We start from the raw sequence: 144,179 nt of genomic DNA on the forward strand, positions 1-144,179 counted from the left end.
GCTCTGTTGTGTTACTTCTTGATTTCAACAAAGAGGGGTGGCACAGAATCCAACATTCCACAGACTCAACCCTGTCGTGAGTATGTTCTATAGCAGTTTTCTTACGACATAAGAAGTCCTTTGAGCTGAGGGAGACGCTGTGAGACTCACAGGGGCTGTACTTGCATTATGTGTCTTAGAGTCCTAAGTGCCTCACCCTGCCCCTCACTCACAGTATGCATAATGCCCTATGTCCGTCCCTGTTCTATCTTCTTTCCTCCACTGGACACACACTGTCAGAATTGAGAAGACGCCGGAATGAGTTTCCCTGAATCAGAACTTCCTCTGTATAAGTTGATGGACGTCTGAGACTAGACCTCTATATGCGGCTATTGCAGTTTACCACACAGTGCGTCCAAACAGCCTCCTTCTTTGACATACTCAATACTGCCACGAATCCCTCCTAACTCACACTGTCAGAAATGAGAATACGCCGGAATGAGTTTCCCTGACACAGAACTTCCTCTGTTCAAGGGCATCGACGAATGAGATTAGACTCCTATACGCGCCCATTCTAGTTTATCACATAGTGAGCCCCAAGAGCTTCCTTCCTTGACAGACTCAACACTGCCACGAATCCCTCCAAACGCACACTTCCCTCACAATGTTTGTAGCGTTTTCGACTTAGAAAGACAGTGTGGATGAACATAGGTCCTGATCTTTCAATATGTGTGTTGGAAGCCTAAGCTCCATAAGCTGCACTTACCTCACAGGAACTAAAGTGCCCATAGTCGTTCCTTGTTCTATCTTCATTTCTGAAGTAGGAAGACACTGTTATGGATGAGTATCCAACGGAAGTAGTGTCCCTGAACAGATCCCCTTGTAGGAATCACCTGTTAGGGGCCAGGGGCGTCCCTTCTGGATTACAAGAAAGACAGGTGGCACAGAATCCAACATTCCACAGACTCAACCCTGTCGTGAGTATGTTCTATAGCACAGTTTCCTCGTGACATATGAAGTGTATTGAGCAGACGTAGACACTGAGGAACGTCACAGGGCTATCCATGCTGTATGTTCCTTAGAGGCCAGAGGGCCTCACCGTGCACAAAACTCACAGTATGCATCCTGCCCTATGTCCGTCCTTCTTCTATCTTCTTTCCACCACTGGACTGACAGTGTCAGAATTGAGAATCCGCCTGAAGGAGTTTCCCTAAACCGAACTTGCTCTGGTCAAGGGGATGGACGTCTAAGACTAGACTCCTATACGTCCCTTTGCAGTTCACCACACAGTGCGTCTCAAGAGCCTCCTTCTTTGACAGACTCAATACTGCCACGAATCCCTCCTAACACACACTTCCATCACAATGTTTGAAGCTTTTTGGACACAGAAAGACAGTGTGGATGAGCACAGGAAGGGATCTTCAATACGTGTTATGGAAGCCTACACGCCATAAGCTGCACTTCACTCACAGGAACGTCCATAGTCGGTCCTTCTTCTAGCTTCATTTCTCAAATAGGAAGACACTGTTATGAATGAGTATCCACCTGAAGTAGTTTCCCTGAACAGATCCCTTTGTATGAATCTCCTGTTAGTGCTCTGTTGTGTTACTTCTTGATTTCAACAAAGACAGGTGGCACAGAATCCAACATTCCACAGACTCAACCCTGTCGTGAGTATGTTCTATAGCACAGTTTCCTCACGACATAAGAAGTCTTTTGAGCTGAGGGAGACGCTGTGAGACTCACAGGGGCTGTACTTGCATTATGTGTCTTAGAGGCCTCAGTGCCTCACCCTGCCCTTCACTCACAGTATGCAACCTGCCCTATGTCCTTCCCAGGTCTATCTTCTTTCCTCCACTGGACACACATTGTCAGAATTGAGAATACAACGGAATGAGTTTCCCTGAAACAGAACTTCCTCTGTACAAAGGCATGGACGTATGAGACTAGACTCCTATAGGTTCCTATTGAAATTTACCACACAGTGCGTCCCAACAGCCTCCTTCTTTGCCAGACTCAATACTGCCACGAATCCCTCCTAACTCACACTTCCCTCACAACGTTGGAAGCATTCTCAACACAGAAAGACAGTGGATGACCACAGGACGTGCTCATCCAATATGTGTTTTGGATGCCTTAGCGCCATATCCTGCACTTCACTTACAGTACCAAAAGAACCCATAGTCCGTCCTTCTTGTATCTTCATTCCTCAATGGAGAAGGCACTGTTATGAATGGATTTCCACCTGAAGTAGTTTCCCTGAACAGAACCCCTTGTAGGAATCTCCTGTTACTTCTCTGTTGTGTTACTTCTTGATTTCAACAAAGACAGGTGGCACAGAATCCAACATTCCACAGACTCAACCCTGTCGTGAGTATGTTCTATAGCAGTTTTCTTACGACATAAGAAGTCCTTTGAGCTGAGGGAGACGCTGTGAGACTCACAGGGGCTGTACTTGCATTATGTGTCTTAGAGTCCTAAGTGCCTCACCCTGCCCCTCACTCACAGTATGCATAATGCCCTATGTCCGTCCCTGTTCTATCTTCTTTCCTCCACTGGACACACACTGTCAGAATTGAGAAGACGCCGGAATGAGTTTCCCTGAATCAGAACTTCCTCTGTATAAGTTGATGGACGTCTGAGACTAGACCTCTATATGCGGCTATTGCAGTTTACCACACAGTGCGTCCAAACAGCCTCCTTCTTTGACATACTCAATACTGCCACGAATCCCTCCTAACTCACACTGTCAGAAATGAGAATACGCCGGAATGAGTTTCCCTGACACAGAACTTCCTCTGTTCAAGGGCATCGACGAATGAGATTAGACTCCTATACGCGCCCATTCTAGTTTATCACATAGTGAGCCCCAAGAGCTTCCTTCCTTGACAGACTCAACACTGCCACGAATCCCTCCAAACGCACACTTCCCTCACAATGTTTGTAGCGTTTTCGACTTAGAAAGACAGTGTGGATGAGCATAGGTCCTGATCTTTCAATATGTGTGTTGGAAGCCTAAGCTCCATAAGCTGCACTTACCTCACAGGAACTAAAGTGCCCATAGTCGGTCCTTGTTCTATCTTCATTTCTGAAGTAGGAAGACACTGTTATGGATGAGTATCCAACGGAAGTAGTGTCCCTGAACAGATCCCCTTGTAGGAATCACCTGTTAGGGGCCAGGGGCGTCCCTTCTGGATTACAAGAAAGACAGGTGGCACAGAATCCAACATTCCACAGACTCAACCCTGTCGTGAGTATGTTCTATAGCACAGTTTCCTCGTGACATATGAAGTGTATTGAGCAGACGTAGACACTGAGGAACGTCACAGGGCTATCCATGCTGTATGTTCCTTAGAGGCCAGAGGGCCTCACCGTGCACAAAACTCACAGTATGCATCCTGCCCTATGTCCGTCCTTCTTCTATCTTCTTTCCACCACTGGACTGACAGTGTCAGAATTGAGAATCCGCCTGAAGGAGTTTCCCTAAACCGAACTTGCTCTGGTCAAGGGGATGGACGTCTAAGACTAGACTCCTATACGTCCCTTTGCAGTTCACCACACAGTGCGTCTCAAGAGCCTCCTTCTTTGACAGACTCAATACTGCCACGAATCCCTCCTAACACACACTTCCATCACAATGTTTGAAGCTTTTTGGACACAGAAAGACAGTGTGGATGAGCACAGGAAGGGATCTTCAATACGTGTTATGGAAGCCTACACGCCATAAGCTGCACTTCACTCACAGGAACGTCCATAGTCGGTCCTTCTTCTAGCTTCATTTCTCAAATAGGAAGACACTGTTATGAATGAGTATCCACCTGAAGTAGTTTCCCTGAACAGATCCCTTTGTATGAATCTCCTGTTAGTGCTCTGTTGTGTTACTTCTTGATTTCAACAAAGACAGGTGGCACAGAATCCAACATTCCACAGACTCAACCCTGTCGTGAGTATGTTCTATAGCACAGTTTCCTCACGACATAAGAAGTCTTTTGAGCTGAGGGAGACGCTGTGAGACTCACAGGGGCTGTACTTGCATTATGTGTCTTAGAGGCCTCAGTGCCTCACCCTGCCCTTCACTCACAGTATGCAACCTGCCCTATGTCCTTCCCAGGTCTATCTTCTTTCCTCCACTGGACACACATTGTCAGAATTGAGAATACAACGGAATGAGTTTCCCTGAAACAGAACTTCCTCTGTACAAAGGCATGGACGTATGAGACTAGACTCCTATAGGTTCCTATTGAAATTTACCACACAGTGCGTCCCAACAGCCTCCTTCTTTGCCAGACTCAATACTGCCACGAATCCCTCCTAACTCACACTTCCCTCACAACGTTGGAAGCATTCTCAACACAGAAAGACAGTGGATGACCACAGGACGTGCTCATCCAATATGTGTTTTGGATGCCTTAGCGCCATATCCTGCACTTCACTTACAGTACCAAAAGAACCCATAGTCCGTCCTTCTTCTATCTTCATTCCTCAATGGAGAAGGCACTGTTATGAATGGGTTTCCACCTGAAGTAGTTTCCCTGAACAGAACCCCTTGTAGGATTCTCCTGTTAGTGCTCTGTTGTGTTACTTCTTGATTTCAACAAAGACGGGTGGCACAGAATCCAACATTCCACAGACTCAACCCTGTCGTGAGTATGTTCTATAGCAGTTTTCTTACGACATAAGAAGTCCTTTGAGCTGAGGGAGACGCTGTGAGACTCACAGGGGCTGTACTTGCATTATGTGTCTTAGAGTCCTAAGTGCCTCACCCTGCCCCTCACTCACAGTATGCATAATGCCCTATGTCCGTCCCTGTTCTATCTTCTTTCCTCCACTGGACACACACTGTCAGAATTGAGAAGACGCCGGAATGAGTTTCCCTGAATCAGAACTTCCTCTGTATAAGTTGATGGACGTCTGAGACTAGACCTCTATATGCGGCTATTGCAGTTTACCACACAGTGCGTCCAAACAGCCTCCTTCTTTGACATACTCAATACTGCCACGAATCCCTCCTAACTCACACTGTCAGAAATGAGAATACGCCGGAATGAGTTTCCCTGACACAGAACTTCCTCTGTTCAAGGGCATCGACGAATGAGATTAGACTCCTATACGCGCCCATTCTAGTTTATCACATAGTGAGCCCCAAGAGCTTCCTTCCTTGACAGACTCAACACTGCCACGAATCCCTCCAAACGCACACTTCCCTCACAATGTTTGTAGCGTTTTCGACTTAGAAAGACAGTGTGGATGAACATAGGTCCTGATCTTTCAATATGTGTGTTGGAAGCCTAAGCTCCATAAGCTGCACTTACCTCACAGGAACTAAAGTGCCCATAGTCGTTCCTTGTTCTATTTTCATTTCTGAAGTAGGAAGACACTGTTATGGATGAGTATCCAACGGAAGTAGTGTCCCTGAACAGATCCCCTTGTAGGAATCACCTGTTAGGGGCCAGGGGCGTCCCTTCTGGATTACAAGAAAGACAGGTGGCACAGAATCCAACATTCCACAGACTCAACCCTGTCGTGAGTATGTTCTATAGCACAGTTTCCTCGTGACATATGAAGTGTATTGAGCAGACGTAGACACTGAGGAACGTCACAGGGCTATCCATGCTGTATGTTCCTTAGAGGCCAGAGGGCCTCACCGTGCACAAAACTCACAGTATGCATCCTGCCCTATGTCCGTCCTTCTTCTATCTTCTTTCCACCACTGGACTGACAGTGTCAGAATTGAGAATCCGCCTGAAGGAGTTTCCCTAAACCGAACTTGCTCTGGTCAAGGGGATGGACGTCTAAGACTAGACTCCTATACGTCCCTTTGCAGTTCACCACACAGTGCGTCTCAAGAGCCTCCTTCTTTGACAGACTCAATACTGCCACGAATCCCTCCTAACACACACTTCCATCACAATGTTTGAAGCTTTTTGGACACAGAAAGACAGTGTGGATGAGCACAGGAAGGGATCTTCAATACGTGTTATGGAAGCCTACACGCCATAAGCTGCACTTCACTCACAGGAACGTCCATAGTCGGTCCTTCTTCTAGCTTCATTTCTCAAATAGGAAGACACTGTTATGAATGAGTATCCACCTGAAGTAGTTTCCCTGAACAGATCCCTTTGTATGAATCTCCTGTTAGTGCTCTGTTGTGTTACTTCTTGATTTCAACAAAGACAGGTGGCACAGAATCCAACATTCCACAGACTCAACCCTGTCGTGAGTATGTTCTATAGCACAGTTTCCTCACGACATAAGAAGTCTTTTGAGCTGAGGGAGACGCTGTGAGACTCACAGGGGCTGTACTTGCATTATGTGTCTTAGAGGCCTCAGTGCCTCACCCTGCCCTTCACTCACAGTATGCAACCTGCCCTATGTCCTTCCCAGGTCTATCTTCTTTCCTCCACTGGACACACATTGTCAGAATTGAGAATACAACGGAATGAGTTTCCCTGAAACAGAACTTCCTCTGTACAAAGGCATGGACGTATGAGACTAGACTCCTATAGGTTCCTATTGAAATTTACCACACAGTGCGTCCCAACAGCCTCCTTCTTTGCCAGACTCAATACTGCCACGAATCCCTCCTAACTCACACTTCCCTCACAACGTTGGAAGCATTCTCAACACAGAAAGACAGTGGATGACCACAGGACGTGCTCATCCAATATGTGTTTTGGATGCCTTAGCGCCATATCCTGCACTTCACTTACAGTACCAAAAGAACCCATAGTCCGTCCTTCTTGTATCTTCATTCCTCAATGGAGAAGGCACTGTTATGAATGGATTTCCACCTGAAGTAGTTTCCCTGAACAGAACCCCTTGTAGGAATCTCCTGTTAGTGCTCTGTTGTGTTACTTCTTGATTTCAACAAAGACAGGTGGCACAGAATCCAACATTCCACAGACTCAACCCTGTCGTGAGTATGTTCTATAGCAGTTTTCTTACGACATAAGAAGTCCTTTGAGCTGAGGGAGACGCTGTGAGACTCACAGGGGCTGTACTTGCATTATGTGTCTTAGAGTCCTAAGTGCCTCACCCTGCCCCTCACTCACAGTATGCATAATGCCCTATGTCCTTCCCAGGTCTATCTTCTTTCCTCCACTGGACACACACTGTCAGAATTGAGAAGACGCCGGAATGAGTTTCCCTGAATCAGAACTTCCTCTGTATAAGTTGATGGACGTCTGAGACTAGACCTCTATATGCGGCTATTGCAGTTTACCACACAGTGCGTCCAAACAGCCTCCTTCTTTGACATACTCAATACTGCCACGAATCCCTCCTAACTCACACTGTCAGAAATGAGAATACGCCGGAATGAGTTTCCCTGACACAGAACTTCCTCTGTTCAAGGGCATCGACGAATGAGATTAGACTCCTATACGCGCCCATTCTAGTTTATCACATAGTGAGCCCCAAGAGCTTCCTTCCTTGACAGACTCAACACTGCCACGAATCCCTCCAAACGCACACTTCCCTCACAATGTTTGTAGCGTTTTCGACTTAGAAAGACAGTGTGGATGAACATAGGTCCTGATCTTTCAATATGTGTGTTGGAAGCCTAAGCTCCATAAGCTGCACTTACCTCACAGGAACTAAAGTGCCCATAGTCGTTCCTTGTTCTATTTTCATTTCTGAAGTAGGAAGACACTGTTATGGATGAGTATCCAACGGAAGTAGTGTCCCTGAACAGATCCCCTTGTAGGAATCACCTGTTAGGGGCCAGGGGCGTCCCTTCTGGATTACAAGAAAGACAGGTGGCACAGAATCCAACATTCCACAGACTCAACCCTGTCGTGAGTATGTTCTATAGCACAGTTTCCTCGTGACATATGAAGTGTATTGAGCAGACGTAGACACTGAGGAACGTCACAGGGCTATCCATGCTGTATGTTCCTTAGAGGCCAGAGGGCCTCACCGTGCACAAAACTCACAGTATGCATCCTGCCCTATGTCCGTCCTTCTTCTATCTTCTTTCCACCACTGGACTGACAGTGTCAGAATTGAGAATCCGCCTGAAGGAGTTTCCCTAAACCGAACTTGCTCTGGTCAAGGGGATGGACGTCTAAGACTAGACTCCTATACGTCCCTTTGCAGTTCACCACACAGTGCGTCTCAAGAGCCTCCTTCTTTGACAGACTCAATACTGCCACGAATCCCTCCTAACACACACTTCCATCACAATGTTTGAAGCTTTTTGGACACAGAAAGACAGTGTGGATGAGCACAGGAAGGGATCTTCAATACGTGTTATGGAAGCCTACACGCCATAAGCTGCACTTCACTCACAGGAACGTCCATAGTCGGTCCTTCTTCTAGCTTCATTTCTCAAATAGGAAGACACTGTTATGAATGAGTATCCACCTGAAGTAGTTTCCCTGAACAGATCCCTTTGTATGAATCTCCTGTTAGTGCTCTGTTGTGTTACTTCTTGATTTCAACAAAGACAGGTGGCACAGAATCCAACATTCCACAGACTCAACCCTGTCGTGAGTATGTTCTATAGCACAGTTTCCTCACGACATAAGAAGTCTTTTGAGCTGAGGGAGACGCTGTGAGACTCACAGGGGCTGTACTTGCATTATGTGTCTTAGAGGCCTCAGTGCCTCACCCTGCCCTTCACTCACAGTATGCAACCTGCCCTATGTCCTTCCCAGGTCTATCTTCTTTCCTCCACTGGACACACATTGTCAGAATTGAGAATACAACGGAATGAGTTTCCCTGAAACAGAACTTCCTCTGTACAAAGGCATGGACGTATGAGACTAGACTCCTATAGGTTCCTATTGAAATTTACCACACAGTGCGTCCCAACAGCCTCCTTCTTTGCCTGACTCAATACTGCCACGAATCCCTCCTAACTCACACTTCCCTCACAACGTTGGAAGCATTCTCAACACAGAAAGACAGTGGATGACCACAGGACGTGCTCATCCAATATGTGTTTTGGATGCCTTAGCGCCATATCCTGCACTTCACTTACAGTACCAAAAGAACCCATAGTCCGTCCTTCTTCTATCTTCATTCCTCAATGGAGAAGGCACTGTTATGAATGGGTTTCCACCTGAAGTAGTTTCCCTGAACAGAACCCCTTGTAGGATTCTCCTGTTAGTGCTCTGTTGTGTTACTTCTTGATTTCAACAAAGACGGGTGGCACAGAATCCAACATTCCACAGACTCAACCCTGTCGTGAGTATGTTCTATAGCAGTTTTCTTACGACATAAGAAGTCCTTTGAGCTGAGGGAGACGCTGTGAGACTCACAGGGGCTGTACTTGCATTATGTGTCTTAGAGTCCTAAGTGCCTCACCCTGCCCCTCACTCACAGTATGCATAATGCCCTATGTCCGTCCCTGTTCTATCTTCTTTCCTCCACTGGACACACACTGTCAGAATTGAGAAGACGCCGGAATGAGTTTCCCTGAATCAGAACTTCCTCTGTATAAGTTGATGGACGTCTGAGACTAGACCTCTATATGCGGCTATTGCAGTTTACCACACAGTGCGTCCAAACAGCCTCCTTCTTTGACATACTCAATACTGCCACGAATCCCTCCTAACTCACACTGTCAGAAATGAGAATACGCCGGAATGAGTTTCCCTGACACAGAACTTCCTCTGTTCAAGGGCATCGACGAATGAGATTAGACTCCTATACGCGCCCATTCTAGTTTATCACATAGTGAGCCCCAAGAGCTTCCTTCCTTGACAGACTCAACACTGCCACGAATCCCTCCAAACGCACACTTCCCTCACAATGTTTGTAGCGTTTTCGACTTAGAAAGACAGTGTGGATGAACATAGGTCCTGATCTTTCAATATGTGTGTTGGAAGCCTAAGCTCCATAAGCTGCACTTACCTCACAGGAACTAAAGTGCCCATAGTCGTTCCTTGTTCTATTTTCATTTCTGAAGTAGGAAGACACTGTTATGGATGAGTATCCAACGGAAGTAGTGTCCCTGAACAGATCCCCTTGTAGGAATCACCTGTTAGGGGCCAGGGGCGTCCCTTCTGGATTACAAGAAAGACAGGTGGCACAGAATCCAACATTCCACAGACTCAACCCTGTCGTGAGTATGTTCTATAGCACAGTTTCCTCACGACATAAGAAGTCTTTTGAGCTGAGGGAGACGCTGTTAGACTCACAGGGGCTGTACTTGCATTATGTGTCTTAGAGGCCTCAGTGCCTCACCCTGCCCTTCACTCACAGTATGCAACCTGCCCTATGTCCTTCCCAGGTCTATCTTCTTTCCTCCACTGGACACACATTGTCAGAATTGAGAATACAACGGAATGAGTTTCCCTGAAACAGAACTTCCTCTGTACAAAGGCATGGACGTATGAGACTAGACTCCTATAGGTTCCTATTGAAATTTACCACACAGTGCGTCCCAACAGCCTCCTTCTTTGCCAGACTCAATACTGCCACGAATCCCTCCTAACTCACACTTCCCTCACAACGTTGGAAGCATTCTCAAAACAGAAAGACAGTGGATGACCACAGGACGTGCTCATCCAATATGTGTTTTGGATGCCTTAGCGCCATATCCTGCACTTCACTTACAGTACCAAAAGAACCCATAGTCCGTCCTTCTTGTATCTTCATTCCTCAATGGAGAAGGCACTGTTATGAATGGATTTCCACCTGAAGTAGTTTCCCTGAACAGAACCCCTTGTAGGAATCTCCTGTTACTTCTCTGTTGTGTTACTTCTTGATTTCAACAAAGACAGGTGGCACAGAATCCAACATTCCACAGACTCAACCCTGTCGTGAGTATGTTCTATAGCAGTTTTCTTACGACATAAGAAGTCCTTTGAGCTGAGGGAGACGCTGTGAGACTCACAGGGGCTGTACTTGCATTATGTGTCTTAGAGTCCTAAGTGCCTCACCCTGCCCCTCACTCACAGTATGCATAATGCCCTATGTCCGTCCCTGTTCTATCTTCTTTCCTCCACTGGACACACACTGTCAGAATTGAGAAGACGCCGGAATGAGTTTCCCTGAATCAGAACTTCCTCTGTATAAGTTGATGGACGTCTGAGACTAGACCTCTATATGCGGCTATTGCAGTTTACCACACAGTGCGTCCAAACAGCCTCCTTCTTTGACATACTCAATACTGCCACGAATCCCTCCTAACTCACACTGTCAGAAATGAGAATACGCCGGAATGAGTTTCCCTGACACAGAACTTCCTCTGTTCAAGGGCATCGACGAATGAGATTAGACTCCTATACGCGCCCATTCTAGTTTATCACATAGTGAGCCCCAAGAGCTTCCTTCCTTGACAGACTCAACACTGCCACGAATCCCTCCAAACGCACACTTCCCTCACAATGTTTGTAGCGTTTTCGACTTAGAAAGACAGTGTGGATGAACATAGGTCCTGATCTTTCAATATGTGTGTTGGAAGCCTAAGCTCCATAAGCTGCACTTACCTCACAGGAACTAAAGTGCCCATAGTCGTTCCTTGTTCTATCTTCATTTCTGAAGTAGGAAGACACTGTTATGGATGAGTATCCAACGGAAGTAGTGTCCCTGAACAGATCCCCTTGTAGGAATCACCTGTTAGGGGCCAGGGGCGTCCCTTCTGGATTACAAGAAAGACAGGTGGCACAGAATCCAACATTCCACAGACTCAACCCTGTCGTGAGTATGTTCTATAGCACAGTTTCCTCGTGACATATGAAGTGTATTGAGCAGACGTAGACACTGAGGAACGTCACAGGGCTATCCATGCTGTATGTTCCTTAGAGGCCAGAGGGCCTCACCGTGCACAAAACTCACAGTATGCATCCTGCCCTATGTCCGTCCTTCTTCTATCTTCTTTCCACCACTGGACTGACAGTGTCAGAATTGAGAATCCGCCTGAAGGAGTTTCCCTAAACCGAACTTGCTCTGGTCAAGGGGATGGACGTCTAAGACTAGACTCCTATACGTCCCTTTGCAGTTCACCACACAGTGCGTCTCAAGAGCCTCCTTCTTTGACAGACTCAATACTGCCACGAATCCCTCCTAACACACACTTCCATCACAATGTTTGAAGCTTTTTGGACACAGAAAGGCAGTGTGGATGAGCACAGGAAGGGATCTTCAATACGTGTTATGGAAGCCTACACGCCATAAGCTGCACTTCACTCACAGGAACGTCCATAGTCGGTCCTTCTTCTAGCTTCATTTCTCAAATAGGAAGACACTGTTATGAATGAGTATCCACCTGAAGTAGTTTCCCTGAACAGATCCCTTTGTATGAATCTCCTGTTAGTGCTCTGTTGTGTTACTTCTTGATTTCAACAAAGACAGGTGGCACAGAATCCAACATTCCACAGACTCAACCCTGTCGTGAGTATGTTCTATAGCACAGTTTCCTCACGACATAAGAAGTCTTTTGAGCTGAGGGAGACGCTGTGAGACTCACAGGGGCTGTACTTGCATTATGTGTCTTAGAGGCCTCAGTGCCTCACCCTGCCCTTCACTCACAGTATGCAACCTGCCCTATGTCCTTCCCAGGTCTATCTTCTTTCCTCCACTGGACACACATTGTCAGAATTGAGAATACAACGGAATGAGTTTCCCTGAAACAGAACTTCCTCTGTACAAAGGCATGGACGTATGAGACTAGACTCCTATAGGTTCCTATTGAAATTTACCACACAGTGCGTCCCAACAGCCTCCTTCTTTGCCAGACTCAATACTGCCACGAATCCCTCCTAACTCACACTTCCCTCACAACGTTGGAAGCATTCTCAACACAGAAAGACAGTGGATGACCACAGGACGTGCTCATCCAATATGTGTTTTGGATGCCTTAGCGCCATATCCTGCACTTCACTTACAGTACCAAAAGAACCCATAGTCCGTCCTTCTTCTATCTTCATTCCTCAATGGAGAAGGCACTGTTATGAATGGGTTTCCACCTGAAGTAGTTTCCCTGAACAGAACCCCTTGTAGGATTCTCCTGTTAGTGCTCTGTTGTGTTACTTCTTGATTTCAACAAAGAGGGGTGGCACAGAATCCAACATTCCACAGACTCAACCCTGTCGTGAGTATGTTCTATAGCAGTTTTCTTACGACATAAGAAGTCCTTTGAGCTGAGGGAGACGCTGTGAGACTCACAGGGGCTGTACTTGCATTATGTGTCTTAGAGTCCTAAGTGCCTCACCCTGCCCCTCACTCACAGTATGCATAATGCCCTATGTCCGTCCCTGTTCTATCTTCTTTCCTCCACTGGACACACACTGTCAGAATTGAGAAGACGCCGGAATGAGTTTCCCTGAATCAGAACTTCCTCTGTATAAGTTGATGGACGTCTGAGACTAGACCTCTATATGCGGCTATTGCAGTTTACCACACAGTGCGTCCAAACAGCCTCCTTCTTTGACATACTCAATACTGCCACGAATCCCTCCTAACTCACACTGTCAGAAATGAGAATACGCCGGAATGAGTTTCCCTGACACAGAACTTCCTCTGTTCAAGGGCATCGACGAATGAGATTAGACTCCTATACGCGCCCATTCTAGTTTATCACATAGTGAGCCCCAAGAGCTTCCTTCCTTGACAGACTCAACACTGCCACGAATCCCTCCAAACGCACACTTCCCTCACAATGTTTGTAGCGTTTTCGACTTAGAAAGACAGTGTGGATGAACATAGGTCCTGATCTTTCAATATGTGTGTTGGAAGCCTAAGCTCCATAAGCTGCACTTACCTCACAGGAACTAAAGTGCCCATAGTCGTTCCTTGTTCTATTTTCATTTCTGAAGTAGGAAGACACTGTTATGGATGAGTATCCAACGGAAGTAGTGTCCCTGAACAGATCCCCTTGTAGGAATCACCTGTTAGGGGCCAGGGGCGTCCCTTCTGGATTACAAGAAAGACAGGTGGCACAGAATCCAACATTCCACAGACTCAACCCTGTCGTGAGTATGTTCTATAGCACAGTTTCCTCGTGACATATGAAGTGTATTGAGCAGACGTAGACACTGAGGAACGTCACAGGGCTATCCATGCTGTATGTTCCTTAGAGGCCAGAGGGCCTCACCGTGCACAAAACTCACAGTATGCATCCTGCCCTATGTCCGTCCTTCTTCTATCTTCTTTCCACCACTGGACTGACAGTGTCAGAATTGAGAATCCGCCTGAAGGAGTTTCCCTAAACCGAACTTGCTCTGGTCAAGGGGATGGACGTCTAAGACTAGACTCCTATACGTCCCTTTGCAGTTCACCACACAGTGCGTCTCAAGAGCCTCCTTCTTTGACAGACTCAATACTGCCACGAATCCCTCCTAACACACACTTCCATCACAATGTTTGAAGCTTTTTGGACACAGAAAGACAGTGTGGATGAGCACAGGAAGGGATCTTCAATACGTGTTATGGAAGCCTACACGCCATAAGCTGCACTTCACTCACAGGAACGTCCATAGTCGGTCCTTCTTCTAGCTTCATTTCTCAAATAGGAAGACACTGTTATGAATGAGTATCCACCTGAAGTAGTTTCCCTGAACAGATCCCTTTGTATGAATCTCCTGTTAGTGCTCTGTTGTGTTACTTCTTGATTTCAACAAAGACAGGTGGCACAGAATCCAACATTCCACAGACTCAACCCTGTCGTGAGTATGTTCTATAGCACAGTTTCCTCACGACATAAGAAGTCTTTTGAGCTGAGGGAGACGCTGTGAGACTCACAGGGGCTGTACTTGCATTATGTGTCTTAGAGGCCTCAGTGCCTCACCCTGCCCTTCACTCACAGTATGCAACCTGCCCTATGTCCTTCCCAGGTCTATCTTCTTTCCTCCACTGGACACACATTGTCAGAATTGAGAATACAACGGAATGAGTTTCCCTGAAACAGAACTTCCTCTGTACAAAGGCATGGACGTATGAGACTAGACTCCTATAGGTTCCTATTGAAATTTACCACACAGTGCGTCCCAACAGCCTCCTTCTTTGCCAGACTCAATACTGCCACGAATCCCTCCTAACTCACACTTCCCTCACAACGTTGGAAGCATTCTCAACACAGAAAGACAGTGGATGACCACAGGACGTGCTCATCCAATATGTGTTTTGGATGCCTTAGCGCCATATCCTGCACTTCACTTACAGTACCAAAAGAACCCATAGTCCGTCCTTCTTGTATCTTCATTCCTCAATGGAGAAGGCACTGTTATGAATGGATTTCCACCTGAAGTAGTTTCCCTGAACAGAACCCCTTGTAGGAATCTCCTGTTAGTGCTCTGTTGTGTTACTTCTTGATTTCAACAAAGACAGGTGGCACAGAATCCAACATTCCACAGACTCAACCCTGTCGTGAGTATGTTCTATAGCAGTTTTCTTACGACATAAGAAGTCCTTTGAGCTGAGGGAGACGCTGTGAGACTCACAGGGGCTGTACTTGCATTATGTGTCTTAGAGTCCTAAGTGCCTCACCCTGCCCCTCACTCACAGTATGCATAATGCCCTATGTCCTTCCCAGGTCTATCTTCTTTCCTCCACTGGACACACACTGTCAGAATTGAGAAGACGCCGGAATGAGTTTCCCTGAATCAGAACTTCCTCTGTATAAGTTGATGGACGTCTGAGACTAGACCTCTATATGCGGCTATTGCAGTTTACCACACAGTGCGTCCAAACAGCCTCCTTCTTTGACATACTCAATACTGCCACGAATCCCTCCTAACTCACACTGTCAGAAATGAGAATACGCCGGAATGAGTTTCCCTGACACAGAACTTCCTCTGTTCAAGGGCATCGACGAATGAGATTAGACTCCTATACGCGCCCATTCTAGTTTATCACATAGTGAGCCCCAAGAGCTTCCTTCCTTGACAGACTCAACACTGCCACGAATCCCTCCAAACGCACACTTCCCTCACAATGTTTGTAGCGTTTTCGACTTAGAAAGACAGTGTGGATGAACATAGGTCCTGATCTTTCAATATGTGTGTTGGAAGCCTAAGCTCCATAAGCTGCACTTACCTCACAGGAACTAAAGTGCCCATAGTCGTTCCTTGTTCTATTTTCATTTCTGAAGTAGGAAGACACTGTTATGGATGAGTATCCAACGGAAGTAGTGTCCCTGAACAGATCCCCTTGTAGGAATCACCTGTTAGGGGCCAGGGGCGTCCCTTCTGGATTACAAGAAAGACAGGTGGCACAGAATCCAACATTCCACAGACTCAACCCTGTCGTGAGTATGTTCTATAGCACAGTTTCCTCGTGACATATGAAGTGTATTGAGCAGACGTAGACACTGAGGAACGTCACAGGGCTATCCATGCTGTATGTTCCTTAGAGGCCAGAGGGCCTCACCGTGCACAAAACTCACAGTATGCATCCTGCCCTATGTCCGTCCTTCTTCTATCTTCTTTCCACCACTGGACTGACAGTGTCAGAATTGAGAATCCGCCTGAAGGAGTTTCCCTAAACCGAACTTGCTCTGGTCAAGGGGATGGACGTCTAAGACTAGACTCCTATACGTCCCTTTGCAGTTCACCACACAGTGCGTCTCAAGAGCCTCCTTCTTTGACAGACTCAATACTGCCACGAATCCCTCCTAACACACACTTCCATCACAATGTTTGAAGCTTTTTGGACACAGAAAGACAGTGTGGATGAGCACAGGAAGGGATCTTCAATACGTGTTATGGAAGCCTACACGCCATAAGCTGCACTTCACTCACAGGAACGTCCATAGTCGGTCCTTCTTCTAGCTTCATTTCTCAAATAGGAAGACACTGTTATGAATGAGTATCCACCTGAAGTAGTTTCCCTGAACAGATCCCTTTGTATGAATCTCCTGTTAGTGCTCTGTTGTGTTACTTCTTGATTTCAACAAAGACAGGTGGCACAGAATCCAACATTCCACAGACTCAACCCTGTCGTGAGTATGTTCTATAGCACAGTTTCCTCACGACATAAGAAGTCTTTTGAGCTGAGGGAGACGCTGTGAGACTCACAGGGGCTGTACTTGCATTATGTGTCTTAGAGGCCTCAGTGCCTCACCCTGCCCTTCACTCACAGTATGCAACCTGCCCTATGTCCTTCCCAGGTCTATCTTCTTTCCTCCACTGGACACACATTGTCAGAATTGAGAATACAACGGAATGAGTTTCCCTGAAACAGAACTTCCTCTGTACAAAGGCATGGACGTATGAGACTAGACTCCTATAGGTTCCTATTGAAATTTACCACACAGTGCGTCCCAACAGCCTCCTTCTTTGCCAGACTCAATACTGCCACGAATCCCTCCTAACTCACACTTCCCTCACAACGTTGGAAGCATTCTCAACACAGAAAGACAGTGGATGACCACAGGACGTGCTCATCCAATATGTGTTTTGGATGCCTTAGCGCCATATCCTGCACTTCACTTACAGTACCAAAAGAACCCATAGTCCGTCCTTCTTCTATCTTCATTCCTCAATGGAGAAGGCACTGTTATGAATGGATTTCCACCTGAAGTAGTTTCCCTGAACAGAACCCCTTGTAGGAATCTCCTGTTAGTGCTCTGTTGTGTTACTTCTTGATTTCAACAAAGACAGGTGGCACAGAATCCAACATTCCACAGACTCAACCCTGTCGTGAGTATGTTCTATAGCAGTTTTCTTACGACATAAGAAGTCCTTTGAGCTGAGGGAGACGCTGTGAGACTCACAGGGGCTGTACTTGCATTATGTGTCTTAGAGTCCTAAGTGCCTCACCCTGCCCCTCACTCACAGTATGCATAATGCCCTATGTCCGTCCCTGTTCTATCTTCTTTCCTCCACTGGACACACACTGTCAGAATTGAGAAGATGCCGGAATGAGTTTCCCTGAATCAGAACTTCCTCTGTATAAGTTGATGGACGTCTGAGACTAGACCTCTATATGCGGCTATTGCAGTTTACCACACAGTGCGTCCAAACAGCCTCCTTCTTTGACATACTCAATACTGCCACGAATCCCTCCTAACTCACACTGTCAGAAATGAGAATACGCCGGAATGAGTTTCCCTGACACAGAACTTCCTCTGTTCAAGGGCATCGACGAATGAGATTAGACTCCTATACGCGCCCATTCTAGTTTATCACATAGTGAGCCCCAAGAGCTTCCTTCCTTGACAGACTCAACACTGCCACGAATCCCTCCAAACGCACACTTCCCTCACAATGTTTGTAGCGTTTTCGACTTAGAAAGACAGTGTGGATGAGCATAGGTCCTGATCTTTCAATATGTGTGTTGGAAGCCTAAGCTCCATAAGCTGCACTTACCTCACAGGAACTAACGTGCCCATAGTCGGTCCTTGTTCTATTTTCATTTCTGAAGTAGGAAGACACTGTTATGGATGAGTATCCAACGGAAGTAGTGTCCCTGAACAGATCCCCTTGTAGGAATCACCTGTTAGGGGCCAGGGGCGTCCCTTCTGGATTACAAGAAAGACAGGTGGCACAGAATCCAACATTCCACAGACTCAACCCTGTCGTGAGTATGTTCTATAGCACAGTTTCCTCGTGACATATGAAGTGTATTGAGCAGACGTAGACACTGAGGAACGTCACAGGGCTATCCATGCTGTATGTTCCTTAGAGGCCAGAGGGCCTCACCGTGCACAAAACTCACAGTATGCATCCTGCCCTATGTCCGTCCTTCTTCTATCTTCTTTCCACCACTGGACTGACAGTGTCAGAATTGAGAATCCGCCTGAAGGAGTTTCCCTAAACCGAACTTGCTCTGGTCAAGGGGATGGACGTCTAAGACTAGACTCCTATACGTCCCTTTGCAGTTCACCACACAGTGCGTCTCAAGAGCCTCCTTCTTTGACAGACTCAATACTGCCACGAATCCCTCCTAACACACACTTCCATCACAATGTTTGAAGCTTTTTGGACACAGAAAGACAGTGTGGATGAGCACAGGAAGGGATCTTCAATACGTGTTATGGAAGCCTACACGCCATAAGCTGCACTTCACTCACAGGAACGTCCATAGTCGGTCCTTCTTCTAGCTTCATTTCTCAAATAGGAAGACACTGTTATGAATGAGTATCCACCTGAAGTAGTTTCCCTGAACAGATCCCTTTGTATGAATCTCCTGTTAGTGCTCTGTTGTGTTACTTCTTGATTTCAACAAAGACAGGTGGCACAGAATCCAACATTCCACAGACTCAACCCTGTCGTGAGTATGTTCTATAGCACAGTTTCCTCACGACATAAGAAGTCTTTTGAGCTGAGGGAGACGCTGTGAGACTCACAGGGGCTGTACTTGCATTATGTGTCTTAGAGGCCTCAGTGCCTCACCCTGCCCTTCACTCACAGTATGCAACCTGCCCTATGTCCTTCCCAGGTCTATCTTCTTTCCTCCACTGGACACACATTGTCAGAATTGAGAATACAACGGAATGAGTTTCCCTGAAACAGAACTTCCTCTGTACAAAGGCATGGACGTATGAGACTAGACTCCTATAGGTTCCTATTGAAATTTACCACACAGTGCGTCCCAACAGCCTCCTTCTTTGCCAGACTCAATACTGCCACGAATCCCTCCTAACTCACACTTCCCTCACAACGTTGGAAGCATTCTCAACACAGAAAGACAGTGGATGACCACAGGACGTGCTCATCCAATATGTGTTTTGGATGCCTTAGCGCCATATCCTGCACTTCACTTACAGTACCAAAAGAACCCATAGTCCGTCCTTCTTCTATCTTCATTCCTCAATGGAGAAGGCACTGTTATGAATGGATTTCCACCTGAAGTAGTTTCCCTGAACAGAACCCCTTGTAGGAATCTCCTGTTAGTGCTCTGTTGTGTTACTTCTTGATTTCAACAAAGACAGGTGGCACAGAATCCAACATTCCACAGACTCAACCCTGTCGTGAGTATGTTCTATAGCAGTTTTCTTACGACATAAGAAGTCCTTTGAGCTGAGGGAGACGCTGTGAGACTCACAGGGGCTGTACTTGCATTATGTGTCTTAGAGCCCTAAGTGCCTCACCCTGCCCCTCACTCACAGTATGCAACCTGCCCTATGTCCTTCCCAGGTCTATCTTCTTTCCTCCACTGGACACACACTGTCAGAATTGAGAAGACGCCGGAATGAGTTTCCCTGAATCAGAACTTCCTCTGTATAAGTTGATGGACGTCTGAGACTAGACCTCTATATGCGGCTATTGCAGTTTACCACACAGTGCGTCCAAACAGCCTCCTTCTTTGACATACTCAATACTGCCACGAATCCCTCCTAACTCACACTGTCAGAAATGAGAATACGCCGGAATGAGTTTCCCTGACACAGAACTTCCTCTGTTCAAGGGCATCGACGAATGAGATTAGACTCCTATACGCGCCCATTCTAGTTTATCACATAGTGAGCCCCAAGAGCTTCCTTCCTTGACAGACTCAACACTGCCACGAATCCCTCCAAACGCACACTTCCCTCACAATGTTTGTAGCGTTTTCGACTTAGAAAGACAGTGTGGATGAACATAGGTCCTGATCTTTCAATATGTGTGTTGGAAGCCTAAGCTCCATAAGCTGCACTTACCTCACAGGAACTAAAGTGCCCATAGTCGTTCCTTGTTCTATCTTCATTTCTGAAGTAGGAAGACACTGTTATGGATGAGTATCCAACGGAAGTAGTGTCCCTGAACAGATCCCCTTGTAGGAATCACCTGTTAGGGGCCAGGGGCGTCCCTTCTGGATTACAAGAAAGACAGGTGGCACAGAATCCAACATTCCACAGACTCAACCCTGTCGTGAGTATGTTCTATAGCACAGTTTCCTCGTGACATATGAAGTGTATTGAGCAGACGTAGACACTGAGGAACGTCACAGGGCTATCCATGCTGTATGTTCCTTAGAGGCCAGAGGGCCTCACCGTGCACAAAACTCACAGTATGCATCCTGCCCTATGTCCGTCCTTCTTCTATCTTCTTTCCACCACTGGACTGACAGTGTCAGAATTGAGAATCCGCCTGAAGGAGTTTCCCTAAACCGAACTTGCTCTGGTCAAGGGGATGGACGTCTAAGACTAGACTCCTATACGTCCCTTTGCAGTTCACCACACAGTGCGTCTCAAGAGCCTCCTTCTTTGACAGACTCAATACTGCCACGAATCCCTCCTAACACACACTTCCATCACAATGTTTGAAGCTTTTTGGACACAGAAAGACAGTGTGGATGAGCACAGGAAGGGATCTTCAATACGTGTTATGGAAGCCTACACGCCATAAGCTGCACTTCACTCACAGGAACGTCCATAGTCGGTCCTTCTTCTAGCTTCATTTCTCAAATAGGAAGACACTGTTATGAATGAGTATCCACCTGAAGTAGTTTCCCTGAACAGATCCCTTTGTATGAATCTCCTGTTAGTGCTCTGTTGTGTTACTTCTTGATTTCAACAAAGACAGGTGGCACAGAATCCAACATTCCACAGACTCAACCCTGTCGTGAGTATGTTCTATAGCACAGTTTCCTCACGACATAAGAAGTCTTTTGAGCTGAGGGAGACGCTGTGAGACTCACAGGGGCTGTACTTGCATTATGTGTCTTAGAGGCCTCAGTGCCTCACCCTGCCCTTCACTCACAGTATGCAACCTGCCCTATGTCCTTCCCAGGTCTATCTTCTTTCCTCCACTGGACACACATTGTCAGAATTGAGAATACAACGGAATGAGTTTCCCTGAAACAGAACTTCCTCTGTACAAAGGCATGGACGTATGAGACTAGACTCCTATAGGTTCCTATTGAAATTTACCACACAGTGCGTCCCAACAGCCTCCTTCTTTGCCAGACTCAATACTGCCACGAATCCCTCCTAACTCACACTTCCCTCACAACGTTGGAAGCATTCTCAACACAGAAAGACAGTGGATGACCACAGGACGTGCTCATCCAATATGTGTTTTGGATGCCTTAGCGCCATATCCTGCACTTCACTTACAGTACCAAAAGAACCCATAGTCCGTCCTTCTTCTATCTTCATTCCTCAATGGAGAAGGCACTGTTATGAATGGATTTCCACCTGAAGTAGTTTCCCTGAACAGAACCCCTTGTAGGAATCTCCGGTTAGTGCTCTGTTGTGTTACTTCTTGATTTCAACAAAGACAGGTGGCACAGAATCCAACATTCCACAGACTCAACCCTGTCGTGAGTATGTTCTATAGCAGTTTTCTTACGACATAAGAAGTCCTTTGAGCTGAGGGAGACGCTGTGAGACTCACAGGGGCTGTACTTGCATTATGTGTCTTAGAGTCCTAAGTGCCTCACCCTGCCCCTCACTCACAGTATGCATAATGCCCTATGTCCGTCCCTGTTCTATCTTCTTTCCTCCACTGGACACACACTGTCAGAATTGAGAAGACGCCGGAATGAGTTTCCCTGAATCAGAACTTCCTCTGTATAAGTTGATGGACGTCTGAGACTAGACCTCTATATGCGGCTATTGCAGTTTACCACACAGTGCGTCCAAACAGCCTCCTTCTTTGACATACTCAATACTGCCACGAATCCCTCCTAACTCACACTGTCAGAAATGAGAATACGCCGGAATGAGTTTCCCTGACACAGAACTTCCTCTGTTCAAGGGCATCGACGAATGAGATTAGACTCCTATACGCGCCCATTCTAGTTTATCACATAGTGAGCCCCAAGAGCTTCCTTCCTTGACAGACTCAACACTGCCACGAATCCCTCCAAACGCACACTTCCCTCACAATGTTTGTAGCGTTTTCGACTTAGAAAGACAGTGTGGATGAGCATAGGTCCTGATCTTTCAATATGTGTGTTGGAAGCCTAAGCTCCATAAGCTGCACTTACCTCACAGGAACTAACGTGCCCATAGTCGGTCCTTGTTCTATCTTCATTTCTGAAGTAGGAAGACACTGTTATGGATGAGTATCCAACGGAAGTAGTGTCCCTGAACAGATCCCCTTGTAGGAATCACCTGTTAGGGGCCAGGGGCGTCCCTTCTGGATTACAAGAAAGACAGGTGGCACAGAATCCAACATTCCACAGACTCAACCCTGTCGTGAGTATGTTCTATAGCACAGTTTCCTCGTGACATATGAAGTGTATTGAGCAGACGTAGACACTGAGGAACGTCACAGGGCTATCCATGCTGTATGTTCCTTAGAGGCCAGAGGGCCTCACCGTGCACAAAACTCACAGTATGCATCCTGCCCTATGTCCGTCCTTCTTCTATCTTCTTTCCACCACTGGACTGACAGTGTCAGAATTGAGAATCCGCCTGAAGGAGTTTCCCTAAACCGAACTTGCTCTGGTCAAGGGGATGGACGTCTAAGACTAGACTCCTATACGTCCCTTTGCAGTTCACCACACAGTGCGTCTCAAGAGCCTCCTTCTTTGACAGACTCAATACTGCCACGAATCCCTCCTAACACACACTTCCATCACAATGTTTGAAGCTTTTTGGACACAGAAAGACAGTGTGGATGAGCACAGGAAGGGATCTTCAATACGTGTTATGGAAGCCTACACGCCATAAGCTGCACTTCACTCACAGGAACGTCCATAGTCGGTCCTTCTTCTAGCTTCATTTCTCAAATAGGAAGACACTGTTATGAATGAGTATCCACCTGAAGTAGTTTCCCTGAACAGATCCCTTTGTATGAATCTCCTGTTAGTGCTCTGTTGTGTTACTTCTTGATTTCAACAAAGACAGGTGGCACAGAATCCAACATTCCACAGACTCAACCCTGTCGTGAGTATGTTCTATAGCACAGTTTCCTCACGACATAAGAAGTCTTTTGAGCTGAGGGAGACGCTGTGAGACTCACAGGGGCTGTACTTGCATTATGTGTCTTAGAGGCCTCAGTGCCTCACCCTGCCCTTCACTCACAGTATGCAACCTGCCCTATGTCCTTCCCAGGTCTATCTTCTTTCCTCCACTGGACACACATTGTCAGAATTGAGAATACAACGGAATGAGTTTCCCTGAAACAGAACTTCCTCTGTACAAAGGCATGGACGTATGAGACTAGACTCCTATAGGTTCCTATTGAAATTTACCACACAGTGCGTCCCAACAGCCTCCTTCTTTGCCAGACTCAATACTGCCACGAATCCCTCCTAACTCACACTTCCCTCACAACGTTGGAAGCATTCTCAACACAGAAAGACAGTGGATGACCACAGGACGTGCTCATCCAATATGTGTTTTGGATGCCTTAGCGCCATATCCTGCACTTCACTTACAGTACCAAAAGAACCCATAGTCCGTCCTTCTTCTATCTTCATTCCTCAATGGAGAAGGCACTGTTATGAATGGATTTCCACCTGAAGTAGTTTCCCTGAACAGAACCCCTTGTAGGAATCTCCGGTTAGTGCTCTGTTGTGTTACTTCTTGATTTCAACAAAGACAGGTGGCACAGAATCCAACATTCCACAGACTCAACCCTGTCGTGAGTATGTTCTATAGCAGTTTTCTTACGACATAAGAAGTCCTTTGAGCTGAGGGAGACGCTGTGAGACTCACAGGGGCTGTACTTGCATTATGTGTCTTAGAGTCCTAAGTGCCTCACCCTGCCCCTCACTCACAGTATGCATAATGCCCTATGTCCGTCCCTGTTCTATCTTCTTTCCTCCACTGGACACACACTGTCAGAATTGAGAAGACGCCGGAATGAGTTTCCCTGAATCAGAACTTCCTCTGTATAAGTTGATGGACGTCTGAGACTAGACCTCTATATGCGGCTATTGCAGTTTACCACACAGTGCGTCCAAACAGCCTCCTTCTTTGACATACTCAATACTGCCACGAATCCCTCCTAACTCACACTGTCAGAAATGAGAATACGCCGGAATGAGTTTCCCTGACACAGAACTTCCTCTGTTCAAGGGCATCGACGAATGAGATTAGACTCCTATACGCGCCCATTCTAGTTTATCACATAGTGAGCCCCAAGAGCTTCCTTCCTTGACAGACTCAACACTGCCACGAATCCCTCCAAACGCACACTTCCCTCACAATGTTTGTAGCGTTTTCGACTTAGAAAGACAGTGTGGATGAGCATAGGTCCTGATCTTTCAATATGTGTGTTGGAAGCCTAAGCTCCATAAGCTGCACTTACCTCACAGGAACTAACGTGCCCATAGTCGGTCCTTGTTCTATCTTCATTTCTGAAGTAGGAAGACACTGTTATGGATGAGTATCCAACGGAAGTAGTGTCCCTGAACAGATCCCCTTGTAGGAATCACCTGTTAGGGGCCAGGGGCGTCCCTTCTGGATTACAAGAAAGACAGGTGGCACAGAATCCAACATTCCACAGACTCAACCCTGTCGTGAGTATGTTCTATAGCACAGTTTCCTCGTGACATATGAAGTGTATTGAGCAGACGTAGACACTGAGGAACGTCACAGGGCTATCCATGCTGTATGTTCCTTAGAGGCCAGAGGGCCTCACCGTGCACAAAACTCACAGTATGCATCCTGCCCTATGTCCGTCCTTCTTCTATCTTCTTTCCACCACTGGACTGACAGTGTCAGAATTGAGAATCCGCCTGAAGGAGTTTCCCTAAACCGAACTTGCTCTGGTCAAGGGGATGGACGTCTAAGACTAGACTCCTATACGTCCCTTTGCAGTTCACCACACAGTGCGTCTCAAGAGCCTCCTTCTTTGACAGACTCAATACTGCCACGAATCCCTCCTAACACACACTTCCATCACAATGTTTGAAGCTTTTTGGACACAGAAAGACAGTGTGGATGAGCACAGGAAGGGATCTTCAATACGTGTTATGGAAGCCTACACGCCATAAGCTGCACTTCACTCACAGGAACGTCCATAGTCGGTCCTTCTTCTAGCTTCATTTCTCAAATAGGAAGACACTGTTATGAATGAGTATCCACCTGAAGTAGTTTCCCTGAACAGATCCCTTTGTATGAATCTCCTGTTAGTGCTCTGTTGTGTTACTTCTTGATTTCAACAAAGACAGGTGGCACAGAATCCAACATTCCACAGACTCAACCCTGTCGTGAGTATGTTCTATAGCACAGTTTCCTCACGACATAAGAAGTCTTTTGAGCTGAGGGAGACGCTGTGAGACTCACAGGGGCTGTACTTGCATTATGTGTCTTAGAGGCCTCAGTGCCTCACCCTGCCCTTCACTCACAGTATGCAACCTGCCCTATGTCCTTCCCAGGTCTATCTTCTTTCCTCCACTGGACACACATTGTCAGAATTGAGAATACAACGGAATGAGTTTCCCTGAAACAGAACTTCCTCTGTACAAAGGCATGGACGTATGAGACTAGACTCCTATAGGTTCCTATTGAAATTTACCACACAGTGCGTCCCAACAGCCTCCTTCTTTGCCAGACTCAATACTGCCACGAATCCCTCCTAACTCACACTTCCCTCACAACGTTGGAAGCATTCTCAACACAGAAAGACAGTGGATGACCACAGGACGTGCTCATCCAATATGTGTTTTGGATGCCTTAGCGCCATATCCTGCACTTCACTTACAGTACCAAAAGAACCCATAGTCCGTCCTTCTTCTATCTTCATTCCTCAATGGAGAAGGCACTGTTATGAATGGATTTCCACCTGAAGTAGTTTCCCTGAACAGAACCCCTTGTAGGAATCTCCGGTTAGTGCTCTGTTGTGTTACTTCTTGATTTCAACAAAGACAGGTGGCACAGAATCCAACATTCCACAGACTCAACCCTGTCGTGAGTATGTTCTATAGCAGTTTTCTTACGACATAAGAAGTCCTTTGAGCTGAGGGAGACGCTGTGAGACTCACAGGGGCTGTACTTGCATTATGTGTCTTAGAGTCCTAAGTGCCTCACCCTGCCCCTCACTCACAGTATGCATAATGCCCTATGTCCGTCCCTGTTCTATCTTCTTTCCTCCACTGGACACACACTGTCAGAATTGAGAAGACGCCGGAATGAGTTTCCCTGAATCAGAACTTCCTCTGTATAAGTTGATGGACGTCTGAGACTAGACCTCTATATGCGGCTATTGCAGTTTACCACACAGTGCGTCCAAACAGCCTCCTTCTTTGACATACTCAATACTGCCACGAATCCCTCCTAACTCACACTGTCAGAAATGAGAATACGCCGGAATGAGTTTCCCTGACACAGAACTTCCTCTGTTCAAGGGCATCGACGAATGAGATTAGACTCCTATACGCGCCCATTCTAGTTTATCACATAGTGAGCCCCAAGAGCTTCCTTCCTTGACAGACTCAACACTGCCACGAATCCCTCCAAACGCACACTTCCCTCACAATGTTTGTAGCGTTTTCGACTTAGAAAGACAGTGTGGATGAGCATAGGTCCTGATCTTTCAATATGTGTGTTGGAAGCCTAAGCTCCATAAGCTGCACTTACCTCACAGGAACTAACGTGCCCATAGTCGGTCCTTGTTCTATCTTCATTTCTGAAGTAGGAAGACACTGTTATGGATGAGTATCCAACGGAAGTAGTGTCCCTGAACAGATCCCCTTGTAGGAATCACCTGTTAGGGGCCAGGGGCGTCCCTTCTGGATTACAAGAAAGACAGGTGGCACAGAATCCAACATTCCACAGACTCAACCCTGTCGTGAGTATGTTCTATAGCACAGTTTCCTCGTGACATATGAAGTGTATTGAGCAGACGTAGACACTGAGGAACGTCACAGGGCTATCCATGCTGTATGTTCCTTAGAGGCCAGAGGGCCTCACCGTGCACAAAACTCACAGTATGCATCCTGCCCTATGTCCGTCCTTCTTCTATCTTCTTTCCACCACTGGACTGACAGTGTCAGAATTGAGAATCCGCCTGAAGGAGTTTCCCTAAACCGAACTTGCTCTGGTCAAGGGGATGGACGTCTAAGACTAGACTCCTATACGTCCCTTTGCAGTTCACCACACAGTGCGTCTCAAGAGCCTCCTTCTTTGACAGACTCAATACTGCCACGAATCCCTCCTAACACACACTTCCATCACAATGTTTGAAGCTTTTTGGACACAGAAAGACAGTGTGGATGAGCACAGGAAGGGATCTTCAATACGTGTTATGGAAGCCTACACGCCATAAGCTGCACTTCACTCACAGGAACGTCCATAGTCGGTCCTTCTTCTAGCTTCATTTCTCAAATAGGAAGACACTGTTATGAATGAGTATCCACCTGAAGTAGTTTCCCTGAACAGATCCCTTTGTATGAATCTCCTGTTAGTGCTCTGTTGTGTTACTTCTTGATTTCAACAAAGACAGGTGGCACAGAATCCAACATTCCACAGACTCAACCCTGTCGTGAGTATGTTCTATAGCACAGTTTCCTCACGACATAAGAAGTCTTTTGAGCTGAGGGAGACGCTGTGAGACTCACAGGGGCTGTACTTGCATTATGTGTCTTAGAGGCCTCAGTGCCTCACCCTGCCCTTCACTCACAGTATGCAACCTGCCCTATGTCCTTCCCAGGTCTATCTTCTTTCCTCCACTGGACACACATTGTCAGAATTGAGAATACAACGGAATGAGTTTCCCTGAAACAGAACTTCCTCTGTACAAAGGCATGGACGTATGAGACTAGACTCCTATAGGTTCCTATTGAAATTTACCACACAGTGCGTCCCAACAGCCTCCTTCTTTGCCAGACTCAATACTGCCACGAATCCCTCCTAACTCACACTTCCCTCACAACGTTGGAAGCATTCTCAACACAGAAAGACAGTGGATGAACACAGGACGTGCTCATCCAATATGTGTTTTGGATGCCTTAGCGCCATATCCTGCACTTCACTTACAGTACCAAAAGAACCCATAGTCCGTCCTTCTTCTATCTTCATTCCTCAATGGAGAAGGCACTGTTATGAATGGGTTTCCACCTGAAGTAGTTTCCCTGAACAGAACCCCTTGTAGGAATCTCCTGTTAGTGCTCTGTTGTGTTACTTCTTGATTTCAACAAAGACGGGTGGCACAGAATCCAACATTCCACAGACTCAACCCTGTCGTGAATATGTTCTATAGCAGTTTTCTTACGACATAAGAAGTCCTTTGAGCTGAGGGAGACGCTGTGAGACTCACAGGGGCTGTACTTGCATTATGTGTCTTAGAGTCCTAAGTGCCTCACCCTGCCCCTCACTGACAGTATGCAAAATGCCCTATGTCCGTCCCTGTTCTATCTTCTTTCCTCCACTGGACACACACTGTCAGAATTGAGAAGACTCCGGAATGAGTTTCCCTGAATCAGAACTTCCTCTGTATAAGTTGATGGACGTCTGAGACTAGACCCTTTATGCGGCTATTGCAGTTTACCACACAGTGCGTCCAAACAGCCTCCTTCTTTGACATACTCAATACTGCCACGAATCCCTCCTAACTCACACTGTCAGAAATGAGAATACGCCGGAATGAGTTTCCCTGACACAGAACTTCCTCTGTTCAAGGGCATCGACGAATGAGATTAGACTCCTATACGCGCCCATTCTAGTTTATCACATAGTGAGCCCCAAGAGCTTCCTTCCTTGACAGACTCAACACTGCCACGAATCCCTCCAAACGCACACTTCCCTCACAATGTTTGTAGCGTTTTCGACTTAGAAAGACAGTGTGGATGAGCATAGGTCCTGATCTTTCAATATGTGTGTTGGAAGCCTAAGCTCCATAAGCTGCACTTACCTCACAGGAACTAAAGTGCCCATAGTCGTTCCTTGTTCTATTTTCATTTCTGAAGTAGGAAGACACTGTTATGGATGAGTATCCAACGGAAGTAGTGTCCCTGAACAGATCCCCTTGTAGGAATCACCTGTTAGGGGCCAGGGGCGTCCCTTCTGGATTACAAGAAGGACAGGTGGCACAGAATCCAACATTCCACAGACTCAACCCTGTCGTGAGTATGTTCTATAGCACAGTTTCCTCGTGACATATGAAGTGTATTGAGCAGACGTAGACACTGAGGAACGTCACAGGGCTATCCATGCTGTATGTTCCTTAGAGGCCAGAGGGCCTCACCGTGCACAAAACTCACAGTATGCATCCTGCCCTATGTCCGTCCTTCTTCTATCTTCTTTCCACCACTGGACTGACAGTGTCAGAATTGAGAATCCGCCTGAAGGAGTTTCCCTAAACCGAACTTGCTCTGGTCAAGGGGATGGACGTCTAAGACTAGACTCCTATACGTCCCTTTGCAGTTCACCACACAGTGCGTCTCAAGAGCCTCCTTCTTTGACAGACTCAATACTGCCACGAATCCCTCCTAACACACACTTCCATCACAATGTTTGAAGCTTTTTGGACACAGAAAGACAGTGTGGATGAGCACAGGAAGGGATCTTCAATACGTGTTATGGAAGCCTACACGCCATAAGCTGCACTTCACTCACAGGAACGTCCATAGTCGGTCCTTCTTCTAGCTTCATTTCTCAAATAGGAAGACACTGTTATGAATGAGTATCCACCTGAAGTAGTTTCCCTGAACAGATCCCTTTGTATGAATCTCCTGTTAGTGCTCTGTTGTGTTACTTCTTGATTTCAACAAAGACAGGTGGCACAGAATCCAACATTCCACAGACTCAACCCTGTCGTGAGTATGTTCTATAGCACAGTTTCCTCACGACATAAGAAGTCTTTTGAGCTGAGGGAGACGCTGTGAGACTCACAGGGGCTGTACTTGCATTATGTGTCTTAGAGGCCTCAGTGCCTCACCCTGCCCTTCACTCACAGTATGCAACCTGCCCTATGTCCTTCCCAGGTCTATCTTCTTTCCTCCACTGGACACACATTGTCAGAATTGAGAATACAACGGAATGAGTTTCCCTGAAACAGAACTTCCTCTGTACAAAGGCATGGACGTATGAGACTAGACTCCTATAGGTTCCTATTGAAATTTACCACACAGTGCGTCCCAACAGCCTCCTTCTTTGCCAGACTCAATACTGCCACGAATCCCTCCTAACTCACACTTCCCTCACAACGTTGGAAGCATTCTCAACACAGAAAGACAGTGGATGACCACAGGACGTGCTCATCCAATATGTGTTTTGGATGCCTTAGCGCCATATCCTGCACTTCACTTACAGTACCAAAAGAACCCATAGTCCGTCCTTCTTCTATCTTCATTCCTCAATGGAGAAGGCACTGTTATGAATGGATTTCCACCTGAAGTAGTTTCCCTGAACAGAACCCCTTGTAGGAATCTCCTGTTAGTGCTCTGTTGTGTTACTTCTTGATTTCAACAAAGACAGGTGGCACAGAATCCAACATTCCACAGACTCAACCCTGTCGTGAGTATGTTCTATAGCAGTTTTCTTACGACATAAGAAGTCCTTTGAGCTGAGGGAGACGCTGTGAGACTCACAGGGGCTGTACTTGCATTATGTGTCTTAGAGTCCTAAGTGCCTCACCCTCCCCCTCACTCACAGTATGCATAATGCCCTATGTCCGTCCCTGTTCTATCTTCTTTCCTCCACTGGACACACACTGTCAGAATTGAGAAGACGCCGGAATGAGTTTCCCTGAATCAGAACTTCCTCTGTATAAGTTGATGGACGTCTGAGACTAGACCTCTATATGCGGCTATTGCAGTTTACCACACAGTGCGTCCAAACAGCCTCCTTCTTTGACATACTCAATACTGCCACGAATCCCTCCTAACTCACACTGTCAGAAATGAGAATACGCCGGAATGAGTTTCCCTGACACAGAACTTCCTCTGTTCAAGGGCATCGACGAATGAGATTAGACTCCTATACGCGCCCATTCTAGTTTATCACATAGTGAGCCCCAAGAGCTTCCTTCCTTGACAGACTCAACACTGCCACGAATCCCTCCAAACGCACACTTCCCTCACAATGTTTGTAGCGTTTTCGACTTAGAAAGACAGTGTGGATGAGCATAGGTCCTGATCTTTCAATATGTGTGTTGGAAGCCTAAGCTCCATAAGCTGCACTTACCTCACAGGAACTAACGTGCCCATAGTCGGTCCTTGTTCTATCTTCATTTCTGAAGTAGGAAGACACTGTTATGGATGAGTATCCAACGGAAGTAGTGTCCCTGAACAGATCCCCTTGTAGGAATCACCTGTTAGGGGCCAGGGGCGTCCCTTCTGGATTACAAGAAAGACAGGTGGCACAGAATCCAACATTCCACAGACTCAACCCTGTCGTGAGTATGTTCTATAGCACAGTTTCCTCGTGACATATGAAGTGTATTGAGCAGACGTAGACACTGAGGAACGTCACAGGGCTATCCATGCTGTATGTTCCTTAGAGGCCAGAGGGCCTCACCGTGCACAAAACTCACAGTATGCATCCTGCCCTATGTCCGTCCTTCTTCTATCTTCTTTCCACCACTGGACTGACAGTGTCAGAATTGAGAATCCGCCTGAAGGAGTTTCCCTAAACCGAACTTGCTCTGGTCAAGGGGATGGACGTCTAAGACTAGACTCCTATACGTCCCTTTGCAGTTCACCACACAGTGCGTCTCAAGAGCCTCCTTCTTTGACAGACTCAATACTGCCACGAATCCCTCCTAACACACACTTCCATCACAATGTTTGAAGCTTTTTGGACACAGAAAGACAGTGTGGATGAGCACAGGAAGGGATCTTCAATACGTGTTATGGAAGCCTACACGCCATAAGCTGCACTTCACTCACAGGAACGTCCATAGTCGGTCCTTCTTCTAGCTTCATTTCTCAAATAGGAAGACACTGTTATGAATGAGTATCCACCTGAAGTAGTTTCCCTGAACAGATCCCTTTGTATGAATCTCCTGTTAGTGCTCTGTTGTGTTACTTCTTGATTTCAACAAAGACAGGTGGCACAGAATCCAACATTCCACAGACTCAACCCTGTCGTGAGTATGTTCTATAGCACAGTTTCCTCACGACATAAGAAGTCTTTTGAGCTGAGGGAGACGCTGTGAGACTCACAGGGGCTGTACTTGCATTATGTGTCTTAGAGGCCTCAGTGCCTCACCCTGCCCTTCACTCACAGTATGCAACCTGCCCTATGTCCTTCCCAGGTCTATCTTCTTTCCTCCACTGGACACACATTGTCAGAATTGAGAATACAACGGAATGAGTTTCCCTGAAACAGAACTTCCTCTGTACAAAGGCATGGACGTATGAGACTAGACTCCTATAGGTTCCTATTGAAATTTACCACACAGTGCGTCCCAACAGCCTCCTTCTTTGCCAGACTCAATACTGCCACGAATCCCTCCTAACTCACACTTCCCTCACAACGTTGGAAGCATTCTCAACACAGAAAGACAGTGGATGACCACAGGACGTGCTCATCCAATATGTGTTTTGGATGCCTTAGCGCCATATCCTGCACTTCACTTACAGTACCAAAAGAACCCATAGTCCGTCCTTCTTCTATCTTCATTCCTCAATGGAGAAGGCACTGTTATGAATGGATTTCCACCTGAAGTAGTTTCCCTGAACAGAACCCCTTGTAGGAATCTCCTGTTAGTGCTCTGTTGTGTTACTTCTTGATTTCAACAAAGACAGGTGGCACAGAATCCAACATTCCACAGACTCAACCCTGTCGTGAGTATGTTCTATAGCAGTTTTCTTACGACATAAGAAGTCCTTTGAGCTGAGGGAGACGCTGTGAGACTCACAGGGGCTGTACTTGCATTATGTGTCTTAGAGTCCTAAGTGCCTCACCCTGCCCCTCACTCACAGTATGCATAATGCCCTATGTCCGTCCCTGTTCTATCTTCTTTCCTCCACTGGACACACACTGTCAGAATTGAGAAGACGCCGGAATGAGTTTCCCTGAATCAGAACTTCCTCTGTATAAGTTGATGGACGTCTGAGACTAGACCTCTATATGCGGCTATTGCAGTTTACCACACAGTGCGTCCAAACAGCCTCCTTCTTTGACATACTCAATACTGCCACGAATCCCTCCTAACTCACACTGTCAGAAATGAGAATACGCCGGAATGAGTTTCCCTGACACAGAACTTCCTCTGTTCAAGGGCATCGACGAATGAGATTAGACTCCTATACGCGCCCATTCTAGTTTATCACATAGTGAGCCCCAAGAGCTTCCTTCCTTGACAGACTCAACACTGCCACGAATCCCTCCAAACGCACACTTCCCTCACAATGTTTGTAGCGTTTTCGACTTAGAAAGACAGTGTGGATGAGCATAGGTCCTGATCTTTCAATATGTGTGTTGGAAGCCTAAGCTCCATAAGCTGCACTTACCTCACAGGAACTAACGTGCCCATAGTCGGTCCTTGTTCTATCTTCATTTCTGAAGTAGGAAGACACTGTTATGGATGAGTATCCAACGGAAGTAGTGTCCCTGAACAGATCCCCTTGTAGGAATCACCTGTTAGGGGCCAGGGGCGTCCCTTCTGGATTACAAGAAAGACAGGTGGCACAGAATCCAACATTCCACAGACTCAACCCTGTCGTGAGTATGTTCTATAGCACAGTTTCCTCGTGACATATGAAGTGTATTGAGCAGACGTAGACACTGAGGAACGTCACAGGGCTATCCATGCTGTATGTTCCTTAGAGGCCAGAGGGCCTCACCGTGCACAAAACTCACAGTATGCATCCTGCCCTATGTCCGTCCTTCTTCTATCTTCTTTCCACCACTGGACTGACAGTGTCAGAATTGAGAATCCGCCTGAAGGAGTTTCCCTAAACCGAACTTGCTCTGGTCAAGGGGATGGACGTCTAAGACTAGACTCCTATACGTCCCTTTGCAGTTCACCACACAGTGCGTCTCAAGAGCCTCCTTCTTTGACAGACTCAATACTGCCACGAATCCCTCCTAACACACACTTCCATCACAATGTTTGAAGCTTTTTGGACACAGAAAGACAGTGTGGATGAGCACAGGAAGGGATCTTCAATACGTGTTATGGAAGCCTACACGCCATAAGCTGCACTTCACTCACAGGAACGTCCATAGTCGGTCCTTCTTCTAGCTTCATTTCTCAAATAGGAAGACACTGTTATGAATGAGTATCCACCTGAAGTAGTTTCCCTGAACAGATCCCTTTGTATGAATCTCCTGTTAGTGCTCTGTTGTGTTACTTCTTGATTTCAACAAAGACAGGTGGCACAGAATCCAACATTCCACAGACTCAACCCTGTCGTGAGTATGTTCTATAGCACAGTTTCCTCACGACATAAGAAGTCTTTTGAGCTGAGGGAGACGCTGTGAGACTCACAGGGGCTGTACTTGCATTATGTGTCTTAGAGGCCTCAGTGCCTCACCCTGCCCTTCACTCACAGTATGCAACCTGCCCTATGTCCTTCCCAGGTCTATCTTCTTTCCTCCACTGGACACACATTGTCAGAATTGAGAATACAACGGAATGAGTTTCCCTGAAACAGAACTTCCTCTGTACAAAGGCATGGACGTATGAGACTAGACTCCTATAGGTTCCTATTGAAATTTACCACACAGTGCGTCCCAACAGCCTCCTTCTTTGCCAGACTCAATACTGCCACGAATCCCTCCTAACTCACACTTCCCTCACAACGTTGGAAGCATTCTCAACACAGAAAGACAGTGGATGACCACAGGACGTGCTCATCCAATATGTGTTTTGGATGCCTTAGCGCCATATCCTGCACTTCACTTACAGTACCAAAAGAACCCATAGTCCGTCCTTCTTCTATCTTCATTCCTCAATGGAGAAGGCACTGTTATGAATGGATTTCCACCTGAAGTAGTTTCCCTGAACAGAACCCCTTGTAGGAATCTCCTGTTAGTGCTCTGTTGTGTTACTTCTTGATTTCAACAAAGACGGGTGGCACAGAATCCAACATTCCACAGACTCAACCCTGTCGTGAGTATGTTCTATAGCAGTTTTCTTACGACATAAGAAGTCCTCTGAGCTGAGGGAGACGCTGTGAGACTCACAGGGGCTGTACTTGCATTATGTGTCTTAGAGTCCTAAGTGCCTCACCCTGCCCCTCACTCACAGTATGCATAATGCCCTATGTCCGTCCCTGTTCTATCTTCTTTCCTCCACTGGACACACACTGTCAGAATTGAGAAGACGCCGGAATGAGTTTCCCTGAATCAGAACTTCCTCTGTATAAGTTGATGGACGTCTGAGACTAGACCTCTATATGCGGCTATTGCAGTTTACCACACAGTGCGTCCAAACAGCCTCCTTCTTTGACATACTCAATACTGCCACGAATCCCTCCTAACTCACACTGTCAGAAATGAGAATACGCCGGAATGAGTTTCCCTGACACAGAACTTCCTCTGTTCAAGGGCATCGACGAATGAGATTAGACTCCTATACGCGCCCATTCTAGTTTATCACATAGTGAGCCCCAAGAGCTTCCTTCCTTGACAGACTCAACACTGCCACGAATCCCTCCAAACGCACACTTCCCTCACAATGTTTGTAGCGTTTTCGACTTAGAAAGACAGTGTGGATGAGCATAGGTCCTGATCTTTCAATATGTGTGTTGGAAGCCTAAGCTCCATAAGCTGCACTTACCTCACAGGAACTAACGTGCCCATAGTCGGTCCTTGTTCTATCTTCATTTCTGAAGTAGGAAGACACTGTTATGGATGAGTATCCAACGGAAGTAGTGTCCCTGAACAGATCCCCTTGTAGGAATCACCTGTTAGGGGCCAGGGGCGTCCCTTCTGGATTACAAGAAAGACAGGTGGCACAGAATCCAACATTCCACAGACTCAACCCTGTCGTGAGTATGTTCTATAGCACAGTTTCCTCGTGACATATGAAGTGTATTGAGCAGACGTAGACACTGAGGAACGTCACAGGGCTATCCATGCTGTATGTTCCTTAGAGGCCAGAGGGCCTCACCGTGCACAAAACTCACAGTATGCATCCTGCCCTATGTCCGTCCTTCTTCTATCTTCTTTCCACCACTGGACTGACAGTGTCAGAATTGAGAATCCGCCTGAAGGAGTTTCCCTAAACCGAACTTGCTCTGGTCAAGGGGATGGACGTCTAAGACTAGACTCCTATACGTCCCTTTGCAGTTCACCACACAGTGCGTCTCAAGAGCCTCCTTCTTTGACAGACTCAATACTGCCACGAATCCCTCCTAACACACACTTCCATCACAATGTTTGAAGCTTTTTGGACACAGAAAGACAGTGTGGATGAGCACAGGAAGGGATCTTCAATACGTGTTATGGAAGCCTACACGCCATAAGCTGCACTTCACTCACAGGAACGTCCATAGTCGGTCCTTCTTCTAGCTTCATTTCTCAAATAGGAAGACACTGTTATGAATGAGTATCCACCTGAAGTAGTTTCCCTGAACAGATCCCTTTGTATGAATCTCCTGTTAGTGCTCTGTTGTGTTACTTCTTGATTTCAACAAAGACAGGTGGCACAGAATCCAACATTCCACAGACTCAACCCTGTCGTGAGTATGTTCTATAGCACAGTTTCCTCACGACATAAGAAGTCTTTTGAGCTGAGGGAGACGCTGTGAGACTCACAGGGGCTGTACTTGCATTATGTGTCTTAGAGGCCTCAGTGCCTCACCCTGCCCTTCACTCACAGTATGCAACCTGCCCTATGTCCTTCCCAGGTCTATCTTCTTTCCTCCACTGGACACACATTGTCAGAATTGAGAATACAACGGAATGAGTTTCCCTGAAACAGAACTTCCTCTGTACAAAGGCATGGACGTATGAGACTAGACTCCTATAGGTTCCTATTGAAATTTACCACACAGTGCGTCCCAACAGCCTCCTTCTTTGCCAGACTCAATACTGCCACGAATCCCTCCTAACTCACACTTCCCTCACAACGTTGGAAGCATTCTCAACACAGAAAGACAGTGGATGACCACAGGACGTGCTCATCCAATATGTGTTTTGGATGCCTTAGCGCCATATCCTGCACTTCACTTACAGTACCAAAAGAACCCATAGTCCGTCCTTCTTCTATCTTCATTCCTCAATGGAGAAGGCACTGTTATGAATGGATTTCCACCTGAAGTAGTTTCCCTGAACAGAACCCCTTGTAGGAATCTCCTGTTAGTGCTCTGTTGTGTTACTTCTTGATTTCAACAAAGACAGGTGGCACAGAATCCAACATTCCACAGACTCAACCCTGTCGTGAGTATGTTCTATAGCAGTTTTCTTACGACATAAGAAGTCCTTTGAGCTGAGGGAGACGCTGTGAGACTCACAGGGGCTGTACTTGCATTATGTGTCTTAGAGTCCTAAGTGCCTCACCCTGCCCCTCACTCACAGTATGCATAATGCCCTATGTCCGTCCCTGTTCTATCTTCTTTCCTCCACTGGACACACACTGTCAGAATTGAGAAGACGCCGGAATGAGTTTCCCTGAATCAGAACTTCCTCTGTATAAGTTGATGGACGTCTGAGACTAGACCTCTATATGCGGCTATTGCAGTTTACCACACAGTGCGTCCAAACAGCCTCCTTCTTTGACATACTCAATACTGCCACGAATCCCTCCTAACTCACACTGTCAGAAATGAGAATACGCCGGAATGAGTTTCCCTGACACAGAACTTCCTCTGTTCAAGGGCATCGACGAATGAGATTAGACTCCTATACGCGCCCATTCTAGTTTATCACATAGTGAGCCCCAAGAGCTTCCTTCCTTGACAGACTCAACACTGCCACGAATCCCTCCAAACGCACACTTCCCTCACAATGTTTGTAGCGTTTTCGACTTAGAAAGACAGTGTGGATGAGCATAGGTCCTGATCTTTCAATATGTGTGTTGGAAGCCTAAGCTCCATAAGCTGCACTTACCTCACAGGAACTAACGTGCCCATAGTCGGTCCTTGTTCTATCTTCATTTCTGAAGTAGGAAGACACTGTTATGGATGAGTATCCAACGGAAGTAGTGTCCCTGAACAGATCCCCTTGTAGGAATCACCTGTTAGGGGCCAGGGGCGTCCCTTCTGGATTACAAGAAAGACAGGTGGCACAGAATCCAACATTCCACAGACTCAACCCTGTCGTGAGTATGTTCTATAGCACAGTTTCCTCGTGACATATGAAGTGTATTGAGCAGACGTAGACACTGAGGAACGTCACAGGGCTATCCATGCTGTATGTTCCTTAGAGGCCAGAGGGCCTCACCGTGCACAAAACTCACAGTATGCATCCTGCCCTATGTCCGTCCTTCTTCTATCTTCTTTCCACCACTGGACTGACAGTGTCAGAATTGAGAATCCGCCTGAAGGAGTTTCCCTAAACCGAACTTGCTCTGGTCAAGGGGATGGACGTCTAAGACTAGACTCCTATACGTCCCTTTGCAGTTCACCACACAGTGCGTCTCAAGAGCCTCCTTCTTTGACAGACTCAATACTGCCACGAATCCCTCCTAACACACACTTCCATCACAATGTTTGAAGCTTTTTGGACACAGAAAGACAGTGTGGATGAGCACAGGAAGGGATCTTCAATACGTGTTATGGAAGCCTACACGCCATAAGCTGCACTTCACTCACAGGAACGTCCATAGTCGGTCCTTCTTCTAGCTTCATTTCTCAAATAGGAAGACACTGTTATGAATGAGTATCCACCTGAAGTAGTTTCCCTGAACAGATCCCTTTGTATGAATCTCCTGTTAGTGCTCTGTTGTGTTACTTCTTGATTTCAACAAAGACAGGTGGCACAGAATCCAACATTCCACAGACTCAACCCTGTCGTGAGTATGTTCTATAGCACAGTTTCCTCACGACATAAGAAGTCTTTTGAGCTGAGGGAGACGCTGTGAGACTCACAGGGGCTGTACTTGCATTATGTGTCTTAGAGGCCTCAGTGCCTCACCCTGCCCTTCACTCACAGTATGCAACCTGCCCTATGTCCTTCCCAGGTCTATCTTCTTTCCTCCACTGGACACACATTGTCAGAATTGAGAATACAACGGAATGAGTTTCCCTGAAACAGAACTTCCTCTGTACAAAGGCATGGACGTATGAGACTAGACTCCTATAGGTTCCTATTGAAATTTACCACACAGTGCGTCCCAACAGCCTCCTTCTTTGCCAGACTCAATACTGCCACGAATCCCTCCTAACTCACACTTCCCTCACAACGTTGGAAGCATTCTCAACACAGAAAGACAGTGGATGACCACAGGACGTGCTCATCCAATATGTGTTTTGGATGCCTTAGCGCCATATCCTGCACTTCACTTACAGTACCAAAAGAACCCATAGTCCGTCCTTCTTCTATCTTCATTCCTCAATGGAGAAGGCACTGTTATGAATGGGTTTCCACCTGAAGTAGTTTCCCTGAACAGAACCCCTTGTAGGAATCTCCTGTTAGTGCTCTGTTGTGTTACTTCTTGATTTCAACAAAGACGGGTGGCACAGAATCCAACATTCCACAGACTCAACCCTGTCGTGAATATGTTCTATAGCAGTTTTCTTACGACATAAGAAGTCCTTTGAGCTGAGGGAGACGCTGTGAGACTCACAGGGGCTGTACTTGCATTATGTGTCTTAGAGTCCTAAGTGCCTCACCCTGCCCCTCACTGACAGTATGCAAAATGCCCTATGTCCGTCCCTGTTCTATCTTCTTTCCTCCACTGGACACACACTGTCAGAATTGAGAAGACGCCGGAATGAGTTTCCCTGAATCAGAACTTCCTCTGTATAAGTTGATGGACGTCTGAGACTAGACCCCTTTATGCGGCTATTGCAGTTTACCACACAGTGCGTCCAAACAGCCTCCTTCTTTGACATACTCAATACTGCCACGAATCCCTCCTAACTCACACTGTCAGAAATGAGAATACGCCGGAATGAGTTTCCCTGACACAGAACTTCCTCTGTTCAAGGGCATCGACGAATGAGATTAGACTCCTATACGCGCCCATTCTAGTTTATCACATAGTGAGCCCCAAGAGCTTCCTTCCTTGACAGACTCAACACTGCCACGAATCCCTCCAAACGCACACTTCCCTCACAATGTTTGTAGCGTTTTCGACTTAGAAAGACAGTGTGGATGAGCATAGGTCCTGATCTTTCAATATGTGTGTTGGAAGCCTAAGCTCCATAAGCTGCACTTACCTCACAGGAACTAAAGTGCCCATAGTCGTTCCTTGTTCTATTTTCATTTCTGAAGTAGGAAGACACTGTTATGGATGAGTATCCAACGGAAGTAGTGTCCCTGAACAGATCCCCTTGTAGGAATCACCTGTTAGGGGCCAGGGGCGTCCCTTCTGGATTACAAGAAGGACAGGTGGCACAGAATCCAACATTCCACAGACTCAACCCTGTCGTGAGTATGTTCTATAGCACAGTTTCCTCGTGACATATGAAGTGTATTGAGCAGACGTAGACACTGAGGAACGTCACAGGGCTATCCATGCTGTATGTTCCTTAGAGGCCAGAGGGCCTCACCGTGCACAAAACTCACAGTATGCATCCTGCCCTATGTCCGTCCTTCTTCTATCTTCTTTCCACCACTGGACTGACAGTGTCAGAATTGAGAATCCGCCTGAAGGAGTTTCCCTAAACCGAACTTGCTCTGGTCAAGGGGATGGACGTCTAAGACTAGACTCCTATACGTCCCTTTGCAGTTCACCACACAGTGCGTCTCAAGAGCCTCCTTCTTTGACAGACTCAATACTGCCACGAATCCCTCCTAACACACACTTCCATCACAATGTTTGAAGCTTTTTGGACACAGAAAGACAGTGTGGATGAGCACAGGAAGGGATCTTCAATACGTGTTATGGAAGCCTACACGCCATAAGCTGCACTTCACTCACAGGAACGTCCATAGTCGGTCCTTCTTCTAGCTTCATTTCTCAAATAGGAAGACACTGTTATGAATGAGTATCCACCTGAAGTAGTTTCCCTGAACAGATCCCTTTGTATGAATCTCCTGTTAGTGCTCTGTTGTGTTACTTCTTGATTTCAACAAAGACAGGTGGCACAGAATCCAACATTCCACAGACTCAACCCTGTCGTGAGTATGTTCTATAGCACAGTTTCCTCACGACATAAGAAGTCTTTTGAGCTGAGGGAGACGCTGTGAGACTCACAGGGGCTGTACTTGCATTATGTGTCTTAGAGGCCTCAGTGCCTCACCCTGCCCTTCACTCACAGTATGCAACCTGCCCTATGTCCTTCCCAGGTCTATCTTCTTTCCTCCACTGGACACACATTGTCAGAATTGAGAATACAACGGAATGAGTTTCCCTGAAACAGAACTTCCTCTGTACAAAGGCATGGACGTATGAGACTAGACTCCTATAGGTTCCTATTGAAATTTACCACACAGTGCGTCCCAACAGCCTCCTTCTTTGCCAGACTCAATACTGCCACGAATCCCTCCTAACTCACACTTCCCTCACAACGTTGGAAGCATTCTCAACACAGAAAGACAGTGGATGACCACAGGACGTGCTCATCCAATATGTGTTTTGGATGCCTTAGCGCCATATCCTGCACTTCACTTACAGTACCAAAAGAACCCATAGTCCGTCCTTCTTCTATCTTCATTCCTCAATGGAGAAGGCACTGTTATGAATGGATTTCCACCTGAAGTAGTTTCCCTGAACAGAACCCCTTGTAGGAATCTCCTGTTAGTGCTCTGTTGTGTTACTTCTTGATTTCAACAAAGACAGGTGGCACAGAATCCAACATTCCACAGACTCAACCCTGTCGTGAGTATGTTCTATAGCAGTTTTCTTACGACATAAGAAGTCCTTTGAGCTGAGGGAGACGCTGTGAGACTCACAGGGGCTGTACTTGCATTATGTGTCTTAGAGTCCTAAGTGCCTCACCCTGCCCCTCACTCACAGTATGCATAATGCCCTATGTCCGTCCCTGTTCTATCTTCTTTCCTCCACTGGACACACACTGTCAGAATTGAGAAGACGCCGGAATGAGTTTCCCTGAATCAGAACTTCCTCTGTATAAGTTGATGGACGTCTGAGACTAGACCTCTATATGCGGCTATTGCAGTTTACCACACAGTGCGTCCAAACAGCCTCCTTCTTTGACATACTCAATACTGCCACGAATCCCTCCTAACTCACACTGTCAGAAATGAGAATACGCCGGAATGAGTTTCCCTGACACAGAACTTCCTCTGTTCAAGGGCATCGACGAATGAGATTAGACTCCTATACGCGCCCATTCTAGTTTATCACATAGTGAGCCCCAAGAGCTTCCTTCCTTGACAGACTCAACACTGCCACGAATCCCTCCAAACGCACACTTCCCTCACAATGTTTGTAGCGTTTTCGACTTAGAAAGACAGTGTGGATGAGCATAGGTCCTGATCTTTCAATATGTGTGTTGGAAGCCTAAGCTCCATAAGCTGCACTTACCTCACAGGAACTAACGTGCCCATAGTCGGTCCTTGTTCTATCTTCATTTCTGAAGTAGGAAGACACTGTTATGGATGAGTATCCAACGGAAGTAGTGTCCCTGAACAGATCCCCTTGTAGGAATCACCTGTTAGGGGCCAGGGGCGTCCCTTCTGGATTACAAGAAAGACAGGTGGCACAGAATCCAACATTCCACAGACTCAACCCTGTCGTGAGTATGTTCTATAGCACAGTTTCCTCGTGACATATGAAGTGTATTGAGCAGACGTAGACACTGAGGAACGTCACAGGGCTATCCATGCTGTATGTTCCTTAGAGGCCAGAGGGCCTCACCGTGCACAAAACTCACAGTATGCATCCTGCCCTATGTCCGTCCTTCTTCTATCTTCTTTCCACCACTGGACTGACAGTGTCAGAATTGAGAATCCGCCTGAAGGAGTTTCCCTAAACCGAACTTGCTCTGGTCAAGGGGATGGACGTCTAAGACTAGACTCCTATACGTCCCTTTGCAGTTCACCACACAGTGCGTCTCAAGAGCCTCCTTCTTTGACAGACTCAATACTGCCACGAATCCCTCCTAACACACACTTCCATCACAATGTTTGAAGCTTTTTGGACACAGAAAGACAGTGTGGATGAGCACAGGAAGGGATCTTCAATACGTGTTATGGAAGCCTACACGCCATAAGCTGCACTTCACTCACAGGAACGTCCATAGTCGGTCCTTCTTCTAGCTTCATTTCTCAAATAGGAAGACACTGTTATGAATGAGTATCCACCTGAAGTAGTTTCCCTGAACAGATCCCTTTGTATGAATCTCCTGTTAGTGCTCTGTTGTGTTACTTCTTGATTTCAACAAAGACAGGTGGCACAGAATCCAACATTCCACAGACTCAACCCTGTCGTGAGTATGTTCTATAGCACAGTTTCCTCACGACATAAGAAGTCTTTTGAGCTGAGGGAGACGCTGTGAGACTCACAGGGGCTGTACTTGCATTATGTGTCTTAGAGGCCTCAGTGCCTCACCCTGCCCTTCACTCACAGTATGCAACCTGCCCTATGTCCTTCCCAGGTCTATCTTCTTTCCTCCACTGGACACACATTGTCAGAATTGAGAATACAACGGAATGAGTTTCCCTGAAACAGAACTTCCTCTGTACAAAGGCATGGACGTATGAGACTAGACTCCTATAGGTTCCTATTGAAATTTACCACACAGTGCGTCCCAACAGCCTCCTTCTTTGCCAGACTCAATACTGCCACGAATCCCTCCTAACTCACACTTCCCTCACAACGTTGGAAGCATTCTCAACACAGAAAGACAGTGGATGACCACAGGACGTGCTCATCCAATATGTGTTTTGGATGCCTTAGCGCCATATCCTGCACTTCACTTACAGTACCAAAAGAACCCATAGTCCGTCCTTCTTCTATCTTCATTCCTCAATGGAGAAGGCACTGTTATGAATGGGTTTCCACCTGAAGTAGTTTCCCTGAACAGAACCCCTTGTAGGAATCTCCTGTTAGTGCTCTGTTGTGTTACTTCTTGATTTCAACAAAGACGGGTGGCACAGAATCCAACATTCCACAGACTCAACCCTGTCGTGAATATGTTCTATAGCAGTTTTCTTACGACATAAGAAGTCCTTTGAGCTGAGGGAGACGCTGTGAGACTCACAGGGGCTGTACTTGCATTATGTGTCTTAGAGTCCTAAGTGCCTCACCCTGCCCCTCACTGACAGTATGCAAAATGCCCTATGTCCGTCCCTGTTCTATCTTCTTTCCTCCACTGGACACACACTGTCAGAATTGAGAAGACGCCGGAATGAGTTTCCCTGAATCAGAACTTCCTCTGTATAAGTTGATGGACGTCTGAGACTAGACCCCTTTATGCGGCTATTGCAGTTTACCACACAGTGCGTCCAAACAGCCTCCTTCTTTGACATACTCAATACTGCCACGAATCCCTCCTAACTCACACTGTCAGAAATGAGAATACGCCGGAATGAGTTTCCCTGACACAGAACTTCCTCTGTTCAAGGGCATCGACGAATGAGATTAGACTCCTATACGCGCCCATTCTAGTTTATCACATAGTGAGCCCCAAGAGCTTCCTTCCTTGACAGACTCAACACTGCCACGAATCCCTCCAAACGCACACTTCCCTCACAATGTTTGTAGCGTTTTCGACTTAGAAAGACAGTGTGGATGAGCATAGGTCCTGATCTTTCAATATGTGTGTTGGAAGCCTAAGCTCCATAAGCTGCACTTACCTCACAGGAACTAAAGTGCCCATAGTCGTTCCTTGTTCTATTTTCATTTCTGAAGTAGGAAGACACTGTTATGGATGAGTATCCAACGGAAGTAGTGTCCCTGAACAGATCCCCTTGTAGGAATCACCTGTTAGGGGCCAGGGGCGTCCCTTCTGGATTACAAGAAGGACAGGTGGCACAGAATCCAACATTCCACAGACTCAACCCTGTCGTGAGTATGTTCTATAGCACAGTTTCCTCGTGACATATGAAGTGTATTGAGCAGACGTAGACACTGAGGAACGTCACAGGGCTATCCATGCTGTATGTTCCTTAGAGGCCAGAGGGCCTCACCGTGCACAAAACTCACAGTATGCATCCTGCCCTATGTCCGTCCTTCTTCTATCTTCTTTCCACCACTGGACTGACAGTGTCAGAATTGAGAATCCGCCTGAAGGAGTTTCCCTAAACCGAACTTGCTCTGGTCAAGGGGATGGACGTCTAAGACTAGACTCCTATACGTCCCTTTGCAGTTCACCACACAGTGCGTCTCAAGAGCCTCCTTCTTTGACAGACTCAATACTGCCACGAATCCCTCCTAACACACACTTCCATCACAATGTTTGAAGCTTTTTGGACACAGAAAGACAGTGTGGATGAGCACAGGAAGGGATCTTCAATACGTGTTATGGAAGCCTACACGCCATAAGCTGCACTTCACTCACAGGAACGTCCATAGTCGGTCCTTCTTCTAGCTTCATTTCTCAAATAGGAAGACACTGTTATGAATGAGTATCCACCTGAAGTAGTTTCCCTGAACAGATCCCTTTGTATGAATCTCCTGTTAGTGCTCTGTTGTGTTACTTCTTGATTTCAACAAAGACAGGTGGCACAGAATCCAACATTCCACAGACTCAACCCTGTCGTGAGTATGTTCTATAGCACAGTTTCCTCACGACATAAGAAGTCTTTTGAGCTGAGGGAGACGCTGTGAGACTCACAGGGGCTGTACTTGCATTATGTGTCTTAGAGGCCTCAGTGCCTCACCCTGCCCTTCACTCACAGTATGCAACCTGCCCTATGTCCTTCCCAGGTCTATCTTCTTTCCTCCACTGGACACACATTGTCAGAATTGAGAATACAACGGAATGAGTTTCCCTGAAACAGAACTTCCTCTGTACAAAGGCATGGACGTATGAGACTAGACTCCTATAGGTTCCTATTGAAATTTACCACACAGTGCGTCCCAACAGCCTCCTTCTTTGCCAGACTCAATACTGCCACGAATCCCTCCTAACTCACACTTCCCTCACAACGTTGGAAGCATTCTCAACACAGAAAGACAGTGGATGACCACAGGACGTGCTCATCCAATATGTGTTTTGGATGCCTTAGCGCCATATCCTGCACTTCACTTACAGTACCAAAAGAACCCATAGTCCGTCCTTCTTCTATCTTCATTCCTCAATGGAGAAGGCACTGTTATGAATGGATTTCCACCTGAAGTAGTTTCCCTGAACAGAACCCCTTGTAGGAATCTCCTGTTAGTGCTCTGTTGTGTTACTTCTTGATTTCAACAAAGACAGGTGGCACAGAATCCAACATTCCACAGACTCAACCCTGTCGTGAGTATGTTCTATAGCAGTTTTCTTACGACATAAGAAGTCCTTTGAGCTGAGGGAGACGCTGTGAGACTCACAGGGGCTGTACTTGCATTATGTGTCTTAGAGTCCTAAGTGCCTCACCCTGCCCCTCACTCACAGTATGCATAATGCCCTATGTCCGTCCCTGTTCTATCTTCTTTCCTCCACTGGACACACACTGTCAGAATTGAGAAGACGCCGGAATGAGTTTCCCTGAATCAGAACTTCCTCTGTATAAGTTGATGGACGTCTGAGACTAGACCTCTATATGCGGCTATTGCAGTTTACCACACAGTGCGTCCAAACAGCCTCCTTCTTTGACATACTCAATACTGCCACGAATCCCTCCTAACTCACACTGTCAGAAATGAGAATACGCCGGAATGAGTTTCCCTGACACAGAACTTCCTCTGTTCAAGGGCATCGACGAATGAGATTAGACTCCTATACGCGCCCATTCTAGTTTATCACATAGTGAGCCCCAAGAGCTTCCTTCCTTGACAGACTCAACACTGCCACGAATCCCTCCAAACGCACACTTCCCTCACAATGTTTGTAGCGTTTTCGACTTAGAAAGACAGTGTGGATGAGCATAGGTCCTGATCTTTCAATATGTGTGTTGGAAGCCTAAGCTCCATAAGCTGCACTTACCTCACAGGAACTAACGTGCCCATAGTCGGTCTTTGTTCTGTCTTCATTTCTGAAGTAGGAAGACACTGTTATGGATGAGTATCCAACGGAAGTAGTGTCCCTGAACAGATCCCCTTGTAGGAATCACCTGTTAGGGGCCAGGGGCGTCCCTTCTGGATTACAAGAAAGACAGGTGGCACAGAATCCAACATTCCACAGACTCAACCCTGTCGTGAGTATGTTCTATAGCACAGTTTCCTCGTGACATATGAAGTGTATTGAGCAGACGTAGACACTGAGGAACGTCACAGGGCTATCCATGCTGTATGTTCCTTAGAGGCCAGAGGGCCTCACCGTGCACAAAACTCACAGTATGCATCCTGCCCTATGTCCGTCCTTCTTCTATCTTCTTTCCACCACTGGACTGACAGTGTCAGAATTGAGAATCCGCCTGAAGGAGTTTCCCTAAACCGAACTTGCTCTGGTCAAGGGGATGGACGTCTAAGACTAGACTCCTATACGTCCCTTTGCAGTTCACCACACAGTGCGTCTCAAGAGCCTCCTTCTTTGACAGACTCAATACTGCCACGAATCCCTCCTAACACACACTTCCATCACAATGTTTGAAGCTTTTTGGACACAGAAAGACAGTGTGGATGAGCACAGGAAGGGATCTTCAATACGTGTTATGGAAGCCTACACGCCATAAGCTGCACTTCACTCACAGGAACGTCCATAGTCGGTCCTTCTTCTAGCTTCATTTCTCAAATAGGAAGACACTGTTATGAATGAGTATCCACCTGAAGTAGTTTCCCTGAACAGATCCCTTTGTATGAATCTCCTGTTAGTGCTCTGTTGTGTTACTTCTTGATTTCAACAAAGACAGGTGGCACAGAATCCAACATTCCACAGACTCAACCCTGTCGTGAGTATGTTCTATAGCACAGTTTCCTCACGACATAAGAAGTCTTTTGAGCTGAGGGAGACGCTGTGAGACTCACAGGGGCTGTACTTGCATTATGTGTCTTAGAGGCCTCAGTGCCTCACCCTGCCCTTCACTCACAGTATGCAACCTGCCCTATGTCCTTCCCAGGTCTATCTTCTTTCCTCCACTGGACACACATTGTCAGAATTGAGAATACAACGGAATGAGTTTCCCTGAAACAGAACTTCCTCTGTACAAAGGCATGGACGTATGAGACTAGACTCCTATAGGTTCCTATTGAAATTTACCACACAGTGCGTCCCAACAGCCTCCTTCTTTGCCAGACTCAATACTGCCACGAATCCCTCCTAACTCACACTTCCCTCACAACGTTGGAAGCATTCTCAACACAGAAAGACAGTGGATGACCACAGGACGTGCTCATCCAATATGTGTTTTGGATGCCTTAGCGCCATATCCTGCACTTCACTTACAGTACCAAAAGAACCCATAGTCCGTCCTTCTTCTATCTTCATTCCTCAATGGAGAAGGCACTGTTATGAATGGATTTCCACCTGAAGTAGTTTCCCTGAACAGAACCCCTTGTAGGAATCTCCTGTTAGTGCTCTGTTGTGTTACTTCTTGATTTCAACAAAGACGGGTGGCACAGAATCCAACATTCCACAGACTCAACCCTGTCGTGAGTATGTTCTATAGCAGTTTTCTTACGACATAAGAAGTCCTTTGAGCTGAGGGAGACGCTGTGAGACTCACAGGGGCTGTACTTGCATTATGTGTCTTAGAGTCCTAAGTGCCTCACCCTGCCCCTCACTCACAGTATGCATAATGCCCTATGTCCGTCCCTGTTCTATCTTCTTTCCTCCACTGGACACACACTGTCAGAATTGAGAAGACGCCGGAATGAGTTTCCCTGAATCAGAACTTCCTCTGTATAAGTTGATGGACGTCTGAGACTAGACCTCTATATGCGGCTATTGCAGTTTACCACACAGTGCGTCCAAACAGCCTCCTTCTTTGACATACTCAATACTGCCACGAATCCCTCCTAACTCACACTGTCAGAAATGAGAATACGCCGGAATGAGTTTCCCTGACACAGAACTTCCTCTGTTCAAGGGCATCGACGAATGAGATTAGACTCCTATACGCGCCCATTCTAGTTTATCACATAGTGAGCCCCAAGAGCTTCCTTCCTTGACAGACTCAACACTGCCACGAATCCCTCCAAACGCACACTTCCCTCACAATGTTTGTAGCGTTTTCGACTTAGAAAGACAGTGTGGATGAGCATAGGTCCTGATCTTTCAATATGTGTGTTGGAAGCCTAAGCTCCATAAGCTGCACTTACCTCACAGGAACTAAAGTGCCCATAGTCGTTCCTTGTTCTATTTTCATTTCTGAAGTAGGAAGACACTGTTATGGATGAGTATCCAACGGAAGTAGTGTCCCTGAACAGATCCCCTTGTAGGAATCACCTGTTAGGGGCCAGGGGCGTCCCTTCTGGATTACAAGAAGGACAGGTGGCACAGAATCCAACATTCCACAGACTCAACCCTGTCGTGAGTATGTTCTATAGCACAGTTTCCTCGTGACATATGAAGTGTATTGAGCAGACGTAGACACTGAGGAACGTCACAGGGCTATCCATGCTGTATGTTCCTTAGAGGCCAGAGGGCCTCACCGTGCACAAAACTCACAGTATGCATCCTGCCCTATGTCCGTCCTTCTTCTATCTTCTTTCCACCACTGGACTGACAGTGTCAGAATTGAGAATCCGCCTGAAGGAGTTTCCCTAAACCGAACTTGCTCTGGTCAAGGGGATGGACGTCTAAGACTAGACTCCTATACGTCCCTTTGCAGTTCACCACACAGTGCGTCTCAAGAGCCTCCTTCTTTGACAGACTCAATACTGCCACGAATCCCTCCTAACACACACTTCCATCACAATGTTTGAAGCTTTTTGGACACAGAAAGACAGTGTGGATGAGCACAGGAAGGGATCTTCAATACGTGTTATGGAAGCCTACACGCCATAAGCTGCACTTCACTCACAGGAACGTCCATAGTCGGTCCTTCTTCTAGCTTCATTTCTCAAATAGGAAGACACTGTTATGAATGAGTATCCACCTGAAGTAGTTTCCCTGAACAGATCCCTTTGTATGAATCTCCTGTTAGTGCTCTGTTGTGTTACTTCTTGATTTCAACAAAGACAGGTGGCACAGAATCCAACATTCCACAGACTCAACCCTGTCGTGAGTATGTTCTATAGCACAGTTTCCTCACGACATAAGAAGTCTTTTGAGCTGAGGGAGACGCTGTGAGACTCACAGGGGCTGTACTTGCATTATGTGTCTTAGAGGCCTCAGTGCCTCACCCTGCCCTTCACTCACAGTATGCAACCTGCCCTATGTCCTTCCCAGGTCTATCTTCTTTCCTCCACTGGACACACATTGTCAGAATTGAGAATACAACGGAATGAGTTTCCCTGAAACAGAACTTCCTCTGTACAAAGGCATGGACGTATGAGACTAGACTCCTATAGGTTCCTATTGAAATTTACCACACAGTGCGTCCCAACAGCCTCCTTCTTTGCCAGACTCAATACTGCCACGAATCCCTCCTAACTCACACTTCCCTCACAACGTTGGAAGCATTCTCAACACAGAAAGACAGTGGATGACCACAGGACGTGCTCATCCAATATGTGTTTTGGATGCCTTAGCGCCATATCCTGCACTTCACTTACAGTACCAAAAGAACCCATAGTCCGTCCTTCTTCTATCTTCATTCCTCAATGGAGAAGGCACTGTTATGAATGGATTTCCACCTGAAGTAGTTTCCCTGAACAGAACCCCTTGTAGGAATCTCCTGTTAGTGCTCTGTTGTGTTACTTCTTGATTTCAACAAAGACAGGTGGCACAGAATCCAACATTCCACAGACTCAACCCTGTCGTGAGTATGTTCTATAGCAGTTTTCTTACGACATAAGAAGTCCTTTGAGCTGAGGGAGACGCTGTGAGACTCACAGGGGCTGTACTTGCATTATGTGTCTTAGAGTCCTAAGTGCCTCACCCTGCCCCTCACTCACAGTATGCATAATGCCCTATGTCCGTCCCTGTTCTATCTTCTTTCCTCCACTGGACACACACTGTCAGAATTGAGAAGACGCCGGAATGAGTTTCCCTGAATCAGAACTTCCTCTGTATAAGTTGATGGACGTCTGAGACTAGACCTCTATATGCGGCTATTGCAGTTTACCACACAGTGCGTCCAAACAGCCTCCTTCTTTGACATACTCAATACTGCCACGAATCCCTCCTAACTCACACTGTCAGAAATGAGAATACGCCGGAATGAGTTTCCCTGACACAGAACTTCCTCTGTTCAAGGGCATCGACGAATGAGATTAGACTCCTATACGCGCCCATTCTAGTTTATCACATAGTGAGCCCCAAGAGCTTCCTTCCTTGACAGACTCAACACTGCCACGAATCCCTCCAAACGCACACTTCCCTCACAATGTTTGTAGCGTTTTCGACTTAGAAAGACAGTGTGGATGAGCATAGGTCCTGATCTTTCAATATGTGTGTTGGAAGCCTAAGCTCCATAAGCTGCACTTACCTCACAGGAACTAACGTGCCCATAGTCGGTCCTTGTTCTATCTTCATTTCTGAAGTAGGAAGACACTGTTATGGATGAGTATCCAACGGAAGTAGTGTCCCTGAACAGATCCCCTTGTAGGAATCACCTGTTAGGGGCCAGGGGCGTCCCTTCTGGATTACAAGAAAGACAGGTGGCACAGAATCCAACATTCCACAGACTCAACCCTGTCGTGAGTATGTTCTATAGCACAGTTTCCTCGTGACATATGAAGTGTATTGAGCAGACGTAGACACTGAGGAACGTCACAGGGCTATCCATGCTGTATGTTCCTTAGAGGCCAGAGGGCCTCACCGTGCACAAAACTCACAGTATGCATCCTGCCCTATGTCCGTCCTTCTTCTATCTTCTTTCCACCACTGGACTGACAGTGTCAGAATTGAGAATCCGCCTGAAGGAGTTTCCCTAAACCGAACTTGCTCTGGTCAAGGGGATGGACGTCTAAGACTAGACTCCTATACGTCCCTTTGCAGTTCACCACACAGTGCGTCTCAAGAGCCTCCTTCTTTGACAGACTCAATACTGCCACGAATCCCTCCTAACACACACTTCCATCACAATGTTTGAAGCTTTTTGGACACAGAAAGACAGTGTGGATGAGCACAGGAAGGGATCTTCAATACGTGTTATGGAAGCCTACACGCCATAAGCTGCACTTCACTCACATGAACGTCCATAGTCGGTCCTTCTTCTAGCTTCATTTCTCAAATAGGAAGACACTGTTATGAATGAGTATCCACCTGAAGTAGTTTCCCTGAACAGATCCCTTTGTATGAATCTCCTGTTAGTGCTCTGTTGTGTTACTTCTTGATTTCAACAAAGACAGGTGGCACAGAATCCAACATTCCACAGACTCAACCCTGTCGTGAGTATGTTCTATAGCACAGTTTCCTCACGACATAAGAAGTCTTTTGAGCTGAGGGAGACGCTGTGAGACTCACAGGGGCTGTACTTGCATTATGTGTCTTAGAGGCCTCAGTGCCTCACCCTGCCCTTCACTCACAGTATGCAACCTGCCCTATGTCCTTCCCAGGTCTATCTTCTTTCCTCCACTGGACACACATTGTCAGAATTGAGAATACAACGGAATGAGTTTCCCTGAAACAGAACTTCCTCTGTACAAAGGCATGGACGTATGAGACTAGACTCCTATAGGTTCCTATTGAAATTTACCACACAGTGCGTCCCAACAGCCTCCTTCTTTGCCAGACTCAATACTGCCACGAATCCCTCCTAACTCACACTTCCCTCACAACGTTGGAAGCATTCTCAACACAGAAAGACAGTGGATGACCACAGGACGTGCTCATCCAATATGTGTTTTGGATGCCTTAGCGCCATATCCTGCACTTCACTTACAGTACCAAAAGAACCCATAGTCCGTCCTTCTTGTATCTTCATTCCTCAATGGAGAAGGCACTGTTATGAATGGATTTCCACCTGAAGTAGTTTCCCTGAACAGAACCCCTTGTAGGAATCTCCTGTTACTTCTCTGTTGTGTTACTTCTTGATTTCAACAAAGACAGGTGGCACAGAATCCAACATTCCACAGACTCAACCCTGTCGTGAGTATGTTCTATAGCAGTTTTCTTACGACATAAGAAGTCCTTTGAGCTGAGGGAGACGCTGTGAGACTCACAGGGGCTGTACTTGCATTATGTGTCTTAGAGTCCTAAGTGCCTCACCCTGCCCCTCACTCACAGTATGCATAATGCCCTATGTCCGTCCCTGTTCTATCTTCTTTCCTCCACTGGACACACACTGTCAGAATTGAGAAGACGCCGGAATGAGTTTCCCTGAATCAGAACTTCCTCTGTATAAGTTGATGGACGTCTGAGACTAGACCTCTATATGCGGCTATTGCAGTTTACCACACAGTGCGTCCAAACAGCCTCCTTCTTTGACATACTCAATACTGCCACGAATCCCTCCTAACTCACACTGTCAGAAATGAGAATACGCCGGAATGAGTTTCCCTGACACAGAACTTCCTCTGTTCAAGGGCATCGACGAATGAGATTAGACTCCTATACGCGCCCATTCTAGTTTATCACATAGTGAGCCCCAAGAGCTTCCTTCCTTGACAGACTCAACACTGCCACGAATCCCTCCAAACGCACACTTCCCTCACAATGTTTGTAGCGTTTTCGACTTAGAAAGACAGTGTGGATGAACATAGGTCCTGATCTTTCAATATGTGTGTTGGAAGCCTAAGCTCCATAAGCTGCACTTACCTCACAGGAACTAAAGTGCCCATAGTCGTTCCTTGTTCTATTTTCATTTCTGAAGTAGGAAGACACTGTTATGGATGAGTATCCAACGGAAGTAGTGTCCCTGAACAGATCCCCTTGTAGGAATCACCTGTTAGGGGTCAGGGGCGTCCCTTCTGGATTACAAGAAAGACAGGTGGCACAGAATCCAACATTCCACAGACTCAACCCTGTCGTGAGTATGTTCTATAGCACAGTTTCCTCGTGACATATGAAGTGTATTGAGCAGACGTAGACACTGAGGAACGTCACAGGGCTATCCATGCTGTATGTTCCTTAGAGGCCAGAGGGCCTCACCGTGCACAAAACTCACAGTATGCATCCTGCCCTATGTCCGTCCTTCTTCTATCTTCTTTCCACCACTGGACTGACAGTGTCAGAATTGAGAATCCGCCTGAAGGAGTTTCCCTAAACCGAACTTGCTCTGGTCAAGGGGATGGACGTCTAAGACTAGACTCCTATACGTCCCTTTGCAGTTCACCACACAGTGCATCTCAAGAGCCTCCTTCTTTGACAGACTCAATACTGCCACGAATCCCTCCTAACACACACTTCCATCACAATGTTTGAAGCTTTTTGGACACAGAAAGACAGTGTGGATGAGCACAGGAAGGGATCTTCAATACGTGTTATGGAAGCCTACACGCCATAAGCTGCACTTCACTCACAGGAACGTCCATAGTCGGTCCTTCTTCTAGCTTCATTTCTCAAATAGGAAGACACTGTTATGAATGAGTATCCACCTGAAGTAGTTTCCCTGAACAGATCCCTTTGTATGAATCTCCTGTTAGTGCTCTGTTGTGTTACTTCTTGATTTCAACAAAGACAGGTGGCACAGAATCCAACATTCCACAGACTCAACCCTGTCGTGAGTATGTTCTATAGCACAGTTTCCTCACGACATAAGAAGTCTTTTGAGCTGAGGGAGACGCTGTGAGACTCACAGGGGCTGTACTTGCATTATGTGTCTTAGAGGCCTCAGTGCCTCACCCTGCCCTTCACTCACAGTATGCAACCTGCCCTATGTCCTTCCCAGGTCTATCTTCTTTCCTCCACTGGACACACATTGTCAGAATTGAGAATACAACGGAATGAGTTTCCCTGAAACAGAACTTCCTCTGTACAAAGGCATGGACGTATGAGACTAGACTCCTATAGGTTCCTATTGAAATTTACCACACAGTGCGTCCCAACAGCCTCCTTCTTTGCCAGACTCAATACTGCCACGAATCCCTCCTAACTCACACTTCCCTCACAACGTTGGAAGCATTCTCAACACAGAAAGACAGTGGATGACCACAGGACGTGCTCATCCAATATGTGTTTTGGATGCCTTAGCGCCATATCCTGCACTTCACTTACAGTACCAAAAGAACCCATAGTCCGTCCTTCTTGTATCTTCATTCCTCAATGGAGAAGGCACTGTTATGAATGGATTTCCACCTGAAGTAGTTTCCCTGAACAGAACCCCTTGTAGGAATCTCCTGTTACTTCTCTGTTGTGTTACTTCTTGATTTCAACAAAGACAGGTGGCACAGAATCCAACATTCCACAGACTCAACCCTGTCGTGAGTATGTTCTATAGCAGTTTTCTTACGACATAAGAAGTCCTTTGAGCTGAGGGAGACGCTGTGAGACTCACAGGGGCTGTACTTGCATTATGTGTCTTAGAGTCCTAAGTGCCTCACCCTGCCCCTCACTCACAGTATGCATAATGCCCTATGTCCGTCCCAGGTCTATCTTCTTTCCTCCACTGGACACACACTGTCAGAATTGAGAAGACGCCGGAATGAGTTTCCCTGAATCAGAACTTCCTCTGTATAAGTTGATGGACGTCTGAGACTAGACCTCTATATGCGGCTATTGCAGTTTACCACACAGTGCGTCCAAACAGCCTCCTTCTTTGACATACTCAATACTGCCACGAATCCCTCCTAACTCACACTGTCAGAAATGAGAATACGCCGGAATGAGTTTCCCTGACACAGAACTTCCTCTGTTCAAGGGCATCGACGAATGAGATTAGACTCCTATACGCGCCCATTCTAGTTTATCACATAGTGAGCCCCAAGAGCTTCCTTCCTTGACAGACTCAACACTGCCACGAATCCCTCCAAACGCACACTTCCCTCACAATGTTTGTAGCGTTTTCGACTTAGAAAGACAGTGTGGATGAACATAGGTCCTGATCTTTCAATATGTGTGTTGGAAGCCTAAGCTCCATAAGCTGCACTTACCTCACAGGAACTAAAGTGCCCATAGTCGTTCCTTGTTCTATTTTCATTTCTGAAGTAGGAAGACACTGTTATGGATGAGTATCCAACGGAAGTAGTGTCCCTGAACAGATCCCCTTGTAGGAATCACCTGTTAGGGGCCAGGGGCGTCCCTTCTGGATTACAAGAAAGACAGGTGGCACAGAATCCAACATTCCACAGACTCAACCCTGTCGTGAGTATGTTCTATAGCACAGTTTCCTCGTGACATATGAAGTGTATTGAGCAGACGTAGACACTGAGGAACGTCACAGGGCTATCCATGCTGTATGTTCCTTAGAGGCCAGAGGGCCTCACCGTGCACAAAACTCACAGTATGCATCCTGCCCTATGTCCGTCCTTCTTCTATCTTCTTTCCACCACTGGACTGACAGTGTCAGAATTGAGAATCCGCCTGAAGGAGTTTCCCTAAACCGAACTTGCTCTGGTCAAGGGGATGGACGTCTAAGACTAGACTCCTATACGTCCCTTTGCAGTTCACCACACAGTGCGTCTCAAGAGCCTCCTTCTTTGACAGACTCAATACTGCCACGAATCCCTCCTAACACACACTTCCATCACAATGTTTGAAGCTTTTTGGACACAGAAAGACAGTGTGGATGAGCACAGGAAGGGATCTTCAATACGTGTTATGGAAGCCTACACGCCATAAGCTGCACTTCACTCACATGAACGTCCATAGTCGGTCCTTCTTCTAGCTTCATTTCTCAAATAGGAAGACACTGTTATGAATGAGTATCCACCTGAAGTAGTTTCCCTGAACAGATCCCTTTGTATGAATCTCCTGTTAGTGCTCTGTTGTGTTACTTCTTGATTTCAACAAAGACAGGTGGCACAGAATCCAACATTCCACAGACTCAACCCTGTCGTGAGTATGTTCTATAGCACAGTTTCCTCACGACATAAGAAGTCTTTTGAGCTGAGGGAGACGCTGTGAGACTCACAGGGGCTGTACTTGCATTATGTGTCTTAGAGGCCTCAGTGCCTCACCCTGCCCTTCACTCACAGTATGCAACCTGCCCTATGTCCTTCCCAGGTCTATCTTCTTTCCTCCACTGGACACACATTGTCAGAATTGAGAATACAACGGAATGAGTTTCCCTGAAACAGAACTTCCTCTGTACAAAGGCATGGACGTATGAGACTAGACTCCTATAGGTTCCTATTGAAATTTACCACACAGTGCGTCCCAACAGCCTCCTTCTTTGCCAGACTCAATACTGCCACGAATCCCTCCTAACTCACACTTCCCTCACAATGTTGGAAGCATTCTCAACACAGAAAGACAGTGGATGACCACAGGACGTGCTCATCCAATATGTGTTTTGGATGCCTTAGCGCCATATCCTGCACTTCACTTACAGTACCAAAAGAACCCATAGTCCGTCCTTCTTCTATCTTCATTCCTCAATGGAGAAGGCACTGTTATGAATGGATTTCCACCTGAAGTAGTTTCCCTGAACAGAACCCCTTGTAGGAATCTCCTGTTAGTGCTCTGTTGTGTTACTTCTTGATTTCAACAAAGACAGGTGGCACAGAATCCAACATTCCACAGACTCAACCCTGTCGTGAGTATGTTCTATAGCAGTTTTCTTACGACATAAGAAGTCCTTTGAGCTGAGGGAGACGCTGTGAGACTCACAGGGGCTGTACTTGCATTATGTGTCTTAGAGTCCTAAGTGCCTCACCCTGCCCCTCACTCACAGTATGCATAATGCCCTATGTCCGTCCCTGTTCTATCTTCTTTCCTCCACTGGACACACACTGTCAGAATTGAGAAGACGCCGGAATGAGTTTCCCTGAATCAGAACTTCCTCTGTATAAGTTGATGGACGTCTGAGACTAGACCTCTATATGCGGCTATTGCAGTTTACCACACAGTGCGTCCAAACAGCCTCCTTCTTTGACATACTCAATACTGCCACGAATCCCTCCTAACTCACACTGTCAGAAATGAGAATACGCCGGAATGAGTTTCCCTGACACAGAACTTCCTCTGTTCAAGGGCATCGACGAATGAGATTAGACTCCTATACGCGCCCATTCTAGTTTATCACATAGTGAGCCCCAAGAGCTTCCTTCCTTGACAGACTCAACACTGCCACGAATCCCTCCAAACGCACACTTCCCTCACAATGTTTGTAGCGTTTTCGACTTAGAAAGACAGTGTGGATGAGCATAGGTCCTGATCTTTCAATATGTGTGTTGGAAGCCTAAGCTCCATAAGCTGCACTTACCTCACAGGAACTAACGTGCCCATAGTCGGTCCTTGTTCTATCTTCATTTCTGAAGTAGGAAGACACTGTTATGGATGAGTATCCAACGGAAGTAGTGTCCCTGAACAGATCCCCTTGTAGGAATCACCTGTTAGGGGCCAGGGGCGTCCCTTCTGGATTACAAGAAAGACAGGTGGCACAGAATCCAACATTCCACAGACTCAACCCTGTCGTGAGTATGTTCTATAGCACAGTTTCCTCGTGACATATGAAGTGTATTGAGCAGACGTAGACACTGAGGAACGTCACAGGGCTATCCATGCTGTATGTTCCTTAGAGGCCAGAGGGCCTCACCGTGCACAAAACTCACAGTATGCATCCTGCCCTATGTCCGTCCTTCTTCTATCTTCTTTCCACCACTGGACTGACAGTGTCAGAATTGAGAATCCGCCTGAAGGAGTTTCCCTAAACCGAACTTGCTCTGGTCAAGGGGATGGACGTCTAAGACTAGACTCCTATACGTCCCTTTGCAGTTCACCACACAGTGCGTCTCAAGAGCCTCCTTCTTTGACAGACTCAATACTGCCACGAATCCCTCCTAACACACACTTCCATCACAATGTTTGAAGCTTTTTGGACACAGAAAGACAGTGTGGATGAGCACAGGAAGGGATCTTCAATACGTGTTATGGAAGCCTACACGCCATAAGCTGCACTTCACTCACAGGAACGTCCATAGTCGGTCCTTCTTCTAGCTTCATTTCTCAAATAGGAAGACACTGTTATGAATGAGTATCCACCTGAAGTAGTTTCCCTGAACAGATCCCTTTGTATGAATCTCCTGTTAGTGCTCTGTTGTGTTACTTCTTGATTTCAACAAAGACAGGTGGCACAGAATCCAACATTCCACAGACTCAACCCTGTCGTGAGTATGTTCTATAGCACAGTTTCCTCACGACATAAGAAGTCTTTTGAGCTGAGGGAGACGCTGTGAGACTCACAGGGGCTGTACTTGCATTATGTGTCTTAGAGGCCTCAGTGCCTCACCCTGCCCTTCACTCACAGTATGCAACCTGCCCTATGTCCTTCCCAGGTCTATCTTCTTTCCTCCACTGGACACACATTGTCAGAATTGAGAATACAACGGAATGAGTTTCCCTGAAACAGAACTTCCTCTGTACAAAGGCATGGACGTATGAGACTAGACTCCTATAGGTTCCTATTGAAATTTACCACACAGTGCGTCCCAACAGCCTCCTTCTTTGCCAGACTCAATACTGCCACGAATCCCTCCTAACTCACACTTCCCTCACAACGTTGGAAGCATTCTCAACACAGAAAGACAGTGGATGACCACAGGACGTGCTCATCCAATATGTGTTTTGGATGCCTTAGCGCCATATCCTGCACTTCACTTACAGTACCAAAAGAACCCATAGTCCGTCCTTCTTCTATCTTCATTCCTCAATGGAGAAGGCACTGTTATGAATGGATTTCCACCTGAAGTAGTTTCCCTGAACAGAACCCCTTGTAGGAATCTCCTGTTAGTGCTCTGTTGTGTTACTTCTTGATTTCAACAAAGACAGGTGGCACAGAATCCAACATTCCACAGACTCAACCCTGTCGTGAGTATGTTCTATAGCAGTTTTCTTACGACATAAGAAGTCCTTTGAGCTGAGGGAGACGCTGTGAGACTCACAGGGGCTGTACTTGCATTATGTGTCTTAGAGTCCTAAGTGCCTCACCCTGCCCCTCACTCACAGTATGCATAATGCCCTATGTCCGTCCCTGTTCTATCTTCTTTCCTCCACTGGACACACACTGTCAGAATTGAGAAGACGCCGGAATGAGTTTCCCTGAATCAGAACTTCCTCTGTATAAGTTGATGGACGTCTGAGACTAGACCACTATATGCGGCTATTGCAGTTTACCACACAGTGCGTCCAAACAGCCTCCTTCTTTGACATACTCAATACTGCCACGAATCCCTCCTAACTCACACTGTCAGAAATGAGAATACGCCGGAATGAGTTTCCCTGACACAGAACTTCCTCTGTTCAAGGGCATCGACGAATGAGATTAGACTCCTATACGCGCCCATTCTAGTTTATCACATAGTGAGCCCCAAGAGCTTCCTTCCTTGACAGACTCAACACTGCCACGAATCCCTCCAAACGCACACTTCCCTCACAATGTTTGTAGCGTTTTCGACTTAGAAAGACAGTGTGGATGAGCATAGGTCCTGATCTTTCAATATGTGTGTTGGAAGCCTAAGCTCCATAAGCTGCACTTACCTCACAGGAACTAACGTGCCCATAGTCGGTCCTTGTTCTATCTTCATTTCTGAAGTAGGAAGACACTGTTATGGATGAGTATCCAACGGAAGTAGTGTCCCTGAACAGATCCCCTTGTAGGAATCACCTGTTAGGGGCCAGGGGCGTCCCTTCTGGATTACAAGAAAGACAGGTGGCACAGAATCCAACATTCCACAGACTCAACCCTGTCGTGAGTATGTTCTATAGCACAGTTTCCTCGTGACATATGAAGTGTATTGAGCAGACGTAGACACTGAGGAACGTCACAGGGCTATCCATGCTGTATGTTCCTTAGAGGCCAGAGGGCCTCACCGTGCACAAAACTCACAGTATGCATCCTGCCCTATGTCCGTCCTTCTTCTATCTTCTTTCCACCACTGGACTGACAGTGTCAGAATTGAGAATCCGCCTGAAGGAGTTTCCCTAAACCGAACTTGCTCTGGTCAAGGGGATGGACGTCTAAGACTAGACTCCTATACGTCCCTTTGCAGTTCACCACACAGTGCGTCTCAAGAGCCTCCTTCTTTGACAGACTCAATACTGCCACGAATCCCTCCTAACACACACTTCCATCACAATGTTTGAAGCTTTTTGGACACAGAAAGACAGTGTGGATGAGCACAGGAAGGGATCTTCAATACGTGTTATGGAAGCCTACACGCCATAAGCTGCACTTCACTCACAGGAACGTCCATAGTCGGTCCTTCTTCTAGCTTCATTTCTCAAATAGGAAGACACTGTTATGAATGAGTATCCACCTGAAGTAGTTTCCCTGAACAGATCCCTTTGTATGAATCTCCTGTTAGTGCTCTGTTGTGTTACTTCTTGATTTCAACAAAGACAGGTGGCACAGAATCCAACATTCCACAGACTCAACCCTGTCGTGAGTATGTTCTATAGCACAGTTTCCTCACGACATAAGAAGTCTTTTGAGCTGAGGGAGACGCTGTGAGACTCACAGGGGCTGTACTTGCATTATGTGTCTTAGAGGCCTCAGTGCCTCACCCTGCCCTTCACTCACAGTATGCAACCTGCCCTATGTCCTTCCCAGGTCTATCTTCTTTCCTCCACTGGACACACATTGTCAGAATTGAGAATACAACGGAATGAGTTTCCCTGAAACAGAACTTCCTCTGTACAAAGGCATGGACGTATGAGACTAGACTCCTATAGGTTCCTATTGAAATTTACCACACAGTGCGTCCCAACAGCCTCCTTCTTTGCCAGACTCAATACTGCCACGAATCCCTCCTAACTCACACTTCCCTCACAACGTTGGAAGCATTCTCAACACAGAAAGACAGTGGATGACCACAGGACGTGCTCATCCAATATGTGTTTTGGATGCCTTAGCGCCATATCCTGCACTTCACTTACAGTACCAAAAGAACCCATAGTCCGTCCTTCTTCTATCTTCATTCCTCAATGGAGAAGTCACTGTTATGAATGGGTTTCCACCTGAAGTAGTTTCCCTGAACAGAACCCCTTGTAGGAATCTCCTGTTAGTGCTCTGTTGTGTTACTTCTTGATTTCAACAAAGACGGGTGGCACAGAATCCAACATTCCACAGACTCAACCCTGTCGTGAATATGTTCTATAGCAGTTTTCTTACGACATAAGAAGTCCTTTGAGCTGAGGGAGACGCTGTGAGACTCACAGGGGCTGTACTTGCATTATGTGTCTTAGAGTCCTAAGTGCCTCACCCTGCCCCTCACTCACAGTATGCAAAATGCCCTATGTCCGTCCCTGTTCTATCTTCTTTCCTCCACTGGACACACACTGTCAGAATTGAGAAGACGCCGGAATGAGTTTCCCTGAATCAGAACTTCCTCTGTATAAGTTGATGGACGTCTGAGACTAGACCCCTTTATGCGGCTATTGCAGTTTACCACACAGTGCGTCCAAACAGCCTCCTTCTTTGACATACTCAATACTGCCACGAATCCCTCCTAACTCACACTGTCAGAAATGAGAATACGCCGGAATGAGTTTCCCTGACACAGAACTTCCTCTGTTCAAGGGCATCGACGAATGAGATTAGACTCCTATACGCGCCCATTCTAGTTTATCACATAGTGAGCCCCAAGAGCTTCCTTCCTTGACAGACTCAACACTGCCACGAATCCCTCCAAACGCACACTTCCCTCACAATGTTTGTAGCGTTTTCGACTTAGAAAGACAGTGTGGATGAGCATAGGTCCTGATCTTTCAATATGTGTGTTGGAAGCCTAAGCTCCATAAGCTGCACTTACCTCACAGGAACTAAAGTGCCCATAGTCGTTCCTTGTTCTATTTTCATTTCTGAAGTAGGAAGACACTGTTATGGATGAGTATCCAACGGAAGTAGTGTCCCTGAACAGATCCCCTTGTAGGAATCACCTGTTAGGGGCCAGGGGCGTCCCTTCTGGATTACAAGAAGGACAGGTGGCACAGAATCCAACATTCCACAGACTCAACCCTGTCGTGAGTATGTTCTATAGCACAGTTTCCTCGTGACATATGAAGTGTATTGAGCAGACGTAGACACTGAGGAACGTCACAGGGCTATCCATGCTGTATGTTCCTTAGAGGCCAGAGGGCCTCACCGTGCACAAAACTCACAGTATGCATCCTGCCCTATGTCCGTCCTTCTTCTATCTTCTTTCCACCACTGGACTGACAGTGTCAGAATTGAGAATCCGCCTGAAGGAGTTTCCCTAAACCGAACTTGCTCTGGTCAAGGGGATGGACGTCTAAGACTAGACTCCTATACGTCCCTTTGCAGTTCACCACACAGTGCGTCTCAAGAGCCTCCTTCTTTGACAGACTCAATACTGCCACGAATCCCTCTTAACACACACTTCCATCACAATGTTTGAAGCTTTTTGGACACAGAAAGACAGTGTGGATGAGCACAGGAAGGGATCTTCAATACGTGTTATGGAAGCCTACACGCCATAAGCTGCACTTCACTCACAGGAACGTCCATAGTCGGTCCTTCTTCTAGCTTCATTTCTCAAATAGGAAGACACTGTTATGAATGAGTATCCACCTGAAGTAGTTTCCCTGAACAGATCCCTTTGTATGAATCTCCTGTTAGTGCTCTGTTGTGTTACTTCTTGATTTCAACAAAGACAGGTGGCACAGAATCCAACATTCCACAGACTCAACCCTGTCGTGAGTATGTTCTATAGCACAGTTTCCTCACGACATAAGAAGTCTTTTGAGCTGAGGGAGACGCTGTGAGACTCACAGGGGCTGTACTTGCATTATGTGTCTTAGAGGCCTCAGTGCCTCACCCTGCCCTTCACTCACAGTATGCAACCTGCCCTATGTCCTTCCCAGGTCTATCTTCTTTCCTCCACTGGACACACATTGTCAGAATTGAGAATACAACGGAATGAGTTTCCCTGAAACAGAACTTCCTCTGTACAAAGGCATGGACGTATGAGACTAGACTCCTATAGGTTCCTATTGAAATTTACCACACAGTGCGTCCCAACAGCCTCCTTCTTTGCCAGACTCAATACTGCCACGAATCCCTCCTAACTCACACTTCCCTCACAACGTTGGAAGCATTCTCAACACAGAAAGACAGTGGATGACCACAGGACCTGCTCATCCAATATGTGTTTTGGATGCCTTAGCGCCATATCCTGCACTTCACTTACAGTACCAAAAGAACCCATAGTCCGTCCTTCTTCTATCTTCATTCCTCAATGGAGAAGGCACTGTTATGAATGGATTTCCACCTGAAGTAGTTTCCCTGAACAGAACCCCTTGTAGGAATCTCCTGTTAGTGCTCTGTTGTGTTACTTCTTGATTTCAACAAAGACAGGTGGCACAGAATCCAACATTCCACAGACTCAACCCTGTCGTGAGTATGTTCTATAGCAGTTTTCTTACGACATAAGAAGTCCTTTGAGCTGAGGGAGACGCTGTGAGACTCACAGGGGCTGTACTTGCATTATGTGTCTTAGAGTCCTAAGTGCCTCACCCTGCCCCTCACTCACAGTATGCATAATGCCCTATGTCCGTCCCTGTTCTATCTTCTTTCCTCCACTGGACACACACTGTCAGAATTGAGAAGACGCCGGAATGAGTTTCCCTGAATCAGAACTTCCTCTGTATAAGTTGATGGACGTCTGAGACTAGACCCCTTTATGCGGCTATTGCAGTTTACCACACAGTGCGTCCAAACAGCCTCCTTCTTTGACATACTCAATACTGCCACGAATCCCTCCTAACTCACACTGTCAGAAATGAGAATACGCCGGAATGAGTTTCCCTGACACAGAACTTCCTCTGTTCAAGGGCATCGACGAATGAGATTAGACTCCTATACGCGCCCATTCTAGTTTATCACATAGTGAGCCCCAAGAGCTTCCTTCCTTGACAGACTCAACACTGCCACGAATCCCTCCAAACGCACACTTCCCTCACAATGTTTGTAGCGTTTTCGACTTAGAAAGACAGTGTGGATGAGCATAGGTCCTGATCTTTCAATATGTGTGTTGGAAGCCTAAGCTCCATAAGCTGCACTTACCTCACAGGAACTAACGTGCCCATAGTCGGTCCTTGTTCTATCTTCATTTCTGAAGTAGGAAGACACTGTTATGGATGAGTATCCAACGGAAGTAGTGTCCCTGAACAGATCCCCTTGTAGGAATCACCTGTTAGGGGCCAGGGGCGTCCCTTCTGGATTACAAGAAAGACAGGTGGCACAGAATCCAACATTCCACAGACTCAACCCTGTCGTGAGTATGTTCTATAGCACAGTTTCCTCGTGACATATGAAGTGTATTGAGCAGACGTAGACACTGAGGAACGTCACAGGGCTATCCATGCTGTATGTTCCTTAGAGGCCAGAGGGCCTCACCGTGCACAAAACTCACAGTATGCATCCTGCCCTATGTCCGTCCTTCTTCTATCTTCTTTCCACCACTGGACTGACAGTGTCAGAATTGAGAATCCGCCTGAAGGAGTTTCCCTAAACCGAACTTGCTCTGGTCAAGGGGATGGACGTCTAAGACTAGACTCCTATACGTCCCTTTGCAGTTCACCACACAGTGCGTCTCAAGAGCCTCCTTCTTTGACAGACTCAATACTGCCACGAATCCCTCCTAACACACACTTCCATCACAATGTTTGAAGCTTTTTGGACACAGAAAGACAGTGTGGATGAGCACAGGAAGGGATCTTCAATACGTGTTATGGAAGCCTACACGCCATAAGCTGCACTTCACTCACAGGAACGTCCATAGTCGGTCCTTCTTCTAGCTTCATTTCTCAAATAGGAAGACACTGTTATGAATGAGTATCCACCTGAAGTAGTTTCCCTGAACAGATCCCTTTGTATGAATCTCCTGTTAGTGCTCTGTTGTGTTACTTCTTGATTTCAACAAAGACAGGTGGCACAGAATCCAACATTCCACAGACTCAACCCTGTCGTGAGTATGTTCTATAGCACAGTTTCCTCACGACATAAGAAGTCTTTTGAGCTGAGGGAGACGCTGTGAGACTCACAGGGGCTGTACTTGCATTATGTGTCTTAGAGGCCTCAGTGCCTCACCCTGCCCTTCACTCACAGTATGCAACCTGCCCTATGTCCTTCCCAGGTCTATCTTCTTTCCTCCACTGGACACACATTGTCAGAATTGAGAATACAACGGAATGAGTTTCCCTGAAACAGAACTTCCTCTGTACAAAGGCATGGACGTATGAGACTAGACTCCTATAGGTTCCTATTGAAATTTACCACACAGTGCGTCCCAACAGCCTCCTTCTTTGCCAGACTCAATACTGCCACGAATCCCTCCTAACTCACACTTCCCTCACAACGTTGGAAGCATTCTCAACACAGAAAGACAGTGGATGACCACAGGACGTGCTCATCCAATATGTGTTTTGGATGCCTTAGCGCCATATCCTGCACTTCACTTACAGTACCAAAAGAACCCATAGTCCGTCCTTCTTGTATCTTCATTCCTCAATGGAGAAGGCACTGTTATGAATGGATTTCCACCTGAAGTAGTTTCCCTGAACAGAACCCCTTGTAGGAATCTCCTGTTACTTCTCTGTTGTGTTACTTCTTGATTTCAACAAAGACAGGTGGCACAGAATCCAACATTCCACAGACTCAACCCTGTCGTGAGTATGTTCTATAGCAGTTTTCTTACGACATAAGAAGTCCTTTGAGCTGAGGGAGACGCTGTGAGACTCACAGGGGCTGTACTTGCATTATGTGTCTTAGAGTCCTAAGTGCCTCACCCTGCCCCTCACTCACAGTATGCATAATGCCCTATGTCCGTCCCTGTTCTATCTTCTTTCCTCCACTGGACACACACTGTCAGAATTGAGAAGACGCCGGAATGAGTTTCCCTGAATCAGAACTTCCTCTGTATAAGTTGATGGACGTCTGAGACTAGACCTCTATATGCGGCTATTGCAGTTTACCACACAGTGCGTCCAAACAGCCTCCTTCTTTGACATACTCAATACTGCCACGAATCCCTCCTAACTCACACTGTCAGAAATGAGAATACGCCGGAATGAGTTTCCCTGACACAGAACTTCCTCTGTTCAAGGGCATCGACGAATGAGATTAGACTCCTATACGCGCCCATTCTAGTTTATCACATAGTGAGCCCCAAGAGCTTCCTTCCTTGACAGACTCAACACTGCCACGAATCCCTCCAAACGCACACTTCCCTCACAATGTTTGTAGCGTTTTCGACTTAGAAAGACAGTGTGGATGAGCATAGGTCCTGATCTTTCAATATGTGTGTTGGAAGCCTAAGCTCCATAAGCTGCACTTACCTCACAGGAACTAACGTGCCCATAGTCGGTCCTTGTTCTATCTTCATTTCTGAAGTAGGAAGACACTGTTATGGATGAGTATCCAACGGAAGTAGTGTCCCTGAACAGATCCCCTTGTAGGAATCACCTGTTAGGGGCCAGGGGCGTCCCTTCTGGATTACAAGAAAGACAGGTGGCACAGAATCCAACATTCCACAGACTCAACCCTGTCGTGAGTATGTTCTATAGCACAGTTTCCTCGTGACATATGAAGTGTATTGAGCAGACGTAGACACTGAGGAACGTCACAGGGCTATCCATGCTGTATGTTCCTTAGAGGCCAGAGGGCCTCACCGTGCACAAAACTCACAGTATGCATCCTGCCCTATGTCCGTCCTTCTTCTATCTTCTTTCCACCACTGGACTGACAGTGTCAGAATTGAGAATCCGCCTGAAGGAGTTTCCCTAAACCGAACTTGCTCTGGTCAAGGGGATGGACGTCTAAGACTAGACTCCTATACGTCCCTTTGCAGTTCACCACACAGTGCGTCTCAAGAGCCTCCTTCTTTGACAGACTCAATACTGCCACGAATCCCTCCTAACACACACTTCCATCACAATGTTTGAAGCTTTTTGGACACAGAAAGACAGTGTGGATGAGCACAGGAAGGGATCTTCAATACGTGTTATGGAAGCCTACACGCCATAAGCTGCACTTCACTCACAGGAACGTCCATAGTCGGTCCTTCTTCTAGCTTCATTTCTCAAATAGGAAGACACTGTTATGAATGAGTATCCACCTGAAGTAGTTTCCCTGAACAGATCCCTTTGTATGAATCTCCTGTTAGTGCTCTGTTGTGTTACTTCTTGATTTCAACAAAGACAGGTGGCACAGAATCCAACATTCCACAGACTCAACCCTGTCGTGAGTATGTTCTATAGCACAGTTTCCTCACGACATAAGAAGTCTTTTGAGCTGAGGGAGACGCTGTGAGACTCACAGGGGCTGTACTTGCATTATGTGTCTTAGAGGCCTCAGTGCCTCACCCTGCCCTTCACTCACAGTATGCAACCTGCCCTATGTCCTTCCCAGGTCTATCTTCTTTCCTCCACTGGACACACATTGTCAGAATTGAGAATACAACGGAATGAGTTTCCCTGAAACAGAACTTCCTCTGTACAAAGGCATGGACGTATGAGACTAGACTCCTATAGGTTCCTATTGAAATTTACCACACAGTGCGTCCCAACAGCCTCCTTCTTTGCCAGACTCAATACTGCCACGAATCCCTCCTAACTCACACTTCCCTCACAACGTTGGAAGCATTCTCAACACAGAAAGACAGTGGATGACCACAGGACGTGCTCATCCAATATGTGTTTTGGATGCCTTAGCGCCATATCCTGCACTTCACTTACAGTACCAAAAGAACCCATAGTCCGTCCTTCTTGTATCTTCATTCCTCAATGGAGAAGGCACTGTTATGAATGGATTTCCACCTGAAGTAGTTTCCCTGAACAGAACCCCTTGTAGGAATCTCCTGTTACTTCTCTGTTGTGTTACTTCTTGATTTCAACAAAGACAGGTGGCACAGAATCCAACATTCCACAGACTCAACCCTGTCGTGAGTATGTTCTATAGCAGTTTTCTTACGACATAAGAAGTCCTTTGAGCTGAGGGAGACGCTGTGAGACTCACAGGGGCTGTACTTGCATTATGTGTCTTAGAGTCCTAAGTGCCTCACCCTGCCCCTCACTCACAGTATGCATAATGCCCTATGTCCGTCCCTGTTCTATCTTCTTTCCTCCACTGGACACACACTGTCAGAATTGAGAAGACGCCGGAATGAGTTTCCCTGAATCAGAACTTCCTCTGTATAAGTTGATGGACGTCTGAGACTAGACCTCTATATGCGGCTATTGCAGTTTACCACACAGTGCGTCCAAACAGCCTCCTTCTTTGACATACTCAATACTGCCACGAATCCCTCCTAACTCACACTGTCAGAAATGAGAATACGCCGGAATGAGTTTCCCTGACACAGAACTTCCTCTGTTCAAGGGCATCGACGAATGAGATTAGACTCCTATACGCGCCCATTCTAGTTTATCACATAGTGAGCCCCAAGAGCTTCCTTCCTTGACAGACTCAACACTGCCACGAATCCCTCCAAACGCACACTTCCCTCACAATGTTTGTAGCGTTTTCGACTTAGAAAGACAGTGTGGATGAGCATAGGTCCTGATCTTTCAATATGTGTGTTGGAAGCCTAAGCTCCATAAGCTGCACTTACCTCACAGGAACTAACGTGCCCATAGTCGGTCCTTGTTCTATCTTCATTTCTGAAGTAGGAAGACACTGTTATGGATGAGTATCCAACGGAAGTAGTGTCCCTGAACAGATCCCCTTGTAGGAATCACCTGTTAGGGGCCAGGGGCGTCCCTTCTGGATTACAAGAAAGACAGGTGGCACAGAATCCAACATTCCACAGACTCAACCCTGTCGTGAGTATGTTCTATAGCACAGTTTCCTCGTGACATATGAAGTGTATTGAGCAGACGTAGACACTGAGGAACGTCACAGGGCTATCCATGCTGTATGTTCCTTAGAGGCCAGAGGGCCTCACCGTGCACAAAACTCACAGTATGCATCCTGCCCTATGTCCGTCCTTCTTCTATCTTCTTTCCACCACTGGACTGACAGTGTCAGAATTGAGAATCCGCCTGAAGGAGTTTCCCTAAACCGAACTTGCTCTGGTCAAGGGGATGGACGTCTAAGACTAGACTCCTATACGTCCCTTTGCAGTTCACCACACAGTGCGTCTCAAGAGCCTCCTTCTTTGACAGACTCAATACTGCCACGAATCCCTCCTAACACACACTTCCATCACAATGTTTGAAGCTTTTTGGACACAGAAAGACAGTGTGGATGAGCACAGGAAGGGATCTTCAATACGTGTTATGGAAGCCTACACGCCATAAGCTGCACTTCACTCACAGGAACGTCCATAGTCGGTCCTTCTTCTAGCTTCATTTCTCAAATAGGAAGACACTGTTATGAATGAGTATCCACCTGAAGTAGTTTCCCTGAACAGATCCCTTTGTATGAATCTCCTGTTAGTGCTCTGTTGTGTTACTTCTTGATTTCAACAAAGACAGGTGGCACAGAATCCAACATTCCACAGACTCAACCCTGTCGTGAGTATGTTCTATAGCACAGTTTCCTCACGACATAAGAAGTCTTTTGAGCTGAGGGAGACGCTGTGAGACTCACAGGGGCTGTACTTGCATTATGTGTCTTAGAGGCCTCAGTGCCTCACCCTGCCCTTCACTCACAGTATGCAACCTGCCCTATGTCCTTCCCAGGTCTATCTTCTTTCCTCCACTGGACACACATTGTCAGAATTGAGAATACAACGGAATGAGTTTCCCTGAAACAGAACTTCCTCTGTACAAAGGCATGGACGTATGAGACTAGACTCCTATAGGTTCCTATTGAAATTTACCACACAGTGCGTCCCAACAGCCTCCTTCTTTGCCAGACTCAATACTGCCACGAATCCCTCCTAACTCACACTTCCCTCACAACGTTGGAAGCATTCTCAACACAGAAAGACAGTGGATGACCACAGGACGTGCTCATCCAATATGTGTTTTGGATGCCTTAGCGCCATATCCTGCACTTCACTTACAGTACCAAAAGAACCCATAGTCCGTCCTTCTTGTATCTTCATTCCTCAATGGAGAAGGCACTGTTATGAATGGATTTCCACCTGAAGTAGTTTCCCTGAACAGAACCCCTTGTAGGAATCTCCTGTTACTTCTCTGTTGTGTTACTTCTTGATTTCAACAAAGACAGGTGGCACAGAATCCAACATTCCACAGACTCAACCCTGTCGTGAGTATGTTCTATAGCAGTTTTCTTACGACATAAGAAGTCCTTTGAGCTGAGGGAGACGCTGTGAGACTCACAGGGGCTGTACTTGCATTATGTGTCTTAGAGTCCTAAGTGCCTCACCCTGCCCCTCACTCACAGTATGCATAATGCCCTATGTCCGTCCCTGTTCTATCTTCTTTCCTCCACTGGACACACACTGTCAGAATTGAGAAGACGCCGGAATGAGTTTCCCTGAATCAGAACTTCCTCTGTATAAGTTGATGGACGTCTGAGACTAGACCTCTATATGCGGCTATTGCAGTTTACCACACAGTGCGTCCAAACAGCCTCCTTCTTTGACATACTCAATACTGCCACGAATCCCTCCTAACTCACACTGTCAGAAATGAGAATACGCCGGAATGAGTTTCCCTGACACAGAACTTCCTCTGTTCAAGGGCATCGACGAATGAGATTAGACTCCTATACGCGCCCATTCTAGTTTATCACATAGTGAGCCCCAAGAGCTTCCTTCCTTGACAGACTCAACACTGCCACGAATCCCTCCAAACGCACACTTCCCTCACAATGTTTGTAGCGTTTTCGACTTAGAAAGACAGTGTGGATGAGCATAGGTCCTGATCTTTCAATATGTGTGTTGGAAGCCTAAGCTCCATAAGCTGCACTTACCTCACAGGAACTAACGTGCCCATAGTCGGTCCTTGTTCTATCTTCATTTCTGAAGTAGGAAGACACTGTTATGGATGAGTATCCAACGGAAGTAGTGTCCCTGAACAGATCCCCTTGTAGGAATCACCTGTTAGGGGCCAGGGGCGTCCCTTCTGGATTACAAGAAAGACAGGTGGCACAGAATCCAACATTCCACAGACTCAACCCTGTCGTGAGTATGTTCTATAGCACAGTTTCCTCGTGACATATGAAGTGTATTGAGCAGACGTAGACACTGAGGAACGTCACAGGGCTATCCATGCTGTATGTTCCTTAGAGGCCAGAGGGCCTCACCGTGCACAAAACTCACAGTATGCATCCTGCCCTATGTCCGTCCTTCTTCTATCTTCTTTCCACCACTGGACTGACAGTGTCAGAATTGAGAATCCGCCTGAAGGAGTTTCCCTAAACCGAACTTGCTCTGGTCAAGGGGATGGACGTCTAAGACTAGACTCCTATACGTCCCTTTGCAGTTCACCACACAGTGCGTCTCAAGAGCCTCCTTCTTTGACAGACTCAATACTGCCACGAATCCCTCCTAACACACACTTCCATCACAATGTTTGAAGCTTTTTGGACACAGAAAGACAGTGTGGATGAGCACAGGAAGGGATCTTCAATACGTGTTATGGAAGCCTACACGCCATAAGCTGCACTTCACTCACAGGAACGTCCATAGTCGGTCCTTCTTCTAGCTTCATTTCTCAAATAGGAAGACACTGTTATGAATGAGTATCCACCTGAAGTAGTTTCCCTGAACAGATCCCTTTGTATGAATCTCCTGTTAGTGCTCTGTTGTGTTACTTCTTGATTTCAACAAAGACAGGTGGCACAGAATCCAACATTCCACAGACTCAACCCTGTCGTGAGTATGTTCTATAGCACAGTTTCCTCACGACATAAGAAGTCTTTTGAGCTGAGGGAGACGCTGTGAGACTCACAGGGGCTGTACTTGCATTATGTGTCTTAGAGGCCTCAGTGCCTCACCCTGCCCTTCACTCACAGTATGCAACCTGCCCTATGTCCTTCCCAGGTCTATCTTCTTTCCTCCACTGGACACACATTGTCAGAATTGAGAATACAACGGAATGAGTTTCCCTGAAACAGAACTTCCTCTGTACAAAGGCATGGACGTATGAGACTAGACTCCTATAGGTTCCTATTGAAATTTACCACACAGTGCGTCCCAACAGCCTCCTTCTTTGCCAGACTCAATACTGCCACGAATCCCTCCTAACTCACACTTCCCTCACAACGTTGGAAGCATTCTCAACACAGAAAGACAGTGGATGACCACAGGACGTGCTCATCCAATATGTGTTTTGGATGCCTTAGCGCCATATCCTGCACTTCACTTACAGTACCAAAAGAACCCATAGTCCGTCCTTCTTGTATCTTCATTCCTCAATGGAGAAGGCACTGTTATGAATGGATTTCCACCTGAAGTAGTTTCCCTGAACAGAACCCCTTGTAGGAATCTCCTGTTACTTCTCTGTTGTGTTACTTCTTGATTTCAACAAAGACAGGTGGCACAGAATCCAACATTCCACAGACTCAACCCTGTCGTGAGTATGTTCTATAGCAGTTTTCTTACGACATAAGAAGTCCTTTGAGCTGAGGGAGACGCTGTGAGACTCACAGGGGCTGTACTTGCATTATGTGTCTTAGAGTCCTAAGTGCCTCACCCTGCCCCTCACTCACAGTATGCATAATGCCCTATGTCCGTCCCTGTTCTATCTTCTTTCCTCCACTGGACACACACTGTCAGAATTGAGAAGACGCCGGAATGAGTTTCCCTGAATCAGAACTTCCTCTGTATAAGTTGATGGACGTCTGAGACTAGACCTCTATATGCGGCTATTGCAGTTTACCACACAGTGCGTCCAAACAGCCTCCTTCTTTGACATACTCAATACTGCCACGAATCCCTCCTAACTCACACTGTCAGAAATGAGAATACGCCGGAATGAGTTTCCCTGACACAGAACTTCCTCTGTTCAAGGGCATCGACGAATGAGATTAGACTCCTATACGCGCCCATTCTAGTTTATCACATAGTGAGCCCCAAGAGCTTCCTTCCTTGACAGACTCAACACTGCCACGAATCCCTCCAAACGCACACTTCCCTCACAATGTTTGTAGCGTTTTCGACTTAGAAAGACAGTGTGGATGAGCATAGGTCCTGATCTTTCAATATGTGTGTTGGAAGCCTAAGCTCCATAAGCTGCACTTACCTCACAGGAACTAACGTGCCCATAGTCGGTCCTTGTTCTATCTTCATTTCTGAAGTAGGAAGACACTGTTATGGATGAGTATCCAACGGAAGTAGTGTCCCTGAACAGATCCCCTTGTAGGAATCACCTGTTAGGGGCCAGGGGCGTCCCTTCTGGATTACAAGAAAGACAGGTGGCACAGAATCCAACATTCCACAGACTCAACCCTGTCGTGAGTATGTTCTATAGCACAGTTTCCTCGTGACATATGAAGTGTATTGAGCAGACGTAGACACTGAGGAACGTCACAGGGCTATCCATGCTGTATGTTCCTTAGAGGCCAGAGGGCCTCACCGTGCACAAAACTCACAGTATGCATCCTGCCCTATGTCCGTCCTTCTTCTATCTTCTTTCCACCACTGGACTGACAGTGTCAGAATTGAGAATCCGCCTGAAGGAGTTTCCCTAAACCGAACTTGCTCTGGTCAAGGGGATGGACGTCTAAGACTAGACTCCTATACGTCCCTTTGCAGTTCACCACACAGTGCGTCTCAAGAGCCTCCTTCTTTGACAGACTCAATACTGCCACGAATCCCTCCTAACACACACTTCCATCACAATGTTTGAAGCTTTTTGGACACAGAAAGACAGTGTGGATGAGCACAGGAAGGGATCTTCAATACGTGTTATGGAAGCCTACACGCCATAAGCTGCACTTCACTCACAGGAACGTCCATAGTCGGTCCTTCTTCTAGCTTCATTTCTCAAATAGGAAGACACTGTTATGAATGAGTATCCACCTGAAGTAGTTTCCCTGAACAGATCCCTTTGTATGAATCTCCTGTTAGTGCTCTGTTGTGTTACTTCTTGATTTCAACAAAGACAGGTGGCACAGAATCCAACATTCCACAGACTCAACCCTGTCGTGAGTATGTTCTATAGCACAGTTTCCTCACGACATAAGAAGTCTTTTGAGCTGAGGGAGACGCTGTGAGACTCACAGGGGCTGTACTTGCATTATGTGTCTTAGAGGCCTCAGTGCCTCACCCTGCCCTTCACTCACAGTATGCAACCTGCCCTATGTCCTTCCCAGGTCTATCTTCTTTCCTCCACTGGACACACATTGTCAGAATTGAGAATACAACGGAATGAGTTTCCCTGAAACAGAACTTCCTCTGTACAAAGGCATGGACGTATGAGACTAGACTCCTATAGGTTCCTATTGAAATTTACCACACAGTGCGTCCCAACAGCCTCCTTCTTTGCCAGACTCAATACTGCCACGAATCCCTCCTAACTCACACTTCCCTCACAACGTTGGAAGCATTCTCAACACAGAAAGACAGTGGATGACCACAGGACGTGCTCATCCAATATGTGTTTTGGATGCCTTAGCGCCATATCCTGCACTTCACTTACAGTACCAAAAGAACCCATAGTCCGTCCTTCTTGTATCTTCATTCCTCAATGGAGAAGGCACTGTTATGAATGGATTTCCACCTGAAGTAGTTTCCCTGAACAGAACCCCTTGTAGGAATCTCCTGTTACTTCTCTGTTGTGTTACTTCTTGATTTCAACAAAGACAGGTGGCACAGAATCCAACATTCCACAGACTCAACCCTGTCGTGAGTATGTTCTATAGCAGTTTTCTTACGACATAAGAAGTCCTTTGAGCTGAGGGAGACGCTGTGAGACTCACAGGGGCTGTACTTGCATTATGTGTCTTAGAGTCCTAAGTGCCTCACCCTGCCCCTCACTCACAGTATGCATAATGCCCTATGTCCGTCCCTGTTCTATCTTCTTTCCTCCACTGGACACACACTGTCAGAATTGAGAAGACGCCGGAATGAGTTTCCCTGAATCAGAACTTCCTCTGTATAAGTTGATGGACGTCTGAGACTAGACCTCTATATGCGGCTATTGCAGTTTACCACACAGTGCGTCCAAACAGCCTCCTTCTTTGACATACTCAATACTGCCACGAATCCCTCCTAACTCACACTGTCAGAAATGAGAATACGCCGGAATGAGTTTCCCTGACACAGAACTTCCTCTGTTCAAGGGCATCGACGAATGAGATTAGACTCCTATACGCGCCCATTCTAGTTTATCACATAGTGAGCCCCAAGAGCTTCCTTCCTTGACAGACTCAACACTGCCACGAATCCCTCCAAACGCACACTTCCCTCACAATGTTTGTAGCGTTTTCGACTTAGAAAGACAGTGTGGATGAGCATAGGTCCTGATCTTTCAATATGTGTGTTGGAAGCCTAAGCTCCATAAGCTGCACTTACCTCACAGGAACTAACGTGCCCATAGTCGGTCCTTGTTCTATCTTCATTTCTGAAGTAGGAAGACACTGTTATGGATGAGTATCCAACGGAAGTAGTGTCCCTGAACAGATCCCCTTGTAGGAATCACCTGTTAGGGGCCAGGGGCGTCCCTTCTGGATTACAAGAAAGACAGGTGGCACAGAATCCAACATTCCACAGACTCAACCCTGTCGTGAGTATGTTCTATAGCACAGTTTCCTCGTGACATATGAAGTGTATTGAGCAGACGTAGACACTGAGGAACGTCACAGGGCTATCCATGCTGTATGTTCCTTAGAGGCCAGAGGGCCTCACCGTGCACAAAACTCACAGTATGCATCCTGCCCTATGTCCGTCCTTCTTCTATCTTCTTTCCACCACTGGACTGACAGTGTCAGAATTGAGAATCCGCCTGAAGGAGTTTCCCTAAACCGAACTTGCTCTGGTCAAGGGGATGGACGTCTAAGACTAGACTCCTATACGTCCCTTTGCAGTTCACCACACAGTGCGTCTCAAGAGCCTCCTTCTTTGACAGACTCAATACTGCCACGAATCCCTCCTAACACACACTTCCATCACAATGTTTGAAGCTTTTTGGACACAGAAAGACAGTGTGGATGAGCACAGGAAGGGATCTTCAATACGTGTTATGGAAGCCTACACGCCATAAGCTGCACTTCACTCACAGGAACGTCCATAGTCGGTCCTTCTTCTAGCTTCATTTCTCAAATAGGAAGACACTGTTATGAATGAGTATCCACCTGAAGTAGTTTCCCTGAACAGATCCCTTTGTATGAATCTCCTGTTAGTGCTCTGTTGTGTTACTTCTTGATTTCAACAAAGACAGGTGGCACAGAATCCAACATTCCACAGACTCAACCCTGTCGTGAGTATGTTCTATAGCACAGTTTCCTCACGACATAAGAAGTCTTTTGAGCTGAGGGAGACGCTGTGAGACTCACAGGGGCTGTACTTGCATTATGTGTCTTAGAGGCCTCAGTGCCTCACCCTGCCCTTCACTCACAGTATGCAACCTGCCCTATGTCCTTCCCAGGTCTATCTTCTTTCCTCCACTGGACACACATTGTCAGAATTGAGAATACAACGGAATGAGTTTCCCTGAAACAGAACTTCCTCTGTACAAAGGCATGGACGTATGAGACTAGACTCCTATAGGTTCCTATTGAAATTTACCACACAGTGCGTCCCAACAGCCTCCTTCTTTGCCAGACTCAATACTGCCACGAATCCCTCCTAACTCACACTTCCCTCACAACGTTGGAAGCATTCTCAACACAGAAAGACAGTGGATGACCACAGGACGTGCTCATCCAATATGTGTTTTGGATGCCTTAGCGCCATATCCTGCACTTCACTTACAGTACCAAAAGAACCCATAGTCCGTCCTTCTTCTATCTTCATTCCTCAATGGAGAAGGCACTGTTATGAATGGGTTTCCACCTGAAGTAGTTTCCCTGAACAGAACCCCTTGTAGGAATCTCCTGTTAGTGCTCTGTTGTGTTACTTCTTGATTTCAACAAAGACGGGTGGCACAGAATCCAACATTCCACAGACTCAACCCTGTCGTGAGTATGTTCTATAGCAGTTTTCTTACGACATAAGAAGTCCTTTGAGCTGAGGGAGACGCTGTGAGACTCACAGGGGCTGTACTTGCATTATGTGTCTTAGAGTCCTAAGTGCCTCACCCTGCCCCTCACTCACAGTATGCATAATGCCCTATGTCCGTCCCTGTTCTATCTTCTTTCCTCCACTGGACACACACTGTCAGAATTGAGAAGACGCCGGAATGAGTTTCCCTGAATCAGAACTTCCTCTGTATAAGTTGATGGACGTCTGAGACTAGACCTCTATATGCGGCTATTGCAGTTTACCACACAGTGCGTCCAAACAGCCTCCTTCTTTGACATACTCAATACTGCCACGAATCCCTCCTAACTCACACTGTCAGAAATGAGAATACGCCGGAATGAGTTTCCCTGACACAGAACTTCCTCTGTTCAAGGGCATCGACGAATGAGATTAGACTCCTATACGCGCCCATTCTAGTTTATCACATAGTGAGCCCCAAGAGCTTCCTTCCTTGACAGACTCAACACTGCCACGAATCCCTCCAAACGCACACTTCCCTCACAATGTTTGTAGCGTTTTCGACTTAGAAAGACAGTGTGGATGAGCATAGGTCCTGATCTTTCAATATGTGTGTTGGAAGCCTAAGCTCCATAAGCTGCACTTACCTCACAGGAACTAACGTGCCCATAGTCGGTCCTTGTTCTATCTTCATTTCTGAAGTAGGAAGACACTGTTATGGATGAGTATCCAACGGAAGTAGTGTCCCTGAACAGATCCCCTTGTAGGAATCACCTGTTAGGGGCCAGGGGCGTCCCTTCTGGATTACAAGAAAGACAGGTGGCACAGAATCCAACATTCCACAGACTCAACCCTGTCGTGAGTATGTTCTATAGCACAGTTTCCTCGTGACATATGAAGTGTATTGAGCAGACGTAGACACTGAGGAACGTCACAGGGCTATCCATGCTGTATGTTCCTTAGAGGCCAGAGGGCCTCACCGTGCACAAAACTCACAGTATGCATCCTGCCCTATGTCCGTCCTTCTTCTATCTTCTTTCCACCACTGGACTGACAGTGTCAGAATTGAGAATCCGCCTGAAGGAGTTTCCCTAAACCGAACTTGCTCTGGTCAAGGGGATGGACGTCTAAGACTAGACTCCTATACGTCCCTTTGCAGTTCACCACACAGTGCGTCTCAAGAGCCTCCTTCTTTGACAGACTCAATACTGCCACGAATCCCTCCTAACACACACTTCCATCACAATGTTTGAAGCTTTTTGGACACAGAAAGACAGTGTGGATGAGCACAGGAAGGGATCTTCAATACGTGTTATGGAAGCCTACACGCCATAAGCTGCACTTCACTCACAGGAACGTCCATAGTCGGTCCTTCTTCTAGCTTCATTTCTCAAATAGGAAGACACTGTTATGAATGAGTATCCACCTGAAGTAGTTTCCCTGAACAGATCCCTTTGTATGAATCTCCTGTTAGTGCTCTGTTGTGTTACTTCTTGATTTCAACAAAGACAGGTGGCACAGAATCCAACATTCCACAGACTCAACCCTGTCGTGAGTATGTTCTATAGCACAGTTTCCTCACGACATAAGAAGTCTTTTGAGCTGAGGGAGACGCTGTGAGAAGTCTTTTGAGCTGAGGGAGACGCTGTGAGACTCACAGGGGCTGTACTTGCATTATGTGTCTTAGAGGCCTCAGTGCCTCACCCTGCCCTTCACTCACAGTATGCAACCTGCCCTATGTCCTTCCCAGGTCTATCTTCTTTCCTCCACTGGACACACATTGTCAGAATTGAGAATACAACGGAATGAGTTTCCCTGAAACAGAACTTCCTCTGTACAAAGGCATGGACGTATGAGACTAGACTCCTATAGGTTCCTATTGAAATTTACCACACAGTGCGTCCCAACAGCCTCCTTCTTTGCCAGACTCAATACTGCCACGAATCCCTCCTAACTCACACTTCCCTCACAACGTTGGAAGCATTCTCAACACAGAAAGACAGTGGATGACCACAGGACGTGCTCATCCAATATGTGTTTTGGATGCCTTAGCGCCATATCCTGCACTTCACTTACAGTACCAAAAGAACCCATAGTCCGTCCTTCTTCTATCTTCATTCCTCAATGGAGAAGGCACTGTTATGAATGGGTTTCCACCTGAAGTAGTTTCCCTGAACAGAACCCCTTGTAGGATTCTCCTGTTAGTGCTCTGTTGTGTTACTTCTTGATTTCAACAAAGACGGGTGGCACAGAATCCAACATTCCACAGACTCAACCCTGTCGTGAGTATGTTCTATAGCAGTTTTCTTACGACATAAGAAGTCCTTTGAGCTGAGGGAGACGCTGTGAGACTCACAGGGGCTGTACTTGCATTATGTGTCTTAGAGTCCTAAGTGCCTCACCCTGCCCCTCACTCACAGTATGCATAATGCCCTATGTCCGTCCCTGTTCTATCTTCTTTCCTCCACTGGACACACACTGTCAGAATTGAGAAGACGCCGGAATGAGTTTCCCTGAATCAGAACTTCCTCTGTATAAGTTGATGGACGTCTGAGACTAGACCTCTATATGCGGCTATTGCAGTTTACCACACAGTGCGTCCAAACAGCCTCCTTCTTTGACATACTCAATACTGCCACGAATCCCTCCTAACTCACACTGTCAGAAATGAGAATACGCCGGAATGAGTTTCCCTGACACAGAACTTCCTCTGTTCAAGGGCATCGACGAATGAGATTAGACTCCTATACGCGCCCATTCTAGTTTATCACATAGTGAGCCCCAAGAGCTTCCTTCCTTGACAGACTCAACACTGCCACGAATCCCTCCAAACGCACACTTCCCTCACAATGTTTGTAGCGTTTTCGACTTAGAAAGACAGTGTGGATGAGCATAGGTCCTGATCTTTCAATATGTGTGTTGGAAGCCTAAGCTCCATAAGCTGCACTTACCTCACAGGAACTAAAGTGCCCATAGTCGTTCCTTGTTCTATTTTCATTTCTGAAGTAGGAAGACACTGTTATGGATGAGTATCCAACGGAAGTAGTGTCCCTGAACAGATCCCCTTGTAGGAATCACCTGTTAGGGGCCAGGGGCGTCCCTTCTGGATTACAAGAAAGACAGGTGGCACAGAATCCAACATTCCACAGACTCAACCCTGTCGTGAGTATGTTCTATAGCACAGTTTCCTCGTGACATATGAAGTGTATTGAGCAGACGTAGACACTGAGGAACGTCACAGGGCTATCCATGCTGTATGTTCCTTAGAGGCCAGAGGGCCTCACCGTGCACAAAACTCACAGTATGTATCCTGCCCTATGTCCGTCCTTCTTCTATCTTCTTTCCACCACTGGACTGACAGTGTCAGAATTGAGAATCCGCCTGAAGGAGTTTCCCTAAACCGAACTTGCTCTGGTCAAGGGGATGGACGTCTAAGACTAGACTCCTATACGTCCCTTTGCAGTTCACCACACAGTGCGTCTCAAGAGCCTCCTTCTTTGACAGACTCAATACTGCCACGAATCCCTCCTAACACACACTTCCATCACAATGTTTGAAGCTTTTTGGACACAGAAAGACAGTGTGGATGAGCACTGGAAGGGATCTTCAATACGTGTTATGGAAGCCTACACGCCATAAGCTGCACTTCACTCACAGGAACGTCCATAGTCGGTCCTTCTTCTAGCTTCATTTCTCAAATAGGAAGACACTGTTATGAATGAGATTCCACCTGAAGTAGTTTCCCTGAACAGATCCCTTTGTATGAATCTCCTGTTAGTGCTCTGTTGTGTTACTTCTTGATTTCAACAAAGACAGGTGGCACAGAATCCAACATTCCACAGACTCAACCCTGTCGTGAGTATGTTCTATAGCACAGTTTCCTCACGACATAAGAAGTCTTTTGAGCTGAGGGAGACGCTGTGAGACTCACAGGGGCTGTACTTGCATTATGTGTCTTAGAGGCCTCAGTGCCTCACCCTGCCCTTCACTCACAGTATGCAACCTGCCCTATGTCCTTCCCAGGTCTATCTTCTTTCCTCCACTGGACACACATTGTCAGAATTGAGAATACAACGGAATGAGTTTCCCTGAAACAGAACTTCCTCTGTACAAAGGCATGGACGTATGAGACTAGACTCCTATAGGTTCCTATTGAAATTTACCACACAGTGCGTCCCAACAGCCTCCTTCTTTGCCAGACTCAATACTGCCACGAATCCCTCCTAACTCACACTTCCCTCACAACGTTGGAAGCATTCTCAACACAGAAAGACAGTGGATGACCACAGGACGTGCTCATCCAATATGTGTTTTGGATGCCTTAGCGCCATATCCTGCACTTCACTTACAGTACCAAAAGAACCCATAGTCCGTCCTTCTTCTATCTTCATTCCTCAATGGAGAAGGCACTGTTATGAATGGGTTTCCACCTGAAGTAGTTTCCCTGAACAGAACCCCTTGTAGGATTCTCCTGTTAGTGCTCTGTTGTGTTACTTCTTGATTTCAACAAAGACGGGTGGCACAGAATCCAACATTCCACAGACTCAACCCTGTCGTGAGTATGTTCTATAGCAGTTTTCTTACGACATAAGAAGTCCTTTGAGCTGAGGGAGACGCTGTGAGACTCACAGGGGCTGTACTTGCATTATGTGTCTTAGAGTCCTAAGTGCCTCACCCTGCCCCTCACTCACAGTATGCAAAATGCCCTATGTCCGTCCCTGTTCTATCTTCTTTCCTCCACTGGACACACACTGTCAGAATTGAGAAGACGCCGGAATGAGTTTCCCTGAATCAGAACTTCCTCTGTATAAGTTGATGGACGTCTGAGACTAGACCCCTTTATGCGGCTATTGCAGTTTACCACACAGTGCGTCCAAACAGCCTCCTTCTTTGACATACTCAATACTGCCACGAATCCCTCCTAACTCACACTGTCAGAAATGAGAATACGCCGGAATGAGTTTCCCTGACACAGAACTTCCTCTGTTCAAGGGCATCGACGAATGAGATTAGACTCCTATACGCGCCCATTCTAGTTTATCACATAGTGAGCCCCAAGAGCTTCCTTCCTTGACAGACTCAACACTGCCACGAATCCCTCCAAACGCACACTTCCCTCACAATGTTTGTAGCGTTTTCGACTTAGAAAGACAGTGTGGATGAGCATAGGTCCTGATCTTTCAATATGTGTGTTGGAAGCCTAAGCTCCATAAGCTGCACTTACCTCACAGGAACTAACGTGCCCATAGTCGGTCCTTGTTCTATCTTCATTTCTGAAGTAGGAAGACACTGTTATGGATGAGTATCCAACGGAAGTAGTGTCCCTGAACAGATCCCCTTGTAGGAATCACCTGTTAGGGGCCAGGGGCGTCCCTTCTGGATTACAAGAAAGACAGGTGGCACAGAATCCAACATTCCACAGACTCAACCCTGTCGTGAGTATGTTCTATAGCACAGTTTCCTCGTGACATATGAAGTGTATTGAGCAGACGTAGACACTGAGGAACGTCACAGGGCTATCCATGCTGTATGTTCCTTAGAGGCCAGAGGGCCTCACCGTGCACAAAACTCACAGTATGCATCCTGCCCTATGTCCGTCCTTCTTCTATCTTCTTTCCACTACTGGACTGACAGTGTCAGAATTGAGAATCCGCCTGAAGGAGTTTCCCTAAACCGAACTTGCTCTGGTCAAGGGGATGGACGTCTAAGACTAGACTCCTATACGTCCCTTTGCAGTTCACCACACAGTGCGTCTCAAGAGCCTCCTTCTTTGACAGACTCAATACTGCCACGAATCCCTCCTAACACACACTTCCATCACAATGTTTGAAGCTTTTTGGACACAGAAAGACAGTGTGGATGAGCACAGGAAGGGATCTTCAATACGTGTTATGGAAGCCTACACGCCATAAGCTGCACTTCACTCACAGGAACGTCCATAGTCGGTCCTTCTTCTAGCTTCATTTCTCAAATAGGAAGACACTGTTATGAATGAGTATCCACCTGAAGTAGTTTCCCTGAACAGATCCCTTTGTATGAATCTCCTGTTAGTGCTCTGTTGTGTTACTTCTTGATTTCAACAAAGACAGGTGGCACAGAATCCAACATTCCACAGACTCAACCCTGTCGTGAGTATGTTCTATAGCACAGTTTCCTCACGACATAAGAAGTCTTTTGAGCTGAGGGAGACGCTGTGAGACTCACAGGGGCTGTACTTGCATTATGTGTCTTAGAGGCCTCAGTGCCTCACCCTGCCCTTCACTCACAGTATGCAACCTGCCCTATGTCCTTCCCAGGTCTATCTTCTTTCCTCCACTGGACACACATTGTCAGAATTGAGAATACAACGGAATGAGTTTCCCTGAAACAGAACTTCCTCTGTACAAAGGCATGGACGTATGAGACTAGACTCCTATAGGTTCCTATTGAAATTTACCACACAGTGCGTCCCAACAGCCTCCTTCTTTGCCAGACTCAATACTGCCACGAATCCCTCCTAACTCACACTTCCCTCACAACGTTGGAAGCATTCTCAACACAGAAAGACAGTGGATGACCACAGGACGTGCTCATCCAATATGTGTTTTGGATGCCTTAGCGCCATATCCTGCACTTCACTTACAGTACCAAAAGAACCCATAGTCCGTCCTTCTTCTATCTTCATTCCTCAATGGAGAAGGCACTGTTATGAATGGGTTTCCACCTGAAGTAGTTTCCCTGAACAGAACCCCTTGTAGGATTCTCCTGTTAGTGCTCTGTTGTGTTACTTCTTGATTTCAACAAAGAGGGGTGGCACAGAATCCAACATTCCACAGACTCAACCCTGTCGTGAGTATGTTCTATAGCAGTTTTCTTACGACATAAGAAGTCCTTTGAGCTGAGGGAGACGCTGTGAGACTCACAGGGGCTGTACTTGCATTATGTGTCTTAGAGTCCTAAGTGCCTCACCCTGCCCCTCACTCACAGTATGCAAAATGCCCTATGTCCGTCCCTGTTCTATCTTCTTTCCTCCACTGGACACACACTGTCAGAATTGAGAAGACGCCGGAATGAGTTTCCCTGAATCAGAACTTCCTCTGTATAAGTTGATGGACGTCTGAGACTAGACCCCTTTATGCGGCTATTGCAGTTTACCACACAGTGCGTCCAAACAGCCTCCTTCTTTGACATACTCAATACTGCCACGAATCCCTCCTAACTCACACTGTCAGAAATGAGAATACGCCGGAATGAGTTTCCCTGACACAGAACTTCCTCTGTTCAAGGGCATCGACGAATGAGATTAGACTCCTATACGCGCCCATTCTAGTTTATCACATAGTGAGCCCCAAGAGCTTCCTTCCTTGACAGACTCAACACTGCCACGAATCCCTCCAAACGCACACTTCCCTCACAATGTTTGTAGCGTTTTCGACTTAGAAAGACAGTGTGGATGAGCATAGGTCCTGATCTTTCAATATGTGTGTTGGAAGCCTAAGCTCCATAAGCTGCACTTACCTCACAGGAACTAACGTGCCCATAGTCGGTCCCTGTTCTATCTTCATTTCTGAAGTAGGAAGACACTGTTATGGATGAGTATCCAACGGAAGTAGTGTCCCTGAACAGATCCCCTTGTAGGAATCACCTGTTAGGGGCCAGGGGCGTCCCTTCTGGATTACAAGAAAGACAGGTGGCACAGAATCCAACATTCCACAGACTCAACCCTGTCGTGAGTATGTTCTATAGCACAGTTTCCTCGTGACATATGAAGTGTATTGAGCAGACGTAGACACTGAGGAACGTCACAGGGCTATCCATGCTGTATGTTCCTTAGAGGCCAGAGGGCCTCACCGTGCACAAAACTCACAGTATGCATCCTGCCCTATGTCCGTCCTTCTTCTATCTTCTTTCCACCACTGGACTGACAGTGTCAGAATTGAGAATCCGCCTGAAGGAGTTTCCCTAAACCGAACTTGCTCTGGTCAAGGGGATGGACGTCTAAGACTAGACTCCTATACGTCCCTTTGCAGTTCACCACACAGTGCGTCTCAAGAGCCTCCTTCTTTGACAGACTCAATACTGCCACGAATCCCTCCTAACACACACTTCCATCACAATGTTTGAAGCTTTTTGGACACAGAAAGACAGTGTGGATGAGCACAGGAAGGGATCTTCAATACGTGTTATGGAAGCCTACACGCCATAAGCTGCACTTCACTCACAGGAACGTCCATAGTCGGTCCTTCTTCTAGCTTCATTTCTCAAATAGGAAGACACTGTTATGAATGAGTATCCACCTGAAGTAGTTTCCCTGAACAGATCCCTTTGTATGAATCTCCTGTTAGTGCTCTGTTGTGTTACTTCTTGATTTCAACAAAGACAGGTGGCACAGAATCCAACATTCCACAGACTCAACCCTGTCGTGAGTATGTTCTATAGCACAGTTTCCTCACGACATAAGAAGTCTTTTGAGCTGAGGGAGACGCTGTGAGACTCACAGGGGCTGTACTTGCATTATGTGTCTTAGAGGCCTCAGTGCCTCACCCTGCCCTTCACTCACAGTATGCAACCTGCCCTATGTCCTTCCCAGGTCTATCTTCTTTCCTCCACTGGACACACATTGTCAGAATTGAGAATACAACGGAATGAGTTTCCCTGAAACAGAACTTCCTCTGTACAAAGGCATGGACGTATGAGACTAGACTCCTATAGGTTCCTATTGAAATTTACCACACAGTGCGTCCCAACAGCCTCCTTCTTTGCCAGACTCAATACTGCCACGAATCCCTCCTAACTCACACTTCCCTCACAACGTTGGAAGCATTCTCAACACAGAAAGACAGTGGATGACCACAGGACGTGCTCATCCAATATGTGTTTTGGATGCCTTAGCGCCATATCCTGCACTTCACTTACAGTACCAAAAGAACCCATAGTCCGTCCTTCTTCTATCTTCATTCCTCAATGGAGAAGGCACTGTTATGAATGGGTTTCCACCTGAAGTAGTTTCCCTGAACAGAACCCCTTGTAGGATTCTCCTGTTAGTGCTCTGTTGTGTTACTTCTTGATTTCAACAAAGACGGGTGGCACAGAATCCAACATTCCACAGACTCAACCCTGTCGTGAGTATGTTCTATAGCAGTTTTCTTACGACATAAGAAGTCCTTTGAGCTGAGGGAGACGCTGTGAGACTCACAGGGGCTGTACTTGCATTATGTGTCTTAGAGTCCTAAGTGCCTCACCCTGCCCCTCACTCACAGTATGCATAATGCCCTATGTCCGTCCCTGTTCTATCTTCTTTCCTCCACTGGACACACACTGTCAGAATTGAGAAGACGCCGGAATGAGTTTCCCTGAATCAGAACTTCCTCTGTATAAGTTGATGGACGTCTGAGACTAGACCTCTATATGCGGCTATTGCAGTTTACCACACAGTGCGTCCAAACAGCCTCCTTCTTTGACATACTCAATACTGCCACGAATCCCTCCTAACTCACACTGTCAGAAATGAGAATACGCCGGAATGAGTTTCCCTGACACAGAACTTCCTCTGTTCAAGGGCATCGACGAATGAGATTAGACTCCTATACGCGCCCATTCTAGTTTATCACATAGTGAGCCCCAAGAGCTTCCTTCCTTGACAGACTCAACACTGCCACGAATCCCTCCAAACGCACACTTCCCTCACAATGTTTGTAGCGTTTTCGACTTAGAAAGACAGTGTGGATGAACATAGGTCCTGATCTTTCAATATGTGTGTTGGAAGCCTAAGCTCCATAAGCTGCACTTACCTCACAGGAACTAAAGTGCCCATAGTCGTTCCTTGTTCTATTTTCATTTCTGAAGTAGGAAGACACTGTTATGGATGAGTATCCAACGGAAGTAGTGTCCCTGAACAGATCCCCTTGTAGGAATCACCTGTTAGGGGCCAGGGGCGTCCCTTCTGGATTACAAGAAAGACAGGTGGCACAGAATCCAACATTCCACAGACTCAACCCTGTCGTGAGTATGTTCTATAGCACAGTTTCCTCGTGACATATGAAGTGTATTGAGCAGACGTAGACACTGAGGAACGTCACAGGGCTATCCATGCTGTATGTTCCTTAGAGGCCAGAGGGCCTCACCGTGCACAAAACTCACAGTATGTATCCTGCCCTATGTCCGTCCTTCTTCTATCTTCTTTCCACCACTGGACTGACAGTGTCAGAATTGAGAATCCGCCTGAAGGAGTTTCCCTAAACCGAACTTGCTCTGGTCAAGGGGATGGACGTCTAAGACTAGACTCCTATACGTCCCTTTGCAGTTCACCACACAGTGCGTCTCAAGAGCCTCCTTCTTTGACAGACTCAATACTGCCACGAATCCCTCCTAACACACACTTCCATCACAATGTTTGAAGCTTTTTGGACACAGAAAGACAGTGTGGATGAGCACTGGAAGGGATCTTCAATACGTGTTATGGAAGCCTACACGCCATAAGCTGCACTTCACTCACAGGAACGTCCATAGTCGGTCCTTCTTCTAGCTTCATTTCTCAAATAGGAAGACACTGTTATGAATGAGATTCCACCTGAAGTAGTTTCCCTGAACAGATCCCTTTGTATGAATCTCCTGTTAGTGCTCTGTTGTGTTACTTCTTGATTTCAACAAAGACAGGTGGCACAGAATCCAACATTCCACAGACTCAACCCTGTCGTGAGTATGTTCTATAGCACAGTTTCCTCACGACATAAGAAGTCTTTTGAGCTGAGGGAGACGCTGTGAGACTCACAGGGGCTGTACTTGCATTATGTGTCTTAGAGGCCTCAGTGCCTCACCCTGCCCTTCACTCACAGTATGCAACCTGCCCTATGTCCTTCCCAGGTCTATCTTCTTTCCTCCACTGGACACACATTGTCAGAATTGAGAATACAACGGAATGAGTTTCCCTGAAACAGAACTTCCTCTGTACAAAGGCATGGACGTATGAGACTAGACTCCTATAGGTTCCTATTGAAATTTACCACACAGTGCGTCCCAACAGCCTCCTTCTTTGCCAGACTCAATACTGCCACGAATCCCTCCTAACTCACACTTCCCTCACAACGTTGGAAGCATTCTCAACACAGAAAGACAGTGGATGACCACAGGACGTGCTCATCCAATATGTGTTTTGGATGCCTTAGCGCCATATCCTGCACTTCACTTACAGTACCAAAAGAACCCATAGTCCGTCCTTCTTCTATCTTCATTCCTCAATGGAGAAGGCACTGTTATGAATGGGTTTCCACCTGAAGTAGTTTCCCTGAACAGAACCCCTTGTAGGATTCTCCTGTTAGTGCTCTGTTGTGTTACTTCTTGATTTCAACAAAGAGGGGTGGCACAGAATCCAACATTCCACAGACTCAACCCTGTCGTGAGTATGTTCTATAGCAGTTTTCTTACGACATAAGAAGTCCTTTGAGCTGAGGGAGACGCTGTGAGACTCACAGGGGCTGTACTTGCATTATGTGTCTTAGAGTCCTAAGTGCCTCACCCTGCCCCTCACTCACAGTATGCAAAATGCCCTATGTCCGTCCCTGTTCTATCTTCTTTCCTCCACTGGACACACACTGTCAGAATGGAGAAGACGCCGGAATGAGTTTCCCTGAATCAGAACTTCCTCTGTATAAGTTGATGGACGTCTGAGACTAGACCCCTTTATGCGGCTATTGCAGTTTACCACACAGTGCGTCCAAACAGCCTCCTTCTTTGACATACTCAATACTGCCACGAATCCCTCCTAACTCACACTGTCAGAAATGAGAATACGCCGGAATGAGTTTCCCTGACACAGAACTTCCTCTGTTCAAGGGCATCGACGAATGAGATTAGACTCCTATACGCGCCCATTCTAGTTTATCACATAGTGAGCCCCAAGAGCTTCCTTCCTTGACAGACTCAACACTGCCACGAATCCCTCCAAACGCACACTTCCCTCACAATGTTTGTAGCGTTTTCGACTTAGAAAGACAGTGTGGATGAGCATAGGTCCTGATCTTTCAATATGTGTGTTGGAAGCCTAAGCTCCATAAGCTGCACTTACCTCACAGGAACTAACGTGCCCATAGTCGGTCCTTGTTCTATCTTCATTTCTGAAGTAGGAAGACACTGTTATGGATGAGTATCCAACGGAAGTAGTGTCCCTGAACAGATCCCCTTGTAGGAATCACCTGTTAGGGGCCAGGGGCGTCCCTTCTGGATTACAAGAAAGACAGGTGGCACAGAATCCAACATTCCACAGACTCAACCCTGTCGTGAGTATGTTCTATAGCACAGTTTCCTCGTGACATATGAAGTGTATTGAGCAGACGTAGACACTGAGGAACGTCACAGGGCTATCCATGCTGTATGTTCCTTAGAGGCCAGAGGGCCTCACCGTGCACAAAACTCACAGTATGCATCCTGCCCTATGTCCGTCCTTCTTCTATCTTCTTTCCACCACTGGACTGACAGTGTCAGAATTGAGAATCCGCCTGAAGGAGTTTCCCTAAACCGAACTTGCTCTGGTCAAGGGGATGGACGTCTAAGACTAGACTCCTATACGTCCCTTTGCAGTTCACCACACAGTGCGTCTCAAGAGCCTCCTTCTTTGACAGACTCAATACTGCCACGAATCCCTCCTAACACACACTTCCATCACAATGTTTGAAGCTTTTTGGACACAGAAAGACAGTGTGGATGAGCACAGGAAGGGATCTTCAATACGTGTTATGGAAGCCTACACGCCATAAGCTGCACTTCACTCACAGGAACGTCCATAGTCGGTCCTTCTTCTAGCTTCATTTCTCAAATAGGAAGACACTGTTATGAATGAGTATCCACCTGAAGTAGTTTCCCTGAACAGATCCCTTTGTATGAATCTCCTGTTAGTGCTCTGTTGTGTTACTTCTTGATTTCAACAAAGACAGGTGGCACAGAATCCAACATTCCACAGACTCAACCCTGTCGTGAGTATGTTCTATAGCACAGTTTCCTCACGACATAAGAAGTCTTTTGAGCTGAGGGAGACGCTGTGAGACTCACAGGGGCTGTACTTGCATTATGTGTCTTAGAGGCCTCAGTGCCTCACCCTGCCCTTCACTCACAGTATGCAACCTGCCCTATGTCCTTCCCAGGTCTATCTTCTTTCCTCCACTGGACACACATTGTCAGAATTGAGAATACAACGGAATGAGTTTCCCTGAAACAGAACTTCCTCTGTACAAAGGCATGGACGTATGAGACTAGACTCCTATAGGTTCCTATTGAAATTTACCACACAGTGCGTCCCAACAGCCTCCTTCTTTGCCAGACTCAATACTGCCACGAATCCCTCCTAACTCACACTTCCCTCACAACGTTGGAAGCATTCTCAACACAGAAAGACAGTGGATGACCACAGGACGTGCTCATCCAATATGTGTTTTGGATGCCTTAGCGCCATATCCTGCACTTCACTTACAGTACCAAAAGAACCCATAGTCCGTCCTTCTTCTATCTTCATTCCTCAATGGAGAAGGCACTGTTATGAATGGGTTTCCACCTGAAGTAGTTTCCCTGAACAGAACCCCTTGTAGGATTCTCCTGTTAGTGCTCTGTTGTGTTACTTCTTGATTTCAACAAAGACGGGTGGCACAGAATCCAACATTCCACAGACTCAACCCTGTCGTGAGTATGTTCTATAGCAGTTTTCTTACGACATAAGAAGTCCTTTGAGCTGAGGGAGACGCTGTGAGACTCACAGGGGCTGTACTTGCATTATGTGTCTTAGAGTCCTAAGTGCCTCACCCTGCCCCTCACTCACAGTATGCATAATGCCCTATGTCCGTCCCTGTTCTATCTTCTTTCCTCCACTGGACACACACTGTCAGAATTGAGAAGACGCCGGAATGAGTTTCCCTGAATCAGAACTTCCTCTGTATAAGTTGATGGACGTCTGAGACTAGACCTCTATATGCGGCTATTGCAGTTTACCACACAGTGCGTCCAAACAGCCTCCTTCTTTGACATACTCAATACTGCCACGAATCCCTCCTAACTCACACTGTCAGAAATGAGAATACGCCGGAATGAGTTTCCCTGACACAGAACTTCCTCTGTTCAAGGGCATCGACGAATGAGATTAGACTCCTATACGCGCCCATTCTAGTTTATCACATAGTGAGCCCCAAGAGCTTCCTTCCTTGACAGACTCAACACTGCCACGAATCCCTCCAAACGCACACTTCCCTCACAATGTTTGTAGCGTTTTCGACTTAGAAAGACAGTGTGGATGAGCATAGGTCCTGATCTTTCAATATGTGTGTTGGAAGCCTAAGCTCCATAAGCTGCACTTACCTCACAGGAACTAAAGTGCCCATAGTCGTTCCTTGTTCTATTTTCATTTCTGAAGTAGGAAGACACTGTTATGGATGAGTATCCAACGGAAGTAGTGTCCCTGAACAGATCCCCTTGTAGGAATCACCTGTTAGGGGCCAGGGGCGTCCCTTCTGGATTACAAGAAAGACAGGTGGCACAGAATCCAACATTCCACAGACTCAACCCTGTCGTGAGTATGTTCTATAGCACAGTTTCCTCGTGACATATGAAGTGTATTGAGCAGACGTAGACACTGAGGAACGTCACAGGGCTATCCATGCTGTATGTTCCTTAGAGGCCAGAGGGCCTCACCGTGCACAAAACTCACAGTATGTATCCTGCCCTATGTCCGTCCTTCTTCTATCTTCTTTCCACCACTGGACTGACAGTGTCAGAATTGAGAATCCGCCTGAAGGAGTTTCCCTAAACCGAACTTGCTCTGGTCAAGGGGATGGACGTCTAAGACTAGACTCCTATACGTCCCTTTGCAGTTCACCACACAGTGCGTCTCAAGAGCCTCCTTCTTTGACAGACTCAATACTGCCACGAATCCCTCCTAACACACACTTCCATCACAATGTTTGAAGCTTTTTGGACACAGAAAGACAGTGTGGATGAGCACTGGAAGGGATCTTCAATACGTGTTATGGAAGCCTACACGCCATAAGCTGCACTTCACTCACAGGAACGTCCATAGTCGGTCCTTCTTCTAGCTTCATTTCTCAAATAGGAAGACACTGTTATGAATGAGATTCCACCTGAAGTAGTTTCCCTGAACAGATCCCTTTGTATGAATCTCCTGTTAGTGCTCTGTTGTGTTACTTCTTGATTTCAACAAAGACAGGTGGCACAGAATCCAACATTCCACAGACTCAACCCTGTCGTGAGTATGTTCTATAGCACAGTTTCCTCACGACATAAGAAGTCTTTTGAGCTGAGGGAGACGCTGTGAGACTCACAGGGGCTGTACTTGCATTATGTGTCTTAGAGGCCTCAGTGCCTCACCCTGCCCTTCACTCACAGTATGCAACCTGCCCTATGTCCTTCCCAGGTCTATCTTCTTTCCTCCACTGGACACACATTGTCAGAATTGAGAATACAACGGAATGAGTTTCCCTGAAACAGAACTTCCTCTGTACAAAGGCATGGACGTATGAGACTAGACTCCTATAGGTTCCTATTGAAATTTACCACACAGTGCGTCCCAACAGCCTCCTTCTTTGCCAGACTCAATACTGCCACGAATCCCTCCTAACTCACACTTCCCTCACAACGTTGGAAGCATTCTCAACACAGAAAGACAGTGGATGACCACAGGACGTGCTCATCCAATATGTGTTTTGGATGCCTTAGCGCCATATCCTGCACTTCACTTACAGTACCAAAAGAACCCATAGTCCGTCCTTCTTCTATCTTCATTCCTCAATGGAGAAGGCACTGTTATGAATGGGTTTCCACCTGAAGTAGTTTCCCTGAACAGAACCCCTTGTAGGATTCTCCTGTTAGTGCTCTGTTGTGTTACTTCTTGATTTCAACAAAGAGGGGTGGCACAGAATCCAACATTCCACAGACTCAACCCTGTCGTGAGTATGTTCTATAGCAGTTTTCTTACGACATAAGAAGTCCTTTGAGCTGAGGGAGACGCTGTGAGACTCACAGGGGCTGTACTTGCATTATGTGTCTTAGAGTCCTAAGTGCCTCACCCTGCCCCTCACTCACAGTATGCAAAATGCCCTATGTCCGTCCCTGTTCTATCTTCTTTCCTCCACTGGACACACACTGTCAGAATGGAGAAGACGCCGGAATGAGTTTCCCTGAATCAGAACTTCCTCTGTATAAGTTGATGGACGTCTGAGACTAGACCCCTTTATGCGGCTATTGCAGTTTACCACACAGTGCGTCCAAACAGCCTCCTTCTTTGACATACTCAATACTGCCACGAATCCCTCCTAACTCACACTGTCAGAAATGAGAATACGCCGGAATGAGTTTCCCTGACACAGAACTTCCTCTGTTCAAGGGCATCGACGAATGAGATTAGACTCCTATACGCGCCCATTCTAGTTTATCACATAGTGAGCCCCAAGAGCTTCCTTCCTTGACAGACTCAACACTGCCACGAATCCCTCCAAACGCACACTTCCCTCACAATGTTTGTAGCGTTTTCGACTTAGAAAGACAGTGTGGATGAGCATAGGTCCTGATCTTTCAATATGTGTGTTGGAAGCCTAAGCTCCATAAGCTGCACTTACCTCACAGGAACTAACGTGCCCATAGTCGGTCCTTGTTCTATCTTCATTTCTGAAGTAGGAAGACACTGTTATGGATGAGTATCCAACGGAAGTAGTGTCCCTGAACAGATCCCCTTGTAGGAATCACCTGTTAGGGGCCAGGGGCGTCCCTTCTGGATTACAAGAAAGACAGGTGGCACAGAATCCAACATTCCACAGACTCAACCCTGTCGTGAGTATGTTCTATAGCACAGTTTCCTCGTGACATATGAAGTGTATTGAGCAGACGTAGACACTGAGGAACGTCACAGGGCTATCCATGCTGTATGTTCCTTAGAGGCCAGAGGGCCTCACCGTGCACAAAACTCACAGTATGCATCCTGCCCTATGTCCGTCCTTCTTCTATCTTCTTTCCACCACTGGACTGACAGTGTCAGAATTGAGAATCCGCCTGAAGGAGTTTCCCTAAACCGAACTTGCTCTGGTCAAGGGGATGGACGTCTAAGACTAGACTCCTATACGTCCCTTTGCAGTTCACCACACAGTGCGTCTCAAGAGCCTCCTTCTTTGACAGACTCAATACTGCCACGAATCCCTCCTAACACACACTTCCATCACAATGTTTGAAGCTTTTTGGACACAGAAAGACAGTGTGGATGAGCACAGGAAGGGATCTTCAATACGTGTTATGGAAGCCTACACGCCATAAGCTGCACTTCACTCACAGGAACGTCCATAGTCGGTCCTTCTTCTAGCTTCATTTCTCAAATAGGAAGACACTGTTATGAATGAGTATCCACCTGAAGTAGTTTCCCTGAACAGATCCCTTTGTATGAATCTCCTGTTAGTGCTCTGTTGTGTTACTTCTTGATTTCAACAAAGACAGGTGGCACAGAATCCAACATTCCACAGACTCAACCCTGTCGTGAGTATGTTCTATAGCACAGTTTCCTCACGACATAAGAAGTCTTTTGAGCTGAGGGAGACGCTGTGAGACTCACAGGGGCTGTACTTGCATTATGTGTCTTAGAGGCCTCAGTGCCTCACCCTGCCCTTCACTCACAGTATGCAACCTGCCCTATGTCCTTCCCAGGTCTATCTTCTTTCCTCCACTGGACACACATTGTCAGAATTGAGAATACAACGGAATGAGTTTCCCTGAAACAGAACTTCCTCTGTACAAAGGCATGGACGTATGAGACTAGACTCCTATAGGTTCCTATTGAAATTTACCACACAGTGCGTCCCAACAGCCTCCTTCTTTGCCAGACTCAATACTGCCACGAATCCCTCCTAACTCACACTTCCCTCACAACGTTGGAAGCATTCTCAACACAGAAAGACAGTGGATGACCACAGGACGTGCTCATCCAATATGTGTTTTGGATGCCTTAGCGCCATATCCTGCACTTCACTTACAGTACCAAAAGAACCCATAGTCCGTCCTTCTTCTATCTTCATTCCTCAATGGAGAAGGCACTGTTATGAATGGGTTTCCACCTGAAGTAGTTTCCCTGAACAGAACCCCTTGTAGGATTCTCCTGTTAGTGCTCTGTTGTGTTACTTCTTGATTTCAACAAAGACGGGTGGCACAGAATCCAACATTCCACAGACTCAACCCTGTCGTGAGTATGTTCTATAGCAGTTTTCTTACGACATAAGAAGTCCTTTGAGCTGAGGGAGACGCTGTGAGACTCACAGGGGCTGTACTTGCATTATGTGTCTTAGAGTCCTAAGTGCCTCACCCTGCCCCTCACTCACAGTATGCATAATGCCCTATGTCCGTCCCTGTTCTATCTTCTTTCCTCCACTGGACACACACTGTCAGAATGGAGAAGACGCCGGAATGAGTTTCCCTGAATCAGAACTTCCTCTGTATAAGTTGATGGACGTCTGAGACTAGACCCCTATATGCGGCTATTGCAGTTTACCACACAGTGCGTCCAAACAGCCTCCTTCTTTGACATACTCAATACTGCCACGAATCCCTCCTAACTCACACTGTCAGAAATGAGAATACGCCGGAATGAGTTTCCCTGACACAGAACTTCCTCTGTTCAAGGGCATCGACGAATGAGATTAGACTCCTATACGCGCCCATTCTAGTTTATCACATAGTGAGCCCCAAGAGCTTCCTTCCTTGACAGACTCAACACTGCCACGAATCCCTCCAAACGCACACTTCCCTCACAATGTTTGTAGCGTTTTCGACTTAGAAAGACAGTGTGGATGAACATAGGTCCTGATCTTTCAATATGTGTGTTGGAAGCCTAAGCTCCATAAGCTGCACTTACCTCACAGGAACTAAAGTGCCCATAGTCGTTCCTTGTTCTATTTTCATTTCTGAAGTAGGAAGACACTGTTATGGATGAGTATCCAACGGAAGTAGTGTCCCTGAACAGATCCCCTTGTAGGAATCACCTGTTAGGGGCCAGGGGCGTCCCTTCTGGATTACAAGAAAGACAGGTGGCACAGAATCCAACATTCCACAGACTCAACCCTGTCGTGAGTATGTTCTATAGCACAGTTTCCTCGTGACATATGAAGTGTATTGAGCAGACGTAGACACTGAGGAACGTCACAGGGCTATCCATGCTGTATGTTCCTTAGAGGCCAGAGGGCCTCACCGTGCACAAAACTCACAGTATGTATCCTGCCCTATGTCCGTCCTTCTTCTATCTTCTTTCCACCACTGGACTGACAGTGTCAGAATTGAGAATCCGCCTGAAGGAGTTTCCCTAAACCGAACTTGCTCTGGTCAAGGGGATGGACGTCTAAGACTAGACTCCTATACGTCCCTTTGCAGTTCACCACACAGTGCGTCTCAAGAGCCTCCTTCTTTGACAGACTCAATACTGCCACGAATCCCTCCTAACACACACTTCCATCACAATGTTTGAAGCTTTTTGGACACAGAAAGACAGTGTGGATGAGCACTGGAAGGGATCTTCAATACGTGTTATGGAAGCCTACACGCCATAAGCTGCACTTCACTCACAGGAACGTCCATAGTCGGTCCTTCTTCTAGCTTCATTTCTCAAATAGGAAGACACTGTTATGAATGAGATTCCACCTGAAGTAGTTTCCCTGAACAGATCCCTTTGTATGAATCTCCTGTTAGTGCTCTGTTGTGTTACTTCTTGATTTCAACAAAGACAGGTGGCACAGAATCCAACATTCCACAGACTCAACCCTGTCGTGAGTATGTTCTATAGCACAGTTTCCTCACGACATAAGAAGTCTTTTGAGCTGAGGGAGACGCTGTGAGACTCACAGGGGCTGTACTTGCATTATGTGTCTTAGAGGCCTCAGTGCCTCACCCTGCCCTTCACTCACAGTATGCAACCTGCCCTATGTCCTTCCCAGGTCTATCTTCTTTCCTCCACTGGACACACATTGTCAGAATTGAGAATACAACGGAATGAGTTTCCCTGAAACAGAACTTCCTCTGTACAAAGGCATGGACGTATGAGACTAGACTCCTATAGGTTCCTATTGAAATTTACCACACAGTGCGTCCCAACAGCCTCCTTCTTTGCCAGACTCAATACTGCCACGAATCCCTCCTAACTCACACTTCCCTCACAACGTTGGAAGCATTCTCAACACAGAAAGACAGTGGATGACCACAGGACGTGCTCATCCAATATGTGTTTTGGATGCCTTAGCGCCATATCCTGCACTTCACTTACAGTACCAAAAGAACCCATAGTCCGTCCTTCTTCTATCTTCATTCCTCAATGGAGAAGGCACTGTTATGAATGGGTTTCCACCTGAAGTAGTTTCCCTGAACAGAACCCCTTGTAGGATTCTCCTGTTAGTGCTCTGTTGTGTTACTTCTTGATTTCAACAAAGACGGGTGGCACAGAATCCAACATTCCACAGACTCAACCCTGTCGTGAGTATGTTCTATAGCAGTTTTCTTACGACATAAGAAGTCCTTTGAGCTGAGGGAGACGCTGTGAGACTCACAGGGGCTGTACTTGCATTATGTGTCTTAGAGTCCTAAGTGCCTCACCCTGCCCCTCACTCACAGTATGCATAATGCCCTATGTCCGTCCCTGTTCTATCTTCTTTCCTCCACTGGACACACACTGTCAGAATGGAGAAGACGCCGGAATGAGTTTCCCTGAATCAGAACTTCCTCTGTATAAGTTGATGGACGTCTGAGACTAGACCTCTATATGCGGCTATTGCAGTTTACCACACAGTGCGTCCAAACAGCCTCCTTCTTTGACATACTCAATACTGCCACGAATCCCTCCTAACTCACACTGTCAGAAATGAGAATACGCCGGAATGAGTTTCCCTGACACAGAACTTCCTCTGTTCAAGGGCATCGACGAATGAGATTAGACTCCTATACGCGCCCATTCTAGTTTATCACATAGTGAGCCCCAAGAGCTTCCTTCCTTGACAGACTCAACACTGCCACGAATCCCTCCAAACGCACACTTCCCTCACAATGTTTGTAGCGTTTTCGACTTAGAAAGACAGTGTGGATGAACATAGGTCCTGATCTTTCAATATGTGTGTTGGAAGCCTAAGCTCCATAAGCTGCACTTACCTCACAGGAACTAAAGTGCCCATAGTCGTTCCTTGTTCTATTTTCATTTCTGAAGTAGGAAGACACTGTTATGGATGAGTATCCAACGGAAGTAGTGTCCCTGAACAGATCCCCTTGTAGGAATCACCTGTTAGGGGCCAGGGGCGTCCCTTCTGGATTACAAGAAAGACAGGTGGCACAGAATCCAACATTCCACAGACTCAACCCTGTCGTGAGTATGTTCTATAGCACAGTTTCCTCGTGACATATGAAGTGTATTGAGCAGACGTAGACACTGAGGAACGTCACAGGGCTATCCATGCTGTATGTTCCTTAGAGGCCAGAGGGCCTCACCGTGCACAAAACTCACAGTATGCATCCTGCCCTATGTCCGTCCTTCTTCTATCTTCTTTCCACCACTGGACTGACAGTGTCAGAATTGAGAATCCGCCTGAAGGAGTTTCCCTAAACCGAACTTGCTCTGGTCAAGGGGATGGACGTCTAAGACTAGACTCCTATACGTCCCTTTGCAGTTCACCACACAGTGCGTCTCAAGAGCCTCCTTCTTTGACAGACTCAATACTGCCACGAATCCCTCCTAACACACACTTCCATCACAATGTTTGAAGCTTTTTGGACACAGAAAGACAGTGTGGATGAGCACAGGAAGGGATCTTCAATACGTGTTATGGAAGCCTACACGCCATAAGCTGCACTTCACTCACAGGAACGTCCATAGTCGGTCCTTCTTCTAGCTTCATTTCTCAAATAGGAAGACACTGTTATGAATGAGTATCCACCTGAAGTAGTTTCCCTGAACAGATCCCTTTGTATGAATCTCCTGTTAGTGCTCTGTTGTGTTACTTCTTGATTTCAACAAAGACCGGTGGCACAGAATCCAACATTCCACAGACTCAACCCTGTCGTGAGTATGTTCTATAGCACAGTTTCCTCACGACATAAGAAGTCTTTTGAGCTGAGGGAGACGCTGTGAGACTCACAGGGGCTGTACTTGCATTATGTGTCTTAGAGGCCTCAGTGCCTCACCCTGCCCTTCACTCACAGTATGCAACCTGCCCTATGTCCTTCCCAGGTCTATCTTCTTTCCTCCACTGGACACACATTGTCAGAATTGAGAATACAACGGAATGAGTTTCCCTGAAACAGAACTTCCTCTGTACAAAGGCATGGACGTATGAGACTAGACTCCTATAGGTTCCTATTGAAATTTACCACACAGTGCGTCCCAACAGCCTCCTTCTTTGCCAGACTCAATACTGCCACGAATCCCTCCTAACTCACACTTCCCTCACAACGTTGGAAGCATTCTCAACACAGAAAGACAGTGGATGACCACAGGACGTGCTCATCCAATATGTGTTTTGGATGCCTTAGCGCCATATCCTGCACTTCACTTACAGTACCAAAAGAACCCATAGTCCGTCCTTCTTCTATCTTCATTCCTCAATGGAGAAGGCACTGTTATGAATGGGTTTCCACCTGAAGTAGTTTCCCTGAACAGAACCCCTTGTAGGATTCTCCTGTTAGTGCTCTGTTGTGTTACTTCTTGATTTCAACATAGAGGGGTGGCACAGAATCCAACATTCCACAGACTCAACCCTGTCGTGAGTATGTTCTATAGCAGTTTTCTTACGACATAAGAAGTCCTTTGAGCTGAGGGAGACGCTGTGAGACTCACAGGGGCTGTACTTGCATTATGTGTCTTAGAGTCCTAAGTGCCTCACCCTGCCCCTCACTCACAGTATGCATAATGCCCTATGTCCGTCCCTGTTCTATCTTCTTTCCTCCACTGGACACACACTGTCAGAATGGAGAAGACGCCGGAATGAGTTTCCCTGAATCAGAACTTCCTCTGTATAAGTTGATGGACGTCTGAGACTAGACCTCTATATGCGGCTATTGCAGTTTACCACACAGTGCGTCCAAACAGCCTCCTTCTTTGACATACTCAATACTGCCACGAATCCCTCCTAACTCACACTGTCAGAAATGAGAATACGCCGGAATGAGTTTCCCTGACACAGAACTTCCTCTGTTCAAGGGCATCGACGAATGAGATTAGACTCCTATACGCGCCCATTCTAGTTTATCACATAGTGAGTCCCAAGAGCTTCCTTCCTTGACAGACTCAACACTGCCACGAATCCCTCCAAACGCACACTTCCCTCACAATGTTTGTAGCGTTTTCGACTTAGAAAGACAGTGTGGATGAACATAGGTCCTGATCTTTCAATATGTGTGTTGGAAGCCTAAGCTCCATAAGCTGCACTTACCTCACAGGAACTAAAGTGCCCATAGTCGTTCCTTGTTCTATTTTCATTTCTGAAGTAGGAAGACACTGTTATGGATGAGTATCCAACGGAAGTAGTGTCCCTGAACAGATCCCCTTGTAGGAATCACCTGTTAGGGGCCAGGGGCGTCCCTTCTGGATTACAAGAAAGACAGGTGGCACAGAATCCAACATTCCACAGACTCAACCCTGTCGTGAGTATGTTCTATAGCACAGTTTCCTCGTGACATATGAAGTGTATTGAGCAGACGTAGACACTGAGGAACGTCACAGGGCTATCCATGCTGTATGTTCCTTAGAGGCCAGAGGGCCTCACCGTGCACAAAACTCACAGTATGCATCCTGCCCTATGTCCGTCCTTCTTCTATCTTCTTTCCACCACTGGACTGACAGTGTCAGAATTGAGAATCCGCCTGAAGGAGTTTCCCTAAACCGAACTTGCTCTGGTCAAGGGGATGGACGTCTAAGACTAGACTCCTATACGTCCCTTTGCAGTTCACCACACAGTGCGTCTCAAGAGCCTCCTTCTTTGACAGACTCAATACTGCCACGAATCCCTCCTAACACACACTTCCATCACAATGTTTGAAGCTTTTTGGACACAGAAAGACAGTGTGGATGAGCACTGGAAGGGATCTTCAATACGTGTTATGGAAGCCTACACGCCATAAGCTGCACTTCACTCACAGGAACGTCCATAGTCGGTCCTTCTTCTAGCTTCATTTCTCAAATAGGAAGACACTGTTATGAATGAGTATCCACCTGAAGTAGTTTCCCTGAACAGATCCCTTTGTATGAATCTCCTGTTAGTGCTCTGTTGTGTTACTTCTTGATTTCAACAAAGACAGGTGGCACAGAATCCAACATTCCACAGACTCAACCCTGTCGTGAGTATGTTCTATAGCACAGTTTCCTCACGACATAAGAAGTCTTTTGAGCTGAGGGAGACGCTGTGAGACTCACAGGGGCTGTACTTGCATTATGTGTCTTAGAGGCCTCAGTGCCTCACCCTGCCCTTCACTCACAGTATGCAACCTGCCCTATGTCCTTCCCAGGTCTATCTTCTTTCCTCCACTGGACACACATTGTCAGAATTGAGAATACAACGGAATGAGTTTCCCTGAAACAGAACTTCCTCTGTACAAAGGCATGGACGTATGAGACTAGACTCCTATAGGTTCCTATTGAAATTTACCACACAGTGCGTCCCAACAGCCTCCTTCTTTGCCAGACTCAATACTGCCACGAATCCCTCCTAACTCACACTTCCCTCACAACGTTGGAAGCATTCTCAACACAGAAAGACAGTGGATGACCACAGGACGTGCTCATCCAATATGTGTTTTGGATGCCTTAGCGCCATATCCTGCACTTCACTTACAGTACCAAAAGAACCCATAGTCCGTCCTTCTTCTATCTTCATTCCTCAATGGAGAAGGCACTGTTATGAATGGGTTTCCACCTGAAGTAGTTTCCCTGAACAGAACCCCTTGTAGGATTCTCCTGTTAGTGCTCTGTTGTGTTACTTCTTGATTTCAACAAAGAGGGGTGGCACAGAATCCAACATTCCACAGACTCAACCCTGTCGTGAGTATGTTCTATAGCAGTTTTCTTACGACATAAGAAGTCCTTTGAGCTGAGGGAGACGCTGTGAGACTCACAGGGGCTGTACTTGCATTATGTGTCTTAGAGTCCTAAGTGCCTCACCCTGCCCCTCACTCACAGTATGCAAAATGCCCTATGTCCGTCCCTGTTCTATCTTCTTTCCTCCACTGGACACACACTGTCAGAATGGAGAAGACGCCGGAATGAGTTTCCCTGAATCAGAACTTCCTCTGTATAAGTTGATGGACGTCTGAGACTAGACCCCTTTATGCGGCTATTGCAGTTTACCACACAGTGCGTCCAAACAGCCTCCTTCTTTGACATACTCAATACTGCCACGAATCCCTCCTAACTCACACTGTCAGAAATGAGAATACGCCGGAATGAGTTTCCCTGACACAGAACTTCCTCTGTTCAAGGGCATCGACGAATGAGATTAGACTCCTATACGCGCCCATTCTAGTTTATCACATAGTGAGCCCCAAGAGCTTCCTTCCTTGACAGACTCAACACTGCCACGAATCCCTCCAAACGCACACTTCCCTCACAATGTTTGTAGCGTTTTCGACTTAGAAAGACAGTGTGGATGAGCATAGGTCCTGATCTTTCAATATGTGTGTTGGAAGCCTAAGCTCCATAAGCTGCACTTACCTCACAGGAACTAACGTGCCCATAGTCGGTCCTTGTTCTATCTTCATTTCTGAAGTAGGAAGACACTGTTATGGATGAGTATCCAACGGAAGTAGTGTCCCTGAACAGATCCCCTTGTAGGAATCACCTGTTAGGGGCCAGGGGCGTCCCTTCTGGATTACAAGAAAGACAGGTGGCACAGAATCCAACATTCCACAGACTCAACCCTGTCGTGAGTATGTTCTATAGCACAGTTTCCTCGTGACATATGAAGTGTATTGAGCAGACGTAGACACTGAGGAACGTCACAGGGCTATCCATGCTGTATGTTCCTTAGAGGCCAGAGGGCCTCACCGTGCACAAAACTCACAGTATGCATCCTGCCCTATGTCCGTCCTTCTTCTATCTTCTTTCCACCACTGGACTGACAGTGTCAGAATTGAGAATCCGCCTGAAGGAGTTTCCCTAAACCGAACTTGCTCTGGTCAAGGGGATGGACGTCTAAGACTAGACTCCTATACGTCCCTTTGCAGTTCACCACACAGTGCGTCTCAAGAGCCTCCTTCTTTGACAGACTCAATACTGCCACGAATCCCTCCTAACACACACTTCCATCACAATGTTTGAAGCTTTTTGGACACAGAAAGACAGTGTGGATGAGCACAGGAAGGGATCTTCAATACGTGTTATGGAAGCCTACACGCCATAAGCTGCACTTCACTCACAGGAACGTCCATAGTCGGTCCTTCTTCTAGCTTCATTTCTCAAATAGGAAGACACTGTTATGAATGAGTATCCACCTGAAGTAGTTTCCCTGAACAGATCCCTTTGTATGAATCTCCTGTTAGTGCTCTGTTGTGTTACTTCTTGATTTCAACAAAGACCGGTGGCACAGAATCCAACATTCCACAGACTCAACCCTGTCGTGAGTATGTTCTATAGCACAGTTTCCTCACGACATAAGAAGTCTTTTGAGCTGAGGGAGACGCTGTGAGACTCACAGGGGCTGTACTTGCATTATGTGTCTTAGAGGCCTCAGTGCCTCACCCTGCCCTTCACTCACAGTATGCAACCTGCCCTATGTCCTTCCCAGGTCTATCTTCTTTCCTCCACTGGACACACATTGTCAGAATTGAGAATACAACGGAATGAGTTTCCCTGAAACAGAACTTCCTCTGTACAAAGGCATGGACGTATGAGACTAGACTCCTATAGGTTCCTATTGAAATTTACCACACAGTGCGTCCCAACAGCCTCCTTCTTTGCCAGACTCAATACTGCCACGAATCCCTCCTAACTCACACTTCCCTCACAACGTTGGAAGCATTCTCAACACAGAAAGACAGTGGATGACCACAGGACGTGCTCATCCAATATGTGTTTTGGATGCCTTAGCGCCATATCCTGCACTTCACTTACAGTACCAAAAGAACCCATATTCCGTCCTTCTTCTATCTTCATTCCTCAATGGAGAAGGCACTGTTATGAATGGGTTTCCACCTGAAGTAGTTTCCCTGAACAGAACCCCTTGTAGGATTCTCCTGTTAGTGCTCTGTTGTGTTACTTCTTGATTTCAACAAAGAGGGGTGGCACAGAATCCAACATTCCACAGACTCAACCCTGTCGTGAGTATGTTCTATAGCAGTTTTCTTACGACATAAGAAGTCCTTTGAGCTGAGGGAGACGCTGTGAGACTCACAGGGGCTGTACTTGCATTATGTGTCTTAGAGTCCTAAGTGCCTCACCCTGCCCCTCACTCACAGTATGCAAAATGCCCTATGTCCGTCCCTGTTCTATCTTCTTTCCTCCACTGGACACACACTGTCAGAATGGAGAAGACGCCGGAATGAGTTTCCCTGAATCAGAACTTCCTCTGTATAAGTTGATGGACGTCTGAGACTAGACCCCTTTATGCGGCTATTGCAGTTTACCACACAGTGCGTCCAAACAGCCTCCTTCTTTGACATACTCAATACTGCCACGAATCCCTCCTAACTCACACTGTCAGAAATGAGAATACGCCGGAATGAGTTTCCCTGACACAGAACTTCCTCTGTTCAAGGGCATCGACGAATGAGATTAGACTCCTATACGCGCCCATTCTAGTTTATCACATAGTGAGCCCCAAGAGCTTCCTTCCTTGACAGACTCAACACTGCCACGAATCCCTCCAAACGCACACTTCCCTCACAATGTTTGTAGCGTTTTCGACTTAGAAAGACAGTGTGGATGAGCATAGGTCCTGATCTTTCAATATGTGTGTTGGAAGCCTAAGCTCCATAAGCTGCACTTACCTCACAGGAACTAACGTGCCCATAGTCGGTCCTTGTTCTATCTTCATTTCTGAAGTAGGAAGACACTGTTATGGATGAGTATCCAACGGAAGTAGTGTCCCTGAACAGATCCCCTTGTAGGAATCACCTGTTAGGGGCCAGGGGCGTCCCTTCTGGATTACAAGAAAGACAGGTGGCACAGAATCCAACATTCCACAGACTCAACCCTGTCGTGAGTATGTTCTATAGCACAGTTTCCTCGTGACATATGAAGTGTATTGAGCAGACGTAGACACTGAGGAACGTCACAGGGCTATCCATGCTGTATGTTCCTTAGAGGCCAGAGGGCCTCACCGTGCACAAAACTCACAGTATGCATCCTGCCCTATGTCCGTCCTTCTTCTATCTTCTTTCCACCACTGGACTGACAGTGTCAGAATTGAGAATCCGCCTGAAGGAGTTTCCCTAAACCGAACTTGCTCTGGTCAAGGGGATGGACGTCTAAGACTAGACTCCTATACGTCCCTTTGCAGTTCACCACACAGTGCGTCTCAAGAGCCTCCTTCTTTGACAGACTCAATACTGCCACGAATCCCTCCTAACACACACTTCCATCACAATGTTTGAAGCTTTTTGGACACAGAAAGACAGTGTGGATGAGCACAGGAAGGGATCTTCAATACGTGTTATGGAAGCCTACACGCCATAAGCTGCACTTCACTCACAGGAACGTCCATAGTCGGTCCTTCTTCTAGCTTCATTTCTCAAATAGGAAGACACTGTTATGAATGAGTATCCACCTGAAGTAGTTTCCCTGAACAGATCCCTTTGTATGAATCTCCTGTTAGTGCTCTGTTGTGTTACTTCTTGATTTCAACAAAGACAGGTGGCACAGAATCCAACATTCCACAGACTCAACCCTGTCGTGAGTATGTTCTATAGCACAGTTTCCTCACGACATAAGAAGTCTTTTGAGCTGAGGGAGACGCTGTGAGACTCACAGGGGCTGTACTTGCATTATGTGTCTTAGAGGCCTCAGTGCCTCACCCTGCCCTTCACTCACAGTATGCAACCTGCCCTATGTCCTTCCCAGGTCTATCTTCTTTCCTCCACTGGACACACATTGTCAGAATTGAGAATACAACGGAATGAGTTTCCCTGAAACAGAACTTCCTCTGTACAAAGGCATGGACGTATGAGACTAGACTCCTATAGGTTCCTATTGAAATTTACCACACAGTGCGTCCCAACAGCCTCCTTCTTTGCCAGACTCAATACTGCCACGAATCCCTCCTAACTCACACTTCCCTCACAACGTTGGAAGCATTCTCAACACAGAAAGACAGTGGATGACCACAGGACGTGCTCATCCAATATGTGTTTTGGATGCCTTAGCGCCATATCCTGCACTTCACTTACAGTACCAAAAGAACCCATAGTCCGTCCTTCTTCTATCTTCATTCCTCAATGGAGAAGGCACTGTTATGAATGGGTTTCCACCTGAAGTAGTTTCCCTGAACAGAACCCCTTGTAGGATTCTCCTGTTAGTGCTCTGTTGTGTTACTTCTTGATTTCAACAAAGACGGGTGGCACAGAATCCAACATTCCACAGACTCAACCCTGTCGTGAGTATGTTCTATAGCAGTTTTCTTACGACATAAGAAGTCCTTTGAGCTGAGGGAGACGCTGTGAGACTCACAGGGGCTGTACTTGCATTATGTGTCTTAGAGTCCTAAGTGCCTCACCCTGCCCCTCACTCACAGTATGCATAATGCCCTATGTCCGTCCCTGTTCTATCTTCTTTCCTCCACTGGACACACACTGTCAGAATTGAGAAGACGCCGGAATGAGTTTCCCTGAATCAGAACTTCCTCTGTATAAGTTGATGGACGTCTGAGACTAGACCCCTTTATGCGGCTATTGCAGTTTACCACACAGTGCGTCCAAACAGCCTCCTTCTTTGACATACTCAATACTGCCACGAATCCCTCCTAACTCACACTGTCAGAAATGAGAATACGCCGGAATGAGTTTCCCTGACACAGAACTTCCTCTGTTCAAGGGCATCGACGAATGAGATTAGACTCCTATACGCGCCCATTCTAGTTTATCACATAGTGAGCCCCAAGAGCTTCCTTCCTTGACAGACTCAACACTGCCACGAATCCCTCCAAACGCACACTTCCCTCACAATGTTTGTAGCGTTTTCGACTTAGAAAGACAGTGTGGATGAGCATAGGTCCTGATCTTTCAATATGTGTGTTGGAAGCCTAAGCTCCATAAGCTGCACTTACCTCACAGGAACTAACGTGCCCATAGTCGGTCCTTGTTCTATCTTCATTTCTGAAGTAGGAAGACACTGTTATGGATGAGTATCCAACGGAAGTAGTGTCCCTGAACAGATCCCCTTGTAGGAATCACCTGTTAGGGGCCAGGGGCGTCCCTTCTGGATTACAAGAAAGACAGGTGGCACAGAATCCAACATTCCACAGACTCAACCCTGTCGTGAGTATGTTCTATAGCACAGTTTCCTCGTGACATATGAAGTGTATTGAGCAGACGTAGACACTGAGGAACGTCACAGGGCTATCCATGCTGTATGTTCCTTAGAGGCCAGAGGGCCTCACCGTGCACAAAACTCACAGTATGTATCCTGCCCTATGTCCGTCCTTCTTCTATCTTCTTTCCACCACTGGACTGACAGTGTCAGAATTGAGAATCCGCCTGAAGGAGTTTCCCTAAACCGAACTTGCTCTGGTCAAGGGGATGGACGTCTAAGACTAGACTCCTATACGTCCCTTTGCAGTTCACCACACAGTGCGTCTCAAGAGCCTCCTTCTTTGACAGACTCAATACTGCCACGAATCCCTCCTAACACACACTTCCATCACAATGTTTGAAGCTTTTTGGACACAGAAAGACAGTGTGGATGAGCACTGGAAGGGATCTTCAATACGTGTTATGGAAGCCTACACGCCATAAGCTGCACTTCACTCACAGGAACGTCCATAGTCGGTCCTTCTTCTAGCTTCATTTCTCAAATAGGAAGACACTGTTATGAATGAGATTCCACCTGAAGTAGTTTCCCTGAACAGATCCCTTTGTATGAATCTCCTGTTAGTGCTCTGTTGTGTTACTTCTTGATTTCAACAAAGACAGGTGGCACAGAATCCAACATTCCACAGACTCAACCCTGTCGTGAGTATGTTCTATAGCACAGTTTCCTCACGACATAAGAAGTCTTTTGAGCTGAGGGAGACGCTGTGAGACTCACAGGGGCTGTACTTGCATTATGTGTCTTAGAGGCCTCAGTGCCTCACCCTGCCCTTCACTCACAGTATGCAACCTGCCCTATGTCCTTCCCAGGTCTATCTTCTTTCCTCCACTGGACACACATTGTCAGAATTGAGAATACAACGGAATGAGTTTCCCTGAAACAGAACTTCCTCTGTACAAAGGCATGGACGTATGAGACTAGACTCCTATAGGTTCCTATTGAAATTTACCACACAGTGCGTCCCAACAGCCTCCTTCTTTGCCAGACTCAATACTGCCACGAATCCCTCCTAACTCACACTTCCCTCACAACGTTGGAAGCATTCTCAACACAGAAAGACAGTGGATGACCACAGGACGTGCTCATCCAATATGTGTTTTGGATGCCTTAGCGCCATATCCTGCACTTCACTTACAGTACCAAAAGAACCCATAGTCCGTCCTTCTTCTATCTTCATTCCTCAATGGAGAAGGCACTGTTATGAATGGGTTTCCACCTGAAGTAGTTTCCCTGAACAGAACCCCTTGTAGGATTCTCCTGTTAGTGCTCTGTTGTGTTACTTCTTGATTTCAACAAAGACGGGTGGCACAGAATCCAACATTCCACAGACTCAACCCTGTCGTATGTTCTATAGCAGTTTTCTTACGACATAAGAAGTCCTTTGAGCTGAGGGAGACGCTGTGAGACTCACAGGGGCTGTACTTGCATTATGTGTCTTAGAGTCCTAAGTGCCTCACCCTGCCCCTCACTCACAGTATGCAAAATGCCCTATGTCCGTCCCTGTTCTATCTTCTTTCCTCCACTGGACACACACTGTCAGAATGGAGAAGACGCCGGAATGAGTTTCCCTGAATCAGAACTTCCTCTGTATAAGTTGATGGACGTCTGAGACTAGACCCCTTTATGCGGCTATTGCAGTTTACCACACAGTGCGTCCAAACAGCCTCCTTCTTTGACATACTCAATACTGCCACGAATCCCTCCTAACTCACACTGTCAGAAATGAGAATACGCCGGAATGAGTTTCCCTGACACAGAACTTCCTCTGTTCAAGGGCATCGACGAATGAGATTAGACTCCTATACGCGCCCATTCTAGTTTATCACATAGTGAGCCCCAAGAGCTTCCTTCCTTGACAGACTCAACACTGCCACGAATCCCTCCAAACGCACACTTCCCTCACAATGTTTGTAGCGTTTTCGACTTAGAAAGACAGTGTGGATGAGCATAGGTCCTGATCTTTCAATATGTGTGTTGGAAGCCTAAGCTCCATAAGCTGCACTTACCTCACAGGAACTAACGTGCCCATAGTCGGTCCTTGTTCTATCTTCATTTCTGAAGTAGGAAGACACTGTTATGGATGAGTATCCAACGGAAGTAGTGTCCCTGAACAGATCCCCTTGTAGGAATCACCTGTTAGGGGCCAGGGGCGTCCCTTCTGGATTACAAGAAAGACAGGTGGCACAGAATCCAACATTCCACAGACTCAACCCTGTCGTGAGTATGTTCTATAGCACAGTTTCCTCGTGACATATGAAGTGTATTGAGCAGACGTAGACACTGAGGAACGTCACAGGGCTATCCATGCTGTATGTTCCTTAGAGGCCAGAGGGCCTCACCGTGCACAAAACTCACAGTATGCATCCTGCCCTATGTCCGTCCTTCTTCTATCTTCTTTCCACCACTGGACTGACAGTGTCAGAATTGAGAATCCGCCTGAAGGAGTTTCCCTAAACCGAACTTGCTCTGGTCAAGGGGATGGACGTCTAAGACTAGACTCCTATACGTCCCTTTGCAGTTCACCACACAGTGCGTCTCAAGAGCCTCCTTCTTTGACAGACTCAATACTGCCACGAATCCCTCCTAACACACACTTCCATCACAATGTTTGAAGCTTTTTGGACACAGAAAGACAGTGTGGATGAGCACAGGAAGGGATCTTCAATACGTGTTATGGAAGCCTACACGCCATAAGCTGCACTTCACTCACAGGAACGTCCATAGTCGGTCCTTCTTCTAGCTTCATTTCTCAAATAGGAAGACACTGTTATGAATGAGTATCCACCTGAAGTAGTTTCCCTGAACAGATCCCTTTGTATGAATCTCCTGTTAGTGCTCTGTTGTGTTACTTCTTGATTTCAACAAAGACCGGTGGCACAGAATCCAACATTCCACAGACTCAACCCTGTCGTGAGTATGTTCTATAGCACAGTTTCCTCACGACATAAGAAGTCTTTTGAGCTGAGGGAGACGCTGTGAGACTCACAGGGGCTGTACTTGCATTATGTGTCTTAGAGGCCTCAGTGCCTCACCCTGCCCTTCACTCACAGTATGCAACCTGCCCTATGTCCTTCCCAGGTCTATCTTCTTTCCTCCACTGGACACACATTGTCAGAATTGAGAATACAACGGAATGAGTTTCCCTGAAACAGAACTTCCTCTGTACAAAGGCATGGACGTATGAGACTAGACTCCTATAGGTTCCTATTGAAATTTACCACACAGTGCGTCCCAACAGCCTCCTTCTTTGCCAGACTCAATACTGCCACGAATCCCTCCTAACTCACACTTCCCTCACAACGTTGGAAGCATTCTCAACACAGAAAGACAGTGGATGACCACAGGACGTGCTCATCCAATATGTGTTTTGGATGCCTTAGCGCCATATCCTGCACTTCACTTACAGTACCAAAAGAACCCATAGTCCGTCCTTCTTCTATCTTCATTCCTCAATGGAGAAGGCACTGTTATGAATGGGTTTCCACCTGAAGTAGTTTCCCTGAACAGAACCCCTTGTAGGATTCTCCTGTTAGTGCTCTGTTGTGTTACTTCTTGATTTCAACAAAGACGGGTGGCACAGAATCCAACATTCCACAGACTCAACCCTGTCGTGAGTATGTTCTATAGCAGTTTTCTTACGACATAAGAAGTCCTTTGAGCTGAGGGAGACGCTGTGAGACTCACAGGGGCTGTACTTGCATTATGTGTCTTAGAGTCCTAAGTGCCTCACCCTGCCCCTCACTCACAGTATGCATAATGCCCTATGTCCGTCCCTGTTCTATCTTCTTTCCTCCACTGGACACACACTGTCAGAATTGAGAAGACGCCGGAATGAGTTTCCCTGAATCAGAACTTCCTCTGTATAAGTTGATGGACGTCTGAGACTAGACCTCTATATGCGGCTATTGCAGTTTACCACACAGTGCGTCCAAACAGCCTCCTTCTTTGACATACTCAATACTGCCACGAATCCCTCCTAACTCACACTGTCAGAAATGAGAATACGCCGGAATGAGTTTCCCTGACACAGAACTTCCTCTGTTCAAGGGCATCGACGAATGAGATTAGACTCCTATACGCGCCCATTCTAGTTTATCACATAGTGAGCCCCAAGAGCTTCCTTCCTTGACAGACTCAACACTGCCACGAATCCCTCCAAACGCACACTTCCCTCACAATGTTTGTAGCGTTTTCGACTTAGAAAGACAGTGTGGATGAACATAGGTCCTGATCTTTCAATATGTGTGTTGGAAGCCTAAGCTCCATAAGCTGCACTTACCTCACAGGAACTAAAGTGCCCATAGTCGTTCCTTGTTCTATCTTCATTTCTGAAGTAGGAAGACACTGTTATGGATGAGTATCCAACGGAAGTAGTGTCCCTGAACAGATCCCCTTGTAGGAATCACCTGTTAGGGGCCAGGGGCGTCCCTTCTGGATTACAAGAAAGACAGGTGGCACAGAATCCAACATTCCACAGACTCAACCCTGTCGTGAGTATGTTCTATAGCACAGTTTCCTCGTGACATATGAAGTGTATTGAGCAGACGTAGACACTGAGGAACGTCACAGGGCTATCCATGCTGTATGTTCCTTAGAGGCCAGAGGGCCTCACCGTGCACAAAACTCACAGTATGCATCCTGCCCTATGTCCGTCCTTCTTCTATCTTCTTTCCACCACTGGACTGACAGTGTCAGAATTGAGAATCCGCCTGAAGGAGTTTCCCTAAACCGAACTTGCTCTGGTCAAGGGGATGGACGTCTAAGACTAGACTCCTATACGTCCCTTTGCAGTTCACCACACAGTGCGTCTCAAGAGCCTCCTTCTTTGACAGACTCAATACTGCCACGAATCCCTCCTAACACACACTTCCATCACAATGTTTGAAGCTTTTTGGACACAGAAAGACAGTGTGGATGAGCACAGGAAGGGATCTTCAATACGTGTTATGGAAGCCTACACGCCATAAGCTGCACTTCACTCACAGGAACGTCCATAGTCGGTCCTTCTTCTAGCTTCATTTCTCAAATAGGAAGACACTGTTATGAATGAGATTCCACCTGAAGTAGTTTCCCTGAACAGATCCCTTTGTATGAATCTCCTGTTAGTGCTCTGTTGTGTTACTTCTTGATTTCAACAAAGACAGGTGGCACAGAATCCAACATTCCACAGACTCAACCCTGTCGTGAGTATGTTCTATAGCACAGTTTCCTCACGACATAAGAAGTCTTTTGAGCTGAGGGAGACGCTGTGAGACTCACAGGGGCTTGCATTATGTGTCTTAGAGGCCTCAGTGCCTCACCCTGCCCTTCACTCACAGTATGCAACCTGCCCTATGTCCTTCCCAGGTCTATCTTCTTTCCTCCACTGGACACACATTGTCAGAATTGAGAATACAACGGAATGAGTTTCCCTGAAACAGAACTTCCTCTGTACAAAGGCATGGACGTATGAGACTAGACTCCTATAGGTTCCTATTGAAATTTACCACACAGTGCGTCCCAACAGCCTCCTTCTTTGCCAGACTCAATACTGCCACGAATCCCTCCTAACTCACACTTCCCTCACAACGTTGGAAGCATTCTCAACACAGAAAGACAGTGGATGACCACAGGACGTGCTCATCCAATATGTGTTTTGGATGCCTTAGCGCCATATCCTGCACTTCACTTACAGTACCAAAAGAACCCATAGTCCGTCCTTCTTCTATCTTCATTCCTCAATGGAGAAGGCACTGTTATGAATGGGTTTCCACCTGAAGTAGTTTCCCTGAACAGAACCCCTTGTAGGATTCTCCTGTTAGTGCTCTGTTGTGTTACTTCTTGATTTCAACAAAGAGGGGTGGCACAGAATCCAACATTCCACAGACTCAACCTTGTCGTGAGTATGTTCTATAGCAGTTTTCTTACGACATAAGAAGTCCTTTGAGCTGAGGGAGACGCTGTGAGACTCACAGGGGCTGTACTTGCATTATGTGTCTTAGAGTCCTAAGTGCCTCACCCTGCCCCTCACTCACAGTATGCAAAATGCCCTATGTCCGTCCCTGTTCTATCTTCTTTCCTCCACTGGACACACACTGTCAGAATTGAGAAGACGCCGGAATGAGTTTCCCTGAATCAGAACTTCCTCTGTATAAGTTGATGGACGTCTGAGACTAGACCCCTTTATGCGGCTATTGCAGTTTACCACACAGTGCGTCCAAACAGCCTCCTTCTTTGACATACTCAATACTGCCACGAATCCCTCCTAACTCACACTGTCAGAAATGAGAATACGCCGGAATGAGTTTCCCTGACACAGAACTTCCTCTGTTCAAGGGCATCGACGAATGAGATTAGACTCCTATACGCGCCCATTCTAGTTTATCACATAGTGAGCCCCAAGAGCTTCCTTCCTTGACAGACTCAACACTGCCACGAATCCCTCCAAACGCACACTTCCCTCACAATGTTTGTAGCGTTTTCGACTTAGAAAGACAGTGTGGATGAGCATAGGTCCTGATCTTTCAATATGTGTGTTGGAAGCCTAAGCTCCATAAGCTGCACTTACCTCACAGGAACTAACGTGCCCATAGTCGGTCCTTGTTCTATCTTCATTTCTGAAGTAGGAAGACACTGTTATGGATGAGTATCCAACGGAAGTAGTGTCCCTGAACAGATCCCCTTGTAGGAATCACCTGTTAGGGGCCAGGGGCGTCCCTTCTGGATTACAAGAAAGACAGGTGGCACAGAATCCAACATTCCACAGACTCAACCCTGTCGTGAGTATGTTCTATAGCACAGTTTCCTCGTGACATATGAAGTGTATTGAGCAGACGTAGACACTGAGGAACGTCACAGGGCTATCCATGCTGTATGTTCCTTAGAGGCCAGAGGGCCTCACCGTGCACAAAACTCACAGTATGCATCCTGCCCTATGTCCGTCCTTCTTCTATCTTCTTTCCACCACTGGACTGACAGTGTCAGAATTGAGAATCCGCCTGAAGGAGTTTCCCTAAACCGAACTTGCTCTGGTCAAGGGGATGGACGTCTAAGACTAGACTCCTATACGTCCCTTTGCAGTTCACCACACAGTGCGTCTCAAGAGCCTCCTTCTTTGACAGACTCAATACTGCCACGAATCCCTCCTAACACACACTTCCATCACAATGTTTGAAGCTTTTTGGACACAGAAAGACAGTGTGGATGAGCACAGGAAGGGATCTTCAATACGTGTTATGGAAGCCTACACGCCATAAGCTGCACTTCACTCACAGGAACGTCCATAGTCGGTCCTTCTTCTAGCTTCATTTCTCAAATAGGAAGACACTGTTATGAATGAGTATCCACCTGAAGTAGTTTCCCTGAACAGATCCCTTTGTATGAATCTCCTGTTAGTGCTCTGTTGTGTTACTTCTTGATTTCAACAAAGACAGGTGGCACAGAATCCAACATTCCACAGACTCAACCCTGTCGTGAGTATGTTCTATAGCACAGTTTCCTCACGACATAAGAAGTCTTTTGAGCTGAGGGAGACGCTGTGAGACTCACAGGGGCTGTACTTGCATTATGTGTCTTAGAGGCCTCAGTGCCTCACCCTGCCCTTCACTCACAGTATGCAACCTGCCCTATGTCCTTCCCAGGTCTATCTTCTTTCCTCCACTGGACACACATTGTCAGAATTGAGAATACAACGGAATGAGTTTCCCTGAAACAGAACTTCCTCTGTACAAAGGCATGGACGTATGAGACTAGACTCCTATAGGTTCCTATTGAAATTTACCACACAGTGCGTCCCAACAGCCTCCTTCTTTGCCAGACTCAATACTGCCACGAATCCCTCCTAACTCACACTTCCCTCACAACGTTGGAAGCATTCTCAACACAGAAAGACAGTGGATGACCACAGGACGTGCTCATCCAATATGTGTTTTGGATGCCTTAGCGCCATATCCTGCACTTCACTTACAGTACCAAAAGAACCCATAGTCCGTCCTTCTTCTATCTTCATTCCTCAATGGAGAAGGCACTGTTATGAATGGGTTTCCACCTGAAGTAGTTTCCCTGAACAGAACCCCTTGTAGGATTCTCCTGTTAGTGCTCTGTTGTGTTACTTCTTGATTTCAACAAAGACGGGTGGCACAGAATCCAACATTCCACAGACTCAACCCTGTCGTGAGTATGTTCTATAGCAGTTTTCTTACGACATAAGAAGTCCTTTGAGCTGAGGGAGACGCTGTGAGACTCACAGGGGCTGTACTTGCATTATGTGTCTTAGAGTCCTAAGTGCCTCACCCTGCCCCTCACTCACAGTATGCATAATGCCCTATGTCCGTCCCTGTTCTATCTTCTTTCCTCCACTGGACACACACTGTCAGAATGGAGAAGACGCCGGAATGAGTTTCCCTGAATCAGAACTTCCTCTGTATAAGTTGATGGACGTCTGAGACTAGACCTCTATATGCGGCTATTGCAGTTTACCACACAGTGCGTCCAAACAGCCTCCTTCTTTGACATACTCAATACTGCCACGAATCCCTCCTAACTCACACTGTCAGAAATGAGAATACGCCGGAATGAGTTTCCCTGACACAGAACTTCCTCTGTTCAAGGGCATCGACGAATGAGATTAGACTCCTATACGCGCCCATTCTAGTTTATCACATAGTGAGCCCCAAGAGCTTCCTTCCTTGACAGACTCAACACTGCCACGAATCCCTCCAAACGCACACTTCCCTCACAATGTTTGTAGCGTTTTCGACTTAGAAAGACAGTGTGGATGAACATAGGTCCTGATCTTTCAATATGTGTGTTGGAAGCCTAAGCTCCATAAGCTGCACTTACCTCACAGGAACTAAAGTGCCCATAGTCGTTCCTTGTTCTATCTTCATTTCTGAAGTAGGAAGACACTGTTATGGATGAGTATCCAACGGAAGTAGTGTCCCTGAACAGATCCCCTTGTAGGAATCACCTGTTAGGGGCCAGGGGCGTCCCTTCTGGATTACAAGAAAGACAGGTGGCACAGAATCCAACATTCCACAGACTCAACCCTGTCGTGAGTATGTTCTATAGCACAGTTTCCTCGTGACATATGAAGTGTATTGAGCAGACGTAGACACTGAGGAACGTCACAGGGCTATCCATGCTGTATGTTCCTTAGAGGCCAGAGGGCCTCACCGTGCACAAAACTCACAGTATGCATCCTGCCCTATGTCCGTCCTTCTTCTATCTTCTTTCCACCACTGGACTGACAGTGTCAGAATTGAGAATCCGCCTGAAGGAGTTTCCCTAAACCGAACTTGCTCTGGTCAAGGGGATGGACGTCTAAGACTAGACTCCTATACGTCCCTTTGCAGTTCACCACACAGTGCGTCTCAAGAGCCTCCTTCTTTGACAGACTCAATACTGCCACGAATCCCTCCTAACACACACTTCCATCACAATGTTTGAAGCTTTTTGGACACAGAAAGACAGTGTGGATGAGCACAGGAAGGGATCTTCAATACGTGTTATGGAAGCCTACACGCCATAAGCTGCACTTCACTCACAGGAACGTCCATAGTCGGTCCTTCTTCTAGCTTCATTTCTCAAATAGGAAGACACTGTTATGAATGAGTATCCACCTGAAGTAGTTTCCCTGAACAGATCCCTTTGTATGAATCTCCTGTTAGTGCTCTGTTGTGTTACTTCTTGATTTCAACAAAGACAGGTGGCACAGAATCCAACATTCCACAGACTCAACCCTGTCGTGAGTATGTTCTATAGCACAGTTTCCTCACGACATAAGAAGTCTTTTGAGCTGAGGGAGACGCTGTGAGACTCACAGGGGCTGTACTTGCATTATGTGTCTTAGAGGCCTCAGTGCCTCACCCTGCCCTTCACTCACAGTATGCAACCTGCCCTATGTCCTTCCCAGGTCTATCTTCTTTCCTCCACTGGACACACATTGTCAGAATTGAGAATACAACGGAATGAGTTTCCCTGAAACAGAACTTCCTCTGTACAAAGGCATGGACGTATGAGACTAGACTCCTATAGGTTCCTATTGAAATTTACCACACAGTGCGTCCCAACAGCCTCCTTCTTTGCCAGACTCAATACTGCCACGAATCCCTCCTAACTCACACTTCCCTCACAACGTTGGAAGCATTCTCAACACAGAAAGACAGTGGATGACCACAGGACGTGCTCATCCAATATGTGTTTTGGATGCCTTAGCGCCATATCCTGCACTTCACTTACAGTACCAAAAGAACCCATAGTCCGTCCTTCTTCTATCTTCATTCCTCAATGGAGAAGGCACTGTTATGAATGGGTTTCCACCTGAAGTAGTTTCCCTGAACAGAACCCCTTGTAGGATTCTCCTGTTAGTGCTCTGTTGTGTTACTTCTTGATTTCAACAAAGACGGGTGGCACAGAATCCAACATTCCACAGACTCAACCCTGTCGTGAGTATGTTCTATAGCAGTTTTCTTACGACATAAGAAGTCCTTTGAGCTGAGGGAGACGCTGTGAGACTCACAGGGGCTGTACTTGCATTATGTGTCTTAGAGTCCTAAGTGCCTCACCCTGCCCCTCACTCACAGTATGCATAATGCCCTATGTCCGTCCCTGTTCTATCTTCTTTCCTCCACTGGACACACACTGTCAGAATTGAGAAGACGCCGGAATGAGTTTCCCTGAATCAGAACTTCCTCTGTATAAGTTGATGGACGTCTGAGACTAGACCTCTATATGCGGCTATTGCAGTTTACCACACAGTGCGTCCAAACAGCCTCCTTCTTTGACATACTCAATACTGCCACGAATCCCTCCTAACTCACACTGTCAGAAATGAGAATACGCCGGAATGAGTTTCCCTGACACAGAACTTCCTCTGTTCAAGGGCATCGACGAATGAGATTAGACTCCTATACGCGCCCATTCTAGTTTATCACATAGTGAGCCCCAAGAGCTTCCTTCCTTGACAGACTCAACACTGCCACGAATCCCTCCAAACGCACACTTCCCTCACAATGTTTGTAGCGTTTTCGACTTAGAAAGACAGTGTGGATGAACATAGGTCCTGATCTTTCAATATGTGTGTTGGAAGCCTAAGCTCCATAAGCTGCACTTACCTCACAGGAACTAAAGTGCCCATAGTCGTTCCTTGTTCTATTTTCATTTCTGAAGTAGGAAGACACTGTTATGGATGAGTATCCAACGGAAGTAGTGTCCCTGAACAGATCCCCTTGTAGGAATCACCTGTTAGGGGCCAGGGGCGTCCCTTCTGGATTACAAGAAAGACAGGTGGCACAGAATCCAACATTCCACAGACTCAACCCTGTCGTGAGTATGTTCTATAGCACAGTTTCCTCGTGACATATGAAGTGTATTGAGCAGACGTAGACACTGAGGAACGTCACAGGGCTATCCATGCTGTATGTTCCTTAGAGGCCAGAGGGCCTCACCGTGCACAAAACTCACAGTATGTATCCTGCCCTATGTCCGTCCTTCTTCTATCTTCTTTCCACCACTGGACTGACAGTGTCAGAATTGAGAATCCGCCTGAAGGAGTTTCCCTAAACCGAACTTGCTCTGGTCAAGGGGATGGACGTCTAAGACTAGACTCCTATACGTCCCTTTGCAGTTCACCACACAGTGCGTCTCAAGAGCCTCCTTCTTTGACAGACTCAATACTGCCACGAATCCCTCCTAACACACACTTCCATCACAATGTTTGAAGCTTTTTGGACACAGAAAGACAGTGTGGATGAGCACTGGAAGGGATCTTCAATACGTGTTATGGAAGCCTACACGCCATAAGCTGCACTTCACTCACAGGAACGTCCATAGTCGGTCCTTCTTCTAGCTTCATTTCTCAAATAGGAAGACACTGTTATGAATGAGATTCCACCTGAAGTAGTTTCCCTGAACAGATCCCTTTGTATGAATCTCCTGTTAGTGCTCTGTTGTGTTACTTCTTGATTTCAACAAAGACAGGTGGCACAGAATCCAACATTCCACAGACTCAACCCTGTCGTGAGTATGTTCTATAGCACAGTTTCCTCACGACATAAGAAGTCTTTTGAGCTGAGGGAGACGCTGTGAGACTCACAGGGGCTGTACTTGCATTATGTGTCTTAGAGGCCTCAGTGCCTCACCCTGCCCTTCACTCACAGTATGCAACCTGCCCTATGTCCTTCCCAGGTCTATCTTCTTTCCTCCACTGGACACACATTGTCAGAATTGAGAATACAACGGAATGAGTTTCCCTGAAACAGAACTTCCTCTGTACAAAGGCATGGACGTATGAGACTAGACTCCTATAGGTTCCTATTGAAATTTACCACACAGTGCGTCCCAACAGCCTCCTTCTTTGCCAGACTCAATACTGCCACGAATCCCTCCTAACTCACACTTCCCTCACAACGTTGGAAGCATTCTCAACACAGAAAGACAGTGGATGACCACAGGACGTGCTCATCCAATATGTGTTTTGGATGCCTTAGCGCCATATCCTGCACTTCACTTACAGTACCAAAAGAACCCATAGTCCGTCCTTCTTCTATCTTCATTCCTCAATGGAGAAGGCACTGTTATGAATGGGTTTCCACCTGAAGTAGTTTCCCTAAACAGAACCCCTTGTAGGATTCTCCTGTTAGTGCTCTGTTGTGTTACTTCTTGATTTCAACAAAGACGGGTGGCACAGAATCCAACATTCCACAGACTCAACCCTGTCGTGAGTATGTTCTATAGCAGTTTTCTTACGACATAAGAAGTCCTTTGAGCTGAGGGAGACGCTGTGGGACTCACAGGGGCTGTACTTGCATTATGTGTCTTAGAGTCCTAAGTGCCTCACCCTGCCCCTCACTCACAGTATGCAAAATGCCCTATGTCCGTCCCTGTTCTATCTTCTTTCCTCCACTGGACACACACTGTCAGAATTGAGAAGACGCCGGAATGAGTTTCCCTGAATCAGAACTTCCTCTGTATAAGTTGATGGACGTCTGAGACTAGACCCCTTTATGCGGCTATTGCAGTTTACCACACAGTGCGTCCAAACAGCCTCCTTCTTTGACATACTCAATACTGCCACGAATCCCTCCTAACTCACACTGTCAGAAATGAGAATACGCCGGAATGAGTTTCCCTGACACAGAACTTCCTCTGTTCAAGGGCATCGACGAATGAGATTAGACTCCTATACGCGCCCATTCTAGTTTATCACATAGTGAGCCCCAAGAGCTTCCTTCCTTGACAGACTCAACACTGCCACGAATCCCTCCAAACGCACACTTCCCTCACAATGTTTGTAGCGTTTTCGACTTAGAAAGACAGTGTGGATGAGCATAGGTCCTGATCTTTCAATATGTGTGTTGGAAGCCTAAGCTCCATAAGCTGCACTTACCTCACAGGAACTAACGTGCCCATAGTCGGTCCTTGTTCTATCTTCATTTCTGAAGTAGGAAGACACTGTTATGGATGAGTATCCAACGGAAGTAGTGTCCCTGAACAGATCCCCTTGTAGGAATCACCTGTTAGGGGCCAGGGGCGTCCCTTCTGGATTACAAGAAAGACAGGTGGCACAGAATCCAACATTCCACAGACTCAACCCTGTCGTGAGTATGTTCTATAGCACAGTTTCCTCGTGACATATGAAGTGTATTGAGCAGACGTAGACACTGAGGAACGTCACAGGGCTATCCATGCTGTATGTTCCTTAGAGGCCAGAGGGCCTCACCGTGCACAAAACTCACAGTATGCATCCTGCCCTATGTCCGTCCTTCTTCTATCTTCTTTCCACCACTGGACTGACAGTGTCAGAATTGAGAATCCGCCTGAAGGAGTTTCCCTAAACCGAACTTGCTCTGGTCAAGGGGATGGACGTCTAAGACTAGACTCCTATACGTCCCTTTGCAGTTCACCACACAGTGCGTCTCAAGAGCCTCCTTCTTTGACAGACTCAATACTGCCACGAATCCCTCCTAACACACACTTCCATCACAATGTTTGAAGCTTTTTGGACACAGAAAGACAGTGTGGATGAGCACAGGAAGGGATCTTCAATACGTGTTATGGAAGCCTACACGCCATAAGCTGCACTTCACTCACAGGAACGTCCATAGTCGGTCCTTCTTCTAGCTTCATTTCTCAAATAGGAAGACACTGTTATGAATGAGTATCCACCTGAAGTAGTTTCCCTGAACAGATCCCTTTGTATGAATCTCCTGTTAGTGCTCTGTTGTGTTACTTCTTGATTTCAACAAAGACAGGTGGCACAGAATCCAACATTCCACAGACTCAACCCTGTCGTGAGTATGTTCTATAGCACAGTTTCCTCACGACATAAGAAGTCTTTTGAGCTGAGGGAGACGCTGTGAGACTCACAGGGGCTGTACTTGCATTATGTGTCTTAGAGGCCTCAGTGCCTCACCCTGCCCTTCACTCACAGTATGCAACCTGCCCTATGTCCTTCCCAGGTCTATCTTCTTTCCTCCACTGGACACACATTGTCAGAATTGAGAATACAACGGAATGAGTTTCCCTGAAACAGAACTTCCTCTGTACAAAGGCATGGACGTATGAGACTAGACTCCTATAGGTTCCTATTGAAATTTACCACACAGTGCGTCCCAACAGCCTCCTTCTTTGCCAGACTCAATATTGCCACGAATCCCTCCTAACTCACACTTCCCTTACAACGTTGGAAGCATTCTCAACACAGAAAGACAGTGGATGACCACAGGACGTGCTCATCCAATATGTGTTTTGGATGCCTTAGCGCCATATCCTGCACTTCACTTACAGTACCAAAAGAACCCATAGTCCGTCCTTCTTCTATCTTCATTCCTCAATGGAGAAGGCACTGTTATGAATGGGTTTCCACCTGAAGTAGTTTCCCTGAACAGAACCCCTTGTAGGATTCTCCTGTTAGTGCTCTGTTGTGTTACTTCTTGATTTCAACAAAGACGGGTGGCACAGAATCCAACATTCCACAGACTCAACCCTGTCGTGAGTATGTTCTATAGCAGTTTTCTTACGACATAAGAAGTCCTTTGAGCTGAGGGAGACGCTGTGAGACTCACAGGGGCTGTACTTGCATTATGTGTCTTAGAGTCCTAAGTGCCTCACCCTGCCCCTCACTCACAGTATGCATAATGCCCTATGTCCGTCCCTGTTCTATCTTCTTTCCTCCACTGGACACACACTGTCAGAATGGAGAAGACGCCGGAATGAGTTTCCCTGAATCAGAACTTCCTCTGTATAAGTTGATGGACGTCTGAGACTAGACCTCTATATGCGGCTATTGCAGTTTACCACACAGTGCGTCCAAACAGCCTCCTTCTTTGACATACTCAATACTGCCACGAATCCCTCCTAACTCACACTGTCAGAAATGAGAATACGCCGGAATGAGTTTCCCTGACACAGAACTTCCTCTGTTCAAGGGCATCGACGAATGAGATTAGACTCCTATACGCGCCCATTCTAGTTTATCACATAGTGAGCCCCAAGAGCTTCCTTCCTTGACAGACTCAACACTGCCACGAATCCCTCCAAACGCACACTTCCCTCACAATGTTTGTAGCGTTTTCGACTTAGAAAGACAGTGTGGATGAACATAGGTCCTGATCTTTCAATATGTGTGTTGGAAGCCTAAGCTCCATAAGCTGCACTTACCTCACAGGAACTAAAGTGCCCATAGTCGTTCCTTGTTCTATTTTCATTTCTGAAGTAGGAAGACACTGTTATGGATGAGTATCCAACGGAAGTAGTGTCCCTGAACAGATCCCCTTGTAGGAATCACCTGTTAGGGGCCAGGGGCGTCCCTTCTGGATTACAAGAAAGACAGGTGGCACAGAATCCAACATTCCACAGACTCAACCCTGTCGTGAGTATGTTCTATAGCACAGTTTCCTCGTGACATATGAAGTGTATTGAGCAGACGTAGACACTGAGGAACGTCACAGGGCTATCCATGCTGTATGTTCCTTAGAGGCCAGAGGGCCTCACCGTGCACAAAACTCACAGTATGTATCCTGCCCTATGTCCGTCCTTCTTCTATCTTCTTTCCACCACTGGACTGACAGTGTCAGAATTGAGAATCCGCCTGAAGGAGTTTCCCTAAACCGAACTTGCTCTGGTCAAGGGGATGGACGTCTAAGACTAGACTCCTATACGTCCCTTTGCAGTTCACCACACAGTGCGTCTCAAGAGCCTCCTTCTTTGACAGACTCAATACTGCCACGAATCCCTCCTAACACACACTTCCATCACAATGTTTGAAGCTTTTTGGACACAGAAAGACAGTGTGGATGAGCACTGGAAGGGATCTTCAATACGTGTTATGGAAGCCTACACGCCATAAGCTGCACTTCACTCACAGGAACGTCCATAGTCGGTCCTTCTTCTAGCTTCATTTCTCAAATAGGAAGACACTGTTATGAATGAGATTCCACCTGAAGTAGTTTCCCTGAACAGATCCCTTTGTATGAATCTCCTGTTAGTGCTCTGTTGTGTTACTTCTTGATTTCAACAAAGACAGGTGGCACAGAATCCAACATTCCACAGACTCAACCCTGTCGTGAGTATGTTCTATAGCACAGGTTCCTCACGACATAAGAAGTCTTTTGAGCTGAGGGAGACGCTGTGAGACTCACAGGGGCTGTACTTGCATTATGTGTCTTAGAGGCCTCAGTGCCTCACCCTGCCCTTCACTCACAGTATGCAACCTGCCCTATGTCCTTCCCAGGTCTATCTTCTTTCCTCCACTGGACACACATTCTCAGAATTGAGAATACAACGGAATGAGTTTCCCTGAAACAGAACTTCCTCTGTACAAAGGCATGGACGTATGAGACTAGACTCCTATAGGTTCCTATTGAAATTTACCACACAGTGCGTCCCAACAGCCTCCTTCTTTGCCAGACTCAATACTGCCACGAATCCCTCCTAACTCACACTTCCCTCACAACGTTGGAAGCATTCTCAACACAGAAAGACAGTGGATGACCACAGGACGTGCTCATCCAATATGTGTTTTGGATGCCTTAGCGCCATATCCTGCACTTCACTTACAGTACCAAAAGAACCCATAGTCCGTCCTTCTTCTATCTTCATTCCTCAATGGAGAAGGCACTGTTATGAATGGGTTTCCACCTGATGTAGTTTCCCTGAACAGAACCCCTTGTAGGATTCTCCTGTTAGTGCTCTGTTGTGTTACTTCTTGATTTCAACAAAGAGGGGTGGCACAGAATCCAACATTCCACAGACTCAACCCTGTCGTGAGTATGTTCTATAGCAGTTTTCTTACGACATAAGAAGTCCTTTGAGCTGAGGGAGACGCTGTGAGACTCACAGGGGCTGTACTTGCATTATGTGTCTTAGAGTCCTAAGTGCCTCACCCTGCCCCTCACTCACAGTATGCAAAATGCCCTATGTCCGTCCCTGTTCTATCTTCTTTCCTCCACTGGACACACACTGTCAGAATTGAGAAGACGCCGGAATGAGTTTCCCTGAATCAGAACTTCCTCTGTATAAGTTGATGGACGTCTGAGACTAGACCCCTTTATGCGGCTATTGCAGTTTACCACACAGTGCGTCCAAACAGCCTCCTTCTTTGACATACTCAATACTGCCACGAATCCCTCCTAACTCACACTGTCAGAAATGAGAATACGCCGGAATGAGTTTCCCTGACACAGAACTTCCTCTGTTCAAGGGCATCGACGAATGAGATTAGACTCCTATACGCGCCCATTCTAGTTTATCACATAGTGAGCCCCAAGAGCTTCCTTCCTTGACAGACTCAACACTGCCACGAATCCCTCCAAACGCACACTTCCCTCACAATGTTTGTAGCGTTTTCGACTTAGAAAGACAGTGTGGATGAGCATAGGTCCTGATCTTTCAATATGTGTGTTGGAAGCCTAAGCTCCATAAGCTGCACTTACCTCACAGGAACTAACGTGCCCATAGTCGGTCCTTGTTCTATCTTCATTTCTGAAGTAGGAAGACACTGTTATGGATGAGTATCCAACGGAAGTAGTGTCCCTGAACAGATCCCCTTGTAGGAATCACCTGTTAGGGGCCAGGGGCGTCCCTTCTGGATTACAAGAAAGACAGGTGGCACAGAATCCAACATTCCACAGACTCAACCCTGTCGTGAGTATGTTCTATAGCACAGTTTCCTCGTGACATATGAAGTGTATTGAGCAGACGTAGACACTGAGGAACGTCACAGGGCTATCCATGCTGTATGTTCCTTAGAGGCCAGAGGGCCTCACCGTGCACAAAACTCACAGTATGCATCCTGCCCTATGTCCGTCCTTCTTCTATCTTCTTTCCACCACTGGACTGACAGTGTCAGAATTGAGAATCCGCCTGAAGGAGTTTCCCTAAACCGAACTTGCTCTGGTCAAGGGGATGGACGTCTAAGACTAGACTCCTATACGTCCCTTTGCAGTTCACCACACAGTGCGTCTCAAGAGCCTCCTTCTTTGACAGACTCAATACTGCCACGAATCCCTCCTAACACACACTTCCATCACAATGTTTGAAGCTTTTTGGACACAGAAAGACAGTGTGGATGAGCACAGGAAGGGATCTTCAATACGTGTTATGGAAGCCTACACGCCATAAGCTGCACTTCACTCACAGGAACGTCCATAGTCGGTCCTTCTTCTAGCTTCATTTCTCAAATAGGAAGACACTGTTATGAATGAGTATCCACCTGAAGTAGTTTCCCTGAACAGATCCCTTTGTATGAATCTCCTGTTAGTGCTCTGTTGTGTTACTTCTTGATTTCAACAAAGACAGGTGGCACAGAATCCAACATTCCACAGACTCAACCCTGTCGTGAGTATGTTCTATAGCACAGTTTCCTCACGACATAAGAAGTCTTTTGAGCTGAGGGAGACGCTGTGAGACTCACAGGGGCTGTACTTGCATTATGTGTCTTAGAGGCCTCAGTGCCTCACCCTGCCCTTCACTCACAGTATGCAACCTGCCCTATGTCCTTCCCAGGTCTATCTTCTTTCCTCCACTGGACACACATTGTCAGAATTGAGAATACAACGGAATGAGTTTCCCTGAAACAGAACTTCCTCTGTACAAAGGCATGGACGTATGAGACTAGACTCCTATAGGTTCCTATTGAAATTTACCACACAGTGCGTCCCAACAGCCTCCTTCTTTGCCAGACTCAATACTGCCACGAATCCCTCCTAACTCACACTTCCCTCACAACGTTGGAAGCATTCTCAACACAGAAAGACAGTGGATGACCACAGGACGTGCTCATCCAATATGTGTTTTGGATGCCTTAGCGCCATATCCTGCACTTCACTTACAGTACCAAAAGAACCCATAGTCCGTCCTTCTTCTATCTTCATTCCTCAATGGAGAAGGCACTGTTATGAATGGGTTTCCACCTGAAGTAGTTTCCCTGAACAGAACCCCTTGTAGGATTCTCCTGTTAGTGCTCTGTTGTGTTACTTCTTGATTTCAACAAAGACGGGTGGCACAGAATCCAACATTCCACAGACTCAACCCTGTCGTGAGTATGTTCTATAGCAGTTTTCTTACGACATAAGAAGTCCTTTGAGCTGAGGGAGACGCTGTGAGACTCACAGGGGCTGTACTTGCATTATGTGTCTTAGAGTCCTAAGTGCCTCACCCTGCCCCTCACTCACAGTATGCAAAATGCCCTATGTCCGTCCCTGTTCTATCTTCTTTCCTCCACTGGACACACACTGTCAGAATGGAGAAGACGCCGGAATGAGTTTCCCTGAATCAGAACTTCCTCTGTATAAGTTGATGGACGTCTGAGACTAGACCCCTTTATGCGGCTATTGCAGTTTACCACACAGTGCGTCCAAACAGCCTCCTTCTTTGACATACTCAATACTGCCACGAATCCCTCCTAACTCACATTGTCAGAAATGAGAATACGCCGGAATGAGTTTCCCTGACACAGAACTTCCTCTGTTCAAGGGCATCGACGAATGAGATTAGACTCCTATACGCGCCCATTCTAGTTTATCACATAGTGAGCCCCAAGAGCTTCCTTCCTTGACAGACTCAACACTGCCACGAATCCCTCCAAACGCACACTTCCCTCACAATGTTTGTAGCGTTTTCGACTTAGAAAGACAGTGTGGATGAGCATAGGTCCTGATCTTTCAATATGTGTGTTGGAAGCCTAAGCTCCATAAGCTGCACTTACCTCACAGGAACTAACGTGCCCATAGTCGGTCCTTGTTCTATCTTCATTTCTGAAGTAGGAAGACACTGTTATGGATGAGTATCCAACGGAAGTAGTGTCCCTGAACAGATCCCCTTGTAGGAATCACCTGTTAGGGGCCAGGGGCGTCCCTTCTGGATTACAAGAAAGACAGGTGGCACAGAATCCAACATTCCACAGACTCAACCCTGTCGTGAGTATGTTCTATAGCACAGTTTCCTCGTGACATATGAAGTGTATTGAGCAGACGTAGACACTGAGGAACGTCACAGGGCTATCCATGCTGTATGTTCCTTAGAGGCCAGAGGGCCTCACCGTGCACAAAACTCACAGTATGCATCCTGCCCTATGTCCGTCCTTCTTCTATCTTCTTTCCACCACTGGACTGACAGTGTCAGAATTGAGAATCCGCCTGAAGGAGTTTCCCTAAACCGAACTTGCTCTGGTCAAGGGGATGGACGTCTAAGACTAGACTCCTATACGTCCCTTTGCAGTTCACCACACAGTGCGTCTCAAGAGCCTCCTTCTTTGACAGACTCAATACTGCCACGAATCCCTCCTAACACACACTTCCATCACAATGTTTGAAGCTTTTTGGACACAGAAAGACAGTGTGGATGAGCACAGGAAGGGATCTTCAATACGTGTTATGGAAGCCTACACGCCATAAGCTGCACTTCACTCACAGGAACGTCCATAGTCGGTCCTTCTTCTAGCTTCATTTCTCAAATAGGAAGACACTGTTATGAATGAGTATCCACCTGAAGTAGTTTCCCTGAACAGATCCCTTTGTATGAATCTCCTGTTAGTGCTCTGTTGTGTTACTTCTTGATTTCAACAAAGACAGGTGGCACAGAATCCAACATTCCACAGACTCAACCCTGTCGTGAGTATGTTCTATAGCACAGTTTCCTCACGACATAAGAAGTCTTTTGAGCTGAGGGAGACGCTGTGAGACTCACAGGGGCTGTACTTGCATTATGTGTCTTAGAGGCCTCAGTGCCTCACCCTGCCCTTCACTCACAGTATGCAACCTGCCCTATGTCCTTCCCAGGTCTATCTTCTTTCCTCCACTGGACACACATTGTCAGAATTGAGAATACAACGGAATGAGTTTCCCTGAAACAGAACTTCCTCTGTACAAAGGCATGGACGTATGAGACTAGACTCCTATAGGTTCCTATTGAAATTTACCACACAGTGCGTCCCAACAGCCTCCTTCTTTGCCAGACTCAATACTGCCACGAATCCCTCCTAACTCACACTTCCCTCACAACGTTGGAAGCATTCTCAACACAGAAAGACAGTGGATGACCACAGGACGTGCTCATCCAATATGTGTTTTGGATGCCTTAGCGCCATATCCTGCACTTCACTTACAGTACCAAAAGAACCCATAGTCCGTCCTTCTTCTATCTTCATTCCTCAATGGAGAAGGCACTGTTATGAATGGGTTTCCACCTGAAGTAGTTTCCCTGAACAGAACCCCTTGTAGGATTCTCCTGTTAGTGCTCTGTTGTGTTACTTCTTGATTTCAACAAAGACGGGTGGCACAGAATCCAACATTCCACAGACTCAACCCTGTCGTGAGTATGTTCTATAGCAGTTTTCTTACGACATAAGAAGTCCTTTGAGCTGAGGGAGACGCTGTGAGACTCACAGGGGCTGTACTTGCATTATGTGTCTTAGAGTCCTAAGTGCCTCACCCTGCCCCTCACTCACAGTATGCATAATGCCCTATGTCCGTCCCTGTTCTATCTTCTTTCCTCCACTGGACACACACTGTCAAAATGGAGAAGACGCCGGAATGAGTTTCCCTGAATCAGAACTTCCTCTGTATAAGTTGATGGACGTCTGAGACTAGACCTCTATATGCGGCTATTGCAGTTTACCACACAGTGCGTCCAAACAGCCTCCTTCTTTGACATACTCAATACTGCCACGAATCCCTCCTAACTCACACTGTCAGAAATGAGAATACGCCGGAATGAGTTTCCCTGACACAGAACTTCCTCTGTTCAAGGGCATCGACGAATGAGATTAGACTCCTATACGCGCCCATTCTAGTTTATCACATAGTGAGCCCCAAGAGCTTCCTTCCTTGACAGACTCAACACTGCCACGAATCCCTCCAAACGCACACTTCCCTCACAATGTTTGTAGCGTTTTCGACTTAGAAAGACAGTGTGGATGAACATAGGTCCTGATCTTTCAATATGTGTGTTGGAAGCCTAAGCTCCATAAGCTGCACTTACCTCACAGGAACTAAAGTGCCCATAGTCGTTCCTTGTTCTATCTTCATTTCTGAAGTAGGAAGACACTGTTATGGATGAGTATCCAACGGAAGTAGTGTCCCTGAACAGATCCCCTTGTAGGAATCACCTGTTAGGGGCCAGGGGCGTCCCTTCTGGATTACAAGAAAGACAGGTGGCACAGAATCCAACATTCCACAGACTCAACCCTGTCGTGAGTATGTTCTATAGCACAGTTTCCTCGTGACATATGAAGTGTATTGAGCAGACGTAGACACTGAGGAACGTCACAGGGCTATCCATGCTGTATGTTCCTTAGAGGCCAGAGGGCCTCACCGTGCACAAAACTCACAGTATGCATCCTGCCCTATGTCCGTCCTTCTTCTATCTTCTTTCCACCACTGGACTGACAGTGTCAGAATTGAGAATCCGCCTGAAGGAGTTTCCCTAAACCGAACTTGCTCTGGTCAAGGGGATGGACGTCTAAGACTAGACTCCTATACGTCCCTTTGCAGTTCACCACACAGTGCGTCTCAAGAGCCTCCTTCTTTGACAGACTCAATACTGCCACGAATCCCTCCTAACACACACTTCCATCACAATGTTTGAAGCTTTTTGGACACAGAAAGACAGTGTGGATGAGCACAGGAAGGGATCTTCAATACGTGTTATGGAAGCCTACACGCCATAAGCTGCACTTCACTCACAGGAACGTCCATAGTCGGTCCTTCTTCTAGCTTCATTTCTCAAATAGGAAGACACTGTTATGAATGAGTATCCACCTGAAGTAGTTTCCCTGAACAGATCCCTTTGTATGAATCTCCTGTTAGTGCTCTGTTGTGTTACTTCTTGATTTCAACAAAGACAGGTGGCACAGAATCCAACATTCCACAGACTCAACCCTGTCGTGAGTATGTTCTATAGCACAGTTTCCTCACGACATAAGAAGTCTTTTGAGCTGAGGGAGACGCTGTGAGACTCACAGGGGCTGTACTTGCATTATGTGTCTTAGAGGCCTCAGTGCCTCACCCTGCCCTTCACTCACAGTATGCAACCTGCCCTATGTCCTTCCCAGGTCTATCTTCTTTCCTCCACTGGACACACATTGTCAGAATTGAGAATACAACGGAATGAGTTTCCCTGAAACAGAACTTCCTCTGTACAAAGGCATGGACGTATGAGACTAGACTCCTATAGGTTCCTATTGAAATTTACCACACAGTGCGTCCCAACAGCCTCCTTCTTTGCCAGACTCAATACTGCCACGAATCCCTCCTAACTCACACTTCCCTCACAACGTTGGAAGCATTCTCAACACAGAAAGACAGTGGATGACCACAGGACGTGCTCATCCAATATGTGTTTTGGATGCCTTAGCGCCATATCCTGCACTTCACTTACAGTACCAAAAGAACCCATAGTCCGTCCTTCTTCTATCTTCATTCCTCAATGGAGAAGGCACTGTTATGAATGGGTTTCCACCTGAAGTAGTTTCCCTGAACAGAACCCCTTGTAGGATTCTCCTGTTAGTGCTCTGTTGTGTTACTTCTTGATTTCAACAAAGACGGGTGGCACAGAATCCAACATTCCACAGACTCAACCCTGTCGTGAGTATGTTCTATAGCAGTTTTCTTACGACATAAGAAGTCCTTTGAGCTGAGGGAGACGCTGTGAGACTCACAGGGGCTGTACTTGCATTATGTGTCTTAGAGTCCTAAGTGCCTCACCCTGCCCCTCACTCACAGTATGCATAATGCCCTATGTCCGTCCCTGTTCTATCTTCTTTCCTCCACTGGACACACACTGTCAGAATTGAGAAGACGCCGGAATGAGTTTCCCTGAATCAGAACTTCCTCTGTATAAGTTGATGGACGTCTGAGACTAGACCTCTATATGCGGCTATTGCAGTTTACCACACAGTGCGTCCAAACAGCCTCCTTCTTTGACATACTCAATACTGCCACGAATCCCTCCTAACTCACACTGTCAGAAATGAGAATACGCCGGAATGAGTTTCCCTGACACAGAACTTCCTCTGTTCAAGGGCATCGACGAATGAGATTAGACTCCTATACGCGCCCATTCTAGTTTATCACATAGTGAGCCCCAAGAGCTTCCTTCCTTGACAGACTCAACACTGCCACGAATCCCTCCAAACGCACACTTCCCTCACAATGTTTGTAGCGTTTTCGACTTAGAAAGACAGTGTGGATGAACATAGGTCCTGATCTTTCAATATGTGTGTTGGAAGCCTAAGCTCCATAAGCTGCACTTACCTCACAGGAACTAAAGTGCCCATAGTCGTTCCTTGTTCTATTTTCATTTCTGAAGTAGGAAGACACTGTTATGGATGAGTATCCAACGGAAGTAGTGTCCCTGAACAGATCCCCTTGTAGGAATCACCTGTTAGGGGCCAGGGGCGTCCCTTCTGGATTACAAGAAAGACAGGTGGCACAGAATCCAACATTCCACAGACTCAACCCTGTCGTGAGTATGTTCTATAGCACAGTTTCCTCGTGACATATGAAGTGTATTGAGCAGACGTAGACACTGAGGAACGTCACAGGGCTATCCATGCTGTATGTTCCTTAGAGGCCAGAGGGCCTCACCGTGCACAAAACTCACAGTATGTATCCTGCCCTATGTCCGTCCTTCTTCTATCTTCTTTCCACCACTGGACTGACAGTGTCAGAATTGAGAATCCGCCTGAAGGAGTTTCCCTAAACCGAACTTGCTCTGGTCAAGGGGATGGACGTCTAAGACTAGACTCCTATACGTCCCTTTGCAGTTCACCACACAGTGCGTCTCAAGAGCCTCCTTCTTTGACAGACTCAATACTGCCACGAATCCCTCCTAACACACACTTCCATCACAATGTTTGAAGCTTTTTGGACACAGAAAGACAGTGTGGATGAGCACTGGAAGGGATCTTCAATACGTGTTATGGAAGCCTACACGCCATAAGCTGCACTTCACTCACAGGAACGTCCATAGTCGGTCCTTCTTCTAGCTTCATTTCTCAAATAGGAAGACACTGTTATGAATGAGATTCCACCTGAAGTAGTTTCCCTGAACAGATCCCTTTGTATGAATCTCCTGTTAGTGCTCTGTTGTGTTACTTCTTGATTTCAACAAAGACAGGTGGCACAGAATCCAACATTCCACAGACTCAACCCTGTCGTGAGTATGTTCTATAGCACAGTTTCCTCACGACATAAGAAGTCTTTTGAGCTGAGGGAGACGCTGTGAGACTCACAGGGGCTGTACTTGCATTATGTGTCTTAGAGGCCTCAGTGCCTCACCCTGCCCTTCACTCACAGTATGCAACCTGCCCTATGTCCTTCCCAGGTCTATCTTCTTTCCTCCACTGGACACACATTGTCAGAATTGAGAATACAACGGAATGAGTTTCCCTGAAACAGAACTTCCTCTGTACAAAGGCATGGACGTATGAGACTAGACTCCTATAGGTTCCTATTGAAATTTACCACACAGTGCGTCCCAACAGCCTCCTTCTTTGCCAGACTCAATACTGCCACGAATCCCTCCTAACTCACACTTCCCTCACAACGTTGGAAGCATTCTCAACACAGAAAGACAGTGGATGACCACAGGACGTGCTCATCCAATATGTGTTTTGGATGCCTTAGCGCCATATCCTGCACTTCACTTACAGTACCAAAAGAACCCATAGTCCGTCCTTCTTCTATCTTCATTCCTCAATGGAGAAGGCACTGTTATGAATGGGTTTCCACCTGAAGTAGTTTCCCTAAACAGAACCCCTTGTAGGATTCTCCTGTTAGTGCTCTGTTGTGTTACTTCTTGATTTCAACAAAGAGGGGTGGCACAGAATCCAACATTCCACAGACTCAACCCTGTCGTGAGTATGTTCTATAGCAGTTTTCTTACGACATAAGAAGTCCTTTGAGCTGAGGGAGACGCTGTGAGACTCACAGGGGCTGTACTTGCATTATGTGTCTTAGAGTCCTAAGTGCCTCACCCTGCCCCTCACTCACAGTATGCAAAATGCCCTATGTCCGTCCCTGTTCTATCTTCTTTCCTCCACTGGACACACACTGTCAGAATTGAGAAGACGCCGGAATGAGTTTCCCTGAATCAGAACTTCCTCTGTATAAGTTGATGGACGTCTGAGACTAGACCCCTTTATGCGGCTATTGCAGTTTACCACACAGTGCGTCCAAACAGCCTCCTTCTTTGACATACTCAATACTGCCACGAATCCCTCCTAACTCACACTGTCAGAAATGAGAATACGCCGGAATGAGTTTCCCTGACACAGAACTTCCTCTGTTCAAGGGCATCGACGAATGAGATTAGACTCCTATACGCGCCCATTCTAGTTTATCACATAGTGAGCCCCAAGAGCTTCCTTCCTTGACAGACTCAACACTGCCACGAATCCCTCCAAACGCACACTTCCCTCACAATGTTTGTAGCGTTTTCGACTTAGAAAGACAGTGTGGATGAGCATAGGTCCTGATCTTTCAATATGTGTGTTGGAAGCCTAAGCTCCATAAGCTGCACTTACCTCACAGGAACTAACGTGCCCATAGTCGGTCCTTGTTCTATCTTCATTTCTGAAGTAGGAAGACACTGTTATGGATGAGTATCCAACGGAAGTAGTGTCCCTGAACAGATCCCCTTGTAGGAATCACCTGTTAGGGGCCAGGGGCGTCCCTTCTGGATTACAAGAAAGACAGGTGGCACAGAATCCAACATTCCACAGACTCAACCCTGTCGTGAGTATGTTCTATAGCACAGTTTCCTCGTGACATATGAAGTGTATTGAGCAGACGTAGACACTGAGGAACGTCACAGGGCTATCCATGCTGTATGTTCCTTAGAGGCCAGAGGGCCTCACCGTGCACAAAACTCACAGTATGCATCCTGCCCTATGTCCGTCCTTCTTCTATCTTCTTTCCACCACTGGACTGACAGTGTCAGAATTGAGAATCCGCCTGAAGGAGTTTCCCTAAACCGAACTTGCTCTGGTCAAGGGGATGGACGTCTAAGACTAGACTCCTATACGTCCCTTTGCAGTTCACCACACAGTGCGTCTCAAGAGCCTCCTTCTTTGACAGACTCAATACTGCCACGAATCCCTCCTAACACACACTTCCATCACAATGTTTGAAGCTTTTTGGACACAGAAAGACAGTGTGGATGAGCACAGGAAGGGATCTTCAATACGTGTTATGGAAGCCTACACGCCATAAGCTGCACTTCACTCACAGGAACGTCCATAGTCGGTCCTTCTTCTAGCTTCATTTCTCAAATAGGAAGACACTGTTATGAATGAGTATCCACCTGAAGTAGTTTCCCTGAACAGATCCCTTTGTATGAATCTCCTGTTAGTGCTCTGTTGTGTTACTTCTTGATTTCAACAAAGACAGGTGGCACAGAATCCAACATTCCACAGACTCAACCCTGTCGTGAGTATGTTCTATAGCACAGTTTCCTCACGACATAAGAAGTCTTTTGAGCTGAGGGAGACGCTGTGAGACTCACAGGGGCTGTACTTGCATTATGTGTCTTAGAGGCCTCAGTGCCTCACCCTGCCCTTCACTCACAGTATGCAACCTGCCCTATGTCCTTCCCAGGTCTATCTTCTTTCCTCCACTGGACACACATTGTCAGAATTGAGAATACAACGGAATGAGTTTCCCTGAAACAGAACTTCCTCTGTACAAAGGCATGGACGTATGAGACTAGACTCCTATAGGTTCCTATTGAAATTTACCACACAGTGCGTCCCAACAGCCTCCTTCTTTGCCAGACTCAATACTGCCACGAATCCCTCCTAACTCACACTTCCCTCACAACGTTGGAAGCATTCTCAACACAGAAAGACAGTGGATGACCACAGGACGTGCTCATCCAATATGTGTTTTGGATGCCTTAGCGCCATATCCTGCACTTCACTTACAGTACCAAAAGAACCCATAGTCCGTCCTTCTTCTATCTTCATTCCTCAATGGAGAAGGCACTGTTATGAATGGGTTTCCACCTGAAGTAGTTTCCCTGAACAGAACCCCTTGTAGGATTCTCCTGTTAGTGCTCTGTTGTGTTACTTCTTGATTTCAACAAAGACGGGTGGCACAGAATCCAACATTCCACAGACTCAACCCTGTCGTGAGTATGTTCTATAGCAGTTTTCTTACGACATAAGAAGTCCTTTGAGCTGAGGGAGACGCTGTGAGACTCACAGGGGCTGTACTTGCATTATGTGTCTTAGAGTCCTAAGTGCCTCACCCTGCCCCTCACTCACAGTATGCAAAATGCCCTATGTCCGTCCCTGTTCTATCTTCTTTCCTCCACTGGACACACACTGTCAGAATTGAGAAGACGCCGGAATGAGTTTCCCTGAATCAGAACTTCCTCTGTATAAGTTGATGGACGTCTGAGACTAGACCCCTTTATGCGGCTATTGCAGTTTACCACACAGTGCGTCCAAACAGCCTCCTTCTTTGACATACTCAATACTGCCACGAATCCCTCCTAACTCACACTGTCAGAAATGAGAATACGCCGGAATGAGTTTCCCTGACACAGAACTTCCTCTGTTCAAGGGCATCGACGAATGAGATTAGACTCCTATACGCGCCCATTCTAGTTTATCACATAGTGAGCCCCAAGAGCTTCCTTCCTTGACAGACTCAACACTGCCACGAATCCCTCCAAACGCACACTTCCCTCACAATGTTTGTAGCGTTTTCGACTTAGAAAGACAGTGTGGATGAGCATAGGTCCTGATCTTTCAATATGTGTGTTGGAAGCCTAAGCTCCATAAGCTGCACTTACCTCACAGGAACTAACGTGCCCATAGTCGGTCCTTGTTCTATCTTCATTTCTGAAGTAGGAAGACACTGTTATGGATGAGTATCCAACGGAAGTAGTGTCCCTGAACAGATCCCCTTGTAGGAATCACCTGTTAGGGGCCAGGGGCGTCCCTTCTGGATTACAAGAAAGACAGGTGGCACAGAATCCAACATTCCACAGACTCAACCCTGTCGTGAGTATGTTCTATAGCACAGTTTCCTCGTGACATATGAAGTGTATTGAGCAGACGTAGACACTGAGGAACGTCACAGGGCTATCCATGCTGTATGTTCCTTAGAGGCCAGAGGGCCTCACCGTGCACAAAACTCACAGTATGCATCCTGCCCTATGTCCGTCCTTCTTCTATCTTCTTTCCACCACTGGACTGACAGTGTCAGAATTGAGAATCCGCCTGAAGGAGTTTCCCTAAACCGAACTTGCTCTGGTCAAGGGGATGGACGTCTAAGACTAGACTCCTATACGTCCCTTTGCAGTTCACCACACAGTGCGTCTCAAGAGCCTCCTTCTTTGACAGACTCAATACTGCCACGAATCCCTCCTAACACACACTTCCATCACAATGTTTGAAGCTTTTTGGACACAGAAAGACAGTGTGGATGAGCACAGGAAGGGATCTTCAATACGTGTTATGGAAGCCTACACGCCATAAGCTGCACTTCACTCACAGGAACGTCCATAGTCGGTCCTTCTTCTAGCTTCATTTCTCAAATAGGAAGACACTGTTATGAATGAGTATCCACCTGAAGTAGTTTCCCTGAACAGATCCCTTTGTATGAATCTCCTGTTAGTGCTCTGTTGTGTTACTTCTTGATTTCAACAAAGACAGGTGGCACAGAATCCAACATTCCACAGACTCAACCCTGTCGTGAGTATGTTCTATAGCACAGTTTCCTCACGACATAAGAAGTCTTTTGAGCTGAGGGAGACGCTGTGAGACTCACAGGGGCTGTACTTGCATTATGTGTCTTAGAGGCCTCAGTGCCTCACCCTGCCCTTCACTCACAGTATGCAACCTGCCCTATGTCCTTCCCAGGTCTATCTTCTTTCCTCCACTGGACACACATTGTCAGAATTGAGAATACAACGGAATGAGTTTCCCTGAAACAGAACTTCCTCTGTACAAAGGCATGGACGTATGAGACTAGACTCCTATAGGTTCCTATTGAAATTTACCACACAGTGCGTCCCAACAGCCTCCTTCTTTGCCAGACTCAATACTGCCACGAATCCCTCCTAACTCACACTTCCCTCACAACGTTGGAAGCATTCTCAACACAGAAAGACAGTGGATGACCACAGGACGTGCTCATCCAATATGTGTTTTGGATGCCTTAGCGCCATATCCTGCACTTCACTTACAGTACCAAAAGAACCCATAGTCCGTCCTTCTTCTATCTTCATTCCTCAATGGAGAAGGCACTGTTATGAATGGGTTTCCACCTGAAGTAGTTTCCCTGAACAGAACCCCTTGTAGGATTCTCCTGTTAGTGCTCTGTTGTGTTACTTCTTGATTTCAACAAAGACGGGTGGCACAGAATCCAACATTCCACAGACTCAACCCTGTCGTGAGTATGTTCTATAGCAGTTTTCTTACGACATAAGAAGTCCTTTGAGCTGAGGGAGACGCTGTGAGACTCACAGGGGCTGTACTTGCATTATGTGTCTTAGAGTCCTAAGTGCCTCACCCTGCCCCTCACTCACAGTATGCATAATGCCCTATGTCCGTCCCTGTTCTATCTTCTTTCCTCCACTGGACACACACTGTCAGAATTGAGAAGACGCCGGAATGAGTTTCCCTGAATCAGAACTTCCTCTGTATAAGTTGATGGACGTCTGAGACTAGACCTCTATATGCGGCTATTGCAGTTTACCACACAGTGCGTCCAAACAGCCTCCTTCTTTGACATACTCAATACTGCCACAAATCCCTCCTAACTCACACTGTCAGAAATGAGAATACGCCGGAATGAGTTTCCCTGACACAGAACTTCCTCTGTTCAAGGGCATCGACGAATGAGATTAGACTCCTATACGCGCCCATTCTAGTTTATCACATAGTGAGCCCCAAGAGCTTCCTTCCTTGACAGACTCAACACTGCCACGAATCCCTCCAAACGCACACTTCCCTCACAATGTTTGTAGCGTTTTCGACTTAGAAAGACAGTGTGGATGAGCATAGGTCCTGATCTTTCAATATGTGTGTTGGAAGCCTAAGCTCCATAAGCTGCACTTACCTCACAGGAAATAACGTCCCATAGTCGGTCCTTGTTCTATCTTCATTTCTGAAGTAGGAAGACACTGTTATGGATGAGTATCCAACGGAAGTAGTGTCCCTGAACAGATCCCCTTGTAGGAATCACCTGTTAGGGGCCAGGGGCGTCCCTTCTGGATTACAAGAAAGACAGGTGGCGGACAAGATGGCGGGGTACTAGGAAGAGGAGTCTTTTCAGCTGGTACCCCAAAGTGAGCTGATTACCTACCAAAGAACTCTGATCACCCATGAAATCAGCCTGAGATCAGAATTATACACGTCTGGATCTCTACAGGGGCAGAAGACGCCAGTGAGCAGGTAAAGCGGAATGGGAACAGCGGACTGATATCGGAAGATAAACAAAAGGGGGAGGGAGCCACCAGAGGCGACCGGTGCAAAAGTAATACCCCGATAGGAGCGAGAGTGCCCTGCGTCTGGGGACCAGCATTAACTCGGAGACTGGTTGAAAGCACTCCAAAAGAGCAAAGGATCGCGGGGGCAAATTGTGGGAATCGGGGCAGCTAGGGACAGGGGCTTGAGTCCCCGGTCCCAGACGGCCTCCCCGGCGCGGAGGCAGAGAGAGTGCGGCGGAGAAACCGGCTCCTGGTCCCTAAGCCGCCAGCGCGCCCCAGAGCGCGGGGTTCCAGCTCCTGTGAGGGGATGGGAGCTGCGCCGGTCTGCAGAACGCGCGCTAGCCCTACCACAAAGCTTGAGATGCGCGTGCACGTCGCTCCAGCTCTCCTGGGTTTCTAAGGCCCTGGGGCGCTTCTTGACCCGGGCCATTGTTTCAAAGTCTAAGACGCGCGCCCGCGAAACTCTTCCCCGGACAGAGGCGCGCAAAAGCCCAGCCTGCGGCTTACGGACCAGCGCCCCGTTCTCAGTGCCCCAGACGCGCGCCCGACCCACAGCCGCCTCTGAAAAGAGGTGCGCGCAAGCCGGGCACTCCCAGCCCCGGCCAGCGGCAAAATCTCAGTGTGCGATCGCTGCTTGGAACCTCTCTGGCAGTCAGGAGCTCCCAGACAGCCGCCACTGCCTTGGCTTTGGGGACGAGCAAAAGATCCTGCGCCCCCAGGGTCTTTAACTTGGAACCTGCACTGCCAGCGTCCAAGGGGGAATTTATTCAGCTTCTGCACCCAGACTGAGGCTTCTGAGACGGAGATCAGGAAGTGTTCCAGGGTGCACCTTGACTGCACCAGAGTTGATACATCCAGCTACATCTGTTCAGTCTTCTCCCACCAAAATGACTAGGAGGAGGAATGCCCAACAGAAGAAAAATACAGAGGATGGACCTTCCGCAACAGAGCTAACGGCTATCAACATAGACAATATGTCGGAAAGAGAATTCAGGCTAACAATTATCCAGGCAATAGCTAGGTTGGAGAAAGCCATGGATGACCAAACAGAATTGATTAGAGCCGAACTGAAAGCGACCAGACAGGATGTTCACAATGTTAGGGCGGAGCTTAAAGCTACCAGGGAGGAGGTCCACAATGCTCTCAATGAGTTCCAATCCAATCTAAACTCTCTCAAAGCTAGGGTAACTGAGACAGAAGATAGAATTAGTGATCTGGAAGACAAACAGATAGAGAGAAAGGATCAGGAGGAAGCCTGGAACAAACAGCTTAGATCCCACGAAAGCAGAATTAGGGAAATAAGTGATGCCATGAAGCGTTCCAACGTCAGAATTATTGGAATTCCTGAAGGGGAGGAGAAAGAAAGAAGTCTAGAAGATGTCGTGGAACAAGTCCTTCATGAAAACTTTCCGAGTCTCGCGAATGAAACCAGCGTTCATGTACTAGAGGCTGAACGGTCTCCACCCAAGATTATACACTCCAAAAAAACATCACGACACCTGATAGTCAAATTGAGAAATTATAATTGTAGGTATAATCTCTTGAAAGCTGCCAGGGCAAAGAGGCTCCTTACTTACAGAGGGAAGCCCATCAGAATAACGTCAGACCTGTCCACAGAGACCTGGCAAGCCAGAAGAGGCTGGCAAGATATATTCAGGGCACTAAATGAGAAGAACATGCAGCCAAGAATACTTTATCCAGCAAGACTGACATTCAAAATGGATGGAGAGAAAAAGAGTTTCCAAGACCGGCAAGACTTAAAAGACTATGCAACCACCAAGCCGATACTGCAGGAAATATTAAGGGGGGTTCTATAAAAGAGGAAAAATCCCAAGAATAGCATTGAACAGAAATATAGAGACATTCTACAGAAAGAAAGACTTCAAAGGTAACTCGATGTCAATAAAAACGTATCTATCAATAATCACTCTCAATGTGAATGGCCTAAATGCACCCATAAAACGGCACAGGGTTGCAGATTGGATAAAACGACAGGACCCATCCATATGCTGTCTACAAGAGACCCATTTTGAACCTAAAGATACACGCAGACTGAAAGTGAAGGGGTGGAGAAGCATCTTTCATGCCAATGGGACTCAAAAGAAGGCTGGGGTAGCGATTCTCATATCAGATAAATTAGACTTCAAACTAAAGACTGTAGTCAGAGATACAGAAGGACACTACATAATCCTTAAAGGGACTATCCACCAAGATGATCTAACAATTGTAAATATCTATGCTCCCAATATGGGAGCAGCCAATTACTTAAGAAAACTGTTAATCAAGATAAAGAGTCATATTGATATGAATACACTAATCGTAGGTGATCTTAACACGCCTCTTTCAGAATTAGACAGATCATCGAAGCAGAAAATCAATAAAGAAACAAGAGCATTGAACGACACATTGGACCAGATGGACCTCATAGATATATACAGAACATTCCACCCTAAAACAGCAGAATACTCATTCTTCTCAAGTGCACACGGAACCTTCTCCAGAATAGACCACATACTGGGTCACAAATCAGGACTCAGCCGATACCAAAAGACTGAGAATATTCCCTGCATATTATCAGATCACAATGCTTTGAAACTGGAGCTCAATCACAAGGAAAAGTTCCGAAGGAACTCAAACACCTGGAAGCTAAAGACCACCTTGCTTAAGAATGCTTGGATCAACCAGGAGATCAAAGAAGAACTGAAACAATTCATGGAAACCAATGAGAATGAAGACACTTCGGTCCAAAACCTATGGGATACAGCAAAGGCGGTCCTAAGGGGAAAATATATAGCCATCCAAGCCTTGCT

The sequence above is a fragment of the Neovison vison genome, chromosome X (assembly GCF_020171115.1).
Source record: "Neovison vison isolate M4711 chromosome X, ASM_NN_V1, whole genome shotgun sequence".
In the NCBI taxonomy this organism is placed as follows: domain Eukaryota; kingdom Metazoa; phylum Chordata; class Mammalia; order Carnivora; family Mustelidae; genus Neogale; species Neogale vison.